This window comes from Rhineura floridana, chromosome 16, assembly GCF_030035675.1.
Source record: "Rhineura floridana isolate rRhiFlo1 chromosome 16, rRhiFlo1.hap2, whole genome shotgun sequence".
Taxonomy (NCBI): Eukaryota; Metazoa; Chordata; class Lepidosauria; order Squamata; family Rhineuridae; genus Rhineura; species Rhineura floridana.
The window spans coordinates 18,926,237-19,069,759 of record NC_084495.1 but is presented as its reverse complement, the minus strand read 5'-3'; the positions used below and the strand labels follow the sequence as shown (position 1 = coordinate 19,069,759).

The 143,523-nt window shown below is 43.5% G+C and overlaps 4 protein-coding genes across 8 annotated transcripts; 2 read left to right on the top strand and 2 right to left on the bottom strand.

Moving 5' to 3' along the window:
* The first annotated feature begins 56,095 nt into the window (after positions 1-56,095).
* LOC133371190 (endothelin receptor type B-like) lies at positions 56,096-90,557 on the top strand. 2 transcript variants are annotated; one of them, XM_061598347.1, is made up of 9 exons: positions 56,096-56,386; positions 71,896-72,431; positions 78,330-78,439; positions 79,967-79,969; positions 81,857-82,052; positions 83,109-83,258; positions 84,896-85,029; positions 87,418-87,526; positions 88,854-88,997. In XM_061598347.1, exons 2-9 carry the CDS (start codon positions 71,976-71,978, stop codon positions 88,995-88,997), a joined length of 1,302 nt encoding a protein of 433 aa, XP_061454331.1. In that variant the 5' UTR covers positions 56,096-56,386; positions 71,896-71,975. The 2 variants fall into 2 exon arrangements, with proteins under 2 accessions (XP_061454331.1, XP_061454332.1); XM_061598348.1 differs by lacking the exons at positions 78,330-78,439; positions 79,967-79,969; positions 81,857-82,052; positions 88,854-88,997 and adding an exon at positions 90,194-90,557.
* Positions 90,558-94,191: 3,634 nt separating this feature from the next.
* LOC133371414 (DNA-directed RNA polymerases I and III subunit RPAC2-like) lies at positions 94,192-102,985 on the bottom strand. The gene is made up of 5 exons (XM_061598824.1): positions 102,620-102,985; positions 99,227-99,324; positions 98,035-98,111; positions 95,729-95,811; positions 94,192-94,384 (listed from the first exon to the last, which is right to left on the bottom strand). Exons 1-5 carry the CDS (start codon positions 102,662-102,664, stop codon positions 94,337-94,339), a joined length of 351 nt encoding a protein of 116 aa, XP_061454808.1. The 5' UTR covers positions 102,665-102,985; the 3' UTR covers positions 94,192-94,336.
* Positions 102,841-134,180, top strand: VAMP7 (vesicle associated membrane protein 7). 2 transcript variants are annotated; one of them, XM_061598823.1, is made up of 8 exons: positions 102,841-103,289; positions 109,588-109,746; positions 111,088-111,145; positions 114,798-114,935; positions 116,453-116,543; positions 117,064-117,131; positions 118,882-118,974; positions 134,057-134,180. In XM_061598823.1, the coding sequence occupies exons 1-8, from the start codon at positions 102,931-102,933 to the stop codon at positions 134,063-134,065; spliced, it is 975 nt and encodes a 324-aa protein (XP_061454807.1). In that variant the 5' UTR covers positions 102,841-102,930; the 3' UTR covers positions 134,066-134,180. The 2 variants fall into 2 exon arrangements, with proteins under 2 accessions (XP_061454807.1, XP_061454806.1); XM_061598822.1 differs by lacking the exon at positions 134,057-134,180 and adding an exon at positions 119,443-121,372 and having other exon boundaries at positions 102,844-103,289.
* Positions 123,373-143,293, bottom strand: LOC133371412 (SLAIN motif-containing protein-like). 3 transcript variants are annotated; one of them, XM_061598821.1, is made up of 11 exons: positions 143,154-143,293; positions 141,802-141,894; positions 139,647-139,842; positions 138,693-139,413; positions 136,537-136,670; positions 131,993-132,142; positions 128,532-128,672; positions 126,803-127,117; positions 126,549-126,686; positions 125,588-125,909; positions 123,373-124,463 (listed from the first exon to the last, which is right to left on the bottom strand). In XM_061598821.1, the coding sequence occupies exons 4-11, from the start codon at positions 139,391-139,393 to the stop codon at positions 124,409-124,411; spliced, it is 1,956 nt and encodes a 651-aa protein (XP_061454805.1). In that variant the 5' UTR covers positions 139,394-139,413; positions 139,647-139,842; positions 141,802-141,894; positions 143,154-143,293; the 3' UTR covers positions 123,373-124,408. The 3 variants fall into 3 exon arrangements, with proteins under 3 accessions (XP_061454805.1, XP_061454803.1, XP_061454804.1); XM_061598819.1 differs by lacking the exon at positions 139,647-139,842; XM_061598820.1 differs by lacking the exons at positions 139,647-139,842; positions 143,154-143,293 and adding an exon at positions 142,885-143,147.
* Between the last annotated feature and the right edge of the window lie 230 nt (positions 143,294-143,523).

Sequence of the window (143,523 nt, the reverse complement as noted above, 5' to 3'; positions counted from 1 at the left end):
GTTTTAACTAATATACAAATTTTTGCAAGCGTTTTATCCTTTCACAATACATTTTTGTATGTTATTTTCACCAATATAGTCATTTTGTGGACACTTTGCCCTAATATATGCATTTTTGTAAACATTGCGTGGTTGGAGAACTCATCACAACATTTGGATAAGTACAAATTTCAAAGGATGGCTGTGGTACAGTTCTCATATTTCTGAAAGTGCGAATTTGATAAATTTGGCTTTCTATGCACACTGAATCAACTTTGTTACCCATCCCTATGCTTGGGTGGTGATGGTAATTCCGCTTCCCTCCTCCTCTCCTGTGTCCTTACTCCCATCTGATCATGGGGGGGGTTGTGATGCGTCCTTCCCTGGCTCTCCCTGTCAGGTTCCTACCTGCTCGTGGTTACTGCCTGTCTCTAGGCACCACCAGGGACTCCACCAGTCCGGACCGCTCTCTCTTATGATTTCTCTCCCCGCTCTAGCACAGATCTCAACAGATCCCCCTGCTAGGCAACCACCAGTAACGTCCCAATACTAGTATTCCCAGAGACTCTGAATACTGGTATTGTTATTCTCTTCACCGCTGCCACCATTTCTTACAGTTCCCCTTCAGCCTTGGTCATTACCTTACCCTCCCTTCTGGTCTGTGAAACCCCAGCCAAGGATCAGGCCTTTGGTAAACCAAATTAAGTATTTATTACAGATAACAAAGCTAACAAGATTAACAAGATTTCTTCTTAAGGCACATAAGCATATGGTTTTACTCAATACTAATCCGAACTCCACCTCCCTCCTGGTAAACAACTCTCTAAACCCCACCAAGCAATCCACTCTTTCTCTTCTCCCCCCAGATTCCACAATTCACCACCTCACATTCACCCATTTTAAACACTCAGCCAATCATCTCGCATTCTACTGCCCATTCACTCCCCCTCTTTCACTCCACTTACCATGTATCTTCTAAAACAACAACACTTACCATATATACATTAATATAGGAACATCACAGGGGTGTCCTTTGGGTCATGCCAAAATAACTGTTGGTGGCAAGATACAGGGCACTCTCTCCCTCAGTTCACTTCTTTTTGATGCAATGAGTGCTCTTAGAGAAACAACTAATTGTTATATTGTATGACTCATTTTTCAACATTTGTATAAATGTACAGTACACCACTGTTTAAAAAGTATCATGGTGGGCTGATGTAGGGGACCGAAGTTGGGGACCAGGGAAAGAGGGGTAAAGAAGCTGAGAGAAAGGAAGGTCAGGCTGTGGTGCCAATGTTGAAACCTTGTTTCATCTCTCAGAGAGATGCTAAATGTTTCCAGGTTTAGACCACTTGAGAGTCTTTAAAAGTCACTTTCCATGTTTCATAAAATATATATATAGTGCAACCCCCTTTGTAGTGCCACATGGCAGATGAATTGCCCTACCAGGTAACTCCTTGATTCTATTAATTTATTTAACAAGATACAAAAGGGTCCCTTCATCTCGGTAACCTAATCCAGGAGCTGTTGTAGGGAAGCCATTAAATAATCATGATAAACAAGAATTAAATAATAAAAATAGTAAAATGGACTTCCAACCCAGTGGAGACATCTCCCCACCCCCAGCAGTCTGTTGCTATTTCATCATCACTGCAAAGAGAACCTTATCTCCTAATAATAATAAGCCAGTTTTACTAGGGAGGACACTGGACTCAGCAGAATGCTTCGTTTTCTTGCCTTTTCTGAAGGTTAGGGGAAAGATACAGTCCACTCTGGTGTTCCAAACAAAAACGATCAATGCTGCAATCCTATACATGCCTACTCAGGAGTATGTACCACATAGCTCAATGGGATTTACTCCCAGGTAAGTGGGCATAGGCTTAAGCTATGGAAGGACAGATCTATCAGTTTTGGTTTATCTCCATTTTTCAGTTTTCCAGTCTGAAGTCATATTCGTCACATTTCCACACCCAGTTATATTTAAAAAATGTCTGCCAGCATTTTATTTTGAAACTGCTTAAAATTTAAAAGTCACTAAGGGGTGTACAAAAATGCAACATGAACATGTGCATTTCTCCTAATATACACAGTTTTGTATGCAATTTTGCCTAATACACACATTTTTTCTGATTTCATGGATAATTTTAACTGATTTTATGCTGAACATTGTATCCCTGTTGTACACCACTTAGAAACTATGGGTTGCAGCCAATGCTAGCCTTACGCAGAGTAAGCCCATTGAAAATAATGGACATCACTAACTTAGGTTCAATGGATCTACTCTGTGTATAACTTATCTGGATGCAAACCTTTGGTGTTAAGCAGTATTTAAATCATTAAGAGAAATCAAGCAATACAGCAAGGGTGTCTGCCCAATGTCAATAGGCAGGGAGTTCCAAAGCATTTTTGTTGCCACCCTACTAGACTGGCTCCTTACAAATGATGGTGGTACACCCCTGACCTTCCAATCTGCTTTGGTGCTTCACCAAATATCTAGGTAGAAAGAACTGAATCAGATCAACCCCACCTAGCTCATCCCCCCAAGATTTGGTAATACATGTTAGCTTGGCCCCTGATCCACATTTTTTGGGGGGTGAATCCATATTGATGTGGGGAAGCAACATACAAATTGAAGTAGTAATCATTATCATCATCATCCACAATTTGAGTGGCAGGCTAGAAATTCCTGAAAATTGGATAACGCACGTAAAACCTGCCGCGAGAGCCTGCTGTTGCTTCGGGAATCGATTCTGTGAGGGAGCCATACTCTGACATATGGGATGCCCACTGCCTTGTGTGGGGCCCTGACATTTGAGAGTGACAGCCTTTTGAAACAGGGACATCTGGCTGTGGATATTTGAAATGCCTTGAATTTAGATGGGCGGCCGAGATTCCAGGCTTCCTCTAGAGTCTTCCATTGTTGGATTTCAGTCCCAACCTCGCTCGGTGCCAGGCAGACACTAACCCTACTCGATGCATATTTCGGGCTCATTTGCCAGGGATGGGTCCTTTCTCTCTCTGCCTTTTAATCCTCCCGTGAGCTGGGAGACCAGACAAAAAGCAAAAACCAGAGTGAAAGAGAGGATTTCCTCCTAATCTGTGCTTTATCGCCACAGCAGAAATTCATTCCCATAATCAATTTGACAGGTGTGCAACCGTTTTGCAGAGTCGGGGGGCGTGAGGCTGAGCGTGCAAGCCGGGAGTGCCGCAAACCTGCTTTCTTCCAGTGGGCATCCAAGTGCACCCGGCTCCAGTTATTAGACATGACAGGCACACCTGCTGTCTCTGAAGCCCTGCAATTAAAGCTGCTTTGAGGTCCCAGGAACTGACCGCATTAGAGAAGCCCCCCCCCTCTGCCAGCTTCTTAGCATATTACCAGCGTCATTAGCGTAGCAGCGGGCAGAGGGCATTGCTGTGACCCTCACTCCTTTACCACTCAGGAGGGGATGCAAAGTGACTTTGAAAGAGGGGGCTGCTTCCTTTCCCTCTTCGCCTCCCCACTTAGAAGTGGCTGAGCTCCTTGGAGGCGAGGGGAGAGATGGGGGAGAGAAACAAGAGCACCGGAATGTATTGGCAAAAGGGAGAGAACTTGGCTATGCTCATGCCTTCCCAGTTCATAGGAAGACAAGAGAAGTCCTGCTAGATCTGGCCCAAGAGCAGTGCAGGGGTAGATTTTGAAGTATAGGAACACAGGAAGCTTCCCTATACTGAGTTAAACCACTGGTCCATCTGGCTCAGTATTGCTTACACTGACTGGCAGCAGCTCTCCAGGGTTTCAGATAGGATTCTCTCCTAGTCCTAACTGGAGATGTCAGGGGTTGAACCTGGCACCTTCTGCACGCAAAACCTCAGTACTTATACTGACAGGTGGTGGCTTTCCAGGGTTTCCAGCAGGAGTTCTTCTCAGCCCTACCTGGGGATGCCAGGGATTGACCTTCTTCACAGAAGGAAGACGCTTTACCGGTGAACTGCGACCTCACCTTGAGAGCTCCCAAAGCTTGTTTTAGACACTTTCTGGAGAGGCCTTCACACTTTTAGGGATGGGATAGAAGTTCAGTTCCGTTCACATTTAAAGGCAAGCCTACCTAATTGGCACTTCCCAAAACACCACACAAATGGCAACACAGCCATCCTTTGACATTCACACCTTCTTTGAATTTTGCAATGCCGTTCTCCAGGCAAGTCGTGTGTACGAAAATGCACATACTAGGGTAAAGTGTGCCTAAAAAATGCATATATTTGTGAACATGGGGGAAAATGCATTATATTAAGAGAGGATTGATTGATTGATTGATTGATTTTTATTTATGGTCATAGACCAAACTGAACATATACAAATACACAAATGCACAACAATACTTAAAAGAAGCATTAAATATAATCACTCTTGTGAGATACCCTCTTACTGCATATTAAAACAATAAAATTAAAATATTAAAATTAAAAGGAGATTTGTTTAAGCATTACTTGTCAACAATCAATAGCTGCTGCAAAGAAGCTGGCTACTTTTATTGTGACCTGAGGGAGGATTGCATTGCCAAAATGTGTATATCAGGCAAAACTGCATACAAATATTTTTGCAGAAAAATGAATTTCCATACAGACTTTTTTTTATTGCAAACTGATATGGAAATGTGGAGCTTAATGCTGGAAAAATGATAAAGGGAGAGAAACCAAGACTGGCAAATCCACCAATCCCTGTTCTTATACTCCCTTATACCAGGGATGTGGAACCATTTTCAGCCTAAGGGCCACATTCCCTTCTGCCCCTTTTGTTAATCTGTGTCACCCCAGCCCACCTGCATTGAAAGGCACAGCTATGCTAAGGGCTGAGTGTGAACCAGTTTGCAGTGCAATCCTAATCGGGGGTGGAGAGTGCAAAGTGGCTGATCCACCATCACTTCCAAAGCCCTGCTGGCTCACACAGGCCAGAGCAGGTTGTGTCCAGCTCCTGGTTGTGTTCAGGTAAAGATCCATGTGGATCTTTATTTTTTAAGTTCCTCCCACTGGGAGTTTTAAGTTTCTCCCAGGCCCAGACTGGTGTGTGTGCATGCATGTGTAGTGATCCTAGACCCTCTCCAATGAACAAAGAGGCTGCAGAGGCAGCCGAACCAAAGCCACTTCCATCCCACCTCTGCCCCCAGAATGCCCCATTTCAGAGCCTAATATTGGATAGTGATGTTCAAAGAACCGCCAATTGTAGATCTCCACTCATGGAACTATGTGCATGGGTAGCGGAGGCCTTTACGGTGGCCTTTTCCACTGGTGAAGAGACACCTCCACTCCATCCTAACCAGAGGATCTGGGGATTAGGATTGCCAGCTGCAACCTAAAACAACAGGGGTTGCCCCATGGGAGGACATGTGCCAATAGAGGCTTTCCCTGCTGTCTGTGGGATACTCTCTCCTGCACCTTTCCCCACTGAAATTAGGCTCAAACGAGGGATTCTATTTATAGCTAATAAATAGGCTGTGGTATGTACTTGATTGCGATGTATGAATGATGCCTCTAACAATTTCTCTGGTTTGCAAATGTGCCCATGGGCCAAAAAGATTGGCAATCCCTATTAATCACCCTTACCTGGGAGTAAGTCCCATTAAAGTAATTGGGACTTCTTTTTTAGTAGGTATATGTAGAATCACACTGTTAATCTGCTGTTTTCCATTGCTGGTTTGGTACCTTTCTTTATCTGAGAGTTTCTGTTCTGATTTGACCTTGTATTTGGTTTATCCTGTTTGATGAAACCATCCTGGGAATCAATTCTTGGAAGGGCAGTCTATAAATCATGGGTGGGGGATCTTTGGAGGAACAGAGAGGGGGGAAAGCGACAAGTGGCGATCAAAAAAGAAGAGACAGGCTCTGGTGCTATGTAATGATTTATTGTAGTGCTCCACACTTTTTGGAGGATATATCTCCTTCCTCAGGAGCTAAAAATACAAACATTGAAATAGACTAAATTAATATCTTGGAGACAACACAGTGGTCGTTAATATGAACATATTTTACAGGCCACATTCAATGTGACAATTAGACTTTTCAAGAACACTTTTCTACATTGATTTTAAGTGCATGCACCCATAATCACTAACATGAAGCTTAAATATTACTATGCCCTAGCATTTAGCCGGATGAATAATTGGGGGATCTTTCAGCCAGGGGGCCAAATCTGGGCCCAGGCTTCTCTATCTGGCCCTCAGGGCACTTCCTAGATTGCATCCCTCCTTAATCCTGCTCTACACTCTCCTCAGCTGCTTTTGCTTGGCTGGAATGTGTCCTCAGACTACAATAGTGCCTCTTGATTGCCTAGATGGAGAGGAATGTGTGTGTATAGAGACCTCTGACTTTTGCATGCCTGGCATGTAGACAACTGTATAAAGGAAAGAATCCCATCCATTGCTCTGCCCACTTTTGCCTCTGGCTCCACCCACCCCTGGCATGAGGCCCCCAGAAGGTTTCCCATGTGGGAATGCGGCCCTCGGGATTAAGAAAGCTTCCCCACCCCTGTTATAAGTGCTTTAAACAAGCAAACATACGAGCAAATAAACTCTTTGGCAGACTGAACCAGCGGGAGGATGAAAAGGAAGCAGGAGCTCTACAGGACAAAACTAGTCCCGTCACCATGGTGGGAAAAAAGAAAAGAGAAAGAAAGAAGCGGCATTGTAGAAAGCAGTACACAAACCCGCAGGACTAGGAGCTCATCCATATTTCACAGGCCAGTTACACAAACAAAATAGGAACCAGAGCAATTGCGAGGACACCGTTTGTCATATCAAAAAGGCATTTCAGCGGTACCTTCCTGAGCCACCTGTCCCCTTGAAGTGTGCAGCAAGCGAGGATGGGGAGTGGGGTGGGTGGGGGAGAAGAAGGAGGACAGAAGAGTTCCCACTTCATCCCGGAGCCTCCTTGCCACAGCTGGAGATGGTAAGCAAGTAATTAACCTCCAAGCCAATTCCCTCAAGGGGGCTGCCAGGGAGATCAAAGGACCAGCACATCTTTGTCTGAAAGAAGCAGGAGAGAAAAGAAGGGAGTGAGAGTCGGCATCTTGAACCTCTCTTTCTCTCCCAGTGTGTGTACCTAAGTAATTGATTAAGAGAGAGAGAGAGAGAGAGAGAGAGAGAGAGAGAGAGAGAGAATTCCAGCTGCCTCCAGAGGGAGAGAAGCAGAGATCTTAAAAACTAGGAGAACAAAATCAATTCCTTCCATCTCTCGGGGACAGAGTGGAATCCTCTGCCACTTACAGAAAGAGGGAGTGCCTGGGGCTGTACATAGGCAGGATCAAGATAACCTCCTGGGGTGAACATCCCTCAGGCCCCCTTACCAGAGGGCTTCCATCTCAGAAAAAGGGGGGGAAAGATTAAGCTGAGCTATAAAGTTGGGACTAGGGGAGGGATATACTGAAGGCTCCTCCAGATGACCTGTTTATGGGGATGAAAGGATCTGTCGATTTTGGTTCTTTGTTTCTCATTTTCCCCCCATTTCTTAAATTCAGTTCTCTGTATTTCTGCAGCGATATGCAATTTCTTTTTTTTAAAAAAAATCATGAAAATTCTCCCCCATTTTTGTGCAGTTTTGACTAATGTACACCTTTGCAAGCAATGTATCATCATATAATGGATTTTTGGTGTTATTTTCACTAATATATTCACTTTTAAACACTCTTTTCTGTAATATATGCATTTTTTGTGAATGTTCCTTGGTTGGAGAACTGCACTGCTAAATTTGAATAAGTGCAAATGTTGAAGGATGGCTGTGGTTTGGTTCTCATATTGATTCAGAAGGTGCAGATTTGATAGATTTGGCTTTACATGTGAACTGATTAAATTTCGCCCACATCCCTACCTGCTTATTGGTCCTGATTTGCTTGCACAAAGCTTGTGTGAAGGTTAGACTATGTTCGATCTTTATTGAGCATTTATTATGTTTCAACCTGTTTCATCCTGATTTGGTTGTGGGGTTTATATATCTTCCCACTGATCATTCTTTCATCCCACACTTTTCAGGGTATTTGTCTATCACTTTCCTAACTGCAAAAAGTCTTTTTTAAAGAAAAACTTTGTTGCACCAGGGCAACAGAGTGCTTTCCTTTCCTTTAATTGCGCAAATCTCAATTTTCCGGAATCTCTTCCTCAATATACTGATAGCCTGGAGGCAACCTGAGGATTTCGGCCACACCGCTACAACAGTCTAGTTCTGGTTACCTGGTTCCAGTCTGAAAAAAGTACAGGACAAGGCAGTGGCTGAGCATTGAAGCTTCAGTCTCCTGCTACCTCTTGATTAACTTGAATCATTGAACTTTCACTGGGAAATTTAGGTGAGAGGGTGGAGAAGGGCTGTAGCTCAGTAGTAGAGCATCGGCCTTACATGCAGAAGGTCCCAGGTTTATTCCCCAGCATCTCCAGGTTGGGCTTGGAGAGACTCCCTGTCTGAAACCCTGGAGAGCTGCTGCCAGTCAGTGTGAGCAATATGGAGCTAGATGGATCAGTAGGTCTGACTTAGTATAAAGTAGCTTCCTATGTTCCTACTATCAAGCTCTTTCTTTGGTAGATGCCTGTAGCCAAAGCTGCCTTAGACCAGGTCAGACAATGAATCCATCTAGCCCAGGAGTTGGGAACCTTTTTCAGCCTGCAGGCCACATTCCCTCATAGGTAAACACATAGGCCAGTGGTGGGCATGGCCAGGAGACAAGTGTGTAGGAATAGAGACAAAGGGGTGGACTAATGGATGTGATTCTTCGCTAGGGATGGAAAGATTTGTCCATTTTGGTTCTCCCCGTTTCTCATTTTTCCAATCTTAAATCCAGTTCTCCACATTTCTGCAGCAATTTGTGATTTCTTTTTTTAAAAAAACCTCATGAACATTCTCCAGCATTTTAGTGTGAATTTCTCCTAATAAACACATTTTTATGAGTAGTTTTGACTAGCATACACATTTTTGCAAGCCATTTCTCATCATACAATACATTTTGTATGCTATTTTCACTTATATATTCATTTTTATGCACACTTTCCCCTAGCATATGCATTTTTGTAAACATTATTTGGTTGGTCAACTGTATCGCAAAATTCAAACGTGTGCAAATTTCAAAGGATGGCTGTGTTTCAGTTCTCATGTTGTTTTGGAAAGTGCAAATTTGATAGATTCGGCTTGAAATGTGAACTGAAGCCAATCTCTCACCCATCCCTACTCTTCACCTTTGCACAGTAGGCTTCATGCCAGCTGTGGAAAAGTCAGAGGTTTCTAGCACTCACGCACACACACCCCTCCATCTTCCATCCAAGAGGTATTAGTTCAAGGGCACATTCTGCCCAGTAAACAGCCCTTGAGGAGGGTGTGGCACATTGCTCCAAAAGCATTCCAGTGAGATGGCCAATGAAAAGTGGCATGAAGCTCTCTTGATGGCTTCCAACCTCCTGTTCTTCCTGGTTACACCCAGTAAAGTGAGGTGCTATTCTTTCCCAAATATGTTGGATACTTTCTTTTCTCCTCTTCCCCAAAGCTGCAGAAAATCGCCTCTCATTTTTACAGGGTATTTTCAGGAACATGGGCAAGGAGGTGGGATTTTGGCCTGACCTTACTCAATTCTGACTTTACGTGCAGATCGACAACTTGCACACATTGGAAAGAATCCTGTCAATGAAAATGGAACTGCTTCCTATTGGTTGCCAGAACATTATGTTGAACCTATCAGGCGACTGTTTTCCTTGTCATTTTTTGTCAATACTCCACAGAATCCGGCCTGCCCTATTATCTGCCTAGACTTTACAAAGCAAGCCACTGCCATTCACCAGCCCAGCTGGATTTTAAAGAAAGAGCCTTTTAAAAAGGATATTAATGAAATAACTATGACTTAATTTAAGTCAATTATTGACTGACTCCTAGACTTACATTATTTGATCTGCAAACCACCATAAAGCATCTCACCACGGGGTGCAGAAAGAAGATGATTGCTGTTATTATTTGACATGCTCTGTTATATGTTTTTTTTTTTTTTAAAAGAGCCAAGCTGGGTGAAAGAGTGAAGCAACTTGAAGTCTCTGTTTATCAGCAGATTGGGTGATGAAGAAGGTTGGCTAGCAGCAACATGAGGCATTTCTGCAAGAATTTAGTGACACAGGACTTCTTATGGTACAAGGGTGGCAGCTTTTGCGGCTTCGCAGCTGTAAAACTGCCCAGAGAGGCAGATGAGTATTTATTTATTTATTTGTTTGTTTGTTTTATTATACTTGTATACCGCCCCATAGCCAAAGCTCTCTGGGTGGTAACTAGAGTAGATAATCTTGTTGTCTTAGCATTTTAGGAAGGGTATTAGCAAATGAGGGGTGACCAGACTGACAGTGCTCAAAGATTATAGTGACCAATATATGGTTACATACTCTGCACTTGCCAAATGGTCAGAAGTTTCAGAGTCAGCATTTCCAAGATTTGGCTTCCTTTGGTAGGAGAGATCACTGGAGACCTATGCCGCTGTGTAAAAATAGACTCATTTACAAATAGGGATGGGGGAGAAATTTGAGACAGTTCACATTTAAAGGCGAATCTATCAAATTTTCATTTTCCAAAATAGTATGAGAATTGAAACACAGCAATCCTTCAAAATTTGCACTTACCTGAATTTTGTGATGCAGTTCTTCAACCACCATTTGCAAAAATACATATATTAAGGGAAAGTGTGCATAAAAATGAATATATTAATGAAAATAACAAGCAAATATGCATTATGTTAGGGAAAATGGCTTGCAAAAATGTGTACATTAGTCAAAACTCCCTATAAAAATGTGTTTATTAGGAGAAATTCACAGTAAAATTCTGGAGAATTTTTATGAGGATTTTTTTTAAAAAAAAATGCGAAATGCTGCAGAAATATGGAAAACCAAATTTAATACTAGAAGAATGAGAAACTGAGAGAATTCACATTGACAGATCTTTTCATCCTTACAGATAATTTATTCTCTGGGTCATGGGGAACAGGTTAAGGAGGACGTTCTGTCATAGCCTAACAAATACTATCTAGAGTTTCTTCTTCTTAAGGCATAGTAAAATGGCCAGCAAGGCCCTTTCAGGACTGGCCCCTGCAACATGCTGCTGGTCTTATGAATCATTGTGTTCTGTGATAGAGAAAAACACTATCAGAGCAACTAGCGGATATGCTTTTTGGAAAATTGGCCTCATCCACTGGAACATATGTTGCCCAGCAAATACAGAGAATATCTGTGTAGATGTGTCTATAAACAAGTAAAGAAGAACAGCTATCTGGACACTTCAGAGGCATTAACTGACACACAGTTCTGCTTTTGCAACATGTTAGGTGAAAAGTCCTCTCTGTAGCTCTGGAGTAGGGAATGGCTGTAGCTCTGCGGCAGAGCATCTGCTTTGCATGCAGAAGGTCCCAAGTACAATCCTTGGCATCTCCAGGTAGGGCATGGAAAAAGCCCCTGTCTGAAATCCTGGAGAGCTGGTGCCAATCAGTGCAGACCATACTAAGCTAGATAGAACCTGAGACCCTCTGCATGCAAAGCAGATGCTCTGCCACTGGCCTACGGCCTTTCCCCACAATCTGATCATGTTTATTAGAAAGGTGGGATCAAATGTGACAAATAATAGTTCTTGGTATTGCTCTGATTGTACACTCCTGATCAGCCCCATGCTGCAGTTCGGGTTTTTTTTTTAAGAAATGCAACTCTGCATTTCAAAATATCATCTAATCATATATATTTTCTTTTTCTTTTGAACTATTTTCCCCCTCTCATATGCAAATGCAAGAAGATTTAACTGATTATTTAATTGATTAATTGGCTCAGATGAATAATCAGATGTCTTTAATCAACCCTGCCCCAGAGATAGGTTACTGGCCCTATGAAGGCTGTTGTTATGCTACTGCTGGGTAAAGATTCAGTGAACTCCCCCGCCCCAAAAGAGGATCTAGAATGAGAATCATGTGCAGAGGGAGAGGCAAGAACAGCTGGGAGTGCCTTTTACCAGCTTCGGCTGGTAAGACAGCTGCGGCCATTTCTGGACTGGGATAGCCTGACCACTGTTGTCCATGCACTGGTCACCTCCAGGCTGGATAACTGTAATGCGCTCTATGTGGTGCTGCCCTTGAGGTTGGTCTGGAAGCTGCAACTGGTGCAAAATGTTGCGGTGAGACTGCTCACTGGGGCAGGGTATCGCCAACATGTCACCCCGCTGCTGAAAGAATTGCACTGGCTGCCCATTTGCTACTGGGCCAAGTTCAAGGTTCTAGTTCTGGTGTGCAAAGCCCTATACAGCTTGGGACCAGGATACCTGAAAGACCGTCTTACCCCTTGCATACCCAGTTGATCACTACACTCTGCATGTGAGGGCCTCCTGCAGATACCATCAGGAGGTCTGTTCTGCACAACATAGGAAACAGACCTTTAGTGTGGTGGCACCTACAGTGTGGAATTCCCTACCCTTAAATATTAGACAGGCGCCATCTCTATTATCTTTCCAGCGCCTACTGAAGACCTTCCTCTTTCAACAAGCCTTTTAAGTTGAGACCTTATCCCAGTCTGTGTCTGTGTTGGAATTGCTTTTTAAGATGTTTTTAAACCTTTAAAAAAATGTTTTTAACCTTTTAAAAAAAATGCTCTGAAGGCTTTTTTTTTTAAAAAAAAATGTTTTTAAAGATGTTTTGTTTTAATGTATTTTAAAGTCTGTTTTTATGATGCTTTAAAGTGTTTTAGTGCTTTTTTTGCTGTGCTGGGCTGCTGCTGGAAGGAAGGGAGGGGTATAAATCAAATAATATTTATTTATTTATTTATGCCGCTCCATCTCTAGAGAACACACTGGCATAGAACTGTCACCTTAATATCCTAATGCATGGATAGCCAATGTAGCACCTTCCAGATATTGGACTACAGCTCCCATCAGCCCCAGCTATTACAGCTAATAGTCAGGGCTGATTGGAGTTGTACTTCAGCAACATCTGGAGCGGAGCACTACTTGGACTACCCCTCATAGTGTCCTCGAGGCTACCCATGTTACAAAGCTGCAAGGCTCCATTGCCAGGACCAGGATGCATCACAAATAAGGTGTGTTTTGCCTGGAGAAGTGAAGAACTGAGAGATGCGGAGGTAGCACTCTTCAGATACCCAAAGAGCTGTCCCAGAGAAGAGGGCAAAGACCTGTTCTCCAGAAGCAGGATGAGATTCAATAGGCTTGTTACTGGAGGGCTGATTTTTTGAGCATTAAAGGAACCAGTAAGAACAGTTTGACAAGGGAACCAGTTACCTAGAGGGTAGGTGGACTATCTCTCCCTGGAGGTCAGTCATCTGTCAGGGATGTGCTAGCTCTGGATATTCTGCACTGAGCTGGAGGTTGGACTAGGTGCTGTGGTGGCTGCTGCTTATTGGGAATGGTGGGGCAGAAGACATGGAGGCCACTGGTAAATGGAGCCAGAGCCAATGGCAGGCAGAGCCACCCCCTGATTCATTGTAAGTAAGAAGGCAGAAGCTGGCTGAGGTTGGTGGGGCACTGCCACATATGCCCTAATGGATCCACTGATTATGTGGATTATAAGGTCCCCTCCAACTCTAAAATTCAAAGGTCCTATAGTCTGACAGCTCCAGGACAGAGTCCATGGTAGTAGTCCATATTCTACTCTATTCCACCACAGAAACCATTGGCGGAGCAGGATAATTCAGCAGATCTCAGTGGATCATCAAGAATCTGGAGGTATGCATGGACACTCATCTTGCTGTGCTGGCTGTAGGTGCCCTTTTTATTGTGGAAGATGGAATCACTCGCAAAATCAATACCTGCTCTTCATGGGAGCGAGATTAATCTAAAACAACAGAAGCAGTGTTTTTGCAGCTGGCTGATTTAGGTAATCCATTATTCATGCCTGACTTAGACCTGGTTCTCTCTGAGGTGGAGGGACTTGTACCTGAGCTGTATTACTTCTGATAGCTGGTGGAAGCTCACAGGCCTCAATGTCCCTCCATTCAAAAGAATAATGCCTCAGCGTAGAAAATGAGAGCCCTGTTCATATGGTGTAGTGCCTCCTTTGCTAACTTGGAGCCCTCCAGATGCAACACATTCTGGCTGGAGCTGATGGGAGTTGTAGTCCAAATCTGGAGGACACCATGTTGGCAATCTATGTAACGAATCTATGTAACAAATACATATGGGTGTCCTCTCTAGATCATGTCTGTAAGCCCTCCTGCCCCTCTAGGGATGGGGGAGAAATTTGATTCAGTTCACATTTAAAGCCAATCTATTGGATCCACACTTCTGAAACAGTTTGAGAACCAAAACACAGACATCCTTCAAAATTCACACTCCTCTCAATTTTGCAATATAGTTTTCCAATATTTGCAAAAATGCATATATCCAGAAAAGTGTGCAGAAAAAGGAATATATTGGTGAAAACATGCAAAAATGCATTCCATTATGAGAGTTGGCTTGTAAAAATGTGTTTCCCAGGAGAAATTTACATTAAAATGCTTTTGAATTTTCATGAGGCCAAAATGGATGGATCTTTCTATCCCTACGTGTCCCTGACTCCCAAACCTTAACAAGAGTCAAAAGTTGCTGCCCCGGGCTCCTCCTGGGAGGAAGGGCGGGATATAAATCAAATAAATAAATAAATACATTTTGTACTAAAATGCTAAAGAATTTTCATGAGATTTTAAAAAAGAAATAGCAAATTGTTGCAGAAATGTGAGAACTGCATTTCAGATTGGAAAATTGAGAAACAGAAAATGACAGATCCATCTCTACTCATAGCAAAGGCACAGGTCCCTTTGCTTCAAAGAAATGTTAAAACTGGGTTGACTTCTTATTCTTATGATTATTATTTCATTTTATATCCTACCCTTCCTCTTGAAGGAGCCCATTTTTAACTCTTTGAACCTGTAGTGTCGGGTTGAACAGTTTTAGCAGTTTTAACTATGTACTACGGATAGTTTATATTGTTCTGTGGTTTTTCACCACTCTAAGGGCTTCTTGGAAGCGAAGCGTTGGGACTGAAATGTAAGAATAATAAATTTTATAGTATTCTAGTATCACATACTTTTTAAGCAGCTACTGGTTGGATAGGTTGTGTCTTTGTTTTTAAAGAATTTTGCTTGGAATATTGAGGACTAGAATCTTGTGGCATGCAACAGCTTTCTCTGTAATGGTGGGTTCTGAAATCAGTGGCACTCATACTTACTCTACTTCGGTGCTTTTAAGTAACCCAACTTAACTAAGGTAAGAAATCACTTTCTTGTAAAGGACATCTTGTGGAGGACACCTGATGAATCCTAAGCATTTAACACCTACAAGCAGGCAAGGCCCTATCTCAAAAGAGGAGTGCATCTAATGTGACTAAATAGGAGAACCTGCTCACCCTATACAAAATAAATGATGCATTTTATTCATTCTTTCCTCTTGGCTTCCTTGTGCCGTCCCGTGCGCTTGCCACAATGGGACGGCCTCAATCCCTTCCCCGTTAAGGAGGGAAACCCCACAGGAGATCAAAGCAAGGTGCCGGATCTCAAGAGAGCAAGCATCTGATTGGAGAGGGTATCCCAAGCCCATGTTCAGCAGAGTAAGCCATTATTATATTTTAAAGGGGTAGGGTAGGAAAGAGGTAAGGCTTGAAAGGGGTGTGTATGCATGCATGGGGTGTGCGGAATCTATGCGTAAAAATGCGGCCAAGCAGCAGTTCACCCTTTCAAATATTAATCATCTCTGCTTCTGCAATCTTGCCAATGCGTCTGGGCCCTCCACTGTTGAATTTTTCATTAACACCACTCGCAGTTCACCCACTTTCCCCCTTCTGGAACCCGCCTCCTCATTCTCCTCCTCCCACCTCCCCTCCCCACAGGCTCTTGGCATTGCCACCCTGCTCTCTCCTCCAGGGCAATGACATAGTTGGCTCCCAGCATCCTCTCTCCCTTCCCTGGCTAGGCCATGGGCAGCTCAAGAAGGAGGAAGAAGAGGCAGCAAATGGAAGCAGGACGCCCCTCGTGACAGGGACATGACGTGAGTACGGAGTCAACAAGTTCCTTCTTGAGAAACGCACAAGCCGGGAGAGGCGGAAGTGCTGACAGGGTGCAATCAGAGCCTCTCCGCCCAAAAGTGTTTGCCATCTGCTTTGTTCTTTTGAAGTGACACCAAGCAAGAATGCAGCACAGCAGTGTGCAAGCCAAGTGGCCCCTGTTTCCTCAGGCTATAGCACAGCCTACCAAATACTCATCTTGTGAAGCAAAGCAGAGGGCTATATGTAAGCTTAAGGCAGGGCTTTTGTGCATTGACAGACCAGAAGAAACAAAGGTTAAGACTTTAAATAAATAAAAAAAAGAGCTTGGGAAGGTTTAAGAAACAATGTGAAACCCAAACACTTTTCACAAGAGTTCTAGAGCTGTCTTTCATATAAGTCACATGACTAGGGATGGGAGGATCTGTCAGTTTTGGTTTTCTTACTTCCTCATTTTTCCAGTCTTCAATTCAGTTCTCAATCCAAATTTCTGCAGCAATTGCAATTTTTTAAAATTCTCATGAAACTTCTTCAGCACTGAAGTGCAAATTTCTCCCAATAAATACATTTTTGCCTGCAGTTTTGATTGACGTAAAGATTTTTGCAAGACGTTTCTCCTAATATGATGCATTTTTGTATGTCATTTTCACTAATATATTTATTTCTATACACATTTTCCCATAATATATGTATTTGTGTAAACATTGTTTGGTTCAAGAACTGCATCATAAAATTTGGATACATGCAAATTTTGAAGGATGGCTGTGTTTCAGTTGTTCTATGGTTTCAGAAAGTGCAAATTTGATAAACCTAGCTTTACATGCAACTGAATCAAATTTAGTCACGACATGGGGAGGAACAAATGATATCTGAGTTCCATGAACAGATATCCTGTCTCTTTCATTTTTTAAAAAATGCAGATCCCCCCAGTGAAATCAGGACCATGACACAGGGGGAGCCGTGTTTATTTGGTGAAGACACTGTAGCCCACAAACCTAATTAGGCCCATCAGACCTCCCCATTTAGCCCATGAGGCCAAGGCATCTCCACTTGCTCTACATCTGATGTCATATATAGTATCAGGTATGTGGCAGGTAAAGATGCAGCTGGGCTGAAAAGTGGTTTGCAGTGCCTTTGCAAGTACCAGCCATGAGGTGATCAACAGTGCTTACAAAGTGCTGTTTAGGGGGCTCTGCAGGCATCATCGATCAGCTGATTAGTGGTGCTTGCAAGTTGCTATGACTTGGCTTGCACGGTTTGATTTCAAATTATGTAGGAAAATGAAAGCAGGTTGTCAGGCGACTGACAGGTGAGTAACCTCACCCTTCTGTTAATCCTGTCCCATGGGGGAGTACGGAGATAAGGATTTGACCCACTGGCCAGATCCAGTTTTCCCCACCCTAGTTAAATCTAACCCAGCCTTTTCCAACTTTGGGTCCCCAGATGTTGCTGGATGAAGAAATCCCATCATTCCTGACCATTGGCCATGCTGGCTGGGGCTGATGGAAGTTGTAGTCCGACAACATCTGAGGACCCCAAGGTTGGGGCAGGCTGATCCAACCCTTTTCCTTGTACCATATTCCTGATGTAAATCCTCTCTGCCTCCATCACTGCAACTATAATTTAAATACTACCCCTGTATCTCTCGGTATGCTCAGTTTGTGTTTTTGTAAATAAATCAGTATCACAATTATCCCACATGCTTCTAAGGAATCTACCTATAAACAACTGCCCCTGAAACCTCCAGCTGCTTGGGTGAGCATGGAGCTACAAATCATTTTTTCCCCTTTTCTTACAGTAGAATAATATTTCTCGAGGGGCTTGAAATATTTCTGATTGTTGTTGAGATATTCAGTAAAAACTGTGCCGCTTTAAAATATCAAACACGATAACTAGTCTTATTAACGCAAGACTCTCATTTCCCTTCTTTGCATTATTAAAAATTCAGAAGGGTTGTCACCCACGTCTCAACTAGCCTGTGTGCTGGTTGGCTTTATTTATTGCACATTTTCATAAACATTGCATGAATTAAAAGTGCACACTGTATTAATGGATTGACAACACTCAGGGACGATTTTATGCAGTGGGCTGCAAAGGCTGGGCTACTTGTCTGCTGGATTATGCTATCTCCTTGTGCACCCAGGCAAACCTACAGGCATGGGGGAATTGCCAAGTGACAGCAGAATTGTTGCAGTTTCTTGTCTTTCATGGAGCTGTAAAAACATTTGGTTGTATCCAATGCTAGTCCTATTCAGAGAAGACCCACTGATGTTCATGAACATGACTAACCTTAGGTCCATTAATTTCAGTGGGTTTACTCTGAGTAGGACTTAGTCCCCTACAGTAGACATCTGTCATGAAATAGCAAACTTGAGCCCTTTCCCAATGTTTGCATATGATGATGATGATGATTAAACTGCTTGATGGCAAAATAGGCTTCTAATCCATTTACAAATAAAAAAATCCATTATAGAAACATTAAAACACATACCTCCAAAACACATAGCTTCATAACTAAAATACACAATACAACAATCCCATTAAACCATAAACATCCATAATTAAAACATGCAATAAAACAACTCCATTAAAACAACACAGCAATTAAAAGAGTAAACTTGGGTTGAGAGATCAAATAATTGCCCATGCAAACAGTTGTGTCTTCAGAAACCAACGGAATGCCAATACAGATGGACCTTCTCATATTTCAGCAGGGTGTATGTGAATACCGGAATCAAACCCCCTGCAAACTAAAAGCAATTAGACAATGGAACCAATTGCCTAGAGTGGTGGTGGGTTTCCCATTTCTGGGGGGGTTCAAGTGAAGTCTGGACAGTCATTTGTTAGGGTGCAATTCGAACTGGATTTCCTCAATCAAGCAGGCATTGGACTAGATGGCCTGCAAGATCCCTTCCGGTTCTATGATTCTATGTCACTGTACTTTGTAGCAGGCTGGTTCATTCATTCCTCAAGGATTCTTCTGTTTAAAGCCCCATAGCTATGGGAGCCAGTATGGTGTAGTTTAGGTGTGGGAAGCTTTGGCCCTCTGGCTATTGCTGATCTACAACCAATATTCATCCCTGGCAATTGGCCATGCTTTGTTGGGGCTGATGGGAGTTGTAGTTCAGCAACATCTGAAGGTCTACAAGCTCCCCACAGTGGAGTAGTGGTTAGAGTGCCAGAATCAGGATGAGAAGTTTTGTTATGTGCCTTCAAGTCGACTACGACTTATGGCGACCCTATGAATCAGCAACCTCCAAGAGCATCTGTAATGAACCACTATGTTCAGGTCTGCGGCTTCCTTTATGGAATCGATCCATCTCTTGTTTGGCCTTCCTCTTTTTCTACTCCCTTATGTTTTTCCCAGCATTATTGTCTTCTGTAGTGGATCCTGAGAAGATCCAGGATCAAATCCCAATTCAGCCATACATCTCCTTGGGCCAGTTGTTGTATCCTAGTCCAACTTGCCTCACAGGGTTGTGGTGAGGATAAAACAGGTTAGACCGTGCCTGCTGCCCTGAGGCCATTGGACCTAGGGTAGGACAAACCTTTCACAACTAATAAAGAAAGTAAATGGAACACGGGGGAAGGAATGGAATTTGGGAACTCGTGGAGGGTGAGATGCACCTGCCCCACACTCTTTCAATCCACAGTTCTGGGGAATGGGTAGAAGGAATTGTGTTATCCCTTTGAGGTTTTCCACAGTAGCCTCTTGAATTCTGATGCCTTAGGCCAGGGATGGGGAACCTTTTTCAGGCCAGGGATCATCTTCTCTTCTGGGCAATCTGCCAGTGCCCACACACCAGCAGTAGGCCGGACCAGAAGCAAAAGTGGGTGGAGCAACAAATATAAATTTCACCTCTGTGTGATAGGCTAGTTTCTACACACACACACCCCTCTCTGTCCTTCATCTAGGCAAGGAGGAGGCATGATGCAGCCAAGCAAAAACACTCAAGGAGGGTGTGAAGCAGGGCTGGGTGAGGTGTGTGGCTTGGGGAAAGTTCTGAGGGCCAGACAGAGAAGCCTGGAGGGCGGCATTCATCCCCTGGGCCTGAGGTTTCCCACTCCTGCCATGCACTGTGTATGAATGGGGTGCATGAGTGTATGTGTGTGTGTGGGGAAGTGGGTATGTGTGGGACAGAGAGCCAAGGAGAAATGGGCACTGAGAAGTTATCACACACAGTACATCTACATGCTTATGTGGGTCTCTTCCTAGCCCACCATATCTAGAACCAACATACTTTAACAAGTAATTGATTTTTTCATAATGAAATCCAGAAGTGGATCTCTAATCATGGATAGCAACTAGCCTAAGCGCAGAGATTAAAGTTTAGGATGAAATTTCAAAACTGAGAGTGGCTGTTTTACAAGCAGAGGCTAGAAAATAAAGGTACTATCAAATTCAAATAAAGGTTCTATCATATTCATTTTCAGTCAGCATAGCAAACACCTCTCAGTATCTGAATATAAAAAAAGGAAAGACAAGCCAAATTATGGAATGATCTCCTTGATGAGGTGCGCCTGGCGCCATCACTGTTGTCTTTTCGGTGCCAGGTCAAGACTTTCCTTTTCTCCCAGGCATTTTAGCATGTGCTTTTAAATTGTTTTAACTGTTTAAATTGTGTTTTAAATTGTTATTAAAAGATGTGTTTTAAATTTTTGTATGTGTTTTTAGGTTCTGTAAACCACCCAGAGAGCTTCGGCTTTGGGGCGGTATATAAATACAATAAATAAATAAATACTCGAGAAGAATCATATGGCTCAGTTTATGCTGGACTGTACCTTTTCAGACTACAAGTGGGTGAATCATATCGAGAAGTCCCCTGTCAGGGAGAAGGAGGCTCAGTTTCTTCGTCAGTGAAAAGGAGGTTAGCAAATATTTATTTGTTGGGGCGCGGGAGCTATTTTGCTTCTGGTGTGTTACTGTAAAATGAAGCAAAAAAAATGGTTGATTCTTAATTTTGTCCCGCATTATCTTTGATATCTTGAGTTTTTTTAGTGTTATGCAAAAAATTTTAAGGGTGTGGTTGTGTTTAGTGCACTAAAAGCAGATCCTCTATAAGCAGTGAATACAAATCAAGAAAGTTACTTTACTAGTCCCGTTATATATGTATTTTTATATTTGTGGTTCTTTTTGTAAGCCACCTTGAGGGCCTTTTGGCCAAAAGGCGGGGTAGTAATAAACAACAACAACAACAACAACATATTTAAATCTAATGGGGTTTTTTTGAATAATCAGAATCAAAGGAGCTTCACTACCAGTAGAATTTTTACTACATCTCTTCCACTCTACAAACCCTGCATCTCATTCCTGCCTCACCCTGTCTTTTTCTTAAAAAAAAAAACCAAACCCACAAAAACTGGGATAATTCACCTGGGAAAGTCCAGACTTATAAACAGATGCCACTCACACAGGTTCCAGGAGGCCTTCCCATCATTAGACGCTGGTGAACTTTGAACTCCTGATTTGGAGCCTCTGTTTTGCTAGAGAGAGAAGGAAGGAAGGGGAATGGGAAGGAAGGGGGAGCGACTTGACAGGACTTCCCTGGTGAATTGTTGGCCTAGACCAGCACTGGAACACGCAGGACATCAAATTGGCTCCAGTCACTTTGAAGCTCCCCTCACTCTTAATCTCTCTCTTTCTCTCTCTCTCCCCCTCCTCTGTTTTCTCCCCTCTTGCATCTATGAATCATTCATGCCTTTCACTTTCCCCCTCAGAGATTCCTTTAAAAAAAAAAGAGTAGAAGAAAAAGAAGAGGGATAGAGGGAAGAAAAGTGCTACAGACGCTCATACAAAGCCCAGCCTGCATTTATGTCCGAATTGGTCTGTGTAGCTTATTATCACCGGTGTAGAACAAATTACTTACATGCTGTTTCCAGCTCACTGTTAGCCCTCAGAGCGATGCTCTTGGTGGGGCAAACTGTTTCATTATCAATGTTAATGTTCCATCAGGGCATGTTAACAGACTTGGTGAATATTATTTTGCCTGGTACATTTAAGCACACACGCTCACACACTACAGAGCCATCCTGGCTACTGGAGCAGTAGGACTGTGGAAACTTTGGCCCTGCAAACCCAGCCAACTCCAGCCAACATGGCCAATGATTAGGGCACGCTTTCCCAACCAGTGTGCCTCTAGATGTTGTTGGACCACAACTCCCATCAGACTCAGCCAGCATTGCCAATGGTCAGGAAAGATGGGAATTGTGGTCCAACAACCTCTGGAGGCACACTGGTTGGGAAAGGCTGGATTAGGGAGTTGGAGTCCAACAACATCTGGAGGGCCACAAGTTTCTCCATCCCTGCAGTAGGAGAATCCCACTGCAAATCCAGTCACCTCTCTTCTTGCATTCTTTGAGATTACATCAGGAGGGGAATGGGTAAACACCAATAGGCAATTTGAAGGATATTTTAGGCTCCGCCCTGGGACTGGAAGTCCCTCCCCTCTCACAGCTGACGTTAACACTAGAATTTGAATGCCCTCACAGTGGAAACGTTTCCAGATCTGAAGTGAAGGTCCCAGCCTGCAAACAGAACAACAATTGGTTCCCTGCACATTTTCCTCAGCAAGTTTTGCTTATTGAAAATTTCCCAGATATTCTGTCCAAATATTCACAGAATATGCTCCAGATATTTTATATCTAGTTTTGACACACACTGAAATAAATGGACTTGGCTAAGTGAAGCCCACTGATTCCAATGGCTCTCCTCTGAGTGTGATAGTTGGACTCAGCCCCTGATATTAAGCATTTGACAGCTTTGTTGTTGCTATGTGCCTTCAAGTGAATTATGACTTATGGCGACCCTATGAATCAATGTCCTCCAATAGCATCTGTCGTGAACCACCTGTTCAGATCTTGTAAGTTAGAAGAGTTCATATTTAAGCCAGCCAAACTTTAAAAAAAAATCAGGCAATGCCAAAAACACTAAACTTTCAGTAAAATTATAGGTTTAATGTGAACTGAGACTGTGATGTGTGTGTATGTGTGTCGTGGTGAACACTTGTTTCAGTTCTGCCTGAAATTCTCTTCACTAGGATTTGCTTTCAAAAATGTGCTTTCCTGTTTTGATTTTTTGGAGAGGGGGAAATACTCTCCCTTTTCCCATTAACTTATAATTCCAGAACATTTTTTAAAATGTTCCTCTTAGGAGTGTGATTAACTAGACCAGAAGTTGCTTGCTATCTGGTCTAGTCAATTTCACTTGCCAACTGACTTGCATAAGACTAGGGAAAACCACTGGCGTTAGGAACTAGGAAAAACAGAGCAAACAGGCTTCTGTCCATCCTGCAGACAGGTTCCCCTTTTACCATTACATTCCTGGAGTCACCAGTCTAGATATCAGGGCCAAAGCTATAGTAGCATAAATGGGAAAGTTGTGCCTGTTCCTTTAGAGAAGCAACGGACTGCACACAACTTCTGTTACTGGTTTCTTCTCAGTTCACATATTCTATGAAGGACCTGGTTAGGCATGTGGAATAATTCAAACCAAGACCCTGAATTGCCATAATACCAATCCTTGCAAGCAGGAAGGAGAGCCAGTGCAGTTGTGGCTTATACTCTCCTAATTTTAGAAATTATCTTAGCTAAAAGAGAATTTGGCAGGAAGAGAGCAAGCGTCCCAATGGTGTGGCAGGCAGGAATCTCTTTGTGAAGGTACATCTTACCACTGGTTTCAAATTCCAAATTCCATTTCAGCTGAGAGAATTTCTAAAACTAATTCTGGAATTAGATCACTCACTGTTCGCAGCAGCTTTCAGTTCATCCATTGCTTTTTATCATTTCTCAGACTCCTCCAGATGACTTCTTTACTGAGCATTCGTCCTGATCTACTTGGCCAAAGCTTACACAGAGGTTAGATGGTGTCCAGTCTTTATTGAGCGTTCGTTCTGAGGCTAAGGCTATCAATGGCTGCTAGCCATGATGGCTGTGTTCTACATCATCTGTCAGAGGGAGCATGCTTCTGAATACCAGTTGCTTGGAAGTAATGTTGCTGCCAGGCTTCCCATGGGCATCTGACTGGCCACAGTGATAACAGGATCACCCAGCAGGGCTCTTCTTATGTTCTTATGTTGTTTGTAGTGAGATTATACATCTTCCTGTTAATCGGTCATTTATTCCATACTTCCAGTGCATTTTCCCACTATTTTCCTAACTGCAAAAAGTTCTTTTTTTTTTAAGTAGACTTATTGCATCAGAACACCAGAGTGCTAAAATTTTGGTATGTGATTGAACCCCTCCTGAAAAATACTGAGAGTCTGGAGGCAACCCACCTCTCTATTACAGATGAGTACAGGAACATTACAAAGAAAATAATCTTGATTGAGATTGTGTAGTATTTTATTTCTGCACTACATATGCACTCCTGAACACGGTTTAAAATACCTAGGGCTGAACCAAAAAGTTCAACTTAGAATGCAATCCTATAGATGTCTATTCAAAAGTAAGTCCCATTGATTTCAGTGAGGCTTATACCTAGAGAGACTGATAAAAGATTGTAGCCTCAACAAATGTTTGGTTCAGAATCTGAATGGTGGATCCCCTCCATGAAAAGTTGCGGAAATGACCTCCAATTTGCCAGCTGCAGATGAGACAGCAAGATTGGGGTCCATTCTCAGTTCAGTCCTAACACAAACATATCCACACAGTCTGGACAGTCACATCAAGGTAACGTTTTGGTGAGGTTTGGTAAAATACACAGAAAAAGGTTCTTGATACACTCATATGACCGGTCACATGAAGATTACTGTCCTGCAATGTTTTTATCAATGCACATGTGCACTTTGGTAATGTATGTGTGAGAGAGAGAGGTGGAGAGAGATGAATGAACTGACAGCAGCTCTCCAGGGTCTTGGGCATCAGTCTTTTCCAATCCTACCTGAAGATACCAGGGACTGAACCTGGGATTTTTTGCATGGAAAATATGTGCTCTATAACTAGGCTACAACCCTTCCCTGAGACTCTAGGGAGAAGCCTATATGAGAATTTTTTGGAGCATCCCTAGGAAGAATAATAAATGCCACTCTTAAGAGTTGCTATGCTGAGCTGAAGAGATATGATCTTGAGCCCAAGGAGAGAACTGGAAAGAAGCATAGGACTGTCCTTCATTAACATGCTGTCTCGATGAGTAGATGTATATCTTAAGGGGAGATCTGCTCTGTCTTTTGCCCTTCAGTGTCATCATAGCAGCTTTCTCTTTGAATATCAGTACCTTTTTGGTAATGCACATGACAACTAGATAATTGCAAAAGAGAACAGAGTGTTGACTGAGAGGAGAGAGAGAATCCTTGCTGCCTGGGATCTGATGCGTTGGGGCACTGGGGCCAATTTGGAATCCACAAGAAATAACCACCTCATCTGTAGCCAAGCTGCTCTTTTGTGGTCTGAGCACAAGACACTTGCTGCCATTATTAAGCCACAGTCACTCCTGCTGTTGGAAGTTAGTTAAAAATAGCAACACTTCTATGTGTTCTAGAACAGAACTTAAGGCCACTGACCTTAAGCTGGCCATTCTGGAACAAAGGAACTTCAAAGAAGGAATAGACCATGAAACAACTGAATTACAATTCATCAAGAAGTCTGTTTATTTATTTACAGAAGTATTTATATGCTGTCCTCTTGCCAAAACATTAGGCAGATGTAAAAGGTAAAGGTGTCCCCGCACTTGTAGTGCGAGTCGTTTCCGACTCTTAGGGTGACATCTTGTGACGTTTACTAGGCAGACCATATATATGGGGTGGGATTGCCAGTTCCGTCCCCGGCCTTTCTTTACCCCCCAGCATATGCCGGGTACTCATTTTACCGACCACGGATGTGTTACACTCAATTCCGAGGTTCGTACCGCTGGATGAGATCCCAATATTCAAACAACGTGAGACTCAAGGTTTCAAACCAAAGCTTTATTTCATTTGCAAACAGAGACTCACGGGCAGCTCTTGCCAGTCCAGTGAGGTCTAAAGTTACAGTTCTCACAAGCATAGATATATTCTTCTATCACTAGGCAGATTGCACAAAGCACACAGGTGGGAGTCTTGGGAGTCTTGTCTTGGCCTGGCATAGTCACGCACAGCACCACAAGATGATACAAAATATGTGAGTCTTACTTGTTGTTCCAGTGTCGGCCTTCATCCCTTAACCCTTGCATGTCAGACAACTTAACATTGGCTTTTACTAAAGATCTATTTCACATGGAAATTAATTCAAAATTTTTCCATTCTAACAGATGGATGGAAGGCTGAGTGGACCTCGACCCCTTTTGCCGGAGATTCGACTTCCTCCTTTTGTTGGAATCGAACTCCAGCCATGAGCAGAGCTTCGGCTGCATTACTGCCGCTTACCACTCTGCGCCACGGAGGAGGCAGATGTACAGCAACATAAATGCCATCACTTGTGAGTTAAATCAAGAAAAAGGATTTTTGTTTCACAAAGTGTGAATTAGGTAGGCTCACTTTTAAAAGCAAAGTAAACCAAATTTCTTCCAAACTGGGCCAAATTATTCCTAGTGGCTACCTAACTCTGCTTAATGATAGGGCTGGTCCTGGTCCATCATCAGTCACAAGCAGTAGATTCACAGGGAATGCTGATGATCCCAGATTTCCCCCTCAGGGTATAAATTTACAACATTGCTCAGTTGAAGTGGGCGGGAATCATTTTACTTAAAGCATTTTTTTTAAAAAAAATAGTAGCTCATGAATTCCTTTTCAGTATTCAGAGTTCCTGCTGAATTCATCCATTCATGGGCTGGAGCAAGAATTCCACCCAGTTCACTTGGGATGGTCTGTGAAACCTACTCATAGATTTAGCCACATCTGAGTAATACATTCATTTATTTATTTATTAAAGTATTTATAAGTTGCACTTTTCATAAAAGTACATCAAGGCAGCTTACAACATGCAAAGACACGATAAAATTAAAAACCAATAAAAACATCATTAAAACCAATAATAAAAGGATCAACCAATTCTGCATTGGTTAGGGGGGAAATCGTGTTAAAAGGCCTGTCTAAAAAGTTTGGTTTTCCAACAACACTTGAAAAAAAGAAGGGATAGTTCCTGCTGAACCTCTATTGGCAGGGAGTTCCACAGAACAAGGTCTGCCACATTAAAGGCCTGGTCGCTGGTGGAGGCCAACCGAACCTCAGGGGCATGGGGAACCATCGAAATTGCCCCATCAGAAGAACACAGGGAATGCATCATAACACGAGCTTTCCAGTGCTTTCCTTCTCACTCTCTCTGAAACATCTCTAGCAAAGCTCCCATCGCCCCCCTGCGAGAGACTCGGATGTGGGCAGCAAGCCTCTATGACCTATTTAATATGTTAAAAATAAGTAGCTCTCCATTAATAATACATATAATAAGACTACAGTTTGGATGCTCTTGGGTGGCTACGTTGTGAGATGTTTACCATTCATGCTGATTGCCAAGAAAACAGTTCTATTGATGATAGATTTGGGGGTTCCTTCCTTCCTTCCTTCCTTCCGTGGTTATAGTCTCTGTGGGGCAGTCCTTGAGACAAAGGTTCAGAATTCAAGAAAGATTAAAAGGCTTCAGTATAGCATGACATGTGGACAAGAGTAGCTTTTATAGGGTTGGCTGCATTCAGAGAAGGGAGTACGGGGAACGTATCTATGTATATGCATGGTGTCGTTGGTCATAATCTACAAATGAGCAGGCTGATATTCCAGAGGGAAAGCATTAAGCATATAAGGAACAGGAGAATGCACAGTAATATCAAGACTGCTCTTAGAATCCAGGTTGAAAAGGTACTGCGGCAGTACAGTAGTTATCAATCACACATGGGCAGCACTAAATGCAATATAATTTCAATATCCTGAAGTTACACGCATACTATTATATCTATATCAAGGGTGAAGAACTTGTGGCCCTCTGGGGCTCTCTATCCAACCCCTGAGACTAGGAATGTTGAAGGATTTTGACAAAAATGGAAGTGGGAGAGGAAATTGCCAACTGTTGCTTATTCTTCCCATGTCCGGAACAGAAATCAATCCAGCAAATTGTGATTAGTATTCACTGTTGTTGTTACTTTCAGTCCGCAAATGACACATAGCTGATTACCTCCCTCCTGCCTCTATTTGCATTGTGTTTTCTTTGCATGGAAATGAATGCAGTGGACAAATGCAATAACAATGTAATTATTGCATCAGAGCACCAGAGCACATAATAAATTATGTAGGACGGTGAGAATTTTGATTCAGTTCACATACCAAGTCAAATTTCTCAAATTTGTACTTTCTGAAACAGTAAGAAAACGGAAACACCGCTATCCTTTGAAATTTGCACGTGTTCATATTTTGCAATGCAGTTTGCCAACCAATATGCTGGGGGAAAGTGTGCATGAAAATGAATATATGAGTGAAAATGACATGCAAAAAGACATTGTATGACAAGCAATGGCTTGTAAAAATGTCTGTATTAGTCAAAACTCCCTACAAAAAACATGTTTATTAGGAGAAATTTGCCCTAAAATGCTGGAGGATTTTCAGGAGGATTTTTTTTAAAAAAGAAATCACACATTGCTGCAGAAATGTGGAGAACTGAATTTAAGACTGGAAAAATGAGAGACCGAGAGAACTGAAACTGAGAGATCTTTCCATCTCTAGTCCCAACAGCATTTCCTTTTAAGTCTCAAGGGGTAACACCTGTCTTCTGGGTGATTCTGTGTGAGGATCCAAACCTGGGATTGTTTAGGACTTTTAAACACAGATTGCAAACTGAACAGCACACACCAGCATTTGGATACCAGTTTCATATATAAGATTGTTAAAATATACTTTCAGTATGTTTACATTTTTACATTCTTCTTTCCAGGTTTAAAATCATCCAAAGCAGCTTTCAGTAAGTACGGTTTTTAAAAACAATGCATTAAGGGCTCCTCCAGATGCCCTGTTTATTGATCATTCATCCAGACTTGCTTGCACAAAGCTTACGTGGAGGTTAGATTATGCCCAGTCTTGACTGAGCATTTGTTCCGTTTTGTTTGCAGATGATTACACAATGAGCAGTCATCTTGATTTGTTTGTGGGCTGTTTATACATCTTTCTTTTAATCATTTGTTCATCCCACACTTTTCAGTGCATTTTCACATCACTTTCTTAACCACAAAAAGTCCTTTTTTAAAAAAAATCAATCCACATTTTAATCCACTTTAATTGTGCAAAGCTAAATTTCCAGTATGCACTTGACTCCCTCCCACAAAATAGTGTCAGTCTGGAAGCATCAGTAGTGTAGTGGTAAAATTCAGAAGTGCAGGGTCCTTTCATGATAGTCACAGCCATTCCCCCTCCCATTTTTTTTCTTTCTTTTTGCTTTTTGGCTGCTAGGTTGAGGATGAGTTCCTTATCAATGTCTTCTCCCACAACAACAGGCATCCCTAGGAGCCAATATGGATGAAAAGGGAAAGTATTAGCTACCAAGAAGAGTCTCCTCAGCGTCTAACTCACCTCCTTTCACTCTGATTGGCTCCAGTCAGCAGGAAAGGACAAGGAAGCATGTTAGAAGACTCTTCTCAGTGGCCGTCACATTCCACTTTCATGCTGATTGGCTTGTAGGATGCTGTAGACATAGGGACCCTGCTGGGATCCTGCTCCCAAAAAAGTAAGGGGGCTAAGACCCCATGAGACCCTGGATGACTACACCCCTGGGAAGCACCCCTAAACAGCAGATATCAGGAGATCAGGAGTGAATTCCAGGGCCTCTTTATTGATTAACTTTCACAGCCAAAAGCGGTAGGAGGCACAATGCAGAGTCTGGAATCTTCCTCCACTGATCCTTACCGGATGAACTGTCTAATCTAACCACTGTATGACTTTATGAAAGACTGACAAATAGAAAGGAAAATGCTGTTGTGAAAGAAATTAAGGGGGAGGAACCAAGAGTGGACAGGTGGGGGTTGGGGGCAGGAAACTGTGCTAAGGTAAAAGGGTGAACACTTCAATGTTATTTATTACATTTTTATCCCACCTTTCCTCCAAAGAGCTCAAAGGGGTATACATGGCCCTCCCGCTCTCCATTTCATCCTTACAACAACCCTGTGAGGTAGGTTAGGCTGAGAGACAGTAATAGATCCAAGGTCACCCAGTGAGTTTCATGGCTGAATGGGGATTCAAACCCTGATCTCCCGGGTCATAGTCCGACACTCTAATCCATACACCACAATGGCTTTCAACAAATGATGGTGATGAAGAAGAAATTCATCAGTGCAAATTTCTCCTAATACATTTTGCCTAATATACACATTTTGGCAAGCAATCTTCTTTAACATAATTCATTTTTGTATGTTTTTCATTAATACATGCATTTCTATGCACTTTCCCCCAGTAAGATGCATTTCTGTAAACATTATTTGGTTGAAGAACTGCACTGACAAATACTGAGAAGTGTATACTACCGTTTATTTTATTTTATTTTTAAAGTTTGTTTATATATAAGCTGTATAATTCAATCTATTTATATGCAATTCTGCCTTTCTTTATTTAAATACTTGTATTTGTATGGCTGGTCATTGACTGTAAACAAAGTAAGTAAGAGAAGGGTGGCTTTTGTAGGACAGCTGTGTTTTGGTTTGTGCATTGTTGGGGAAGTGCAAATTTTGGAGTTTCACATTCAATTGTGAACTGAACTGAATTCCTCCCCCATCCCTACTCTAAGCCAATCACAAAGTGTTTTGGGCCAGTCTGCGCTGAAGCCTCTTCCTGAGCCCTGAAGGGAGCCAAAGCAATGAATACAAGACTGATGATGATCCTAAGCTATTGATTTTGGGGCTTTAGCTTCCCTGCCTCTTCTGACTCGTTAGCTCTGGATAAAGGCTAAAGTACAAGCTAATCTGACTTGATTTTAGATCGGAGATGGACACATTTAAATAAAGCCTCTGTTCTCTCCAGTCTTAATGCACTGCTTAATGGGTCATCTGCATGACTCCAGGGAATGCAAGGACTGGGGAGGAGGGAGAGGTGGATCGTATTAGCTGGAACTTGCTACATTTCTGCATTATGGGGAAGGTAGTTTTTAAATTGTTATTTTTAAAGAAAAAGAAAAAAACAAAGATTTTAGGCTGAGAAAGACCAGAGCTTTTCGCAGCTCCAGATCCTACACTTAAACAGGCCCTTCATTCAGGACCTTCACTGCTCAAGGGAGCAGGCTTGTTTTTGCAGGAGGAGGGGAGCTCCCTTGCTTTAGCAGTGGCACCTTCAGGAGAGGCCTTTGGGGCAGAGGTCCAGGAGCCCACTCAGCAGAATGAACAGGAGGGGCACTCCCCAATGCAGCACAGCTGTCTCATAGGGATGAGGGAGGAAATCCATTTTGTTTGCATTTTAGTGAGAAACTACCGAATTCACCCTTTTCTGAATGTCGTGATGCAGTTCTCCAACCAAACAATGTGTACAAAAATGTGTATGTTAGGAAAATGTGTGCAGAAGAAGAATTCATATATCGGTGAAAATAACATACAACGTTGTATTTCCGACTGGATGATTGCAATGTTCTCTATGTGGGACTGCCCTGGAAGATGACTTAGAAACCTTTTGTGTGCCACATGCCAGCAGTGGTTGGGGCCAGAGGCGAAACGCGGACAGAGGAATAGATGTGATTCTTATCTTTCTACAGAAGGCTACAGCCTAGCTGTGCAGAAGGCAAAGGTTCCTGCACATCCCCAGCCATGTTTCTGCACCACAAGAACACAGGAAGCTGCCTTAAACTGAGTCAGACCTTTGGTACGTCTAGCTCAGTATTTTCTAAACTAACTGGCTTTTTAAAAAAAAGTTTTATTATTGAGGAGCTCACTGCCTTGGGGTTTTTCAGGAGGGTGGGATAGAAGTTGAATCAGTCTATCAGTCAGTCATAACTGTGGATGATATGAACACAGACACATAAGAAGATGCCTTATACTGAGGGATGATGGGAGTTGTGGTCCAAAACCTCTAGAGGGCACCACGTTGGCTGTCCCTGACCTAACAGGACCACTGTCCCCTAGCTACTGTTTTGGAAGCTACAGAGAGGACTAAAATCGGCTGGGGTGTCAGAGGGTGAGAAGTTAGGAGTCCCCCCCCCCATTCAAGCCATTCAAATCTATGCCATTCACCGCCTATAGCCAAAAAACTAGTAGTGGAGTTTGTATAGGTTTGGGTATATTTTGGACCCATCACAATCAGGAGCAAACTACAACATCAAAGTCCTTCCATTTCAACTAGGGATGGAAGAGTCTGTCAATTTTGGTTGTATCTGTTTCTCATTTTTCCAATCCAAATTTCTGCAGCAATTTGTGGGTTTTTTTAAAAAAAAGTCCTCATGAAAATTCTTCAGCATTTTAGTACTAATTTCTCCCAATAAATGTACACACTTTTGCAAAGTAATTTCTCCTAATAAAACAGATTTTGTCTGCAGTTCTGATGAATGTACACATTTCTGCAATTTCTCCTAACAGAATGTATTTTTGTACGTTATTGTCACGAATGTATTTATTTTAAAACAATTTCCCCCTTAATATATGCATTCTTGTATACATTGTTAAATTGGAAAACTGAAATGCAAAATCTGGTTAAGTGCAAATTTTGAAGGATGGCTGTGTTTAGGTTCTCATGTTGTTTTGGAAAGTGTGAATTTGATTAATTTGGCTTTAAATGCAAACTACATTGAATTTCTCCAACATCCCTCATTTGAACTGATTTATTTTATTGCATCATTTAGATTACATGTGTTGGATGACAGCTCCCATCAACCCTGCCATGCTGGCTGGGGCTGATGGGAGTTGTAGTCCAAAACATTTGGAGAGCATCAGGCTGAATTAAACTGACTTTAAAAAAAAAAAGCCCATTTGTCAGTCATCATGGTACTTTTGCATTCATTATCAAAAAAACTTGGAATCCAGGTGGAGCTGGTTTAACTTTTGCTGAGTAGCTGGGCAAATACTACTGATGTGCTTTTCTCTGTGAGTAAAAAGGTCTTTGCTACTGCCTTTTTTTAAAAAAAATCAAAGCTCAGAATTTAGAGAAAAAGCTTAGAAGTCTCCCTAAGAGAGTCAGTTCCTGTTCCCCATGGCTACAGCCTTGCATCCAGTCTATTGTCATGAACATGCAAAATCAATAGGTTGGTCCAGACCTTCTGTGCGCAAATTGCCACCAGTGGACTCCTGTGGAGTTATACAGCAATCATAGATAAAGGTTGTTTGGGGCCGACTGAGCTGGGCTCACCTCCAGAGGATCCTCCTAGCTGCTAGCTCTGCCTCATGCACATGCATGCATGCCCCCTCTGAGCTTTAATGGAAGAAAGCAAGGTAAGCTCAGTTTATATTAACAACAAAAGAGCCTTGTGGCACCTTAAAGGCTAACAGGTTTATTACAGCAAAGCTTCCCCGGGGTTGGAGACCACTTTCTCAGATGCATCGGAATGAATCCAGACAGGACTGCAGGCTTTTCACTAGACGCGGTGTGTACATTCCCTGTGTGTGCACTGCAAACTCTGGGTGTTTGTATGCTCAGTACATGACTCTGGTTTCCATATGCATGGGGACTGTGCACACTCAGTTTAGTGAGCACATATAAGAAGGATGTGGGGCTGACTACTGCTGCTATGCGCCATCTCCCCCCAATGCACATGTGGTTTTGCACATCTAATGTCTATAGCATCCTTATGGCTCCATCGGTTCTGTGTTTTCATTTGTGGAGTTATACAGCCTGGGAAAGATGTCAGGCATGCAGAGGTGAGTTAATCCCATGTTTGCTAGTGGCCTGGGTGGCATAATTAGAAGGATATAAGGAAGGCCTAGGTATAGCACAGTGGGGAGCCTGGCGGGGAGTCAGAGTCTGTGGGTTCAAATCCCTGCTTGTGTCTCCTGGGTGTCAAGGGCCAGCTAAAGATCACCCCCACAGTGAGTGGCTCAGGGGTTACGTGCCCTGCCACCTGTGCAGCCATGGGCAAGCTGCATAGTCCCAAGGAGCCCAGTTGCCCCCCAGCTGGCAGTTGCGGACAAGAAAGGGGCTGGTTTGTGGAGCTGTGGCAAGCTGAGCAGGCCCTAGCCAGCTGGGGAGGACTAGCCTCAGAGGGAGGCAATGGTAAACCCCCTCTGACCGCTTACCATGAACACCCTATTCATAGGGTAGCCATAAGTCTGGATTGACTTGAAGGCAGTCCATTTCCATTTCATAATGACCAGCTGAAATGGAAAGGGGTTTTGGGGGCAGGAGGTGGTGTAGTGGTTAAGGTGTTGGACTATGACCTGGGAGACCAGGGTTCAAATCCCCACACAGCCATGAAGCTCACTGGGTGAACTTGAGCCAGTCACTGCCTCTCAGCCTCAGAGGAAGAAAATGGTAAACTCCTCTGAATACCGCTTACCATGAAAACTCTATTCATAGGGTAGCCATAACCCGGGATCGACTTGAAGGCAGTCCATTTCCATTTTCAGGGACTAAATGTGACCCTCCAGGGCTCTCTTTTTGCCCTTGGAACTCTTCCCAAGCCACACCCCTCACTGCCCTCCTTTGCATCCCAGAGTGCTTTTGCCTGGCTGGAATGTGTCCTTGTACTCTAACAATGCCTCTTGCTCGTCTTGATGGAGGACAGGAACAAAGGAAGCTGCCTTGTACTGAATCGGACCACTGGTCCATCTAGCTCATGCTTGTCTACACTGACTAGTAGTGGCTCTCCAGGGTTTGGGGCAGCGTTCTCTCCTAGCCCTACCTGGAGATGCCACTGAGGACAGAACCTGAGAACCTTCTGCATGCGAAGCAGATGCTCTGCCATTGAGCTACGACCCTTCCCATGTAGGGAGAAGATGGAGAGGGTGTAGAAACCAGCTTTCTGTGCAACGGTAAAATTTACATCAGTTGCTCTGCCCACTCTTGCCTCTGGCCCTGCTAACCATAGGCATGTGGCCCTCGGAAAGTTGCCCAGAAGGGAATATGGCCTCTGGCCTGAAAAAGATTCCCTACCATTGATACAGACAAATTGGAATGGGTTCAGAGGAGGGCAGCTGTATGGGAAAGAAGTCCTATAGGGAAAGGTTGAAGGAATGGTGTGTGTGTGTTTAGCCTAGGGAGGAAAAGGGTGTGGGGCCAGGTATGATCACACTTTTCAAGGGCCAACACTTTGAAGAGGGCAAAGATTTGTTCTCTGCTGACTCCCAGAAGTAGGACTTGCTCTATTCGACTTCAGTTGCAAGAGGATTGATTTCAGTTGAATTTTGCAAGAAACTTCTTAACAGTAAGGCCACTTTGGCAATGCAACCAATGGAACTAATTACCTAGAAGGGTGGTAGGGTTTCCCTTATTGGAGATCTTCAAGCAGATGCTGGGAATCCATTCTTCAGAGATGCTCTTGCTCTGAATCAGGGGGTTAACTCCCCTCCACTTACAGTATATGATTCTGAGTGATCCACTGTTGTCTGAAACCCTTCTCCACTGGATTCCCATAGGAACAGCCTGCTGGATCAGGCCAAATGGCCATCTAGTCCAGCATCCTGTTCTTACAGTAGCCAACCAAATGCCTATGGGAAGCCCACAAGCAGGACCTGAGTGCAAGAGCACTCTCTCCTCCTGCAGTTTCCAGCAACTGGTATTCAGAAGCATGCTGCCTTTGACTGTGGGATGACAACATAGCCATTATGGCTAGTAGCCATTGATAGCTTTATCCTCCAATGTATTTGTCTAATCCTCTTATAAGAACATATGCTACTGGGAATCACAAGTGGGGAGAGTGCTGTTGTACCCTTGAGTCCTGCTTGCAGGCCTTCCACAGGCATCTGGTTAGCCGCTACAAGCAAAAGGAAAAGGAAAAGCACAGAGACAGGGCCAGCAACCAGTTGTGCCCTGGCCAAGGGCCTCTGTGGCCCAGAGGGGCCCCTAAAGGGGCCCTCCTTAGGGTGGGAGGTTAGTGCTCCTCTTCCACAATCTGCGGCATCCGCAACTCCAGACTTTGCCACACATCACAGAGAGGGAGCTCCCAGGGCCCCCCATACAGACTGTGCGGGCCTGCGATGCCCGTCTGCACACCCAGCTTAGCTCTCCCTTGCCGTGAATGCTGTGCATGCTGTGCACACATACCCCCCATCAACCAAGATGGGAGCAGAAGCTTCTCTAAGGGGGTGATGCCCCTACCACCATCTTGGTTGATGCACGAAGCATGGCACGCATGCATGCCATCAACCAAGATGGCAGTGGGGGCATCAACTTCTTAGGGAAGCCCCTGCTGCCATCTTGGTTGATGGCAGCCATGTGTGCATAGAGTGCAGGGCATCCTTCCTAAGGACCGACGGAGAGGTAGCTGGGATGTGCATGCATGTGGGTGCCATGGGCCCGGGGCAGGCTGATGCCCAAGGGCCCAGTCATGCCTGGCATTGGCCCTGCACAGAGGAAAATGTAACCAAAAGGAGGCATGCTCCAGTGCTTCTGGTATTCAAGAATTTATTAAGCTTGGTGAGTTTCGGAGTACTCTCATTCATCAGGAGTTGTATAAACCATTTGAGAATCCCTCTGAGATTAGAGTTAATTGCAGGAGCACTGTAAAAATAATTTGTTAATGTTTTGATCTTTGTGATCCAGATTTTGTCAGAGTGAAGAAATCAAACGGTTACACAGCTCTTGATGTAGGAGAGTTCTCCGAAACATGTTGAGCTGAATAAATCCTTGAATACCTACCAAAAGCACTGGAGCGTGCCTCATTTTGGTTACATTGGCCACTGTAAGAACAGGATGCTGGACTAGATGGAGGGCTCTTCTTACATTCTTGGAATTAGTCATTGTCTTCCGGTTCCTGTCTCCTCTAAACACACACTGCTGTTTTCACTTAACAGGAAGCATTACAACAGTTGTGGCTTTTTAGTTTAGAGAAAAGGAGAGTAAGAAGGGACATGATAGATGTGTATAAAATGATGCACGGCATGGAGAAAGTGGGTAGGGAAATGGTTTGCTCCCTCTCTCATCACACTAGAACTTGTGGACATCCAACGAAGCTGAATGTTGGAAGATTCAAGACAGTCAGAAGAAAGTACTTCTTCACACAGCACAGAGTTAAACCGTAGAATTTGCAGTTTGCTCCCATGAAAGGTAACGATGGACATCAGCTTAGATGGCTTTAAAAGAGGATGAAACAAATTAATGGAGGATAAGGTGCGCAATGGCTCTTAGCCATGATGGCTATGATCTACCTCTGCTGTCGGAGGCAGGATGCCTCTGAATACCAGTTGCCGGGAACAGCACGTAAGAAAAGCGCTGTCACACTCAGATCCTGCTTGTGGGCTTTCCACTGGGGCAATTTAGACAAATTCATGGAGGACAGGGCTATCAATGGCTACTAGCCATGATGGCTGTGCTCTGCCATCCTAGTCAGAGGCAGCATGCTTCTGAAAACCAGTTGCCGGAAGTCTCAGGAGGGGAGAGTGTTCTTGCACTCGGGTCCTGCTTACAGGCTTTCCCCAGGCACCTGGTTGGCCACTGTGGGAACAGGATGCTGGACTACATGGGCCACTGGCCTGATCCAGCAGGCTCTTCTTATGTTCTTATGTTCTTATCTGGTTGGCCACTGTAAGAACAGGATGCTGGATGAGATGGGCTATTGGCCTGATCCAGCAGGGATATTCTTATGGATTCAGCCATCCTTACCCCGGTCTTTTTTTTGGTGCTACCTGGAAGTTTGTTCAAAGCCACTTCCAGCTCTGTTAAGATGGACATCTTAAAAATAAAAATAAATCTCAGGTTCTTAAAAACACAAAACATCGAAAGCTGTTTTTTCTATTACGGTTGTATTATTTTGTTTCAAATTGTTTTGTAATTGTTTGCTTTTGGTGCAAGCTATTTCAATTATTGTGTTCTTGCTTCCTTTTTGTAAGTCACTTTGAGTTCTATTGTTGAAAAAAAGCAATGAATAAATGCTAATAATAAATAAATAATAAAAATAAATAAATAAAGCTGCCTTATGGCAAGTCAGACCATAGGTCCATCTAGCTCAGTATTGTCAACACTGATTGGCAGCAGCTCTCCAGGATTTCAGAGAGGGTACCCTCTAGCCATACCTGGAGATTCTGGGAATTGTACCTGGGACCTTCTGTATGCAAAGTGACTTCTTTAATGCTGAGCAATGGCTCTTCTCCCAAGTGTAGTTTTTAAAAAAAAGTTTAGTTAGCTCCTGGGCCTTTCCCATCTGCTAAATTGGTTCAAGATACACAGTCATTTTTCTTAATGAGGCAGTGCTCCCCTTCACCTTCCTCCTCCTCCTCCTCCTCCTCACTCTTTTCTTTCAGCCCCCCCTTGCCAGCCCCTCCTGCAGCCCCTCCTGCTATTTCAATTATTTAATTCCCCCCCTCTCTTTTTGCAGGGCTTGCTTCAGCACGTCTTAAATACAAATCATCTCAAATCATTCCACGCAGGACCTCGCCGCCCTCACCAGAGCGCTGGGGCTGCGGGATAATGAGCTCTGTAGAGAGTTTGCTCCAATCTTGCACACCTCTGGCAGGGGAAGAGAAATATGGGAGAGGAAAGAGGAAAGAACAGAGGGGAGAGTGGATTTGGCTCTTTCTGATGATGGAGAGGGAGGGAGGGGAGACTCTCTCCTCTTCCTTTCTTCCCCAGCTGGCTGACCAGGGAACTGAGGTGTGTTTGAAGTGAGGAACCTTCTGCATCCTGAAAGACACAGGACCATAAAAATGGGGGGAAAGAGGGATATTCTGAAGACGATCTTCTAGTTTTGTGCACCATATCATCTCCTTTGCATTCTGGGAAACAGACATAAGGAGAGCCCTACTGAATCAGGCCAAAGGTCCATGTAGTCCAGAATCCTGTTTCCCACAGCAGTATGGTTTTTGGAGAATTCCAACCACCACCACCACCACCACCAGGAATCAGAAAATGCTGATGTTGGCTTATTCATCCCATGTCCGGAACGGAAATCAATCCAGTAAATATGATCGATATTTGTTGTTGCTGCTGCTTTCAGTCTGCAAACAATGTCATTGATTGCTGTCTCTCCCACCCATACCCCCCAAATTGGCATTGGGTTTCCTTTGCATGGAAATGAATGGGGTAGAATAATGTAATGACAATGTAACTTACATAACTTAGGTCATTTATGTGATGAAATTCCACCACAGTGGACAGTGAGATGAATAATGTCAGTTTTGGGGGAAGATGAACTGCAGCAGAATGGAAAGAGGGCTGCATGTGATGAACATAGAGAAGAAAATGATGCCTTCTTATATCCCTGCACAGTGGCCAAACAGATAACTCTAGGAAGCCCAAAAGCAGGACATGGGAGCAAGGAGTGTGCTATAATCCATGCACCCACTGCCATGTCCCAAGCTGCCTCCTGCGATCTGTGCATCATACATCTCATCAACACAACAAGCACACTTCTAATGGTGTTCCTCCCAGGGAGGAGATAGGGTTTCGTTTGAACCAGGACTCAGAGTGAGCTGCAGGTTCACAATCTAGAACAGCCTTTCCCAGCCAGTGTGCCTCCAGATGTTGTTGGACCACAACTCCCATCAGCCTCAGCCAGCATTGCCAATGGTCAGGAAAGATGGGAGTTGTGGTCCAACAACATCTGGAGGTACACTGGTTGGGAAAGGCTGATCTAGAACGTAAGACTGATGATGAGAGTACCTTTAGATGTGTAAAGTGCTCTCCCTTCATCATAAGGAGGCTTCCAGATAATGGGTTACAACTTCAAGACATGTTTGATCCCTGGTATTCATGCAATCAGTTAAACTCTGGACAGGGGGGAAGGCAGCAACCAGGTACATGTAGGAAATCTGTGTGTGTGTGTGTGTGTGCGTGCGTGCGTGCGTGCGTGCGTGCGTGCGCGCGTGTGTGTGTAGTCCATTATGCCTCGTGAATATGCCCAGGAAAGGCAACCCAATTTGGCATCCCATTTACATGTGTTTCATTTGCACAGAAACTTAATCCATGGCACAAACACAGAAGGTGAGGGTGGCTGGTAGGGATGGGGGAGAAATTCAGTTCAGTTTGCATTTAAAGTTGAATCTATCAAATTTGCACTTTCCAAAACAATGTGAGAATCGAAAAACAGCCATCCTTCAAAATTTGCACTTATCTGAATTTTGCAATGCAGTTCTCCAACCAAGCAGTGTTTTAAAAAATGCATATATTAAGGGGAAATTGCGTTAAAAAGAATATATTTGTGAAAATAATATATGAAAATACATTATATTAGGAGAAACTGCTTTCAAAAATGTGTGCCTTAGTCAAAACGGCACACAAAAATGTGTGTGAAGAGAAATTCACATTAAAATGCCGAAGAATTTTCATGAGGATTTTTTCTTAAATGGCAAATGTGGAGAACTGAATTTAAGATTGGAAAAATGAGACAGTGACAGAACCAAAACGGACAGATCTTTCCGTCCCTAGTGGCTGGCAGCCCCGCTTCTCACTCCCACTCCTGGCCCACTGTGAATGGTGACCCTGCCCCTCTTGCTGATTGAGGTACATGGGCTGTGACCATACCTTTAAAGCACATCTAAAGCACATCACTTCCCCCAAAGAAGCACAAATCTACAACTCCCAGCACTTGTAACAAACTACAATTCCCCGGATTCTTTGTGTGGGGAGTAATGTGCTTTAAAGGTGCTTTAAACAGGCAGCCTTCTGTTGGAAGGAGTCCTTGGTTTGAAGGGATGTGTCCAGTCCAGGAACCCTAAGAAAGGAAAGAGGGTCTCTGAAGCTGCCCATCCCTAGTTAGCACCTGGATAGCAAACTGAGTAGGTGGGCACCCTGGTTACAGTCTATCCTACTATGGTGAAATGCATTGTATTTCTATTTACACCAGTTATTGTTTTTCTAAATTTGCATTTATACTTATAGTTTAGCACATTTTCTACACATACTCACACACCCTCTCTATCCTCCATCCAGACAAGGAAGAGGCATCATCAGAATTTTAGGACACATTCCATGCAGGCAAAAATGCTCTTGGCATGAAATAGGGCCAGTGAGGATGAGTGCCTGGGCTGGGGAGACTTCTCAGGGCCACACAGAAAGGCATGGAGGGCCACATTCAGACTCTGGTCCTGAGATCCCCATACCCCTAGATTAGCATATGCAAATATAATGCAAAACGGCACCAACTTCTACCATCTTTTTTTTTTGGTGATGTGTAAGACCCCACCCCGGCAATGTGTAAGTGACTATTCTAGCATCTCCAGGCCTTCTGGTAGAGCTTCTGTGCACATGACGATCTCATGCACTTGCTCCATCCAAAGTCTTGGGTCTTGTCTTTAGGAGTTTCCCAAATGGAAACCCCTCCTTCATATACCAGAGCTCCCTTCTGACAGCTGTGCACACTTTTTGCACCAGTCAACTGAGCACTGCTGATGAAAACTCCCAGGTTGGCTGTTTCCACTATGGAAAACACACACACAGACACATACACCCCGAGTGAGTCAGAAACAAAAGAGTGCCTGTCTCTCATTGCTGACTTCAAAGCTGCTGTCAGCAGGAGCCATCGAAACAGTTTAAGTACAAAATGAATTGTTTTAATATTTAATCAGTTTCTAATCGGCGCTAGAATCCCCACCGGAGGGCTGGTTCATTCGGAAGGCTGCCCAGAGCTAGCACCCTCTCCACCTGCTTGACCAGAAAACCCATCCTAAACCCTCCCTTTGGAGGCCCCAAGTGCCTCACCCATCTCTCAAATCCAGATCACAAACTGAGGAATGACAACCCTTTGTGATAATGAACGCTTAATTTGAAAGCGATGACCTGCAGCCTAATATCTGTGCTGATGATTCAAATCCAGATGTGGCATTTATAGCTCCTCCTGCAGGTCTCTCTGGCTTCTCATCCACAGATCCATAGACCCCATTTGCACCAAACATTTAAAACACTATGACACTACTTCTTGGCTTCTCCCAAAGATTCCTGGGAAGGTTCGCCTGTGAAGGGCACTGAGAGCTGCAAGGAGGCACCTTTTCCCCTCACAGAGCTACAATCTCAGAGTGGTTTAACAATCAATCTTCTTTCCAAGTAACTCTGGAATTTGTAGCTCTATGAGGAGAATAGGGGCCTCAAACAACTGCCAGTATCCATAATAAATGACAGTTCCCAGGATTCTTTGGGGGAAGGCATGACTGTTTTATTGCTTTACAGGGATAGTGCAGATGAGGCCTGACTATTGGCTGATGGAAGTTGGAATCCAACAACACCTGGAGGGCACAAGTCCCCATCTCAACACAAGTTTCCCATCTCTGGTGTAGTCATACAGACTTTCCTGGTTGGTTTGTTCTCTTCCTACTGAGAGCACATAATACCTCCTTCTACAAGGCACTCTGTGAGGTTGCCTCTTAGCTAGAGCTGAGGGAGACATTTACTTCAGCACATATTTAAAGGTGAATCTAACTAATTTGCCCTTTCTGAAACAACACAAGAATTGAAGTACAGTCACCCTTTGCCATTTTCACTTCTCCAGATTTTGCAGTGTCGTTCTTCCACCAAGTGACACGTACAACAATGCATATACTAGGATAAAGTGTATAAAAATGCATAAATTAGTGAAAATAACATACATAAATGCATCATGTTAGGGGAAATTGCTTTGCAAAAATATTACATGAGATCAAATTGCATGCAAAAGTGTGTATATTAGGAGAAATTTGCAGTAAAAGGTTGATGAAGTTTCATTAGGAAGTTTCATTATTTTTTTTTTTAAAAATAGCAAATTGCCTCAGATATGTAGAGAACTGGATTTAAGATTGGAAAAATGAGAAACAGAAATTGTCAGAATACTCATCCCCACTCTTAGTCCTGTTTCTTTTTGACCATGTTCCCCCTTCCCAGGCTATGCTTCCTCAGAAGTGTGCTCATCTGTTCTCTACAGTCCTCTGTTTGAAGGTGTCTTCTGTTGGAGGGGCATGTTGATCCAAGTCTGCTTTAAACAACCATAAGAAGAAGGGACTTCCAACTTAGATCCCAGGAATCTGGAAGTTTACAAGCAGGGCAAGAAGGCAAGGTTTTCCTACCATTTGGTATTCAGAGGTACCAGTGGGACCTGCAACAAAATGCTGCAGTGTGGAGTGCTCCTGCATAGTGTTCCAGCCAGCCGTACATTCTTTCAGGATACTCCATTCCCCCTCCCATTTTTCACAGCCAACCAGTGTTCTGTGGCCACTGAGCATTGGGCTGTTTTTTGAAGGGGATTTAGGGGGGTTTCCCCTGAAGATTTCTCTGCAAGCTCTGAGGTTCCTGAGCCTGACAAACTTTCAGTGAGCTGTCCAAGGTGCTGAAACATATTCCCAAAATAGGTTCAGCACCTTGGACGGGAAAGTTTGGACTAAAACCTGGACAGGATTCATTGGCCCCCTGCCATCAGATCCACCAGTCTCTACTGACTACAGTCCTTGCTCCTTTTAAAAAAGCCATCTTACCAAAAGCAGCTTGCCTGCTGGGGTGGAGCTGCTAGGCTAGCTTCCTGTAAGTGGCTTGCTGATGCTTACAGGGAGGGGAAAGGTAGTGGGGCAGTCAGCTTGGTGCAAATGCACTGGCACAGTGAAGCTCTTGCTGATGGATTTGCATCACATGAACCTCCCCACCTCCTAACCCCTCTCCTTTACAGTAAGCAGCAGTGCCCTGCCTGATAGAAGCTAGTGCAGTGGATCCGTTCCACCTGGCAAGCCACTTCTGCATGTTACCGTGTGACCATCAACATATCTTCTTGTGATATAATGGTATTATTTTATACCCTGCCATATTTTTTTAGAACCAAAGTAATAAACTTATTTCTTTATTAAATTTATATTCCACCCTTCCTCCCAAAGGGAGCCCAGGGTGACAGACAACAGTGACAAAATCCTAAAATAAATCTTTGAAAATATCTTTAAAATAAAACTTTTACAAATATCTTAACAACAATTGCAATACAGATGCAGACTGGGATAAGGCATCTACTTAAAAGGCTTGTTGAAAGAGGAAAGTTGCCTTCTGAGTTCCGTAAACAATTATGCATCTAATTTTGGGAAATATAACATAGACTGGGATGATCATGTTGAGCATATCCACATCCCTGCATCAGGTTTCTAGTCTGCACAGAGGAGAATATGAAGACAGACCTACAAATTGATGGACCTGATCCAAATGGTTAATATTCCAAAGGTTGTGGCAAAGAAAGGCAGGAGGAGGAGGAAATTACTTGCAATAGAGGGGGCATTTTTTTCAGCAGCAAATGTAATATGCTCCAGCCCATAAAGGAAATGCCTACTTTAGTGTTTTGTCTTGGATGGTTCTTTTTTTGTGTCACACATGCACATCACTTGACTTCACCAGTACTGTCAGGTTAGGACTCTGAGGAAGATGTTCAGGGCTCTGTAATGAAATCAGAATTATTTATAGGTTTAAAATGGTTTTGAAATTGTGTTCAGGTGAGAAAATGTTAATAGAATGTTAGATGCAGATGAGGTATGACTGACAGGTGGGAGGGCTTGAGTGATTGAGAATTCCAAGGGGAGTTTTGAAGAGAAAAATCACTGGGGTTTGACAGTTAGATAAGATTAGGGAGCAAGAAGAGAACATGGAGTTAGAAGGGCTAGGGTTTGGGGAGAGGATTTCATTGAGATTAGTGGGGTAGGATAGTTAGGTAGGATAGGGACAATGACAACTTATTCACTTATCACATTCAACATCTTATATATAATAAATATAATAAAGTTTATGTGCTTGATTCAAAATCCCACATGCCAGCTTGGTCAAGAGTGCTACCATGCTAAGGTCCTCTTCTGTACCTATACCTATTCCAATTTTATAGACAGATTACAACAGGGGTCACCTTTAGGTGAAAAGGTGGTGGTGTGGAAGCTTGTGGTTCAGAGGGTATGTCTGACCCATGCTGAGGCAGACTTCCTGGGGATTTCTTGATCCAGGTGTTTGGGAATCAGGAGGTGACAATCCCAGAGACACAGGAACGTCACAGGCTCCATTCAGTGTACAAGCTGAAGAGGCCCCAAATGTAGCAAGGCTGGCTTACCACACTTTGAAGTAAGTGGAGTAAGTACACATATTAACATCTAAAGGGGGGGGAGAAGATCTTGTTAGACCACTAAGCACAGAGCCAAAAAATACCCTCTCGCACCATTTGCACTGAGGGATAATTATGCATGTGTGAACTAGTGGCTTCTAAAGCCAAAGCCTTATCCCATTCCCTACAGCAGGGATGTGGCCCTCCAGACCTCTCTGTCTGACCCTCTCTCCCCAGGCCACACCCCTTTTCTGCAGGCCACATCTCTCTCCGCCCTTGCTTTGTACCCCCACCCCGGAGTGTTTTGCCTGACTTGAATGAGTCCTAGAACTCGGATAATGCCACTTGCTTGGCTGACTGGAGGATAGAGAGGGATCTGTGAGTGTGTCAAGAAAGTAAAGGTAAAACATACATTGATTGTGCCGTTCACTTTTGCCTCTGGCCCACCCATCCCTGGCATGTGGCCCCCAGAAGGTTGCCCAGAAGCAGAAAAAGGTTCTCTACCCCAGGCCTAGAGTTAGGGCACCTAAGGCCTGCTCTTTCATGGAGGTACCTCTCTTCCTCTTCACATTCAGGACCTGAGGGAAGCCCTCTCCAACCCCAAGCAGGGGGTGCCTGACTGCTCTCGAGCCAGAAGTATCCGGGGAAAGATGAACAGCCTGAACTCAGTCATTAATCAGGACTACTTTTCCATTAGCTAACAGGAGAATACTCCCCCCCTAATACACACACATAGACCACCTGTCCAGAAGACATCTTTGCCTTGTGGCTTTTGAACTGCTGCAGCATAATCTCTGCTCTTTCGGTAATCTTCTGGATGTCATAAATAACTCCTTATGTCCCACAAAGTGAATTGAGCCATGTGGGGTTATTTTTACAGCATCACTGATAGGAAAGGGGCCCGAGGGAGGGAGGATTTCTTTCCAACAAGAAAAAAACCCATGGCCAGTGCAAACTCTCCACGAGGTGAGTAGCTTGGTGAGTAGCTTCCTGCCAGCACCATCTCCTGGGCACCAAGGGTAGTGACATGGCTTTCCTTACTTGCAGTTTCTCTTTCCCAACCCACTCCGTGCACATGCAAACTCAGCCAGGGAGGGGAAAGAGCAGATAGCACAAAATAGCTCACTGAGAACTAATGCAAATATGCTGAATTTCCTCCATATGATGCCATTAGGGTGGAGAGAGTATTGGGGGGGGGAGGTTGATGAACTGGAAGAACATGCACACCCAAATATTCAAGACTGCAGTCTCGGGAGGTCATGTCGGGATAGGGGAGAAACTTGATTCCATTCACATTTAAACTTCTCCAAATTTTGCAGTGCAGTTCTCCAGCAAAGTCATGTGAATAAAAATGCATGGACTAAGGTAAAGTATGCATGGAAATGTATATATTATACATTTGGTATAATAACATTTTGGCTGTTGTGTTGGAGGAGCCCAGAACGATAGTGCTGGGTGATTTCAATGTCCATGCTGAGGCTGCCTCTAGTGTTCCGACTCGGGACTTCATGGCTTCCATGATGACCATGGAACTGTCTCAAGTCACTGGCCAACACATAGGGCAGGGCACACCTTCAACTTGTTTTTTGCTCCAGATGGATGGGTGGTGGTGGATGTAACCCAATATCAAGGTCAGACCACTTCATGGTGAAGGTTAGATTTATGGCTCCAATCCTTCCCTGCAGGGGTGGTGGACAGATTAAGATGGCCCGCCCCTGGAGCCTAATGGAATCCACAGGATTCCTAAATGCCCTGGGGGAGTTCCCAGTAGATAGAGCAGGTGATCCTGTTGAAGCCCTTGTCATGCTGTGGAACAGTGAGGCATGTTGGGCTCTTGACATGGTTGGCCCCGAGCACCCTCTCCGGCATTGTGGAGCCCGGTTTGCACCTTGGTACATCAGTGAGCTATGGGCAATGAAACAGGCTGGATGACGGCTAGAGCACAAGTGGCAAAAGACATGCTGTAAGGCTGATCGGGCACGAGTAAAACATCATAACCGTACCTACTGTGTGCCGATGAGGCCGACGAAGAAGGCCCACTTCTCTGCCTCCACCGCATCCTCAAGTAGCCGTCCAGTGGAGCTTTTGCCCCCTTCATTTTCTCTCTTTCTCTGTCTTTTTCAATGCAAACCTCCACTTTTCCCCAAGACTCCTGATACTTCCCTCTTTGGCCACTTTGGCTACATCATCGATGGCACTCACAGCACAGACAACCCACAGAGGGAGCTCCTCTCTTGATGTGCAGATTTGTTTTGTTCCCGGTATATATTTCAAATATGTATCCACCACTGAGGATTGCCAACTGACATCCCCTCAACCAAAAGAAACCAGTCTGGTTTGCTCTTGTGCTTTTAACAGTAGCTTAACATGCAGGGATCAGCAGATGAAGCTTCTCACAGCATGGATATGAACATTATTGCTTGCTAATGCCTGCTGCTCAATCGAAAGGCACAGCTTTAGTGGCCAGTTGAATAGTTGACAACCCTACCACTACCAGTCTTCTTGGAACTTCTGTTTATTGTGCAAATTGATGGGAAAGAGTGCTTACCCACGTGATGAGATCACACTATGCCCCCAAACAAACTTTACTTGTTATGTGATTGTCCTGCAAGCCCCTGTTCAATAGCAAAATAATATTATCCAAGTCCATGCTAACTCATGTTTCACAATGTCTGTTGCACCTTTCTGTTCAAAGAATAAAGCGCAGTTCAGAAGCAACTGAATGCTAATTAAAAGAACACAAGTTACATATTAAAACAACATTAAATCACTTTAAGAGTTGGTGTCTGAGTTTGTTTTCTTCCTCTTCCTTTGCTGTCCCTTTTTCCTTTTGCGTTGTGTCTTTTAGATGGCAAATCTGTGGGCAGGGGCTGTCTTGCTGTAACTGGGTTTATGTAAGCTGCTTGGGGAGACTTGGCTGAACAGTGGGGCACACATGCTCTAAAACAAACAAACAAAAGAGTAATGATCCACATAAAAACAGACAAAGGCAGTAAACAAAATTAAATGTTACAATCAGACATTTGCTGTGCTATTAAGTTTAAATTCATTGTTTAGAAAGGACCTAAGATGGGGGGAAAGCACTGTTGCTACTGCTAAAGATGCATCTTGTCTCCCTGCTAGATGTAAACAAATTGTTGGAGGATTTCACCCCTTCTGGATTATAATTTGATGAAGTAGCCCTACCTATTTCCTGCCAGCAAGTTGAGAATTTCAGAAACCCATTTTAGACCTGCCTGCGGAGATACACCTAGAGATCTTTCTTTAGAGTATGAGCAACCCATCCCTAGTCAATGGGTACTTTTATATGCTACTACCAGGATCTCATACTGCATGTCTTTTCATATCAGTTGCTAGAGAACGACAGTGCACTCATGTCCTGCTTATGGACTTCCCAGAGGCATCTGACTGGCCACTATGGGAAGCCAGATGCTGGATGGGATGGGCCTTTGATCTCCTCCAGTTGGGTTCTCGTGTTTACTAGAAACCATGCCTAGTTGAGCATGTTAAACAGTTAAACAGCCTAGTTAAACAGCCCCCTTGCAGCCTAGCAAGTGGTCCCCCACCTTCCATGGTTACAAATGAGTATCTAGCTTATTCCTATTGCAATAAAGGACTGCTAGTACATTCAGATGTCACCTGTCTTTCACCATGTCAGAGGAAAGTGCTGTTCTCAAAACGCTGCAGCTCAGCAAGTCAGCACTGGATGGCAGCAGCCAGAAGCAAAGAGGATGTAAACATAAACAGCATCAGCGGCAATGTTCACCATTTCCTAAACTCCAAGGTACAATTTTGCCTACTTGACCTTCTCTGCAAGTGGAGTCAGGAGTGCCCAGCCAACAATAAGGTACAATTGTTGATCTTGCTGTTGCTATTAATAGCCACAGCCCAATTAAAGAAACATTATTCACTTGATCATATGCATTCTTTGAGGCTGCAATTCTAGACCTGCCTACCTAGGAGTAAGTGCTATCGGGCTTAATGGGGCTTACTTGTGAGTGGACATACATAGGACTGTGATTCAAAGCTGCAGGCCTCTATATCAGGGATGAAGGAACTCCAATCCTCTAGATGGTTTTCTGATTTCCAGATCCCATCAACCCCAACTGCCAGCATGGCCCATAGCGAGGAATGATGGGAGCTGTGTAGTCTAACAATGCCTGGATGGCCAAAGATTCCCCATATCTGCTATACACACTTAGCTGAGAGTAAGCTCCATTAAACTCAGAGGTGCTTACCATTACAGCACAATCCTATACTTGTCTACTCAGAAGTAGGTCCCACCGAAATGAATGGGGCTCACACCAAGTGGGTGTGAGATAGCTTTGGTCGCTTAATCAATTAATCTATCAGTTGTGTTCTTTAATGTCGCTAACCTTACCACATAAGGAAAACACAAGGCTGAGGATCAGGGGAAGACAGAGCTCTGTTGTGGCTGACAGGCAGGGAGGGGAGAATCTGTGTCAGTTTCTCTCCCTTTCTGTTTCTTAAATTCAGTTTTCCACATTAGTCTGCCATGTTTTTAAAAAAAATTCCTTATGAAAATTCATCAGCATTTTAGTGCAAATGTATCCTACTACACATATTTTCTATTTAATGTTGCACATTTTGCAAACAATTTCCCCCAATATAATGCCTTTTGTATGTTATTTTCACCAATATATGCATTTCTATGCACACATTGCCCTAGCAGATGCATTTCTGTGCACATTCAGTGGCTGGAGAAGTGCCCATGAAGAAGGCTGGCTGTGTTTCAGTTCTCATACTGTTTCAGAAAGAGCAAATTAGGTAGGCTCCCCTTTAAATTCAAACTGAATCCAATTTCTCCTGCATCCAGTTCTGTCAAAACGAAAAAAAGGTATAGCCATACTAGTGAAATGGAAAGGAGCAAACTTTTCTTTTAGTGGATTTGGCATCAGACCTTGAGCCAATGTGGAAAGACTCTGAAGTATTTGGGACCAAGTGGGCACTTTTGCAGTGTGACAAATTGGAACCTAAGCTTTTTTATGATTATTGATTTGTAAGAAGAAAAAGAAAAAGAAAGAAGAAAGAAGAGAAAACAAAAACCCTGTCAGCTCACATTAACAAAACATTTTAACATCTGTACACCCATTTCATTTATACATATAGATGAATATGTCATCCAAATGTCCAGATATGTATCCAGATGAAGTTGGTGTTTATAGAAGTGCACTAGCAAGGGCATTTGGGCCATTAAACCATTGCACAACAGTTGGCAAGTATTTGTCCTTCCAGGCTGGAAGTATAAGTCTCTTAGTAACCATTAGGGTGTATAAAGTCTGTTCTTGTTGCCCTGCCATTAATCCCCATATAATAGGAATGTAATTTAAATGTACATGGACATCTGCAAAATTCAAGGATTTTGTTAATATGGACAACAACTTCAGACCAAAAAGAAAATATCACCAGACATGCCCACATCATAGGCCTCAGTGAGGCATTTCCAGTCTCTCCACTGGGGCCTAAGTTTAGCTTAATCTTCTGGTCAGTGCACACCCTCAATCAGAGCTTGGAAAAGTTACTTTTTTGAACTACAGCTCTCATCAGCCCAATCCAGTGGCCATGCTAGCTGGGGCTGATGGGAGTTGTAGTTCAAAAAAGTAACTTTTCCAAGCTCTGCCCTCAATGTGTAAGCCATCTTGAGCCCCTTGGAAAAGTAGTGGTCTGCATGGTAAGGCAGAGATGTGGAGCCGGTCTCCTACCAGTGCACCCACACAGCTTTGCCCTTGCTGTTGTCTGGCCCCACCCCAGCCCTGTCCAGGTAAACTGCAATGGCAATGGAGTTGGGAAAGTATCTCTGCCCCACCAAGACAGCATCATTCATGACTTTGCCATAGCCAAAAACAGGAAAAAGGGGGGAACAGGTTGTATTCAACTAAATCCTACTCAGAGTAGACCCACTGAAATGAATGAATCTAAATTCGACATGGCCATGAACTTTACTGGGTGTGCTCTGAGCAGGACTAGCATTGAATACCATTCAATGTTTGAAGAAAGGACTGTATTACAGAGGTGGGGGACCTTTGACCCTCCAGCAGTTGCTGGACTACAGTTCCCAGCATCCCTCACCATTGGCCATGCTGGCTGGGGGTGGTGAATTTTCATGAGGATTTTTAAAGTGAAAAATCACAAACTGCTGCAGAAACGTGGAGAACTGACTTTAAGATTGGAAAAATGAGAAACTGAGAGAACCGAAACTGGCAGATCCTTCCATCCCTACTTCTGAATAGAAGTTAACAGGAGTGTGTTGTCAGTGTGTAGAACCAGGGAGCTATCCTTCAAGACTAATCATAGTCTGAAGCAAAGAGCGAGGGGAGATTGACTAGCATCCCACTCTTCCTAAAATACTGGATCCCTCCATTCTGAAACGAGAGCAGATGCACTCCCTCCCTGTCCTACCTAACTAAAGAGGCAATTGACTGTTATTTATTATTTACCAAGGGTCAAAAGCAGCCAGTGCAAGGTGCAGCAGCAGGTTAATAAGATGGAAGCAGTCTCCAGGGAGGCTAAAATTGCTACATATTTCAATGTAATCTTTAGCACAGACAAAAGCTGCTGAAAGAGATCTAGGTCGACAGTAAAAATTGTACACATTATTGTATACATAGCAGTATATATTCTCCCAAAAGTATGTATTTTTGCAACGCTTTTCAGTGCATTTCCCATAAAATATGCATGTTGTACACATTTTAACCATTATATATGGTTTAACCAGCACCAAGGAAGCGCGGAAGGATCTCCCCATTCCTGTTCTCTCCGTTCCTCATTTTTCCAATCTTAAATTCAATTCTCTCCATTTCTGCAGCAATTTGTTTTTGTTTTCTTTGTTTTTACAGAAAACCTCCCCCTCACTTTATAGGGTGAATTTCTCCTAATACATATTTGTATGAAGCTTTGGCTAATGTACACATTTGGCGAGCAGATTGTTCTAACATAATGCATTTTGTAGGTGATTTTCACTCATGTATTCCTTTTTATACACATTTTCCCCTAATACCTGCATTTTGTCATCATTGCTTGATTGGAGAGCCGCACTGGAAAATCTGGATGAGTGCGCATTTTGATGGATGGCTGTGTTTCGGCTCTCATTGCGTTTCGGAAAATGCAGATTGGATAAATTTGGCTTTAAATGTAAACTGAGTCAAATTTCTCACCCATTCCTAGCACCGAGTAATCCCATACATTTGTGAGCATGCAAGGGAGAACAAATATTAAGGGTAACAGGGAAGGTGATCGCTTTGGTGGTGCAACCACTGCAGGGAGGCCCAAGTGGCAGAAGGTGCTGGGGGGGGGCAAGGCAGCTTACCCAGGCCACTCCCTCCAATCTACAATATGCTTCTGAATACCAGTTGTTGGGAATCACAGATGGCGACTACTGTTGCACTTGGGTCTTGCTTGTGAGCTTCCCATAGGCCTCTGGTTGGTTATTATGAGAACAGAGTGCTGGATTAGATGGGTCCTTGGCAGTATCTAGTAGGGCTCGTCTTAGGTTCTTATGAAGCCAGACCTGTTTGTATGTAACACTGGACTCTTATATAGCATGTTAGATTGCTTGATAAGGACTTACTTAATCCTTGTTGTTGCTAAAATCCTGGTTTGAAATACAGGGAGGGTTCTACGGAAATGGGGAGAGGGGACCACCGCTCCCTGTGATCTAAGTGCCTTCATCTGGAATCATCTTCCATGATCAGCTCCAAAATGAGAAACACAAGGTTGTCTAAGGAAATGGTAGAAAAACGGTAGAAAAACACAGATGAGTTGCTGGCAGGGGGAGAAGAAACACATACACACCACCACCACCACCACAGATGTTTTATTAACACCGCTGCACAGCAGGTGGTGGATTTCAGCATTCCTTTCACCAGTGATTAAAGCAACATGGCCTCCAGCAAGCCCAGAAAGCCACTTGCTTTGACTCTGAGCACGTAACGAACATCAGCAGGAGAGATGAGGAGGTTCGCAACAGAGAGAAGAACCAAGCCTAAGCCCTGGAGCCAAGTGCCCCAAACTCTGAAATGTTAGAAGTTTTGCAGCTCAGGTAGCACATTTCCATCCTGGTCTTAAAAAAAAAAGCATTAAAAAAAAAAAAGCACAGAGGCCCCATTGTTGGTTTTAAAAAATGAACAGAAAATTATAGGTATGAATTATCTGCAAAGCTTTATGGGACACTGACAGAATGGTTCAGCCACATTAATATTGTGGGAGTCTCAGAAAAATATAGTGTACTTTCACTATAGGATACCATTAGGAACTGATTGCTCTGTTCCATGTTGTGTAGAGTGCTTTCTATATGTCATAAACTGGTATTGGTTGATGAAATGGAGACCAAGCATCAACTTTCACAGAGAAATGAGTAGTTTTTTGTGGGACAGATTTCCCCTCTAAACACACACACAGATTGTATGTCTTCTACTTCCCTGGATGAGTTACAAAAGCAATCTTAGCCTGGTACCATGCAATGAACCAGTTGACATCACAACTCTATGCATCCAATCAGCTTTTTTTGGGGGAAATCCATTTTCCATATGCTGTGTACACTGATATCACTGATATACAGTGCAGGAAAGGAAAGCAATGTTCATGCAGAGATAAATGATGCAACAATGATAATCCAAAATCTATAAGCAGAAAATAACAGTAGTAACAAACATTCTCCTCCTCCTTCTTCTAGAGTTCACTGGGATAGATTGGGAAAAACTATCACAGTCAAAATGACGAGACTTGAGATTTAGAACAGCACTCTATTAGCATATCTTTCTGTTATTATCTTTCACATGTAAATGCAGTCCCAAAGTTTAAGAAATGCAGCTGACATGGACACCGAAGCACAATAATCTCAAACATATGTTATAAGCCTGCTCCAAACAGCAAGATGGTCTGTTGCCTTTGCTTAACTTTACATTGGTGGGAATGTTTTAGAGGGTTTTCATGGTCCCATGAACTTTGACCATGTAAATCTAAAATATACCCAACTATATCAGATGTCTGCTGGAGATATAAACAAGTTTGAGGCACTTTCCCTTATGTATGATGGGAATGTAGTTTAATAAAAGACAATTGGAAATTGGTTAATCAAACAATGAAAAAAAAGTATGGGATCTGAATCACAAATGAATCCTGTCACTACGCATTAGAGATGTGTAAGACACCTGGTAATAGCAGATTGGTGGATTTTGGTTTCACCTATGTTAGCAGCAACCCAGGTTGAGACAGAGAAGGCACGGAGGTCCGAGGAGGTATCAACAAATGGCCAGTGGTTGAGAAAAATATGGGACCTCATAGAAATGAATAAAATTACTAAATATAAACAATTATGTGAGGGGAGAATTCAGTCAACTCAGATCTTTCAACAGAATTGGGCACCCGTGTTGTATTGAAATCAATATAGAACTGATGGGGGGAAATCAATTGTGATATACTGAGTATGTAAAGATGGCTTTTCCCCTTTTTGGATGGGAAAATATAAATAAATTTGGGGGGGAATTTGACTATTAAATTATGTCAGTGAGGGCAAGTAAGGGCAATATAAACAGATAAGCAAAATGTTCCCAAGGAATGCAGAAGATGTTCATGAAGATGGGGAACAGTTGGGCCCAACATCTACAGGAGGCAGTTCCTGAATATGACTGATGGTTAGTGAAGTTCACACAAACTAGCCATATCCACAAATAAGCATGACTGAAGGGGCTCTAATATTTATTAAACATATATTTAATATGTCATGTCATCATGTTGCCAAATCCAATTTGATGTCATCATGTTGCCAAATCCAATTTGTTTCCAAATCTAAGTGACTGCATGACATCATGAAGCAAAATCAGAGTGAGAGCAATTATTTGCACTGACTCTGAAATGGCTTCATGATGTGATGGCATAGCCAAATCTGATTGGCCATGTGGCATTGTCATGAAGCCAAATCAAAGACATAGGAATGTTTCCTGTCCTCACTGTGGCACAGAGGAAAGGGGGAAAATGGCATGAAGCACAGACATTGGACATGACTGTCAGCATCATCAGCTTAATTCCCAGAATGCCTCTAGTCAGAGATACCCCCAAAGAATCACCACAAAGTGGATGGGTAGCTCTTTGCAAGCCATGAACTAGGTTGTGAAGTTGGGGGCTTTGCAGCTCTGCCTTACTTTTTTAAGCATATAGGCTTGCAGCTCCCCCACAGCAGCTTCATCAGTGATATAAAAAAAAATAACACAGGACAGAGACCATGTTGCCATTGCAGGAACTTTTATATGGCAAAGGTGGGGAACAGTAAGCATGAGCACAGCATAATCCCCCAGCCACCATTGTCCTGTGCCTGTGCTATTAAATATAAATTATTGGGAGGGCCATGAGCCTGTGAACCTGGCTGAAAAAGAGACATCTCCACTCACCCTGACGCCTGCAGAAGATGGCAGTCCCTGTGCTGGGAGAGCTTTCTTTAAACTCCCTCCATTCGGGGACAGGAGGTTAATTAGGAAGCCAGGTAATAAGGAATCATTAAATCTGTCTGCACAATGCAGTTAGCATAACAAGGGCAAGCGAAGATGGTTAGAGCTTGTTTGCCCTGTGCCTTCAATTAACCTCTCCATGTTTTCAGGATACTCAACTCTCCTCCACCCACCAGAAAGGTTTCCCAGTGCCTCTCCAAGTTTGCTAATTAGTAGGAAGGCTTGGCAAACAAGGCTCTTCTTTTCAATGCTGCTCCATCGTAGTAGGCCTCCAAAAAGACTTCCCATCTCTGTCCATTCTCCTGCTAGTTATGATGTCTATATACCACCTGAGGGTCAGAGGCAGCAGCAGGACTCTGAATGCCAGGTGCAAGGGAACTCAAGTGGGAGAGGGCTGTTGTGTGATTCATCCAGGGTGTCAGCTCTACACTGCATCAGCAGTGTCAGGGGGGGCTGGAAATTCCTGGGTCTTTGGCAGGGAAGGAAAGTCCTTAGCCAGCAGTCGGGTTGTAGATCTGCCAGGCCTATCCGAAGCGTACTTGCTGAGTCAGAAGTCCAGAAGCAAGGTCAGTGGAGGTCCGGGATCAATTGCCAAGGAGGTCAGTCAAAGAGATGCTGCAGGGAAACTAGGTCTACACAAAGCCACGCCTGACGTTGCAGTTAGCAACAAGCTGCAGCCAAGGTGTGCCTTATAAAGAGCAGGATGGACAGCAGGTGTGAGCCCTCAGCGTTTGGGCCTTAAGGAGACAGGCCTGCCTCTCTTCTGCCTGACCTTCTGCTGTCTACGTTCTGCAGGCGAGGGGGGAGTATCCTGTTCACTGTCTGTGTCTGGCTGCAGGGCCTCTGCTGTCCCTGGAGTGCTCTGCAGCTGAGGGGCAGAAGGAGCTGGATTCTCAGGAGGCTCCTCCGTGTCTCCTGCTGCTCCTGGGTCTGCTGCTGTTACTCCTGAGTCGTCCTCATCTGAGGAGTCCTCTGATGGGGCCATGACACAGGGGTAAGGAAACGTGTTCAGGCTGAGGGCCACTTTCTATTCTAGGCAGCCTCCTTCTAGGGGCCGTATGCTAGTGGTGGGCAGGGCCAGGTGCAGCGAGAAATGTTAATTTATTCACATACCCCTCTCTGCCCTCCACACAGGCAAGAACCTTTATCAGAGTTCACATTCTAGCCAGGCAAATACACTCAGGGGTGTAGTCGTCCAGGGTCTCGGGGGATCTTAGACCCTTTTTTGGGAGTGTGTCCCAGCAGGGTCCCTATGTCTCCAGTGTCCTATGAGCCAATCAGCATGAAAGGGGTGTGTGTTAGCAGCTGAGAAGAACCTTCTAATGAAGTTCAAACCTGGCTAGATTATTCTATAATCTTAGAAGATTGTATAATCTTAGAAGGGTGTGAGGCTGTGAGGGGGCATGGCTGTGACTGTTATGAAGGGACCCTGCATTTCTGAATTTGCCACTACACTACTGAATACGTTCAAGGAGGATGCAAAGCCCGGCCAGTGAGGAGCGTAACCTTGAGAGGGGGTATGGTCTGGGGAGAGTCCAGAGTGGTCAGTAGAGATGCCTAGAGGGCCACATTTGGTCGCCAGTGCTTGAGGTTCCCCATTCCTGAATCAATCGATTAAACATTGCTGTTTCAATTTTAATTAATCCTCTTTTCAAAGTTGATTCAGTGCCTAGCAGTGAGCAGCCATTTCTCACAATGGTTGTGATCATGACCCTGGAAGAGTTCCCAGAGGAAGCTATGGTCCCAAAGCATCTCAGCCCTCCAAAATGCATTTGATAGCTCCTCTGGTAACATTTCTGCTGTTCGGGAAATCTCTGAAAGGATATTTCAGACACGCTCTGTTCTGAGCTCCACCACTATCTGGATTTCAAGCCAGCACTCTGTGAATAGGAGGCTCAACTGTTCCCCAGTCACATGCTCTGCTTGTGACTCGGCAGCCACCATTGGGCATGCTTGAATCCACAGAGGGCTTTCTGTCCTTGGCAGATAAGGGATCCATTCACCGGCAGTCACCCCTAATGTGCATGACCAACTATTGCCCATAAACCATTGGTGATTTTTTATGGACAAGGCCTGTTTTCGATTTAATGATCTTTCCTATTTTTCTAGCTAGTGTTTGCATGATTTGATCTTTATTTTTTTTAATCTGAGGATTTATCATTTGACTTACCACAGGCCAAGGTGTTGAGTTCTTCCCATTTTTTTTGAGCAAGCATTGACTTCTGAAAAAGGCTAGTTGCCATACAAGACCAATGAACTCCAAGTAAAACAAGCTCAGAATGCCTAAGGATGGACAAATTTATCAATATTGGTCTCCCTGTTTCTCATTTTTCCAATCTTGAGTTCAGTTCTCCACATTTTCATGTACTGCAAGTTCACATTTTTTAAATAAAAAAGTCCTCATGAGAATTTGGCAGAATTTTAGTGCAAATTTCTCCTGATATACCCATTTTTTCTATGCAATTTTTCCTAAGCATTTGTGTATGCTATGCATGTATTTTTAATGCACACTTTATCCTACTATATATGCATTGTTGTACACATCACGTGGCTGGAGAACTACCTTGCACAATTCAGAGAAGTGCAAATTTCAACAGGTTTTGAAATCTTTTGCTGTGTTTTGGTTCTCATATTGTTTTGGGACAAGCGGATTAGGAATGTGCCTCTAAACCACTTCAGGGAAATAATTCTCCAAGATCATTTTATTTCATTTCTAAAATGCAAAAGAAAATCCATAAATAAATAAAAAGACTCGCATCATGTACTTACTAACAGAAGATAATACGGCTTAGGTCCAGGCTATTTGTCAGACCGTATCTCCCTATATGAACCTGCCCGGGCCCTGAGATCTTCAGGAGAGACCCTTCTCACAATCCCAACACCTTCACAAGTGCGACTGGTGGAGACACTAGATAGGGCCTTTTCAGTGGCTGCCCCTAGGCTCTGGAACTCCCTCCCTAGGGAGGCAAGAATGGCCTCCTCTGTGCAGTCCTTCCGCCAATAGCTAAAGACTTTTTTCTTCCGGCAGGCCTTAGGTTTTAAGGGTAGTGACTGAAAAGGGTGCTGTATGTTATTGTTTTACTTGTATGCTCCTAAACTGAGTTGCAGTATTTTAAGTGTATATCTAATTGGTTTTAACATCTTAATAGTTTAATCCTGTTTTAATGCTGATTTTATATGTTTATATGTTTTATATTTTTATAGGTTCTTAATGATATGTACTTATTTTTATCTGGAAGCCACCTTGAGTTCCAGTTTGGAAAAAGGGCGGGGTATAAATAAAGATAAAGATAAAGATAAAGATAATGATAATGATAATGATAATGATAATGGAGTGTAACCTATCTTTCCTCTTTACGTTCAGGTAAGTGTATATGTAAGATTCCCTGACAAATTTTCTGGACTTGGTTGTAATGTTGGAGTTTGTACTTGAACTCTTTTCTATAATCACAGGAAAGACTTTGATCAGTTTGGCTGCATACATACACCCCCAGTTTGTATATGAGATAAATTCATGCCACACAATATAAGATATAAAATTCAAATACTTTAGCTTTGCCTTTAGCTAATTTAAAATTAAAAAGGTAGCAGAGCAGCTTTTAAACTGACTGAGGGGGGAAACCCGACAGGAGCTGAGAAAGGTCCGGTTCGGAATAAACCTCCCCCCTGGGATAAAAACCAAAGAAATGATGAAATTTTAAAAGGGGTAGGCCTAGAAGTAGGCATTGTGAGAGCAGGGGCACAGGATATAAATTCAGAAGAGCAAAATTACCACAGGCCTAACCACAAGTGCCAAAGACACTTGAAGAGAGACACTGCTTACAAGTGCCTGTACGCTAATGCTAGGAGCCTCCGAACCAAGATGGGAGAACTGGAGTGCTTGGTCTTAGAGAAGAGCATTGATATAGTGAGCATAACGGAGACCTGGTGGAATGGAGAAAACCAGTGGGATACGGTTATCCCTGGATATAAACTATATCAGAAGGACAGGGAAGGACGTATTGGTGGCGGAGTTGCTCTATACGTGAAAGAAGGCATTGAATCCAGCAAGCTCGAAACCCCAAAAGAGGCAGACTCCTCCACAGAATCGTTGTGGGTGGTGATACCGTGCCCCAGGAGGGACTTAATACTGGGAACGATCTATCGTCCCCCTGATCAAAATGCTCAGGGAGACCTTGAGATGAGATATGAAATTGAGGAAGCATCCAAACTAGGAAATGTGGTAGTAATGGGTGACTTCAACTACCCGGACATAGACTGGCTGCATATGTGTTACAGTCATGACAAAGAAGCAAAGTTTCTAGATATTCTAAATGACTATTCCCTAGACCAGTTGGTCATGGAACCGACCAGAGGGACGGCAACCCTGGACTTAATCCTCAGTGGGGACCGGGACCTGGTGCGAGATGTAAGTGTTGTTGAACCGATTGGGAGCAGTGACCACAGTGCTATTAAATTACAGATACATGTAACTGGCCAATTGCCAAGGAAATCCAACACGGTCACATTTGACTTCAAAAGAGGAAACTTCACAAAAATGAGGGGATTGGTAAAAAGAAAGCTGAAAAACAAAGTCGAGAGGGTCACATCACTCGAAAATGCTTGGAAGTTGTTTAAAAACACTATATTAGAAGCTCAACTGGAGTGCATACCGCAGATCAGAAAAGGTACCACCAGGGCCAAGAAGATGCCAGCATGGTTAACGAGCAAAGTCAAGGAAGCTCTTAGAGGCAAAAAGTCTTCCTTCAGAAAATGGAAGTCTTGTCCGAATGAAGAAAATAAAAAAGAACACAAACTCTGGCAAAAGAAATGCAAGAAGACAATAAGGGATGCTAAAAAAGAATTTGAGGAGCACATTGCTAAGAACATAAAAACCAACAACAAAAAATTCTATAAATACATTCAAAGCAGGAGACCATCTAGGGAGACGATTGGACCCTTGGATGATAAGGGAGTCAAAGGTGTACTAAAGAACGATAAGGAGATTGCAGAGAAGCTAAATGAATTCTTTGCATCTGTCTTCACAATGGAAGATATAGGGCAGATCCCTGAACCTGAACTAACATTTGCAGGAAGGGATTCTGAGGAACTGAGACAAATAGTGGTAACGAGAGAGGAAGTTCTAAGCTTAATGGACAATATAAAAACTGACAAATCACCGGGCCCGGATGGCATCCACCCGAGAGTTCTCAAAGAACTCAAATGTGAAATTGCTGATCTGCTAACTAAAATATGTAACTTGTCCCTTGGGTCCTCCTCCGTGCCTGAGGACTGGAAAGTGGCAAATGTAACGCCAATCTTCAAAAAGGGATCCAGAGGGGATCCCGGAAATTACAGGCCAGTTAGCTTAACTTCTGTCCCTGGAAAACTGGTAGAAAGTATTATTAAAGCTAGATTAACTAAGCACATAGAAGAACAAGCCTTGCTGAAGCAGAGCCAGCATGGCTTCTGCAAGGGAAAGTCCTGTCTCAGTAACCTATTAGAATTCTTTGAGAGTGTCAACAAGCATATAGATAGAGGTGATCCAGTGGACATAGTGTACTTAGACTTTCAAAAAGCGTTTGACAAGGTACCTCACCAAAGGCTTCTGAGGAAGCTTAGCAGTCATGGAATAAGAGGAGAGGTCCTCTTGTGGATAAGGAATTGGTTAAGAAGCAGAAAGCAGAGAGTAGGAATAAACGGACAGTTCTCCCAATGGAGGGCTGTAGAAAATGGAGTCCCTCAAGGATCAGTATTGGGACCTGTACTTTTCAACTTGTTCATTAATGACCTAGAATTAGGAGTGAGCAGTGAAGTGGCCAAGTTTGCTGACGACACTAAATTGTTCAGGGTTGTTAAAACAAAAAGGGATTGCGAAGAGCTCCAAAAAGACCTCTCCAAACTGAGTGAATGGGCGGAAAAATGGCAAATGCAATTCAATATAAACAAGTGTAAAATTATGCATATTGGAGCAAAAAATCTGAATTTCACATATACGCTCATGGGGTCTGAACTGGCGGTGACCGACCAGGAGAGAGACCTCGGGGCTGTAGTGGACAGCACGATGAAAATGTCGACCCAGTGTGTGGCAGCTGTGTGAAAGGCAAATTCCATGCTAGCAATAATTAGGAAAGGTATTGAAAATAAAACAGCCGATATCATAATGCCGTTGTATAAATCTATGGTGCAGCCGCATTTGGAATACTGTGTACAGTTCTGGTCGCCTCATCTCAAAAAGGATATTATAGAGTTGGAAAAGGTTCAGAAGAGGGCAACCAGAATGATCAAGGGGATGGAGCGACTCCCTTACGAGGAAAGGTTGCAGCATTTGGGGCTTTTTAGTTTAGAGAAAAGGCGGGTCAGAGGAGACATGATAGAAGTGTATAAAATTATGCATGGCATTGAGAAAGTGGATAGAGAAAAGTTCTTCTCCCTCTCTCATAATACTAGAACTCGTGGACATTCAAAGAAGCTGAATGTTGGAAGATTCAGGGCAGACAAAAGGAAGTACTTCTTTACTCAGCGCATAGTTAAACTATGGAATTTGCTCCCACAAGATGCAGTAATGGCCACCAGCTTGGATGGCTTTAAAAGAAGATTAGACAAATTCATGGAGGACAGGGCTATCAATGGCTACTAGCCATGATGGCTGTGCTGTGCCACCCTAGTCAGAGGCAGCATGCTTCTGAAAACCAGTTGCCGGAAGCCTCAGGAGGGGAGAGTGTTCTTGCACTCGGGTCCTGCTTGCGGGCTTCCCCCAGGCACCTGGTTGGCCACTGTGAGAACAGGATGCTGGACTAGATGGGCCACTGGCCTGATCCAGCAGGCTCTTCTTATGTTCTTATGTTCTTAATTTAAGTTGGTACACCCATTTTTCTGTCATGACTGTTTTTCAAAATAGTTCTTCAAGATCCAAACGCCCAGACAAATAAAGACTTCTTAAAAACTGCTACACATTTTAAATAAACAAACAAAAATAATTAAATAATGTTCAGAAATAGCATGACCCTGATAACAAACACTTCTGTGATTCACGTAGATCTTCAGGAATGGAACAGTCTACAGAAGTAAGTAATACTTCCCATCCCCACTCCCAGTTTCAAACATGTGATAAATGCATGGTCTTGTACTCAGATGTCCTTCTGAAAAAGTCTCCTTTGTTTGTTCTGTCTCATGACGAGGCAACATATTTGTGCTAAGATTACTTGATAACCTGAACATGTGAAGTAGCCAGAATAAATCATCACAGGCCTTTTATCCCATCTGGGGAAAAGCCAAAATGGTAGCCAAACTGATGAGTCAATTATAGCAGTGTGAGCAACCTTTTGTATGTTAAGAAAAGAGATGGGGAAAGAAATTTAACTGAGTTTGCATTTCCAGCTGAATCGATCAAGTCCACACTTGCTGGGATAAGAAAGGAAACTACAGCCATCCTTTGAAATTAGCACTTCTCCAAATTTTGTGATGTAGTTCTCCAACCGAGCAAGGTTTACAAAAAGCATATATTAGGAGAAAGTGTGCATACAAATGAATATATTGGTGAAAACACCATACCAAAAAAATGCACTGTATTAGAAGAAATTGCTTGCAAGCATGTATACCTTAGTCAAAACCGCATACAAAAATGTGTTTATTAGGGGAAATTTGTAATAAAATACTGAAGAGTTTTCATGAGGAAGGTTTTTTCCAAAAAACATCATGAATTTCTGCAGATTGGAAAAATGAGAAACCAAGAGAACTGGAATGGACAGATCCTTCCACCACTCGTTAAGAGTAGCTTTCTCTGAGGAAATCTCTTAAGGGCCGCGTGCTGGCATTGAGTGGGGCCAGAGCCACCCCACACCCTCTTTCTGTAAAGATAATTGCCACCCCACACTTTCTCTTAAGGAGAGAGATAGAGATAGATAGATAAACAGACAGACAGACAGTCAGACAGAGAGAGAGAGAGATGCTCTTTCATCGCCATGGAGCCACAGGTTGAGAACCCCTGCATTAGGGATTGCCCACGAGCTATTATGTAATACTCCTTAAGAGGAAACGCCATAGCTCAGAGGTAGAGCATCTGCTTTGCATACGAAAGTTCTCAGGTTCTATCCCCGGCATCTCCAGGTAGAGCTGAAAGAGACCCAGGAGAGCTGCTGCCAGTCAGTGTACACAATACTGAGCTAGATGGACCAATGGTCTCATTCAGTATATGGCAGCTTCCTATGCTCCTATTACTTTTGACTGGAGCTCAGAGCTGCGTCTGCCACCTGGCCTGTCCTGCACCCCAAAACAAGCCCGCTGCCCTCCAGGGCAGTGGAGGACCCTATCCCATTGCCAGTCTTGAACTAAGATTCAACCGCAAGACCAGCCTGTGCATAAAATGGGGTTCCATCTTGTTCTTCACTTCAAGAAGCAAAACGTCTTTGGCTGGCTCTGAATATGTATCTTGTGTCAGTAGAGGGGGGACAAAAAAGAAGGTAGAGGATTTTACAAAGAAGGACTCAGAGAGATAGTTGTCTATGCCACTGAAAAATTAAGTTGAAAGTATTAATAGAAGTCTGGGGAGCCGGAGGACATCTGTGAGGCCAATATAAATCTGGAGGTGTATGTGCCAATCCTGTAGCTCTGCCAGTTTCTGGCTTTTACAAACAATCATGAGACTTTAGCTTGGTTCAGTGTATGGGCTGCAAATCCTAAATCTGAACCATAAAACACAACAATTTGCCTTGAGCAACACAAGAACAAAGATGTTCTCTAGTAAGACCCTGATATCCTTAATTCAGCAGTTGGGAAAAACAGATCAGTCATCTTGGACAGAGTTACCATTAAAAAATGCTTTAAAAAAAAAAACATACTAGGCTCTTGGGGATGGAGCAAGGCTCTTAAAAACAATTTTGTAACAACTCACAATCGGAGAGCTATCCCAGCCCTGTACTTCTAGGCCATGCAAAAACTTGCTTTGAAACAGTTTTAAAGCAGGAACAGTTAGAAAGCCACCTTTGGGGTCATAATGTTGCGCACCACCTCAGTTTCCGAGTGGTTGGAGAATTCCAGGCGTTCCTGCACTTACCCAGGGTTTGGTTTCCTTGGAAAGAAGGTCAGCCACTGTGATGTATTTATGACAGAGCTTGGAAAAGTTACTTTTTTGAACTACAACTCCCATCAGCCCCAGCCAGCATGGCCACTGGATTGGGCTGATGGGAGTTGTAGTTCAAAAAAGTAACTTTTCCAAGCTCTGATTTATGATATATGGTTTATTTACATATATCCACAGCCTGAGCATAAGATGAGGGTGGGGGTTCTCAGCATTATTAGTCCATCTGATCTTGCTTTCCAAGGCCCAGAGCAGACACAGAGCAAGCAAAGCCTCCCTGTCAGTTTTCCCAGCTTCACCCCAAGACGAGACTAAAAGACACAAGCCTCTCCTTGGCTTCAGGATGGGGGTGGGGTGGAGGAAAGGCTCTCTCCAGAAAGGGTTCCAATAACAACAGGATCTTTCTGGCCCTTCTCCTTGTCCCGCCGTGGTCCGACAGGGGAAGGGCTTTTTTGGATTGTGAGCCCAAGACCTCTTGCACCATAAGTGGAAATGATCTCCTAGACCCAAGATGAGGAACCTGTGCTAGAGAAAAGCTTTTCTCCCTTCTCATAACACTAGAACAGCTTCATCCAATGAAGCTGAATGTTGGAAGATTCAAGACAGACAGAAGAAAGTTTTGCACAGCACCTAGTTAACCTATGGAATTTGCTTCCATGGGGCAGATGGGGAAGCTGTGCACAGCCCTAGGTTTTTTAAAATCTTAACTAAAGATTAGCCCCACCCCTGAACTTATTTGGGAATGGCTCTGAGGTGGAACGGGTGCTCCTTAGGTTGATCCAGGGAGGGTTGGCCTGATGCCCCCTGCCAGATCAGAGCCACTGGGTGGATTGGGGGGGGGCTGTGCAGATTAATAAATTACAGGAAGGGTCATCGTTCAGAGGCAGAGCATCTGCTTTTCATGGAGAAAATCAAAATCAGTCCAGATAGGGCTGTGAGAGGATCCATGCATCATTCTTGAAATTGAGAACTCTGGAAGTTATCTTATAGTGAGGCAGACCATTGGTCCATCTGGCTCAGTATTGTTTATTATCGGTGGTTCCCAAACTTGAAAATTGCTGACCACTTAATGTTTTTTTTTCTGCCTGTTGTAGCAACTGTAATGGGCTGTGCTAGATGCTGTATGATTTTTAATTGTATTTTTATTAATTCTTTTACTTCTTATATTGTATTTTACCGTATTACAGTTTGTATCCCATAGAAGCAATCAAAATACAATTAAAAAACAAAGACATATTTAATGCAGGGAAATATTTCATGCAGGAGCTTCATTCAGGTAGTCAATGCACCACAGTTTGGGAACCCATGGTCTATGCCAGCCTTTCCCAACCAGTGTGCCTCCAGGTGTTGTTGGACCACAACGCCCATCAGCCTTAGCCAGAATTGCCAATGGCTGAGGCTGATGGGAGTTGTGGTCCAACATCTGGAGGCACACCGGTTGGGAAAGCTGGTCTATGCTGACCCTCCCAAACTGAGAATGTCAGACATATAGAAATATAGAAATATTGGTGGGCCATGGGATTTCATTTTATTTCATTTAGGGTGCAATCATACCCTCAGCCTCTGCCTGGTGGGGCTGGGAGCCCCAGCACATCAGCAACCCTGCTGAGAGCACTAGCCAGGGCAGAAAGTGGCCCGGGACACAGGATAGGGATGTACTAGAATTCTGCCCAATTGGATCCTGCCTGAAACCCTGGAGAGCCAAGGCCAGTCAATGTAGACAGTAGTGACCTAGATGGAGCACTGGTTTGACTCAGTATAAGGTAGCTGCCTCATGCTGAGAAGCTTACTGATGGGTTATGCTTGAGTGCCAGGCCAGACCCTTCATCCCACCCAATCCAGATCCTTCTCTGGATGAAAGTTTGACTTCTTTATGTCCTACTGACAAGGGTTACACTTTGAAGGCCCTTTGGTAAACAAGCCAATCTACTTTGCTGTCTCCTGCATGATAAGGGTTCCAAGTAGTGCTGTGCTGAATTGTCCTGAGGTTCAATTTTTCTGCCGCAAAAGCTGCCATTTTGGAGGGCACAAATATGGACAGAAAGAAACTTTAGCTTCCCCTCTTTTGTGGTTTTTTTTATACCAGTCCTCAGCCATTGTCCATCCCCCCCATATGCTACTGCTTTGTGGGGGAAGGAGTGAGGGGAAGCATCCCCATTGCCAGAAAAGCCAGGGTGATGTTCTCTGTCCTGGTAGTTTCATTGCTTACCAGCACTATATGACAAGACTTTGGGCCCCTTTCCACTCATGTTAGGAATGGCTCCACAAGGACAGTGGCGCAGAATGGAGATATGCTCATGATGGTGTATCAGTGGAGGACAACTGAATTAGGAATGGTTCCAGAAGGCGGCAAGGCTGGGCATTTGCCAAGGCTCCAAAACCAGTAGAGGACCATCACCCTTTCCCTTCCTTAGAGATCTTCCTCCTCTGCCTCCCCTCTGCCTGAAGCACACAAACTTGACTATGATTTCTCTCACTCGCATGACAGCTTTTCCAACAGTCCTATTTCCTTCACCTCTTCTGGTCTTGTGCGCCCATTGGCTGCAGTGCCTGAATCCAGAGGAGGGGCAAGCCCTAGCCCTTCTATAATAATTCCCCGCTCCTTTTAGAAACATTTCAGCGAGTTACACATGACAACTGAGCAGCATCTCCATTGCACCAGTGATGGGAAGTGGCTGGATCTGAACTCCTCTGATTTCCAAAGCTATTCAGCTCACAGTGTGGGATAACATGCCCGGGCAAAAGGGATCGCTGGTGTGAATGAGACCAACGCATAAGGTTTCTCCCTTCATAGAGACTGGGAAGGCAATGGTATAATTCTCAAGGCAGACAATTTTCTTAGGGTTGCTATGTATTCAGCACATTTTTAACAGGTTGTACATATTTTGAGTGCCCTATTCTTATAATATCTGTTATTATGAATAGGGATGGGGGAGATTCAGTTTGCATTTACAGGCGAACTTACATAACATGCAGACTGAAGCACAGCTATCCTTCAAAAGTTGCAGTTCTCTGAATATTGCCTTGCAGTTATCCAGCCAAGTAATGTGCACAAAAATGTGTATATTAATGTAAATTAAAAATTAATTTACCTATCAATGTAAATAACCCATAAAATGCATTGTATTCAGGGAAAGTGCTCTGAAAAAAATGAGAATATTAGGTGAAATTGCATACAAAAATGTGTATGCTAAGAGAAATTTGCACTATAATGCTGATCAATTCACGAGGACTTTCACAAACAAATTTACAAACTGATATGGAGAAGAAAAATGTGGCGTGGGGAAAAGGAGAAACTGGGAGAATCTGAAATTGATAGAGTCCCATCTAAAACCCTGAAGCATTGCTGCCAGTCAGTGTAGAGAATACTGAGCTAGATGGATGAATGGTCTGATTCATTATTAAGGCAGCTTCCTATGTTCCTGTCATCATCTTCTGCTTCACTACCACCACCACCACCAGCAGCTTACTTGACCTGGACATAGAAAAGAGTGCTAAACCGATAGCTCAGAGCTTTTTTTTCTCGATTCAGGTTGTGAATCCCAAGGGTTTCTGCTGTGTTTAGTTGTTGAAGTTATTTATCTGGTCAAATTCTACTAACCATTGAGACTCTGGAAAGCTATTTGTGTGACTTCCAAGTGGTAGTATACAACTTCTTAGAGGGACAAATGGCATTCAGCCACCCAAGAACAAGCAATAACTGTTTTGATGCTCTTAGATGTCTGGGATCCATGCATGCTATGCTCACTCACTGCCACACAGAACATATAACCTACATGCTCAGGTGTGGAACCCCATTCAGTTTGGGGAATCAGGATTGCAATTGCTCCCCGTGAATAAGGAACTACTGGTTAAGTATGGGCCATCAGCTTACATTACCAATCAAGGCTTGGTACACATCACTTATTGCTCCTTCTGATTGAATAGTTTGGTGAGGATTATGGATCGACTTCACCAGGGTCAGCTGCAGCCTCGGTGGAGTCCCAAGGAGATGGTTGAAGTTGACCATCTAGAGAGGAAGAAAAAGTCACAACAAGGTTCCTATAGGTGGCCCTAGATTTTTCCTTGATGCAAGATCACTTCATAACCCTTTGTAATATTTCCTTTAGTGAAATCTTCCCCAGTCTAGTGCTTTCCAGATGTTGTTGGACTACAACTCCCATCAGCAATAAACAGCATGGCAAATAGTCAGGGGTGATGGGAGTTGTAATCAAAAACATCTGGAGGGCATAAGGTTAGTAATGGCTGCTTTAGAGGAGAAGCCGTGTACAAATACAGTAAAGTAATGTAAGAAAGTAATTTGTCCTGTCTTCCTTGTCTGCCTTATTTCATAATTATAATTATCATAACTTAAATGATGTGATTGGAGCCCTTGGATGATCATATCTCAGCCATTCAGCTGTAGATGGTGTTCTGGGATTGAGTCAGATGCAGCAGTTTCTGGCCATGCACATATCTTATGCTGTGGTACTCACAGCAAAATGACTGTGCTGTGGTGGGTGGGGAAAATTAGGCAGAATTCCCAACAGAAACATCAATGGCGTTATAGGGCTTTGAGATGCAGAAGAACAATAAACAGCAGTAGTTATTCCAGTCTAAGCTGGGGAGATTTGGAACGTTTAATCAAATGCCATTATGTAGCAGACTGCTGGATCCTGATGAAGATGGTATGGAAACCAGTTCAGTAATTGGCTTAAGCATAATGTATGGAATTCACTGCCATAGGATGTGGTGATGACCATCAGCCTAGAGGGCTTTACAATGAGATGAGGTGAAAGACATGAAGACATGCATTCTGTCTTTTTTGCATTCTGACGAATACTTTGTGGGACTTTCATCTGAGTACTGGGGCTATAATTAAATAGATTTTTGTCCGGTTTTGGAGGGGGGTTGAGAAGTGGAGGGTTTCCCATTATTTATTAAACGGAATTATTAAAAGTGGCATCTGACACCTAGAAAAATAGGATTGATGAATCCAGGAATGTCTTCAACGTGCTGGAGGGGGTGTCAAAGAATCAGTAAGTATATACATATACATATTGAATGTATTTCTGAATGAAAATCTTGACATTAAAAATAAGAAATTGTAAGTTTTTTGTTAGCAGCAGCAAGGATTACTATTATACAATTCTGGAAAGACCTTAAAGGAGCAAATGTAGATTCTTGGTATAAAACTGTTTGGGATATAGCTCTACTCGAAAAACTAATAGATAATTTAAAGAAAACAAGAGGACAAAGTAAAGGGACTAATTTCATTTCAGTATGGTATGATTTTATCAATTATATAAATCTACAAGATATAAGGATCCCCCTGCCAATGGCATACACATGGATATGGCACTTATTAAATGGTCCAATAAATGAAAGGATAGGAATGATATTCAACAATCCTGTAGGAAAGAAAAAGAAAGGGAACAGTATTAATGTATGAATTAAAATTATGTTAATAATTCACTATGGAAAATCAAAATGTAATATATATAAGAAATACAGGAAGATGACTTTGGTGAGTGTGCCTGAATTTGATTCAACTCTGGAGCAGCTCATCCCACTGAAAGGCTGCCCTGTTGGCTGCCGTTCATAATTGGAAGCTAATTCAAGGTGAGGGCAATGTTTCATCTCTCTCTCTCTCTGAACCAGCTGTGTTCACTCTCACCGATGTTATTACATAGCCAAATGTATTGGCTGTGCGATGATGTTGTTCTTGCCAGAAAATGTTTTTCCTCCAAAATAAAATGACCAAAAAAATGTCATGGAAGCAGCAGTCATCTGAGATAGCGAGGAAACTCATGATGGATCACTGCTAATGTCACCTGTAGGCCAGATAAGGAGGCAGAGGTCATCTGTATGTAAGGAGTGGCACTCCTTCTTTAGGCAATGCTCCCATGTGAATATATTGGGGGAAGGCCTCCCAAATCTTGGGGATGATATTTCACAGAAGAAGAGGGTAAGGTATGTTGAAATTTGGGCAGCAGTAGGACCAGCCAGGCCAGGCCAGTGGAGACCAGCAGCAGTAGTGCAGTGGCAAATTCAGAAGTGCAGGGTCCCTTCATGATAGTCACATCCACACACCTTCCCTCTATTTTTTGATGCTGGGTTGAGAATGAGATCCTTGTTAATGTCTTCTCCCACAACAACAGATTCCCTAGGAGCCAATAAGCATGAAGGGGAGAGAGCTACTGAGAAGAGTCTTCTCAGTGGTCGACTCACCTCTTTTCACTCTGAATGGCTCCATTCAGCAGAAAAGGACAAGGAAGCATGTTAGAAGGCTCTTCTCAGTGGCTAACAGACTCACCTTTCATGCTAATTGGCTGATAGGATGCTGGAGACATAGGGACCATGTGGGGAACCTGCTTCCAAAAAAGTAAGTGATCTAAGATCCCCCAAGACCTCGGATAGACAGTCACCCAAGGTCACCCAGTGAGCTACATGGCTGAGTGGGGATTTGAACCCTGCTCTCCCAGGTCCCAGTCCAACACTCCAATCACTACACCACACTGGCTCTCTTTTCCATTGCCATTTTTTACCTTTTTGATGTTATTCATTTTATTTCATTTTATTTTCTAATGATGGCTTGCAATTTTTTTTATTCAAAAGTAAATGAGCCAGGTAATTGCCCATCAAGTAGACGTCTTTCCTCTAGGTTATTATCTATCTGAGGAGAGGATATGAAAGTCCCTTCCCCCTGCAGTTAAAGGAGGCTTGTGCAGTTGATTTCCCCCCCAACTCAGCTATGTGATGTAATTTTGAAAGTTGGAAACTGAACCCAATATATATTTCAGCCTTGAGTGCTGCTGTCTCCTGAGCTCTTGAACTTCCAATTTGCCTGTCTGAAGTTAAGCAACTTACTTTGCTTCCTCCCAACCCCATCATAAATTGGTCAGCTATTCAGTGTGCTGGTGGCAAGATACTCTTTGACTGCCTAAGGCAACAGTTCTTTACTAAAGTCACAGAGATATTTGGATTTGGAAATCTCAAAAAAATGTAAAGGGGAGACAGGTTAACAATCAACCAATGGATGTGAATAGCTATCATCATCATCTCAACTACACAGAAGTTAAAGAGAATACACATTTCAGCAGTTCAGATCGAAGCTGTCATCATTAACCTTGTTGGTATATTTGCTGCTTTTTTAAAAAACAAAATCTGGTATCAGGAAAAGCCGCAGAAGCTCACAGCAAACAAGATCAGTCCACAAAGATAATGAACTTGCGAACTATGAGGTAGTCTGATGTACAGTTTGCTTTTATTGAATTTCCCACCCATCCCTAGCCGGGGGTGAAGGAAGTTGGAGTTCAACAACACCTGGAGGGTTAGAGATTCTCTTCCTCTTCCCCATATGAACATTACAATAACCAGCTCCAAGGAAATTCATGCAAAGATTAACTGTGTTGAGTATTGCTGTTTCTTTCTCTTCTAACCTCATCCCTATCTTCCTTCAACAGGTGAGATCAGGAAAGATCTTTAGCACCAGGTCCCACCCACAGACACAAAACTCTGGCTGGGCTTTGATCTTTCCCTCCCAATGGGCAGCCTTCACACACTCCTTGTGTTGGCTTCTTGTCTGACCTGCCTTATCCTGAGTGTTTCCAGCCAGCCAGCCATCAGCTTCAGGGACAGCCCCATCCCCTTTGAGGTTCTGGACCGAGATAAAGCTTACAGCCTGATCCAGGCAGGGATCTTCATGAACTCCAGAGCCACCTCCAATCAATCAGGTGACCTTCTTGGAGATGCCATCACGGAGGCCCCACAGCTGTCAGTCATGTGTGCCAAGCCAATGGAAATCCAGCAGGCCTTTAAGTACATTAACACCTTTGTATCTTGCACCATCTTCATGGTGGGCATCATTGGGAACTCCACCCTCTTGAGGATCATCTCCAAGAACGAATGCATGAGGAATGGGCCTAACATCCTTATCGCCAGCCTGGCCCTTGGAGACCTTCTCTACATCCTCATTGCCTTGCCCATTAATGTATATAAGGTAAGGCACCTTGGCCAGGGTTGGGAAAGAGGAGGAAAGCACCCAAGTTCAGATGAATTTATTGCCTCACTGCAATGCACTCTCCTTGGAATCAAGACTTTCAGTGATAATCAGTGCCCAGGCGTTAGCTGACTGCCATATATACCAGGTTGAAGATGGGGCAGAAAGTAGCCCTGTCCAGGCATTCTAATCCCTTGTGCAACATGGAACAGTAGAAGAGGGTGCAGCATCCTCATCCTTGTTGGTAGGGAGCCTTTTCCACTCTTGTAGGCTCCCTATGCAATTAAAAAACCCCAATCTCCTAGGGTTCTAACTTCCTCAGGGGGCCTGCATGAGCAGAACAAGGTTGCCCGCTACAGATGTTTGAGAATGGCCATTGGGGTGAGGGCCAAGGCTAGAGTACTCATCCTCACTCTTCCTGACATGACTTGAATTGCACAAGGGATTATTAGAACACCTGACTAGGGTTGGTGTGTAACGTTAATGAGATGCTTCCTTTGGGGTACAGCTAGGGATGGGAAAGAAATTCAATTCAGTTCAAATTTAAAGGAAAGCCTGCTTAATTCGCACTTAACAAAATACAGGCATCCTTCAAAATTCAGATTGCTCTACATTTTGCAGTGTAGTTCTTCAGCCCAGTAATGTGTATAAAAGTGCAAATACTAGGGTAAAACATATATTTGGGAAAACAGCATACAAAAGTGCTTTACATTAGGGGAAATTGCACTGCAAAAAATGAGCATACTCTGCAAAGCTGTATCCAAAAATGTATCTATTCTGAGAAATTCGCACTAAATTCGCACCTCTGATGAATTTTCTTGAGGACTTTTTTTAAAATTGCAAACTAATGTGGAAATGTGTTGAACTGGACTTAAGAGTGGAAAAATGAGAAACTGAGAGAAACCAAAATGAACAGATACGCCACCCCTAAGCATAACCAAAAATGGAGTGCAGCTGAGTGGCAGAGTAGTTGCTTTGCATGCAGAAGTTTATAGGCAGGACTGTGGAGTCGGTACGTCAAACCTTCAACTCCGACTCCTCTATTTTTCTACTCTCCAACTCTGACTCCTTCATAAATGGCAAATGTATATTATTTATTTATTTTGTTTATTATTTGATTTATAAGTCCAAAAGGGGTCTGGTTTTTTAATCTCTTTTTATGCTTTGGACTCTCGATTCTCTGTGACTGTTTTGTGTATTGCCATGAAAATTTAGAGGGTTGTTAAGCAAGCATTTCTGAGTTCAGGACTATAAGTTTTGTAAGGTTTAATTTTGAAATGAGGTTATGGGAAGCATCAGAATGGCACGGGGGTATTTTCAATTTAACATTGCAGAAGGTGAAAAATCCACGCTGACTATAGTATACAGCTGCTCTCGTGGCTGTATAATATAAACCATCTAAAGAGGTGCCCCCCCTTCCCCGTAAGACCAGGGTAAAATCACACAAGTGCACCAAAGTGCAGAGATGGGAGGTTCAAGAGCATTCAGGAGAGCTCAGGGAGAGCTTCCAAGAGAGAGCATCTCTCTCTTTTTTTTTTTTGCACTGCAAGAGAATATACAATCAAGCTACTGTTGAACATCTGAGAGCCAGACGTTGGCCAGATGCCAGAAAGGCAGCAAAATGAAGCTCTCATATGTGCTCAGTTGGGAAGCCTCTGGGGCAAAATATTTTTGTGAGGCATATCTGTTTGTGTAGGCCCACTCGGATGTTTCAAGTTATCTTGGATCTTTGCCAAGGCACCTCCTGATTTCAATTTATCAGGAGGAGGCTTGGCAAGGAGCCAAAACAGCTGTGAATGTATGGGATGCTGTGAGCGTAGGGGGCTCACTTGAGGCGGGGGGGGCTTTTGTTCAGAAGGGCTTGTTGCTCCTACTCCCTTCTCTGGAATTGGCATTTATTTACACATTTATTTATTTACTTATAATCCACTCTTTGTAAGAGGATATCAAGGCGTTATACAACATATACAAAGAAAATCTGCAAAAAGCAACCATAAAAGCATTGGTAAAATATCAACAGTCTGCATCTATGTTGGAATTGATTTTATTAAGATGTTTTTAAAGCCGTTTTTTAAAAATATGTTTTTAAAGCTGTTTTGTTTTAAGATGTTTTTAAAGATGTTTTGTTTTTAGATGTTTTTGATAGTGTTTTTGTTTGCTGCCCTGGGCTCCTTCTGGAAGGAAGAGTGGGATATAAATTTAATTAATAAATCAATGAAAACAATAAATACAGATTGGTTAAAAAAAGAAAATTCAGATTGCAAAGGCCTGTCTAAACAACCTTTATTTTCAAAAGACATCTGAAAGCAATGCCGCGATGACACAGCTGCCCTCCTCATGCCATGTCTGGATGAAGAGACCTGTGTGCATCGCTTGACCGACAGAGAAAGGGAACATAAAGTTCAGCAGAAGTGTCCCTATTTTAAAGAAGGGGGGGCGGTTTTGAGGAAGACACGAGGTTAGATTAAATTAGATCTTTGATTTCTATGCCTCTTTCCCATGAAGAGACCGAAACAGTTCACAATATGATGAATAGACGCAGCAATTCTGAATGCAATCTTAGGTTGCATTCACGGGAGCTTAGTGTCCAGATCACAGGAAGTCATAGTTCTGTCCTATTCTGCATTGGTCAAGCAGCCAAGGGATGGACAAATCTGTCGATTTCAGTTTCTCTCCATTTCTCTTTTTCTCCCAATTTTAAATTCAGTACATAGCATTTCTGCATCTGTTTGTCATTTATTTATTTGAAAAATTTTTGTCAGCATTTCTCCTAACATGCACATTTTTATATGCAATTTTGCCTAATATACATATTTTTGCAAAACAATTTTGCCTATCTTTTTGTATATTTTCACTAATATGTGCATTTTTACCCACACTTTCCCCTAACATACCCAGTTTTCTATGCAGTTGTGATGTAGGGTGGATTTTTTCCCCAGGAAGTGCAAATTAGATAAGTTCGCATTAACATAACTGAATTTCTCCCCCCTTCCTAGTCAGGCTACATCTGGAATACTGAGGTCCCATCTGCGCTATACATTTAAATCATTATTATTATATCACTTTAACAATCATGGCTTCCCCCTGGGAACTGTAGTCTTCTACGGGTGCTGAGAGTTGTTAGGAGACTCCTATTCCCCTCATGGAGCTATAGTCCCAGAGTAGTTTAACAATCAATCCCTTTTCCCAGAGAATTCTGGTGACTATAGCTCTGTGAGGGGAACAAAGGTCTCTGAACACCTCTCAGCATCCTTTACAAACTATAGTTCCCAGGATTCTTTGGGGGAAACCATGACTGTTTCTAAAAAACGAAATTCTAAAAGCACAATGACAAGCAATTCCAACAAGGAAAAAAGGAGGAAAACAGCAGAAGAAGCCAATGTGGCTTCACATAAAGCTTAGAGATGACCTGAAAACAAAAAAGGACACATACAGGAAGTGGAAAGAAGGCCAGGCCACAAAGGAAGAGTACAGGCAGGTATCACGGAATTGCAGGGATGGTGTCAGGAAGGCTAAAGCTGAGTATGAACTGAGGTTAGCAAGGGATGCTAAAAGCAACAAAAAAGCTTTCTTCAGGTACGTCCATAGTAAAACACAGAGAAAAGAAATGGTGGCACAGCTACTGAATGAGGATGGCAAAATGACAACAGATGACAAAGAAAAGGCAGAAGTGCTCAGTTCCTACTTTGGCTCAGTCTTCTCCCAAAAAAAGGGGTCTAAGTTCATCCTGCTAATGATCAGAAACTATTTTCTACTTTTCATTTGATATATTCTGAAATACAGCTTATGGATAGTTCACTCAATGGGTAAAGAGCTTTGCATTCAAGAAGTTGCAGAGTTAATTTATCAGGGAAGGAGCCCCACATAGCCATAATGGTAGAATGGCCCAACTCCGTGGTGGCTGGTTCCCACTGGGATGGGTAGGGCAGAAGGCAGGGAGGCCAACAGTAGGTGGAGCCAGAGCCAATGACAGGCAGAGCCAAGGAATTCTAGTTTTGTCTCCATTCTCCTCTCCGCTGAGTTTTACAAGGACAACAGTGAGTCTAAGGAGGAGGAAGCTGGCAGGCAGTGCCACCCCCTGGACTGAGTGTAAGTAAGAAGGCATGCAGATAGGGACTGGTCAAGGACAGGCTGAGGCTGGTTGCGCAGAGCCCCATTTGCCCTTATAAGGTAGCCTCCATTGGTTGGACTAGAACCAAGGAGAGCCAGGCTCAAATCACCACCTTACTGGATGACTTTGGGTCAATCACTGTATCTCGGCCTACTCTGCAATTGCAAGGATGGTGGGAGAGTAAGATGGGGTGGCACGAAAACAAGCAGCAAACCACCCTAATAATGTAATAAAGAAAATGAACGTAGCCAGTGGTTGAGCATATGCCTTGCAAGGCAAGGGTTCCAGCTTAATCTCCAAGTTCATCCTCCCATTTACAAGGTAGGAGGGATGGCTAAGGTTTCTGGATAAGGTCCTGGTGAGATGCTCGGGCCAGATCAGAGATGGGGAGCTTGTGGCCAGTAGTAGATGGCATGGTGGGGTGGGGGCACACACCTGGACCTCCTGACAGCCGAGTTGCTGCTGTTTACTGGTAAAGAGAGGGGGAGAGGCAACTGGTAGGGGGACATGGTGCAAACACACCAATGGCATGGCCGGATTGGTTCTGTCAATGTACTTCTACCACAATGATCTGCTCATCACCTCCCCATGCCCTCTGCTACTGCCTCTGGCACTTGGGATGCTGTTGGGCTCCAACTCCCATCAGTCCTAGCCAGCATAGTCAGGGGTGATGGGAGGTGTATCAAAGCAATATCAGGAGGGCCACAGGTTCTCCATCCATAAGCTGGATCAGTGGTGGGGAACCTTTGGCCCTCCAGACATTGGAAATGGAAATGGACTGCCTTCAAGTCAATCCCGACTTATGGCGACCCTATGAATAGGGTTTTCATGGTAAGCGGTGTTCAGAGGTGCTTTACCATTGCGTTCCTATGAGGCTCAGAGGCAATGACTGGCCCAAGGTCACCCAGTGAGCTTCATGGCTGTGTGGAGATTCGAACCCTGGTCTCCCGGGTCATAATCCAACACTCTAACCACTACACCACACTGGCTCTCACACCACACTGACATTGCTGAACTATAGTCCTATCATCCCTGGCCATTGGCCCTGATTGCTGGGGCTGATGGGAGTTGTAGTTCAGCAACACCTGGAGGGCCAAAAGTCCCTGAACTAGGTGGACCAAGGGTCTGACACCATATGAGGCATTTTTATATGTTCATAACTGTGACCTTGCGCTGTTTCTTTCAACCCAAATGACTTTCCATCCTCTGCTATATTTCCATAATTTCCTCTTGGACTTTAGGAGCATAGGAAGCTGTCATACTGGAGTCAGACTTAGCCCATCTAGCTGAGTATGTTTACACTGACATATTGTGTCTCTTCTGGGTTTCTGGCAGAGGTTCTGATCCTTTAAACTCAAGATGTCAGGGACTGAACATGGGATGCTTTGCATGAAGGGCAGGTGCTCTGCCACTAAGCTATATGGTGCTTATTTGCTATTGTGTGTTTTTTCGTGGGAGGGGGATGTTTAACATTTCTACAGCTTTTTTGATGTTTATTTTGGAAAGAGCATGCATCAATTAGGCTTGGAATACCCCTACAGCAAAAGGAATGCTGAGATGGTAGAATGGGATGGCATTTGCATTCTAACAACAGCGAAGGGCCACATTTTTTTCAACATTAAAAATAACTCCTGGAGAAACAAAGCCTAGAGGGCACCAAGTTGGCAAAGGATCACGTAAGGATTTGCCTGACAATTCCTGATGCATGCAAAGAATTAAGTACCAAGTCATAAGAAACCAGTTCTCCGCTGAAATGGCGTGCTAACAATGTGCTTCCTCTCCTTCAGCTGCTGGCAGAAGACTGGCCTTTCGGGGTGCAGGGGTGCAAACTGGTGCCATTCATTCAGAAGGCCTCCGTCGGCATCACGGTCCTCAGCCTCTGTGCTCTCAGCACAGAGTAACAGACCACCTTCATTGCCTCCCATCAAGCTTGGTTAATCAGTTTTGTTCTTTCAGCTGATCCCTTGCCCAGCCCTCCCGAAAGAATGTGTTCGCCCTCCTTCAGTTTTCCCTTAAGCATAAAGGGAGGCAGCAATTAACTCAAAGGTCTTAGAAATAGCATGGAAGCTAGGGATGGATATTCAATTCAGTTCACATTTCCAGCTGAATCCATCAAATTCTCAGTTTCTGTAACGACTGGAGAACCAAAACACAGCCATCCTTCGGAATTCGCACTTGTTCGAACTTTGCAGTGCCGTTTGCCAGCCAACCAATGCGTTCAAAAATGCCTATGTTAGAGGAAAAGTGTGCATAAAAATGAATATATGAGTGAAAATAACATACAAAAATGCATTTTATGACGAGAAACGGTTTGCCAAAATGAGTACGTAAGTCAAGATTGCCTACGAAAATGTGTCTATTAAGAGAAATTTGCCCTAAAATGCTGGAGAATTTTCATTAGGATTTTTTTTTAATTAAACCCACAAATTGCTGCAGAAATGTAGAGAACTGAATTTAAGACTGGCAAAAAATGAGAAATGTAGAGAATCAAACTTGGCAGTTCTTTCCATCCCTAGTGGAAGCACATGTAATCTGATGCATTAAAGTTGAAGCAGGCTTAATTTCTTCCCTGTAAATGCTGATGTTTGGTGTACTACAAGTGTTTTTGCTGACTGCTCAAATATTTGTTGACTAGTCACCAACATATTTGAACAGCATGTATTTGACGTCTAAGTAGATTTGTTTTAAATATGTTAATTAGTCTTTGCTAGTTGTCATTTGAAGGTATTTGGTATTCAACCCTATTTTATAGATGATGTACACTAATATTTAATAACCTACAGCATATGGTGGCTAACACATATTCACTAGTGTTTTATTTAAAGCATTTTAGCTGCCTTTTAGCTGAAAGGGTTCCCAGAAACGTTTTTTTTTAAATCAACAGTACAACAGTTGGGATGGGTGAGAATGTTTATTCAGTTCACATTTCAAGCAGAATTTATCAAAGGTGCACTTTGCAAATCAATATGAGAACTGAAACACAGCCATCTTTAGAAATTTGCATTTATTAGAATTTTGTGGGGCAGTTCGCCTACTAAATAATATTTACAAAAAATTGTATATATTGGGGAAAAGTGTGCATAAAAATGAATATATGAGTGAAAATAACATGCAAAAATGCATTTGATGACATGCAATGCCTTGCAAAAAATGTATGGCTTTGTAAAAACTGTCTACAAAGATGTGTATTAGGAGACATTTGCACTAAAATGCTGGAGAATTTTCATTAAGATTTTTTTTAAAAGAAATTGCAAATTGCTGTAGAAATGGGGAGAACTGAGCTGAAGACTGGAAAAATGAGAAACGGAAAGGCCTGAAATTGACAGATCTTTCCATTCCTATACAACAGTCTATGTTCTTAGGCTTACAATCTAATAGACATGGCACACAAGGAAAAGGGGATGAGGAGGGAGTAGGAAAAAAGCAAGTTTAGGCACCAGCTCTTAAAGTTTTAATGTCCTGTTGGGATGGAAACAAGTTCAGGTCGCCTGATGGAAAACCTACCACTAGGTGACCATTGTTTCAACTTTTCAACATTAATGTATGCTCAGTGCACTAACAGGGAGCCCATTAAAAGCATTTCCAAGCTCTTCCAAAGCCTTTCAGTTAAGTGGATTCCTAAGGCAGCTGGTCTCTCTGTACAGGTAGTGGAATACTTTTGATTCTCTTCTCTTCAGCCTGAAGGAATGGCTGCCATTAAGCAACATATTATTTTATTTATAAACATATTTGTATACCCCATTTCATTAAAAACATCAAAACAGTTTACAAGAAGTTAAAAGCAGCAACAACCATGCAATGAAAACATTAAAACTACAGTAAAAACAAAGGTAAACTATTGCAAAAAGACTTCTTAATTGCCTGCATTAAGCTGGCAGAAAAAGGTTTTCAGCAGGCATTTAAAAGTTAAAACAGAAGGCACCTGCTGAATCTCTGTTGGCCGAGCATTCCAGAGAACTGGGCCGATGACACTGAAGGCTCGATTTCGAGTCGATGTTAAATGAGCCTCACCAACTTGGGGGATAACCAAAGCTGCTCCTGCAGATGATCTCAGTGATCGAGCTGCGACAGAAGGTTACTACGGTTTCCCCTCTCTGCTCTAAACTTTTTTTAAAATTGCTTTGAAATGCTGACTGAATAAAGATCTTTTTACTTAGACATTTACAAATATTCAGATAGTCAGCAAATGTCTGGAGATGATTTAGAGGAATAATTTTTTAAACCATCGCAAATCTTTAATCTTTTGCATGCATTTTAGAGCAATAAGGTCCATCCACTTCCCATGTGGAGTTTTCCCACCACGGTCCCTAAAACATTAGATCTAATGACATCCATAATTTGGAATGCTGCGGGGGGGGTGACAATTAGATTAGGAGACTATAAATCTGAATTTTTGCAAGGATATTATACTTAGGAGAATTTATTTAAGGGCTGTTCCCCCCCCCCCATTCACTCCAGTTTCATTTTTTAACATTTTATTTAGAAAAATGTATCAACTGCTTAATTTAAAAACAAACACCCTCTAAACAGTGTAGATAAAACAATATAAAACAATTATCCACAAAACACAAATGAAAAGAGCAAATGTTTAAAAAACTATACCTAACTAAATTATGTGCGTGGATAGACATTCTGAATTTTAAAAAAAATAGTTTTAGTCAGTGTCTAAAACAGTATAGTGAGGGTAACTGCCTAATTATTATTATTTAAGTGTTGTGTTGATCTGTTTTCTCCTCTGGGCTCCTCCAGGAGATTGGTGAGATAGAAATTCAATCAATCAATAAATATATGAATAAAATCATGGAACAATAATGAGATCAGTAAACGCATTCAAAGCATATCAATAAAGTGGCTGGAAAAAATATTTCAAGTTCCAAAGGCCTGTCTGAACAGTACCGCTTTTAGAAGATGTCTAAAAGAAAGATTATGTGACTCCTGCTGGATTTCTATTGGCGAGGAGTTCCAAAGGGCAAAGCCTCCCACACAAATGTCTTAGTCCCTGAAGAAGCCCAGTCAAGATGCAGGGGCATGGGGAAGCCACCAAAAAATGCCCCATCAGAAGATCTCAGCAATCAGGGTGGAACATAAGGGATCACGGCGGCGGCTGGTGACTCCATAAATAAAAAGTCTTTATTTCCTTCAGCTTGCTAATTAATGAAGCCATCAATCAACCCATATCCTAACTGAGGCCACATGGGTGTGAGGTCCCATATAGACTGCTTCCCCCTGCTGTATTTTCTTCATCCGTTGTGTGGGAGTTTGCAGATCTGAGCTCTTTCATTTCATGTGTTTTTTCCCGGGGTGATCATGGCAGGTACCGAGCTGTGGCCTCTTGGAGCCGGATCCAAGGGACTGGCATCACTCTGTGGAAGGCGACTCTCATCTGGGCAGTGGCCATCATCCTAGCCATCCCTGAAGCCATCGCCTTTGACCTGGTGAAATTGAATTACCGTGAACAGACACACTGGGTCTGCATGCTGGCCCCTGAACAGAAATCCAGCTTCATGACGGTGCGTTCTCACATGTTGAGCCAGCGAATTTGAACAGCCAATAGCATTGGCCTGCATTGCTTATCCTTCCCACTTGGTAGTTAATGGTCTTTGCCTGCATTGCTTATCCTTCCAACTTTTTAGTCAGTGGTCATTGCCTGCATTGCTTATCCTTCCCACTTGGGCTGCTTGAACAGCTGGAGGTTAGAATGATGCTCTCTGAAGCTCATCTCACTCCAGGCTTCATTCCAGGACCACATTACATATTGTATTAAGCATCCTTTTTAAATAATAATAATAATAATAATAAATGCTGCATTTAATGCTGCCATTTTTATCTTGAAGGAAAACCAGCTGTATGGAGACCTGATTTAGGATCAGATTCCTGCTCCAGATGGAGTCTCCTAACCATTGACTTGACAATCCTCCAGAGAGAGAGAGAGAGAGACAGACAGACAGACAGCTCTTTTGGAGTTGTATTCCATCCTCACAGCCACCACCAATCACCAAAACTAAGGTGGTGAAGCTGGAGGAGTGAAGGTGACAGGCAAGGATGTTCAGGACATGAGAGCAGAGCAGTGATGGTCCCTCCCTAATGCCAATCAGCTTGAAGCCAAGGTCACTTCTGAGACTGTTGGCTTGTGATGGTGATTTCCTCCATGCTAGAAACATCAGTCTCCCTTCCAGGGTTGCTGCTTGCAACTTTTATGCCTGGATGAGTTCAGGGAATATATGAATTTTTTAAAACATTGTTTGGTTGGAGAACTGCATTGCAAAATCTGGATAAGTGCAAATTTGAAAGGAAGACCGTGTTTCATTTCTCATGTTGCTTCAGAAAGTGTGAATTTGATCGATTTGGCTTTAAATGCAAACTGAATCAAATGTCTCTTCCATCTCTAGTGCTGACTCACAAAGCTACAGTTCCCAGCATGCTTAACCAACTACATTTCCCAGGATTCTCTGTGACTATTAAAGTGGTGTAATAATGCTTTAAATATGTGACCATGGTGTGTGCACAGCTAACAGATCCCTTTGAGAGGCAGCTGCTTTCAGTCTTCCTTTCACTTCTCTCTGCAGTTCTACAAGGACGTGAAATATTGGTGGCTTTTTGGCTTCTACTTCTGCCTGCCCCTAGCTTGCACTGGCATCTTCTATTCCCTCATGTCATGTGAGATGCTGAACAAGAGGAAAGGCATGAGGATAGCACTCAATGACCACATGAAGCGGGTGAGATTCTCCAGCTAGGGACAAAGGAGTGTGCCGTGTTCCTTGGCTGAGAGACCAGGCTACATATGAAGTAGCCTGACACTGCATCAGGCCACTGGTCTGCCTCGCCAGCATTGTCTGCTGTGTCTGGCAGTGGCTTTCAAAAGAACATCAAAATTGCCCTGCTGGGTCAAGCCAAAGGTCTATCTAGCTCAGCAACTTGTTCTTACAGTGGCCAGCCAGATTCCTGTGGGAAGCCCACAAGTAGGAACTGAAGCTGCATGCACACCATACATTTAAAGCACATGGCTTCCCCCAAAGAATCCTGGGAACTGTAGTTTACCCCCTCCAGAGTTACAATTCCCAGCACCCTTACCAAACTACCATTCCCAGGATTCTTTGGGGAAGTCAGGTGCTTTAAATGTATGGTGTGTACGCAGCCTGCGTGCAAGGTCTCTGGAAGACGTCCTGCTAACTGAGGTCCTTTCACAGTATTGGGGAGCCTGTGGTTCTCCAGATGCTGGACTCCAGCATCAATAAGCTCTGAGAACGGGCCTTGTTGTCTGGGGTTAAGGGAATCCAAAACCTTTGGGAAGCCATAGGTTTCCCAATGCTGCTTTCACTGGAGATGCAGGTATTGAACCTGGAACCTTCTGCATGAGCTATGGCCCATCCCCTGAATTTTAACAGTTTGCCCACATTAATACAAATGTGGGCTTTCTGGCTGGACAGCCTGTCTCCCTCATGCTTATTCATGGAGAGTTGGACAGTCTGTCTACCCCCCCCATGCAACTTGTGGAATGTAACCACCGTTCCCTTGCTTTCAGTTCTGGCCTGCAGTGTCCTAGGGATGTCCTGGTTATACCCTGATAGCAAATGACGGCAGTCTCCAGGAGAAGTTTCCATCACAGCTTCTCAGCAGGAAGAGCCAGTTCAGACTTCAGGCTGGGCTACTTTTTGCACTCATTGGAGCTGTCCCAGGTCCTGCATTTATGTGCACAGCAACTTAGTTTAGGAAACTCCTGCCTGTCTAGACAGTTTGGTGAGCTCCCATGCTCAGAAATGTGCATCACACAGGTTATTCCAGTTAAATATTTGAACTTTTAGCTTGTAATTATAGGGCGTGATGGACGACAGAGAAAGGTGGGTGTGAAACAGCCATGGGGAGGAGTAGGGAGAGAGAACATAAGAACATAAAAAGAGCCTGCTGGATCAGGCCAGTGGCCCATCAAATCCAGCATGCTGTTCTCACAGTGGCCAAAACCAGGTGTCTATGTGCAGCCCAAAGCAGAACATGAGTGCAACAGCACTCTCCCCACTTGTGATTCCCAGCAACTGGCATTCAAAGGCATACTGCCTCTGACCATTAAGGCAAAGCATAGCTTTCATAGCTAGTAGTCATTGATAGCCTTATGCTCCATCAATTTGTCTAATCCTCTTTTAAATCCATCCAAGCTGGTGGCCATTACTGCCTCCTGTGAGAGTGAATTCCATAGCTTAACTATGTGCTGTGAGTTTGCGGGGGGTGGGCTTAATATGAAGATGGGGTTGATGGCATTTATCGACCTCAATGCTGCACTATACACATGCTCAAGTTGTCTTCACCTTTTGCTATTCCTTTATTCATGAACTTTAATGATTGGGCCTGTGTGTTCCAGCGCCAAGAAGTGGCCAAGACCATATTCTGCCTGGTGGTGATCTTTGCCCTCTGCTGGCTACCTCTCCATCTCAGCAGGATCCTTAAGAAGACCATCTATAACCCACAAGATGTCGAAAGGTGCGAGCTGCTTAGGTAAGTTCAATAGCAGAAACTCCCTATTTTCCTCCTGGTTCTGGGACAGAGCTCCATTCTCTCTGAAATTAAAGAGGCTGTTCCCACAGTTAGCATCTTCAGTTTATTTCTTTTTATTTATTTCTTTTTATTTCTGCCCCGGTATAGGCCTATAAGGTCACTTGGATCCAGAACTTGGAAAAGTTACTTTTTTTGAACTACAACTCCCATCAGCCCAATCCAGTGGCTGTGCTGGCTGGGTCTGGTGGGAATTGTAGTTCAAAAAAGTAACTTTTCCAAGCTCTGCTTAGATCATCTAGGGAAGTTCTTCTTGTGGCACCACATCCTACAGAATATCACAGGGCAGTGACCCCAAAATGAACATTTTCCTGCTGTTGCTGTATTTTCCTCTGCCATATGTGAAGCAGCAACCATCAGATTTGCTTTAAATGTCTTATCTTAAATGACTTATCATTTTGTCCAGGCTTTCCCTGACCCATAAGATGGGGCCCTGTTCTACATGTTTGACTCTCTTGGATTTCTTTTTTATTATTATTAGCTTTTATATGCATTCTATGTGTTTTTATATTGCTGTTTTCCTGATTTTGTTTTATTATTTATTAAATGTATATCCCGCCCTTCCTCCCAATGGAGCCCAGGGCAGCAAACTTAACAATTTCACAGCAACAAAAAGAAAACAGCTGAAACAGTTGAAAACAGTTGAAAAGCCTTCAAAAACACAGTTGCAAAGTTTAAAAACATTATTCCATCCAGCGGTCTCCAGCTTGCCAGGAACAGTCCCCTTCAGCCATCAGATGTTGTAATGTTTTCATGATACGTGTTGTTAAATTCAAGACAGTACACTGCTTAGAGATTTTTGAATTAATCAGTATATAAATGCTTTTAAATAAATAAATAAAATGTCCAACCCATCTTTCTATCCCTGCTGGACCCCCTCACATCATATAGTCACAATAAAACTGCAATAAGGCAACAGTTTAAGAGTAAAACAAATCACGCATGACAGCATCACCAAATCAGCAGCCAAACCTGAGCCAAATTGAGCTCGGCGGTAGAACATTTGTCTTGCATGCAGAAGGTCCCAGGTTCGGTCCCTGGTGTTCCCGGGAGGGACCCATGCCTGTAACTCTGGAGAGCCAGCATGAGTTAGTGGAGTCAATACTAGCTAGTTACACTAATGGTCTGGCTTGGGAAAAGGCAGCTTCCTATGTTCCTAGCAAAGTAAGTGCCATGATGAAATGTGTGCACCTAGGCAATCATGTCTGGATGTGATGCCCAAATGTGCAAAGAAAGGAAGTTATCTGAGTTTCATGGGGCAAAGGGTTCTGTAGTCTGAGCACCACTGACGAGGCCTTGCCCTACGCCCTCCACACCTCAAATGGTGTTAGGCGATGGAGCAAGGCCTCCTCTGATTATCTCAGCATGCAGACACGTTCTTACGGGAGGAGGTGATCCTTTAGATCCAGGCCCCAACTCATTGAGAGGTTTACTTTTAATGAAATCAGGAAGGATGGACAGTTCATATCACTGCAATGGGGTCTACCAACATACAAGGTCTTCAGACTCACACATAAGCTGTTGACGCTGCACTTTGGTCACTGAGATTTCCAGGCAAGTCCAGTGTCGAATGTTGGCATTGCCAGGCATCTGCTGAAGCCCACACCTCTGTTAGGGATCCACTGCCAGCTTGTGGAGACTCCTGTGACATAAGAAACTGCCTTTATACCAGGTCAGGCAATTTGTCTGTTTAAGGCAGCACTGTCTACTCACTCGCAGCATCTCTACAGTGTCTCGGACAGGTCTTTCCCGTACCTGCTAATCTTAAATGGAGACAATAGGGGCTAAACCTCAAGCCAGTGACTTACAGAGCATGCGCCCTGAGCCACAGCCTATTCCACAACATTTGCATGTAGAATGCAGATTACTGGAAGCTTTGGACTGAACCCCAAGACTGAAACTAGGGCTGTGCACCAGATCTGGCTGGATCTGGAAGCAAATCAGGCTGATTTGGGTCAACCCAGGATTCATCTGGATTGAGTTGAGGCAACCCCGGATTGCCCTGGTCAGCTCAGGTCCACACAGAGCAATCTGGGGCTGTCAAAAGGGGGTAGTTGAACGGTGAGAAGGGGAGGAAAGGAGAGAAGGAGACACATGGAGGCAGATTTCTCCCCCTCCCTGAACAGCATGTTTAATTTGGATTAAGCCCAAATTAATTTCAGGTGCCAGATCCAGGTCAGGTCAACCCCAGATTGCCCTGGATTGTCTTGGGGCACTCCACAGCACTGGAGTGGGCCCCAAATTGGATTGGGGAGCATGCACAGCCCTCACTGAAGCACGAAGCCATCTTCCTGCTCTCTTCTGATATCCCTGGTTTTCCTTCCCCACCAGCTTCCTCCTGGTCATGGATTACTTTGGCATCAACATGGCCTCGCTCAACTCCTGCATCAACCCTGTGGCTCTCTACTTTGTCAGCCGGAAGTTTAAGAACTGCTTTCAGGTAGGGGGGCAGTTGTGCTTACGGTGGAGCATGGGAAGGACCCTCATGCCCCAGCCAAGCTGTTACTGGAAGAAGAGATAACTCTCTTGAGGCTGCTTCTCTTCCCCTATCTCAGTAAGTTCCTGTCCTTTGCACACCTGCAGTTTTGACACAGAAAGAGCCAGCGCTTGGAGAGTTCCTTTTTTAAAGGAGCTCATTCCAGTCCATGTTTGTCCCTTCACAAAACAAACAAGTGCAGTTCCCATTCGGTTCACAGTTCATCCAAATGATCCTCCAAAAAAAAAATGTCCAGCATTCAGAATGTTTGACTGCTGTGCTGAAGTCTGAAATATACTTTAAAAGGCATCCAAACAAACACCCACACCCAGCGCCCACAGTGGAATGTGAATTCTTTATTTTTCCCAGCAATCATGACATTGAAGTTTAAAGGCTTAGAGAATGAGAATGAAGTTGAAGATGAACTAGAAACCATGGAAAGTTTTACCCCAAAATGAACTTAATTCACACTGAGTTCACCAAGCAAATATGGGAACTACTTTCAATTGTAGTTCAGAGATTTTTGAACTCATTGAGTGAACTTTGTTAAACTGAACTAGTTCATTCCAAGCACTAGAAAGAGCATCATCAGAAGTAATCATTTCATAATAACATTTAGCGCTGGGATTCTTATTTGTCTGTTTGTTACACTTATACCCTGCCTTTCCCAGGGAGTGGTCAACAATAAGATCCACAATAAAATAATAACTAATCCCCATAGCAAATAAGCAGTATCACAATCAATCAGATAAGAGTACACTATAGTAAATATGCTCTTTTGGGGCGTGAGTGTATGTGAGAGGAACCAAAACAACTTTCTTGTCTCAATGTTCATTGAGTCCAAATGTAAAAAACACAAAAACAAAAACAAAACAGATTTGCAATTTTTCAAAAACATTCTGAAAGGTTTCTCAAAGTTGGCATGGAATGTAACATTGGCTCCATCCTAGCCTCGCTTTGGGATTGGGACCTTAGCACAGACATTTATTTATGTATTCATGAGGTATATATCCCACCTTTTTTTCAAGGTGGCATACATTGTCCCCCCCCTCCTCATTGCATCCTCACAACAACCCTGTGGGGTAGTTTAGGCTAAGAGACAGTGACTGGTCCAAGGTCACCCAGTGAACTTCATGTCTGAGTGGGGATTTGAACCCTGGTTTCCCAGGTCCTAGCCCAATATTCTAACCAGTACACCACATAGGCTTGCTGTCTTCCCAGGTCTGTGGCCTAAGGTAGCTCATCTGAAGCCCTAAATGCCTTCTCTCTCTCTCTGGTTTTTTTCCTGAAGTCGTGTCTTTGTTGCTGGTGCCAGAGACCAGTCCTTGGCATCATACCGACAGACGACAAGGGCTCTGTTGGGAAATGGAAAACCAATGGGCAGGAACTGTGCCTTGATCGGAGCAGCTCCCATCTGAAGTTCAGCTCTTCTTAGACACATGGATAAAGAAGAAGAGGAGGAGGCACCATCGGGACTGTGGAGATGACAGTCTGATTAGGTCCTTTGGTTTCCCTTGGGACTCCTCTGGAACTGCCCTGCTTCATTTCATAGGAACCAGCAGTTTCATCTCCCAGGCCAACTAGTTTCCAGAGGAAGCCCTTTAAGAGGTCTTGCTCATCTGATATTCCTCTGCCCCATATTGATTCTTTAATTTCACCCCAAGAATGACCCTTTCTCACCCCCACTTCTGAACAGCTGTCTCTCTCTGTCATAAAAAAATTGGCAGGTTGGAGCCAACCAAAGATGGTGGAGGCTGATCCATAAGTCCACTTTCTTACTTACAATCAAATCAGGGAATGGCCCTGGCTGTCATTGGTCTGGCTCAACCTACTGTTGGCCTCTCTGCTTTTCGCCCCACTAGTCCCAATGGGCATCAGCTACCACTGTAGTCCATGGGAAGGGGGAATTTCAGGCCCAGAGACAATTGTGGCCTTTCCAGGACTTTGTATTATTTTATGTGGCTGGACAACCAGCCAGATGGGTGACTAATAAATTTAATAATAAATAATAAATAATAAATTGTATTTGCTCCTTGAGACTTTCCCAGGCCTCACCCTTCATAAGTGGGGAGAGTGCTGCTGCACTCGTGCCTTGTTTATGAGCTTCTGAGAAGTTTGTGGTTGACCGCTGTGAGAACAGGATGCTGAGCTAGATGGGCCTTGGGGCCAATCCAGCAGGGTTCTTCTTATGTTCAAAGGGAGCCAGGGATGTTGAGGCACTGCAGAGTAGGGATGAGAGGATCTGTCCATTTCAGTTTTCTTGGTTCCTCATTTTTCCAGTGTTAAATATCTGCAGCAATTTGCAATTTTTTAAATTAAAAAAATCTTCATGAAAATTCATCAGCATTTTGTTCCCATAAGTATATATATATACATTTTTGCAAGCACTTTCCTATAATACAATGCATTTTTGTATATTGTTCTTTACTATTAGTTGTTTATGCACACGTCCCCCAATACATGCATTTTTGTAAACACTGGCTGGTTGGAGAACTGCATCACAAAATTCAGATAAGTGCAAATTTGGAAGGATAGCTGCGTTTTGATTCTCATATTGTTTCAGAAAGTGTGAATTGGATAGATTTGACTTTAAATATGAACTGAATAGAATCCCCCCAATCTCTACCATAGAGTGGCGTGGTCTGCCCTCAGCAGACTGAACTGAGAACAGAAGCAGGACACTATTGCCTGAGCAGTACCAACATCTCAGAAAGACCTGGAGGACCCATGTTTCATGGAGGTTTCATCAGCCTGCTTTCTCCTCTTCTATTGGACTACTCGGCCTTAAGGGTGGCTAAATCTTGGCATGAAGTCTTCTTTGATTATTTTGGATTTTGCTACCATGGCTGATATTTCAATGCTTGCTTATGCGGGTATGCTGAAATAGGATAGTGTCCATCTCGTGTATGTGTATATATTGTACAGAAAACCATTTAAACTTGGGCTTCTGTTAGTTACTCACTTGGGGGAGACAGTGGAACAATTACATGACATATTCAAGACTTCATCTTCAGTCCTGTACTCTAAGTGTGGGGAACCTTTGGCCCTCCAGATGTTGCTGAACTCCCATCATCCATTGGCCATATTTGTTAGAGCTGATGGAAACTGTAGTTCAGCAACAACTGGAGGGCCAAAGGTTCCCTACACCTGCTATACTCACTTACCTGGGAGTAGTCCCATTTAGCGCAGTGGGACTTACATCTGAGTAAACATCCATAGGGTCACAGTACGAGTCAACTCAATGCCTCTGCTAGGCGAGATAATGCTGTGATTAAGAATGGAAAGTAACTATAATTCGCTACAGTTTGGCAGGTTTCCATTCGCATCAGGCGGATGTTCAAGGGAACCAATAACATTTGAACCTGTTACATTCATAAATGTGATCAGGTCATGTGCTGGTCCATAGTTGCCACCACCATCCTTCCCCGGGACTCCTTTTCCAAGTCTCATTTCCAAGTGGCTTTTAAAGGATTCCTTTGTAACAAAATGCATTCATCATGATTTTGGATTATGACTTGCTTGTGCTGTTTATGTAGCCTTAATATAGCCATGCTTAATTTGACATTAAAAGATCATTGACTGTGTCTCAAACTTTTATTTATCTGACTAAACTGCTGTCTAGAGGTTGCAAGCGTTAGTGCTAGGACTCAAGCGTCCCAGTCAGGACTATGAGGCAACAAAGGGGCTTTGTTTTTGTTTTTAGTGTGCAGCTGACCCAAAATGTGGAGTTTGAAAAATGTTTGTGCAGTTAGAAAGCTGATAATGTGCAGTTTGAAAAATGGGGGGTGAGGGATTAGACACACTAAGATACATTAGGTGTATGTGATTATTAAGCACTTAAATGACAGTCAATATCAGAGACAGCATGTACACAAATGATACAAAGGTGCAATGTGCTCAGTTTCCATACTTAAAAGAAACTGCCCAAATCATATTAAAACACCTTCTTCTGTCTGGCCAGAACCGTCTCTGCTTTACCTACATCTTCAGGTAGGTACCACTTTATCTCATCCTTGTTAATACCCTTACAGTACTGCTTTTCTTGTGCCTTTTAGTGACTGAACTAAGTTGTTGTTGTTATGTGCCTTCAAGTCGATTACAACTTATGGCGACCCTATGAATCAATGACCTCCAAGAGCATCTGTCATGAACCACCCTGTTCAGATCTTGTACGCTCAGGTCTGCGGCTTCCTTTATGGAATCAATCCATCTCTTGTTTGGCCTTCCTCTTTTTCTACTCCCTTCTGTTTTCCCCAGCATTATTGTCTTTTCTGGTTAATCAGGTCTTCTCATGATGTGTCCAAAGTATGATAACCTCAGTTTCATCGTTTTAGAATCATCACTGTATAGCAGTTAAGAACTGCAATGGAGACATTGCCACTAATACAAGGTGTAAGCAAAGTGGAAAGCATGCTTTGTGTTTGTTCAGCTTTTAAAAATATATATTAGTGGTGTGTGTGCCTGATGAAGAATTTGTGCAGTTAGAAAATGTGCTTTAAAAGAACCCTGAAGGCAACCACTTCCGAATTGCCCGATACCATTCCTTCCATTTGTGATGCAGGAGCACACATGCTGTTGGTTAAGTAGCAGCATCACCCACGCACAAGAGGGAGGTATCAACAGATGCAGGGAACCCTCAAAGTTAGCAGAAGTATAAAATGTCCTTGGGGGTGGGGAGAGAACCTAAAGGAGGGCACCCAAAAACCAGTCCAGTGAGGACTGAGCATGCTCAGTGGCCATGGAATGCAGGCTGACTCTTGAGAGATGGATTGCACCGCCCCATTTTTCTCCCATATGGGGAAAAGAGGTGTCTGGATGGGGGGCTGATTATGAAGGGAAGAAACAGCCATGAAGGGTTACCCATCCCCTCCCACCAGTTATGTACTCAAAGTAAAGCCGCTTAACCTGCATCACTTTTACACAAAAAATGCTTGTAGGGAAATGGTCGCTGTGGTGTAGTTCTGCCACGTTGTTTATGTGCCACAATCTTCCAAGAAGTCGCCAAAAGTGCATTTTCAGCAGAAGCAAATGCAATGGTGGCTGGTGCCCATTGGGACCGGAAGGCAGGAAGCCAACAGCATCTGGAGCCAAAGCCAATCACAGGCAGTCAACTAATTCTAGTTTTGCCCATATCAGCCTTCCTGCCGAGTTACAAGAGCAGCAATGCTAAGCATAAGGAGGAGGAAGCGGACAGTCAGTGCCACCCACTGGATCGGTTGCAAGAAAGAAAGCAGGCAGGTGGAGGGGGCTAAGGGCAGACTGAGATTGGTGGGGCAGTGCCCCACTTGCCTTAATGGACCAGCCACCTCTGAATGAATGTGAAATACTAAACTGAAAAACTCGGAAGGAACCTTCTTAAGAAAAACCTGAGGTTAGCTTACGTACTGACCTAATGTCTACATAAGCAAAACACGCCACCAAGCCATCCCCGGGACCATGTCGGTCAGTTTGTAGGAGAAGGAACCACTATATGACAAAGGGTGACATTCAGATCCCTGTCATTCTCCCAGCTCGGTGTGAATAAAATATTTCCCACTTATGAAACATTCAAAGGACTTCTTATTAATGGCCCCGGGAATCTACTAAATACTTCATACTTCTGTCTAATTCATCCATCTCATGTGTGCCTCTGGAGAATGCAAAACATCGTGCAGACAATCCCATGAGCCCCAGAGGCTGACACAGGAGGGAGAGAATATCCTGGGCAGGTACCATGCAATTGCTGGGCTTATTTGAACACATTTTAAGTGGCTTTGTACCAAGTCAGACCATTTGTCCAACCAGCCCAGTATTGTTTACTTTGGCTGGCAGCAGTTTTTTCGGGGCTTGAGGCCAAGAAGAGACTCTTGGCAGATGCCCGACAATGCTGACCATTGATGCTGGCCCTGTGTGTGAATGTCAACAATCTCCTTTTTCTGACACTCTAGGTAACGTATATAACAGTGGTTTCCAAACTCCCCCTGCCCCCCCCACCAGCCACTTAAAAACTGATGAGGCTCTTGGTGGACCACTTAACGATTTCCATTTTTAGACGTTGGCTACTATCCTTTGTTGTAACCTGGCAAATCCCATCCTGAGTTACCCTTTCTCTTGCATGAGCTGTTAGCTTCTTCCCCTTCCTACTCACAGCTTCCTTCGTTCTCTTGTACGGATTCTGTACTCCTTTCAAGGGCCATGACAGCCTCTTTTCCTCACCTTCCCTGTCTTGCTGGGTTCTAAGAGGAACAGAGCAGCGGCTGCACCCACCATTATTCACACACAGAGGTAGGTCTGCCGCTCTGCAGACTTGTCATGGTGGACCACCTACATGATGCTCAAGGACAACTGGCAGCCTGCAGACCACATTTGGGGAACCCGTTAGGCAAGTTTCATTAACCTCTTTCGGTCATTTAGCCATTGCTCTTCAACCTTGGGTCCCCAGATATTGGCAGACTACAACTCCCATCGACCACAGCCAGCTTAGTCAATGGCCAAAGACAATGAGAACTGAGGTCCACCAATATCTGGGGGCCGAGGTTTGAAGAACAGATGCTTCCTTGGTACAGGATATAGGATTGTAAAACAGAAATCTCGACGCTCCCTGGAAAACAAAAGCATTTTTAAAACATACACTGAGCTCGAACAGAGAATAAGGATTTCATCATCTAATGTTTATTAAGGAACACCCCCCCCAAAGTCCATAAAAAAATAAAACTTTCTCTCGCCCACCCCGAAAGTCACAATCCAAAGCCAGTATTATGTACAGTGATATCCATCATGTTGGCACCTCCATGGTTACTCCATGTTTACATCCTTCTGGGTCTTGTACTCTTCTATGCTTGCCTGCAAGGAAAAGTAAACAAAGACCCCAAGTAAGGGATTTGTGGCCCACAACTGAGATACGGCTGCTAGGGGGCAGATGAACCCCTGAACGGAAGCACCCACACCACAACATTTTGTTGCAGGCCCAACTTGTTAGCTGAAATAGCTAAACGGAAACTCCAGGTTCAGGGGCAGGGTACCTCTGCACACCAATCTCTGGGGCGTATCAGCAAGGGAGGCTTGCAGCCTTAATGTCCTGCCACTGGACCTCCCAGAAGCATTCGGCTGGGCACTGTCGAAAGCAGGATGCTGGATTACATGAATCTTTGGTCTGAGCCTGCAGAGTTCTTAAGTTCTTGCTTCACATTACATTTTATAACACGTTCTGAACTTGTGCCCCCCCCCCATAGAACAGGGGTGAAGAATCTCAGGCCCGGGAGCTGAGTGTGGCCCTCCAAGCCTCTCGATTTGGCCCCTGGAACTCTCCCCTGGCCACAGCCTTCACAGGCCCTGCTTCACCGCCTGAATGTTTTTGCTTGGCTGGGATGTGCCCGTGAACTCTGATAATGCCTCTTGCTTGTCCGCATGGGGGACAGAGAGGTGTGTGTGTGTCATCACTAGGCTACTGTACTAAGGTAAAATTTACATTTGTTGCTCCACCCACTTTTGCCCCTGGCCCTGCCCACCACTGGGATGCAGCCCTCTGAAGGCTGTCCAGACAAGAATTAGGCTGAAAAAGGTTCCCTGCCCATAGAACGATCTATAGTTTCCTATAGGGCCCCTTCCCTATATGGTATCCGAAATGAGTTGGGAGAGTTAGTTTTCAAGGGTAGATGGCAAGCGTCTGCCAATTTGGTTCTGTATCAGATTTCATGGTCCTTTCTCCATCCCTCCTACTTCTGATGTTCAGTTTATGAGTGTTGTTGGTCATGCAGTCAAACGGCACCAACCATACACAAGGTGAAGGGACCCACAGACTTGAGGGAACCCCAAAATATACTCAAGTACAAAATGTCATTAGAAAAGAAAAAAACTAAAGGGGTGGGGAGAGACTCAAAAAACAGCTGAATAAGGCCAGAGTACACTCAGTGTCCATTGAATGCTCACTGACCACGGTGGAGAGAGAATATAAAAGAGTAACTGAATCCTGAACAGGTGCATTCCACACTGCAACACTTTGTTGGAGGTCCCACTTGTCGATCTGTAATGCCTATTATGACATCTCAGCTTTTGCTTAGTTTTCATATGTCCTTCTCATAATGCGTTGGACTTTGCTCCAAGTACTCTTGGATGAGCGGGACAGGACCCTGACCCTTAAATCAAATAATTGTCTATCTCGAGGGGGAGAGAAAGAACACGACCCACCTCAAATTTGCTAAGCACGTGCTGGCAGACACCCATGAGTTCCTCCAGCCCGTTCTGGAACATCTCGACGGCAGGGAGGCCTCCTATAGCAGAAAGGGAAGCATTCAGAGTCAGGAAAGGATCCCGTAGAGTTAGAGTACCAGGATCCAGATCCTTCTTCTCAACTGGCACGCTCCTCCATGCCCAGGTGAGACATGATTGAGGGCTACTTGGGAAAAGAAGTGCCTGCAGGCAAGAGCCCATAATAATGCCTTCACACCATCCTATATGCCAAACCTCAACAACCTAACAGTAAACCTAATATTTGTATAGCCCTTTCAAGCACTCAATGTGCATGACCTAGTTGTAATCCTTACAGCACCTCCTACTCTCTGGAACTCTCTGCGCATCGACATTAGGTAGATGCCTTCTCAGTACTCTTTTTGACACCTGCTAAAAACTTCATTTAGGCAAACCGACCCAGACATGTAAAGTCGACTTGTATTTTAATCTGTGATTTTACCTTACAATGAACATTTTTAGGGTTCTGCTAAGTTCTACTCAGAGTAGACCCATTGAAATTAATAGGCCTGTTAATCATGCCCATTAATTTCAATGGGACTACTCTGAATAGGCCTAACACTAGCTACAATATTATAAACCAAAAACACAACCCTTAATCGGTTGATTTTATTTATAGTTTGAATTTTTAAAAACTTGTTTTGAACTTTGACTTTTATTGTCAATTTTAATGTGTATTTTATGTGTTTTGTGATCTGCCTTGTGGTTTTGTTTACAAGTAAGCGGTATACCAATTCTATTAAATAAAATTTTAAAAGCAACCTTGTAAGGCAGTGTGGGGGTATCAGTGGCCCTCCAGATGTTGCTGGGCTCCAGTGTCCATCAGCCCCAGTCACTGGGGCTGGTGGTCAAGGATGGTGGGAGTTATAGTCCAGCAACAGCTAGAGCACTGTCTTCAACCTTGGGTCCCCAGATGTTGGTGGACTACAGCTCCCATCATCCCTGACCATTGGCCATGCTGTCTGGAGATGATAGGAGTTGTAGTCTGACAACATCTGGGGACCCAAGGTTGAAGAACAGTGAGCTAGAGGACCATCCCTACTGTGAGGTAAGGAAGTAATATTATCCATCATGTGGGGAAGGGCCATAGCTCAGTGGTAGAGCATCTGCCTTGCATGAAGAAGGTTCCAGGTTCAATCCCCGATAATAATAATAAATAATAAATTTAATTTCTGTGTCACCTATCTGGCCAATGGCCACTCTAGGCGATGTACAAAATCATTAAAATACAATTAATAAAATACAGTGATACAATATAAAACAGTGTAAAATCAATAAATCTGCAACAACAGTATTAAAAGAGGGCAGGAGGCATTACAGTTATAGCAGTTAACCCTCCCCAGAAACCCTGAAGGCCTGTTGAAAGAGCCAGGTCTTTAAGGCTTTCCGAAATACATTTAGGGAAGAGACGTGCCGGAGATCTTGTGGGAGGGAGTTCCAAAGAGTGGGGGCCGCCACTGAGAATGCCCTCTCTCTAGTACCCGCCAATCTGGCTGTTTTTGTTGGCGGGATTGAGAGAAGGCCCTGTGTGGCCGATCTTGTCGGGCGGCATAATTGGCGGCGTTGAAGGCGCTCCGTGAGATAAACTGAGATATCTCCAAGTAGGACTGAGAGAGACTCCTGTGTGAAATTCTGGAGAGCTGCTGCCAGTCTATGTAGGTAACACTGTGCTAGATGGACCAATGGTCTCACTGAGTATAAGGCAGTTTCCTATGCTCCTTTGTTGCTTATGGGGATACCAAGGCAGGCAGAGAGAGAGAGAGAGAGAGAAAGTTGTCGAAGGCTACCTAACACAGTGTATGGCAGAGATCAGATTTGCACCTGGGTCTTCCTGTTAGAGCAGTATGACAATGGAACCAATGACCTAGGGCAGTGGCGGGCTCTCCGACACTGGAAGCATTCAAGAGGCATTCAACAGCCACCTGCTGGGTACGCTTTAACTTGGATTCCTGCACTGAGCAGAGGGGTTGGCCATGTAGCCCCTTCCAACTCTACTATTCCATTATTCTGATTTGTAGCTCAGTCCCTTAGTCACTACGCTCTCTTCTGCACAAGCACCCTTGCTCACGTGACCTGTGACCAAATGCTTTAGGATCGCCCAAGCCTGAAGGTGGGATATGAAGAACCGTTACATGGCAAACTTCCCAAAGGCAATAGAGCATGCTGGGGGCAGCGTCTATCATGCATGGAAGATCCTGGCAGGCCAGCACCATTGGCTCTTCAGGAAGCAGATCTGCATGCTTCACCTTTGGTCTGGATACGGAAGTTGATTTTGCTTTCGGAAGGATGGGTGATGCTGTAACCACAGAAGTCCACTTCAGGGCTGCAGAGAAACAAACAAAAGACTACCAATAATAATAATATAATAATAAATTTTATTTTTCAGCCGCCTATCTGTCCGGGTTAGGGACACTCTAGGCGACGAACAACAAGAATAAAAACAATACATATACATCAACATAATCACATTTTAAGCTAAAAAACCATTCATTAATTCAGAACATAAATTAATCTGTCCCAATCTTGTAGGCCTGCCTGAACAGCCAGGTCTTCAAGGCTCGGCGATAGCTGGACAAGGAGGGAGCATGTCTGAGATCGAAAGGGAGGGAGTTCCAGAGGGTGGGGGCCACAACAGAGAAGGCCCTCTCTCTGGTCCGTACCAGCCTAGCTGTTCTCACCAGTGGGACCGAGAGAAGGTCTTGCGTGGCTGATCTCGTCAGGCGGCACAATCGGTGATTTAGGAGGCGTTCCTGAGCGGCTGTGCTCAGCTGTGACAATCAACAATGGCTTCCCCCCAGGCTTCCTTCTCTTCCGACTTAATCGTCAGGTGTTTGGAAGCTTTCACTTCCTATCTTAATTTACCATAGTTTAGTGTTACATCTGAACTCTAAACTGTATTTAATCTTAGCTATGATTTGTTGAACAGCTGGAAATTTAACAGAGCTTTGAAGAGCTACAGTGAGCTTTGCCTGCTCCCCATAAATAAAAGGAATGACCCCACCCCCCGCTTTAATGGTGAATAGGGGAATGAAGTTGGGGAAGGCTATTTTGCCCAGTCCTTGTTCCTAATGTCGGATCGCCCGTCTCACATCTAATTGCACCCTGGATTGAACTAAAACATTGAGTGGTATGCAGTGCCATTCCTACTCAGAGTAGACTCACTGAAGTTAACACACACAAGTAGCTTCGATTTATTCATTTCAATGGGTCTACACTGAGTAGGACTCAGCTAAACACAACCCTCTAAACCAGGCAGATCCTAGTGGTCCAGAACGGATAGAATTCATCTGTCACTGATTTAGCAGACCCTCGCAGTCCCAGCTACATGTAAGTACACTGGCATAGGTGCTCTCCACAAGACAGTGGCTTGTTCAGGCAGCCTGACTGATGGCCTCATCTTAGCCACCCCATCATTTAGGCAACAGGAATCTTACTTACTTTTTCATTATCATGTACCGAAGGGAGTTGCCAAGGGTGTGGTCCTCATTGTGGAGCACAAACGTGATGCAGCTGTTATCTGACCCGTCAGCCCGTACCTAGAAGAGTGGTGATTGAGATAAAGACAAAGTATACCATCAGGTCCTCAAGGACTTAACATAGGAACACAGGAAGCTGCCTTAGAACGAGCCGTAGCGTTGACTGCTAGCGTCTCTCCAGGGTTTCAGAGGGGTCTCTCCTAGCTCTAATGGGAGATACCGGGAATTTGAACCTGGGATCTTCTGCCTGGAAAGCCTGCACTTCACCACTGAACTACAGACCTTCCATCAGGGGATAAAATGTGCCATGCCTTAAAAATAGCAGTTGACCATGGTCAGTGTGGCTTTATTACAATACAATGCATCAAGAAAAAAAGATGGTTCTATTATCTTTTCAGGGTCTGTTGTAGATTTTCTTCTTTCAACAAGCCTTCTAACTGGAGATTTCCCCCCTCCCCCCAAGTCGGTATCTGCATTCAGTGTGAAACTGTTTTTATACATGCAATTATTTAACTGTTTTTATATATGTAGTTGTTTTATAAAAAAAAACTTTTTACTACATGGTGAAATCGCTTTGAGATGCTTCACATGAAGCAATTCACAAATTAAACCAATTATTACTATTACTGTTGTTATCATTACGTTTTACAGTACCATCTAGTTTTATCATCACACTGTGTTCTAAGACAATGCTGGAATAGTTTAGGACACGGAGCATGGGAAATCTGATGCAAATCGTAGTTCATTCTCACCTCAGTGGTCCTGAACAAATCAGGCCCAGTGTTCTTTCTACAAAAGGGGAATAATAAAGGAAAGGCTAGGGCTGCCAAACAGTCCATTTCTGAAGCTAAAAGGTATGGATGTGGTCCATAGCCGGGGCTATGTGGCCACCTATCACGGATGCTGTAGCAGCAGATTGCTTGCATCAGGAATGTGTTGGATTTGCCCCAGGGTAGTTGAGGAGGCCCCTTTCAAATCTAACTGGGCAAGGCTGTCTGAGAATCTCAGCTTTGTAGAGGAACAGCAGAGTGCAAGGGTAAAAATGAAATAGAACAAAAGCACACTAAGACACCATCCAACGGACAGGGGACCCAACAGTCACTGGGAAGCTGCATCCCTAGCCACCCAGAAGAACATCATGGCAACCTGCCCTCATCCATTAGCCAGAGGAGGAGCAGCTGCAGGGAGCTTGCATCCCACCCTCCCTGTCAGAAGAAAACCCCACTCAGTCAACAAAGAAAAAACGCCACTATTCAATCAATAGGTGGGATACAAATCTTCTACATAAATCAATGCATACTCTGGGTTGTATTCAACCAAGTCCTAATGACCACATTCACACCATACATTCATTCCACTCTTATTCCACTTTAAACAGTGTTAAACAGAATTCTCAGAGTTCTCTGGGAAGAGGTACTGACCGTTAAACCACTCTGACAATTGTAGCTCTTTGAGGAAACTACCTTTCCCAGGATTCTTTGGGGGAAGCCATGACTATTTAAAGTGGAATAAATGTATGGTGTGAATGTGGCCTTACTCAGATTAGACCTACTGAAATTAATGATTCTAAGTTAGTCACTTCTAATAACTTCAATGAGTCTACTCTGAGCAGGATGAGCACTGAATATCACCCCATAGCAGCAGTAACCTATTTCAAAGGATTGTTAAAATAATATGTGTGTGTGGGGGGGGGGGGGGGAAGCTCCACCTGTTGAACGGATGCCTTTGTCAAAGGCTGGGGTGATCCACCAGGGGAAAAAACGTTAGACATGTTACAGATGTGACCCTCCCCATCCATCTCCCTCCCCTAAAAACTGTGGTCTGATATAACACCCTTCTGGTAAAATTAGAAGGCAGATCTCACGAGGCCCATGAATCCAGTTGTCAATCCCCACATCCGCATCCCCTGATAAAACAATCACAAGGCCCTGGTCTACATACACAACAGAAAGAAGAGGCAGAATAGAACTGGTGGGTCAGGCTGCATTACAGGGTCACAGCCTTATCTAACAGCAGCCTACCATCATATAAATATGTACTGCCTTCAAGTCAATTCTGACTTATGGCGACCCTATGAATAGGGTTTTTATGAGGCTAAGAGGCAGTGACTGGCCCAAGGTCACCCAGTGAGCTTCATGGCTATGTGGGGATTTGAACCCTGGTCTCCCAGGTCATAGTCCAGCACCTTAACCAATATACGGTAAAAAAAATTAAGATACAGGGCCCCATGTGCCTGTTTGAGTTAAAGGTGGGTCCCAGGTCTGAAAAGGTTTAAGACTACTAAAATAGATAGTACTACTGCAAGTCAGAGATACCACTTTTGATGGCTATCTTCTTCATCCTTCTCTGTTAGGATATTGAGATGTTACTTTTTCTCTTTCTTTTTAAAATACCCCGTTCCTGAAACTTTAATATCAGCACAGTCTCAGTGATATATTAATATATTAATGGGAGCCCTGCAATATGTCTCCATATGTAAAACACAAGACAATCATCTGGCCAGGGAGGAAACTTTTTCCATTACAGTACCAGTCTCCTTTAAGCAGCCATGCAAAACGTTTAAGGCACTCTGGGTAATGGGAGGGGGAAAGAGAGAGAGAAGAGAGAAATATGGCAAGTGTTTTCAGACCTGGCAGGTACAGTGGTTAGAATATGGGACTGGGAGACATGTTCAAAACCATCCTCAGCCATGAAGTTCACTGGATTACTTTTGGCCTCTTAATAATATTTAAAACATTTTTACACCATCCCTCAGTCCACAAGGTTCCTAGATCCGTTTATAACAGATACATCAACCCAACCTACTTCAAAGGGTTGTTGTGAGAATAAAAGGTGGAAGGGGGGGTGCGCCATCCTGAGCTACATAGAGGAATAACACAATATAAAAATAATGAATAAAAATATTAAGGATGTTTTTCAGCTAGTCACGCTGCACGAGTAACATAATACTCAGGCCACATCCACACCATCCATTTAAACTACATGGCTTCCCCCCTTCCCCCAAGAGTCCTGGGAACTGTAGCTTGCTCCTCAAAGAGCACCCTTAACGAACGACAGCTCCCAAGATTCTTTGGGTAGAACCATGTGTTTTAAATACGCTTTATATGCATAGTGTGGATACGACTTAAGTTCCTTACAGTAGTTTTCCCACTGTAAAAATAACCGGTAAGCGTGGCCAGTTTTCTTTTTCACGGACAGGAGAAACCTTCATCTGTTGGATTTCAGCCTATCGTGCCACCTGTTACAGGCATAAGAACCCTTCCCGGGGATGATTGGGGAGGCAGGAAAGTGGCAACCTTAACCCGGGGCAATTCCTGTCCTCACGGTCCCCGTTCCCCCCTAGCTGGGATCTCACCATCTGCAGCACCCGCGGCTTCTTCTTGTCCTCCTCGTCTCCCATTTTTCGTGCAGTGACGCGGAGCGAAGGATGCCGGGAGTCGTAGTCACGAAACCTAAGGAACAGCTCCCGTCGGCCACTGCGGCGCAAAGGCGGTGTCTAAGATTATCTGCGGGCGAGCAAGGGGTTATGGGAGCCATATAGCCCTTGAGGACCGGGTGCACAGAGAGCGGGAATACTGGGGGGGTGGAGGGAGGGACTCGAGTATCCAGAACAGCAGCAACTTCCTTCTTTCATCACCTCCCCAAAGTGAAAAAAAAACCAAGGCAATGACTAAAAGGGAAAAAAGCGACTATAAGCTTGGCGGTAGCAAGAGGGTTAACGTAGAAGAGGAAAGGGAATGGCCTCTGCACTGCCATTCATCCAATCGGGAGGTACCTTCGCCACACTACTTCCGTTTGGCGTTCCGACGAAGGACTACAATTCCCGAGGAAACGCTGAAGGTTTTTTTCTCCCTCCTTTCATTTTCTTGCCGCCGCCGCCGAAGAACTCCATCTCCCAGAAGTCAGTTCAGCGGTCGGCTGCGGAAGCTCACGTGCTGTTTGCTTGTCCTCCGAGAGACGACGCAGGTGCGGAGAAGCAGCAGCAGCTACAGCAGTAACGGGGTTCCGGGCGGGCGCCCAGGCAGGTAGGGAACGGGAGGGTGCGCAAGCCCCTTGTCTGCGTCGGCTTGGCTTGGCTTGGCTGGTTTGGGGGCGGAGAAGAAGGAATAAGACGACGGGAAGGAGTCCAGGGGCGGTTCTCACCCTTGTCCCCCTTCCTGGTAGAAAAAGACCTGGCTGGGCGAAGAGGGAGCGGTTGCCTTCACGGCAGGAACTCCCGCCGTCTCCAAGTTAGGCCCCGTCTCCCTTGCCGTAGCCATGGTAACGCTTCCTCCCTGGGGGGGGAGGCCTATCTAACTCCTCTCTCCTCCCTTATGTGGGGTGTTTGTGCCATCTTCCCTCCTTCCCTCCCTCCCCCCTTCCCTTAGCAAGACGCTTCTGAGGAAATAGAGAGGTAGAAACTCCGGGTCGTTGCTTCTTCCTACGCCCACTGAAGCCTGACACCGGATAGAAGTTATTACTTGTTTACTTTCTTCCTTGAACTCAGTCAGATCACTGGTCCATCCAGTGACCAGCGTTGTCCAGGGTTTCTGGCAAGGGTCTTTCCCAGCTGTACCTGGAGATGCCAGGGATTGAACCTGGGACCTTCTGCATGCAGAGCAGATGCCCTGCCCCTGAGCTACGATACTTCACATTCAGTCTTTAGGCAGAGCTGGGAAAGACTCCAGTCGAAAACCCATGGGTTTCATGCCTGAGTGGGAATTTGAACTCTGGTCTCCCAGGTCTCAGTCTGGCCTTTACACCATTCTGGCACACAGCATAGCATTAAAACTAATGTCCACATAGGAAGCTGCCCTGTACTGAGTCAGACCATTGGTCCCTCTAGCTCAGCAACTCTCCAGGGTTTCAGGCAATGATCTCCCCCAGACCTACCTGGAGATGCTGCAGATTGAACCTGGGACCTTCTGCATGTAAAGCCGATGCTCTGCCTCTGACCTGTGGCCCTTGCCCACAAAACTGTAGATTTCTCCCTACAGAGCTCCCAGCACCCTTAACAAACTATCATTATTGGGATTCTTTGGGGGAAGTCATATTCTTTAACTGTAAAGTGTGCATGCAGCCTAAAAGGAAAAAAAACACTTGGTATTTAATTAGTGGAAAAGTCCTGGACATTACTTTTAATGCAATAATTAGGGAAAGTATGTCAGCTAAAGTTAGCACTAATGTTATGAAAGTCAATTTTATTTGTTGATATAGCAGTATCATAAAAGTAGAAGTGGCAAAGAGTCTTTAACTTATTGACAAAAACTTTCCTGGGTCAGAGTCCATCAGATCATTGTCATCAGATAGTTATCATTGTTGTATATAGAGCTGCTGTTTATAGAATTTTACTAAGCTGTATTTAGCTGGTTATTTTATGACAACTTGCACTGTATATTTTAATGATGGTTTTAAATCAGGTTGTACATTTTTGTTACTGCAAGGTGCCTTGGGAAGGCAATAGTCTCAAAAGGTGGCTTAACTGAAAAAATAATAAAGTGAATTATGATCCATGAAAGCTTGTGCCTTAATAAATGCATTGGTCTCAAGGTGCCACAAGATAACTATTGTTTTTGCTACAAAAGACTAATACAACTGCTCCTCTCGAAATTGCTGCAGTGATAAGCAGAAAGATAGGGAGCCAAGCTTCCCATTCCACCATCATCACTCTGTGTGTGTGGCTTAGATAGGCCCTTTCCAATGTCCATCTTACTTGACAGATCATAAGATAGGCCCCTGCCCTGACAAAATTAAAATTTATCACAACAGAGACAATACAAGGAGAGGGGGAAAGAAGAAAGCAAAGAGTTTTGGGGCCCTTTAAAAACAAGTTGGAAGGAAGATAAGAGGCAAGGATAAAGAGGGGAAGAATATGCTTTCAAATTCATTCATTTATAACTTTCAAAACATCTTACAAACGAGCAAATCTTTCTTTCTTGGTAATCGTGGCACTCTTCCAAAGTACCAAATGACAAGCTCTCATCTGAAGAAGTTTGTAATTCAGGTTTGGCCAGGAAAGTGACAGAGGGAAGAAAGGGGGGTTGAGTTTGAGGGTAAATGGGAAAAAACAGATGTTCAGTCTAGTTATATTACTTAAGCTTAGTTTTCGTGAAGGGTGGTGTTTAAGGGTTTTTACTGAGGGGATAATGTCTGGATCCCATGAAAGAAACTAATAGGAACTGCCTATTTGTACTGAACAAGGCATTCAAGGGCCTGAATTATTGCAAGGGGAAGCTTCACCTGCAGGATGTCATCCAGTCACAGAACTGTTATATTTTAAATTTATATTTATTATGTCTCATCTTTCCTCCAGTGAGCTCAAAGTGGTATATGTGGTTCTTATCCGCATTCTTTTATGTTCACAACAAACCCTTTGACACAGGGTTTGGCTGAGAGAGAATGACTGACCCAAGGTTATTTAGTGAGGTTTATGGCTGACTGTTGCACCCTTTTATTCCCCAGGCCTTCACATCTTTTTGGTGAGTGAGATTTAAATCTCTGTCTCCCAGGTCTAGTTCAGTGGTTGCACCTGCCAGTCAAGGAAAAAATTGGTAATGATTAGATGATAAGTGTGCCTGACATCTAAAGTCTGTTTCAATTGATCATCAAGTCCTGCTAAACTTTCAAGGCTGGCGGTCCTGTGTCTGAAAGATGCACACAGCAGCAACAGCAAAGCTGACACTTCTCTACACTGCTGCCTTGAGACTAGGCAGTGTCCGCTCTTGTGTGACTCTGTGAGCCACAGCACAGCCTGGAATTGTGGAGTGCAGGGAGAGTTGTGTTGCTTATTTTCAGTGCTGTCATGAGTTGTGATAATTGCACAACCATGTAGCCGATCAGATTACAATGGCCCTGATAAGCTGGGAGAAAGAACTGCATTTTCTCAGCAACGATATATTGCAATCTGCTTCGATAATCATGCAACATCCCCCAAACAGAAAAACTTCATTGGGGGGTAGCTTTTGTATCCTATGCAAGAAATGAGTAGTGACTGTGCTGAAGAAGAAGACTATCTGCAAAGGACTTTGGCCTTTAATTTGGATATAGAAAGAAAACAAAATAAATAAGAGATGTTGGCCAGGCAAAGAGAAAACAAACTGTTGAGGGAAGCATGCAAAAAAGGCCCGGGTCACATTGAGTAACAGCTGCTGCCTTCAGCAAGTTGGGGAGCTAGAAGGAGAAATGTACCACATTTAACTGTCTTCTGCTTTCTTGTGGGGTTTTGTGCAACAGGAACTGGGGCTAGTGGGATCCTTGTGTGGAACCATTTCAATGCAAGGTCCACAGTTTAGAACATTAGTAGTAGTAATAAGGGTGAAGGTTCTGTTGAGCAAGTGTGGTTTTTGCCAGTTACATCAAGGAACTGAGGAAGGTCTTCCAGATCAGATTCTGTGATTGCTAGCCAAGGTGGTGACTTCTGAGCATACTTGAATGCCAGCTCATCTCCTTTAAGCTTCGGCAGAGGGTGAAGATGGATATAACACTTAAAGGGTAGTGAGGGGAGTTTGCTTGCTCCTTTGCTGTCGTCAGAACACTTTTTCTGCCCTGCAGGCAAGCTCTGAAAACTGCTCTGCAGATTTCCAGGATGGTTTCCAGTTGATGTTGCCAGTGTATCTCATCCCACCTGGAGCAGTCTGTAGTTTTTTTGGGGGGGGGGGAGGTATGATAATGAAAATACACAGTTCTTGAGACTTATGAGGACAAGACAGACTTATTCACCAGTCAAGGATTTAACTTGTTGCTCTGTGTAAATTTCTAGCTCTAGTTGCAAAGGCACATTCATATTGAAGAACCCCTGCAACCACTCAAAATGCATTGGTCTTCAGCTAAACTCTTCTTGCAGTGTTCTAGAGTACAGGATGATGGTTTGGATTTGCAAGCAATGTGCTCAAGGAGAACAGTTGAAACAGGCAGTTTAGGCTCCCCAGCTTACAGATAAGTGGGAAGAAAAAGTATGCTGATTACCCGAGACAGTGCTGAACACTTTGAGTGCAGGTGCCACTGAGAAATTTCAGTATTTCTGAGGGGTTGATAGTGTGATCTCTACTTGCAAACTAGAGATTGGCCAGGTAGAGAGGCACTTTCATTGGTTCTTCTTCTAATGCACACACCCCTTTTCAGCTCTCCATGAAGGAACTTAATTCCCTTGGAGAAATATAAGTGAATCTTTCAGCAGCACTGGAAGATCACCTTAGCTTTATTGGCTTTCAGTGGCTGGGGTTCCAAAGCCTTTGGAAAAAGGAATGGTGTGATTTGGTGGTGGTTGTGGCTGAAATTTTAAAACATGTAGCATCTATGGAAAAGTGCTCAAAGGAGGTTGGCTGCTGAAGGTTGTTCACTATTTATGGGCCCCTCAGGCTCAAGTTGCTGCTTCTGTGACATGCTCATTGTTGGAGCTTGGCTTGCTGTGCCAGATGTTTGGCTGCATAAGCATCTTGAGTGGTCAGGTGACTAGTTTGATTGAATTATGTGCTCCCTTTCTGCCCCCCCCAATGGCCTGGCGTTTTGTTCACATGATGTAGAGACTATGTTGGTGAAGCTAGACTGGCACTGCTTCATCTTTGCCTTGGATGGCATGTAATTAACATTGGTCACAAGCTATTTAATCCTTTATAGGTCAACTGAAGTGTCACAGATACTCATAGGTAGCATTCTTGTACTGCTTTAGAGTGAATGCTTTGTGGGCTACAGTCAGCAGTCACTTAATACTAGAAAAGTAGACTTTATGGGGAAGGTGCTAGATTGGCAAATATGAGTTGGAGCATATTTAGGTATTGATACATAGTTCAGTGTCATCTTGGCTAATAAATATATATGTTGATGTAGCATTTGCTGTACCCTTGAGTTATGCCTGAACCCTCCTGTAAATGCACATCACTCTGGGTATCTGTACCATCAAGCTTGCAGAGAAACTCGCTGCAAGATGATACCTCGAGCAAGACAGGAAGGGAGCAGGCTTCACATCTGTTTCCTTAACGGCTATGCCGAACAGTCAAGGTGGATGACTGGTGCAGAGGAGTATTGTTGTCTCCCAGTTCACCTTCCCAGTTGCCAGTGTAGTCATGGGCATACCTGAGCTTGTGAAATGGCAACTGGGTCCACCTGGTACTGCTACAAAGTTTGTAAAATGCCAGATGGAAGCCACAGTTGCTCCAAGGAGCTATAATTCTACAAGACTGAAGATAGTACAGATGAAAGTGGACCATGTGTACCTTAGCAGGCAGAAAACACACTTTGTATATATATAGAACATCCTAAGTTCAGACTATGGTTTCTCCGGTTAAAAGGATTGGGGAGCAGGTGATGGGGAAAAACCTTTACTAGAGACTCTGGAGAGCTGCTGTCAAGAGTGAACAGTATTGAGCCAGATGGTCAAATTCCCTGACTTGACTTTCTTGCTCATGCAGGAACTCTTGGTATGTGCAAAGGTACCAGTAACCCGCAGCTGTGTGGAACATGCCCTCCACATAGCAGCAGTAATATGTAAATAGAACTCTTAAAAGACCTGGAATAGATTTTGTGTAGTTGTATAAACTGTAATGGAATAAGAATCGGTTACATGAGACTGTCTTTTTAAATGCCATATGCATTTATAATACCCAAAATAAAAGAATTATAAAAAGGCCAGTATGCCAGTCACTCTTGGATAACCTGAAATAGCTAGTTGAGCTCTTGCTGAGAACTCAGGATGTCCTTAATCAGACTCCACTTTTACTGCCCCACAGTCTATTGTATCAGATCTGACCTAGAAAGGGCTGTAAATGTCTTTTTAAATTGGAAGCTCTCATAGGAGCATTTTTATCACTGCCTGAATATGCGCTGATCTTGGCATCACAGCATTTGTCTTCATCTGGGTCCTGTGTCATACACTGACACACAAAATGTTTTCCGTCTTGAGTTATGGTGAAATGCTCAACTACAGCTGACTTCATGGGAAGCTTCTTTGACATTTTGAATTTATATTTTAAAAAATTTGTCAATCAAAATTTATTTTGAAGCCAGAGTTGGAGTCAGTACATTTCTACCGACTCCGACTCCACCCAAAATTGCTTACGACTCCATGACTCCAATTCCACAGCCCTGGCTATGACCTCAGGAATGTGCAGTAGTAAAGCTCCTTGGAGTGAATGCAAGCAATGGATAGTTTGAGAGGAAAGAAGATGAAATCATTGCAAGCAGCTCTTCTATCTGATGACGGTTAAAACAGGCTGCACTTTTTCAAGTGCCTAAAAAGGAGGAAGTCAACATTTGTAGTACCACCACTGTGGTTCTTTTCCTGTTGGCTGCCCATTGAAGCCTGTGCTTTGCAAACATTTTCCTTTCTGTATCTTTTTGCCGTTGCAGCCAGCCTACAGCCATGGCTATCCTGTTCGCAGTTGTAGCCAGGGGCTCCACCATCTTGGCCAAACACGCCTGGTGTGGAGGGAACTTCCTGGAAGTGACGGAGCAGATCTTGGCCAAGATACCCTCTGAGAACAACAAGCTCACCTATTCACACGGAAAGTGAGTACTATTCTGGGGAGGAAGGGAAGGGCAGGGTGAGGGAAATGGGTCTGTTGTAGCTGAGGAAATGAAGTGAAAACAGCCATTCCAACATAGGGTGGGATGGTGGCTGTATGGAAAAAGGTCTGTGTGTGATGATCTCGGCTGTTGTACAGCTGATCTGGTTTATGTTCTCCAGCTAGAGCAGAGGTTAGGGCCAGGCATGTCTCGATCAGTATACAAGTGCAAGTTTAGCTGGCAGTAATAACTAAGGAGAAATATTGGGAAGGACTTCCTGTGAGCAGTTTAACACTGGAACAAGTCACCTAGGGAAGAAACACCTTCCAGGAATCACTTTTCCCAGTCTCGTCTCCTGAACTGTTGAACCTGTATATTTTTGTAAATGTCCCTGTTTTTTAAACAAAGAGAATTGATTCAATCCTTCATTCTTGCAGGGGTGGGGAACCTCAGGCCTGGGGGCCAAATACAACTCTCTGGACTCTGTCCAAGCCATGCCCCCCACCAGCCTTGCTTTGCACTCTCTTTGAGTGTCTTTGCCTGGCTGGAATGTGCCCTTCAACCCTAATAATGCCTCTTGCTTTCCTTGGGGAGGAGAGCGTGTAGAAACTAACCTGCTGTACAGGTATAAAATGTACATGTGTTGCTCCGTGCCCTTTTGCCTCTACCTTTCCCCACGAAGGGATCCTCTAGGCTGAAAAAATCCCCACCTGCAGTATTGCATGAGAGTTTGTATTTGTATGATGAAATCCACACACGTGAGGGAATACATTCCGTCTGCAGTTCTTGCACAAGACTGTAAGTGGCTGGGACTCTCATTCTGTTGACAACCATTGAAGCCTTCTTGGGAGCCCTTAGCTTGCAAACTACCAGGGAAAGCTTTGGGGTTAATAAATACTGTTCCGTGGTTGAAGCTAAGTAGGTGTGCGCTTGATCAATATCTGGACGAGAGCTCTAACTTCTGTGTGAAATGGAAATGTGCTGGGAATGGCCTTGCATGTTTGAATCCATTCCTGAAGTAGGGTGACTGTGCTTGACATTTCTGCTTTGTGGAACTCAGTAATTGATTCTGTATCCTCTACTATGTGGACCTAGCTTCGATTTTGGAGAAAGATATTGATTTGCAATTTTTCTTCAAGTAGTTGGTTGACTGTCTTCTCTATGAGTCATTGAACTAATGGGATCTAGTTGTTTAGCATTTTTATGCCTGAACTAAGTGGAAACTTAGATGTGTGTGTTTGAAACACCTTCTAACATATGGCACAGTATGGCCTAGATGTTGCATCAAAGTCTCCACCTCCCTCCCTCTTAAAAACATTGTTGTGGTGTCTTGTCTTCCCCTAGTTATCTGTTTCACTACATCTGCCAGGACCGGATTATATATCTCTGCATCACTGATGATGTAAGTATGAAGGACAATATTATTTTGTGCTCTTCATAGGCGATTCCTGGAAATGCCCAATGAGGGCCTCAAATTCAAAAGGCGTACTATTGGGGAGTTGCTGCATAACTTCAGTGTGTAGAACAAGATCTAAGCCAGGGGTGGCTAACCTGTGGTCCTCCAAATGTTGCACAACTCTCATCATAGAATTACAGAATAGTAGAGTTGGAAGGGGCCAATAAGGCCATCAAGTCCAACCCCTTGCTCAATGCAGGAATCCAAATCAAAGCGTTCCCTACAGATGGCTGTCCAGCTGCCTCTTGAATGCCTCCAGTGTTGGAGAGCCTACTACCTCTCTAGGTAATTGGTTCCATTGTTGTATGGCTCTAACAGGAAGTTTTTTCTGATGTTCAGTTGAAATCTGGCTTCCTGCAACCTGAGCCCATTATTCCATGTCCTGCACTCTGGGACAATCAAGAAGAGATCATAGCCCTCCTCTATGTGACATCCTTTCATGTACTTGAAGAGTGCTATCATATCTCCCCTCAGTCTTCTCTTCTCCAGGCTAAACATGCCCAGTTCTTTCAGTCTCTCCTCATAGGGCTTTGTTTCCAGTCCCCTGATCATCCTTGTTGCCCTCCTCTGAACTTGTTCCAGTTTGTCTGCATCCTTTTTGAAGTGCGGAGACCAGAACTGGACGCAGTACTAAAGATGAGCCTAACCAGTGCTGAATAGATGTGAACTAATACTTCATGCGATTTGGAAACTATACTTCTGTTAATGCAGCCTAAAATAGCATTTGCCTTTTTTGCAGCCACATCGCACTGTTCGCTGTTATTCAGCTTGTGATCAACGACAATTCCAAGATCCTTCTCATATTGCTGAGCCAAGTATTCCCCATCTTATAACTGTGCATTTGGTTTCTTTTTCCTAAGTGTAGAACTTTGCATTTATTCCTGTTGAATTTCATTCTGTTGTTTTCAGCCCAATGCTCCAGCCTATCAAGGTCCCTTTGAATTTTGTTTCTGTCTTTCAGGGTATTAGATGTGCCCCCCCAATTTTGTATCATCTACAAATTTGAGAGGCATGCTCTGTACCTCCTCATGCAATTCGTTAATAAAAATGTTGAAAAGCACTGGGCCCAGAACCGAGCCCTGTGGTACCCCTCTCGTTACTTCTGCCCAGTTTGAGAAGGAACCATTGATAAGCACTCTTTGAGTACGATTCTGGAACCAACTGTGGATCCACCTGATAGTTTTTCCATCCAGCCCACATTTAGCTAGCTTGCTAATCAGAATATCATGGGGCACTTTGTCGAAAGCTTTGCTGAAGTTGAGATATATTATGTCCATAGCATTCCCACAATCTACAAGGGAGGTTACCAGATCAAAAAATGAGATAAGATTAGTTTGGCTCCTAGTAATCACTGCATTGTTTTCAAGGTGCTTATAGATTGACTGCTTTATAATCTGCTCCAGAGTTTTTCCAGGGATTGATGTTAGGCTGACTGGTCTGTAGTTCCCTGGTTCCTCCTTTTTGCCCTTTTTGAAGACAGGAACAACATTAGCTCTCCTCCAGTCATCCAGCACTTCACCAGTCCTCCATGAATAAGGTGAAGCTGAATCCTGACAAAACTGAGGTGCTGTTTGTGGGAGACAAGGGAAGGCTGGGAGATATAGACCTGGTGCTTAACGGGGTACGATTGCCCTTGAAAGACCAGGTCCATAGCCTGGGGGTCATTCTTGACTCCCAGCTGTCTATGGAGGCTCAAGTTTCAGCTGTGAGCCGAGCAGCTCTGTATCAACTCCATCTGATACGGAGGCTACGCCCTTACCTTCCCAATCATCTGCTCCCACCGGTGGTACATGCCCTGATCACCACTCGCCTAGACTACTGTAATGCGCTCTATGTGGGGTTACCCTTGAAAACGGTTTGGAAATTACAGCTGGTACTGAATGCAGCGGCGCGTCTGATTGCAGGCAGCCGCCGTAGAGATCACATCACTCCTGTGCTGAAGGAGTTGCACTGGTTACCGGTTGTGTACCGAACCCAATTCAAGGTGTTGGTAAACCCTATATGGCTGTGGCCCAGCCTATCTGAAGGAGCGCCTCCAGCATCGACAGGGATGCCACTCAGCAAGATCGACCTCAGAGGGCCTTCTCTGGATCCCACCAGTCAAAATAGCTAGGCTGGTGAGGACTCGAGAGAGGGCCTTCTCAATAGTGGCCCCCACCCTCTGGAACTCTCTCCCAGGTGATATACGCCATGCCCCATCTATAATGAGCTTCCGCAGGACCCTGAAGACTTGGCTTTTTAGGCGGGCGTTTGAGATGGGCTAGTTTTTTACTGTTTTTAAATTTTAATTGTTTTATATACTGTTTTATCTTGTACGTCGCCCAGAGTGGCTGGACAACCAGCCAGATGGACGACTAACAAATTTAATAATAAATAAATAAAATAAATGATTTCGCAAAGATAATAGACAGCAGTTCTGAGAGTTCTTCAGCCAGTTCCTTCAATACTCTAGGATGCAGTTTATTGGGCCCTGCCGATTTGAACTCGTTCAAAGTGATTAGGTATTCCTTGACCGTTTGTGTATCAGTCTCAAGCTCCAATCCTGCCCCTTCTACTTCATGTTTCCTGGGAGGGTCCTAGACCCTTTTTTGGGAGAAGACTGAGCCAAAGTAGGAACTGAGCACTTCTGCCTTTTCTTTGTCATCTGTTGTCATTTTGCCATCCTCATTCAGTAGCTGTGCCACCGTTTCTTGTCTCTGTCTTTTACTATGGACGTACCTGAAGAAAGTTTTTTTTGTTGCTTTTAGCATCTCTCACTAACCTCAGCTCATTCTCAGCTTTAGCCTTCCTGACCCCATCCCTGCAATTCCCTCACTGACCATTGGCCTTGCTGGCTAGGGCTGATGGGAGTTGGAGCTCAACAACATCTGGAGGACCACAGGCTAGCCACCCCTGGTCTAGGTCCCTGTAGTAAAGGTTAAAGAAGTCTGTGCTTGGCTGCGTGAAAAGTTGTTGGCCCCTTTTATTCCTCCAGTGTTTGCAGCTTCTTCCCCTGCACCTCTCATCTCTATAGATCTCTGCAGGCTTATTTTCTTGTTTCTTATTTTCACAGAAGGCACTAGTGTGTACAACTGTGGCTAGTGAGAGAAGAATTTCATTTTGCTTTGCTCCCCCATTTTGATTCTTAAGTATTTTAGTGGTAGTTTTTTTCTGTGACAGAGCTCAGAGGTTACCTAGCATGGAGAACCATGTGTTTACACCTCTGGTTTCTTATTTGGATGTATTGCTTTGCCTGTGTTATGTACAACTTCTGTGGTGTGAATAACAGTGGGGCTTCCTGGAATACATCTGTACTCCTTTAAGAATTCCCTTCCATGAACACTTTTCCACATTTGGGTATATGGAACAGATTTGGGATTGGGATGCTGTTGTCAGTACCAGCATCTTGTTTCCAGTAGTGGCCAGCCAGATGCCTCTGGACACTAGCATAAAGGATATGACGGCAATGGATGGCCTTCCCTTGTTGTCTGTCACCAGCACCTTGTATTTAGACATACTGCCTATGTACATGGAGTTTCCATTTAGTTATGGCTTTTAGCTGTTAATATACCTATCCTAAATAAATTTGTTGCTATGATGCGTTTGTTCTGCTTTTCAGGATTTTGAGCGTTCCAGAGCTTTCACGTTCCTGAATGAAATCAAGAAGCGGTTTCAGACCACCTATGGCTCCCGTGCACAGACGGCCCTGCCATATGCCATGAACAGCGAGTTTTCCAGTGTTCTGGCTGCACAGCTGGTGAGGTTTGGTGATGTCAGTCTGCTTGGTGGTGCATGCAGCTCTAGAGTCCCTGATGTTGGGAAATGGGTCTGCTCCTGACTGATCCTCCTGTGGCTAGGTCAGGGCTCTCCCAGGCTTCTAATACTGTTCGCACATTCTTTAAATTAAAATTGGTGGTGCATTTTTCTAAAAAGATAATCTTTTAAGAGCATCAGAGTAAAATCGGGGGAGGAATCCCTGCTGTTGGAAGAACCTGCATGGCTGTGCTTCTGAGTAAGGTTCTTGTACTTTGTCTTTCCATTTCTAAAACTGAGGTGCTCAATGCATCTTAACATAACAAATCAATAAAAGCAACTCTAAAAATAATCCCCATCAAGAAATACAAACAAACCCATCAAAAGTACAAAAGCAACAATTAACCTCAAGCCAACACTGAGAAGAGTTGAGACTAAAGGAAGGAGAATCCTATGTAGCAAATTAAAGGCTTGCAGCTAAAGAAACCAATGTTCTGCCAGTGTCTTCAGCCAAGTGGGGCCTCATGAAATAATCTTGGAGCACATGTAGATTCGCTGTGTGTGTAGTTCTTTAGGTATTGTAGCCTAAATCATTAAGGGCACCCACCAGTCCTCGGAATTTAATCCAGAAATGAACAAGTGGGTGACGGTTTTAGGGAATAACATGCTCCCTAAATCTGGCACCCATCAGAACATTTGCAGAGTATTTTGCACTAGCTGAAGTTTTCAAATAGTCTTCAAGGGCAGCCCCTTTTAGGGTATGTTAACACTAGGCCAGCCCAGCTGTAATTAAGGCATGTGTAACATTGGCCAGGTCCATGCTTTTCAGGATCCGATATAGTTGGCATGGTAGCTGAACCTGAGGAAAAGTGTTCCTGGCTACAGTCATTGCTTGAACATTAGGAGCACTGCAAACCTGATAGAAGGTCAATCCAGAAAAGGCTGACACCCTGTCATTGCTGGCTTTCAGACTAAGAGCAATTCTGTTTTGTCCTGATTGCAGTGATGTATGCAGCAATGCTGCAGGCAGATTTCTGGGTCTGTGGGTATTCCGGGTTTATGGCACTGGTTTACCCTGGAACACAGTTTTGGAATTACTGGGCTAAATAATGAACAGATAAACTTCAGATTAGTCAGTAGAGCAGGAGTGGGGAACCTTTGGCTCTCCAGATATTGCTGAATTACAGCTCCCATCAGCCCCAACAAACATGGCCAGTGCCCAGGGATGATGGGAGTTATAGTTCAGCGACATCTGGAGGACCAAAGGTTTCCCCACCTGTAGTAGGGGGAAATCTCCTTTAACAGTCACAGTACTGGGGAACACAGAGAGGAATTGGTCTGAGGGCTGAAGAAGCAACTGAAGTGGAGCTGGAGGTAATCAATGTCTAGCTGTCGTTGCTGGGGATAGTTCTTTCTTAGAATGTGCTACAGAGACCGGCATCATCCCTTGCCTTTCTCTTGCTTCTTCAAATTCAGCAAGAACCTGGAATTTATGTTTCACCTGTTCTTCATTCCATGCAGAAATTCCACTCTGAGAACAAGGGTCCTGACCAGGTGGTAGAGACGCAGGCCCAGGTGGACGAGCTCAAAGGGATTATGGTCCGCAATATAGGTACTGTAGTGCTCATTGGCATAGGTACAGTGCAAGGTCCTGCTGACTTGGGAGTCAGAAGTGTCCCTTTCCTGTACTAGCACGGATGTGCTTTTGCCTGAACCTTTCTTTGTTGTGGAAAGATCAGTATGAGAAAGGAGAAAAGACTCTCTGTGTAGGCTGTCACTCTCTTGGTAAGCCTGAGTGTCCCAGTGGGCTTATCTGGTAAACAGAATGGGACAAACACATGCAATTTGTATGCTTGCAATATGCTGTCACCCTGAATTGGCATGGAGCTGGTCCCTATACTGATAGCTTCCCAAGCTGCTGTTCCTTCTGTGCCACATGCTCCACTGAACCCTGTTAAGGATTTTGCCCTGAGGTCTGATAATGTCTACCATATGCCTATTCCAGAGATCAAGAGTACAATGGCCATGCAATTGGCCACTGCCTGTTGTCTAGGGGTAAGCTGTCTGTTTAGCTGATGAGTCCCCCCCTCCCCCAATTAGGATTCTCACTGCTGCCCTCTTCTTCATCCCAGATCTGGTGGCCCAAAGGGGAGAAAAGCTGGAGTTGCTGATAGACAAAACTGAAAATCTGGTGGATTCGGTAAGTTCTGAAATTGGGGCAGGAAAAAAAATAGCTGAATCTACCAGGATATGTGTAACATGCATGCAGTGAAGGCAGAACTAAAAGGAAAGATTTCCGTATCTTTGTAGGCTTTTGCTGGGACTCCATCTTAAGGAAATCTTGGAAAGAAATAGCAGGCACACGGGGTGCTGAGCAAATTGGGTGATGCCTTTTCCCAGAGCAGCCACTCTTCAGAACATAGGGTGCATGTCTACAGGTCACACAAGACCTTTTCTGGCGTAAATACTCAGAGGAACAAAATAAATTATGTTTCATTGCTAGCTGAATTTTTTGCTCTTCAGAACAATTTGCAGGTTGTCAGATGAGGTCCTTGGATAGTTAGACCCTCCATTGTCTACGTGTAAATAAGAAACATTTGTTTGGAAATATAACTTAAAAAGCCAAGAATGGGTGCATCTTGATGATCTCGCTAAAGCCAAGTGAAGAGACATTTCTGGGCCCCAACAGAAGGCAACATAGTGTTCCTCTTGATGCCAGCTTGTTGCTGTTTGCTGTCCTAGCTAGATTTCTCCTGGTGCTGGGCTGTTTTTAGTCCTATGTGAAAAGCAGGGCAAGGATGCGATGCTGAAGCTATTGCATGATGCACAGCAGGAGGAGAGTGAGAAAATTGCCTGTGTCCTGCACAGATGATAATCAAGAGGACCAGAAAAGGAGAACTGGATTAAGAGGCAGAATCACTTTTTGTGGTAATTTGTGAATGGATTATAGGCTCCCAAGTGGAGTTCAAATACACTAATGTGCTTGACTGCTTTTAAGCAGGCAAGCCAGGACCTATTTAATGGTTCCGACCCTAAGACTGGAGACCTCTGTGCTTGAGACGTATTTCAGGGGGGAGGGATTTTCCCCTTTCACAAACACTTATCTTCAAGTCTGACAGTATATTCAAGTCACGTCAGTTGCATAAGCAGATGCTGGCATTTTTTTGAGTGGCAAGCCATATAGATGTTGAATGGGGGAAGGTAGGGTTTCAGATCCTGTGACAAGTGCTTACACTGGCTGTGCATTCTTGCTCCAAATACTTCTCATTGAACTTGTGGAATGTACTTCTAAGTAAACTAAGTAAACCAGTGTGGTGTAGTGGTTAAGGTGTTGGACTACGACCTGGGAGACCAGGGTTTGAATCCCCACATAGCCATGAAGCTCACTGGGTGACCTTGGGCCAGTCACTGCCTCTCAGCCTCATGAAAACCCTATTCATAGGGTCGCCATGAGTCAGAATCGACTTGAAGGCAGTACATTTACATTTTTTTAACATGGCTAGAACTGGGATTCTATGGGAGAGGGAGCCAATGTCAGTAGTACAATTCACCCTCACACCCAGATATATCACCCAGCTAGCTAAAATTACTGTGTAAATTGTGTAGGTTCTGTAAATTGAAGCCTATATAGTTTACATTTGGACTGCAAACTGTTTGGGGGAGAGGGGGAGTAAAGCAGTTATAGACAACATTTCCTCAAGATTTAAGTGTTGTGAATTTACAAATAGTTCTTGTTAACTTACTATATGTTTACGTGTTCATTTGCATATGTTGGAAGCGTACAAATTAAATCTTGCCTATTTCCATATATTGAGGCTGAGCTTCAAGACCAAGTAATATCTGGGCAGGCTTTGCAGGGGGTGGATGAAGGAGAAATTGGCATGGTCTTCAGCAACAGTGTAAGACAGTGTTGGATGTCTGTTAGCATTTCTCCTGTGCTCTTTCCATAGTCTGTCACTTTCAAAACAACCTCCAGGAACCTGGCTAGAGCGATGTGCATGAAGAACCTCAAGCTCACCATCATAATTGCCATAGTATCAATTGTAAGTTGCTGTACACATCAGACCTGAAGGGAGGGAGTGGGAGGGTTTTATGCTTGAGCAGATCTCACTGTAAAAGGAAGCAAGCCAATGTTGCTTACCTCTGTCCTGCACTGCAAGAGTGAATTCCAGGGCCATACTATGCAGTGCCTTACAGTGCTGTTTCCTCATGCCCCCCCTTCTTTCCAGACCTTTCTGAAGGAACATTACAACTAGGACTAGCAATAACTCTCTACAGTTCTGAGTGCTTTTGTGATATCCTTAGACTCCTCAGTTTGGGGAGCTTTTGGCCGGGAGTGATGTTCATAATATATCCTTTGAGCAGCCATCCCCAAACAAGAGGGAAACTTAAAGCAACCTTTGATGAATGTAGAGTAGCTCTTTGTACAACTACTGGGCAGTAGGCAGTCACCACCATCACATGGGTAATGATAATGGGTGCACTAAAGTGACTGAATGCCTTCTCCACAGGTCATAATTTACATCATTGTGTCAGTTGCCTGTGGGGGGCTCTCATGGCCAAGCTGTAAACGGAAGTAACTGTTGGACTAGTCAACTACATGAGAGCACACGTGAGAATTTCTGAAGGAACTACCCTCATAAAACAGACTTGGACCTCCTTGCTCTTCATCCTTCTAAGACACTCAGGTCTTTTTGCCTTATCACCCCAAAAGGGCCTGTGTGGGGACCCCAAGCCCAGCTTCCGGAGAACACATTACTTTCTTTTAAACTTAACAACTTGAAGGGAGTTTTGTTTTGTCTCCTAACTGCAGAGCTTCCCAAGAGGAAAGGAAGGTGGTTGCCATTGGGAGGGTCTAAACATACTTCTGTATTATCATGCTTTGCACTTTACTGTCCTGATACCTGGGTGGCGGGGGTGGGGGAGAGCCGATGGTCATTTATCCTGTTCATTTGGCCCTTGTGGGGGGTAATGTGGGTGGGACCACTGAAGCCAATGGGTTCCTGTTTTATGTACCATAGCCCAGATGCATGTGATTGGCTCCTCCTACAATTTCTTTCCTGGCGGTGCCTTTCCTGAACTCATGTCAAGGCTGTGACTTGTCCTTGGAGGAGCCTCCTGTGGCCTCTGTTGGGCACATTGGTGGGCTCTGCTTTGTGACTTGGGTGATTGGTGAGTGTGTAATGTTTTAATGTTGCTGTAATGTATCTGCTCTTTGTAGTTTATGTGTTTGGGGAGTCCTTTTCTCCTGCCTAGTCTGGAATGTTTTCAGTCTGGAAAAGGTGCTCTGCTTGGACTTCACCTCCAGGGGGAGCAAGAGGGGCTAAGCAAGCCCTGCAGCAGTGCACTCTAGCATAAGCAAAGCCCTGCGGCAGAGCATTTGCTCAATGCACAAGCTAGGTGGTTTGTCTGCTTAGTTCTGAATGTGTGGGGATGCTTAACTGAGTACGTGAGATGACAGGCCAGAAAATACCATAGGGATCTTCAGCTGCTGATCTGTGGGTGAATGTGGGGCTGGAGAGAAGCCTGAAGAGAACTATTTAAGGCTTATTTAAAATTCTCATGGAAGCTGCCCATAAAAAACTCTTATTTTTTTAAAGTTACTTCTGACATGCCCTAAATTGTATGCAGGATCTCAATGCCAGTGTCAGCTAGTGACAGATCATGCAATGCTATAGAGATGCAGATGCAATTGGATGTGATTTCAAAACTTTTGCACACTATGTGGACACACTTGGAAGTGATTTTTGTGGCCAACTCTGCCTGGGAGCTAAAGTTTCTATGGGAGATTGCACTAAAAACAAAGGGCTGCTGCTTGAAATGTTGGCGGACAAGGAAAGATGACAGCTAGTTCTCAGAGCAGCTGCTATAGCTGTCCCCTGTTGGCTTTGCAGACTGAGCTGCTTCAGTCTTTTGTGTTGGGGAAATGAGAGTACTGATTTGTGCTGGTGACAGCACAGTTGTCAAGGTAGCCATGTGCTACTTAAGTTCTGCTCCCAGCTTTATATACTGCTGAAGAACTGATGCAACTTCTGATGTGGTAAGACACTCAGCTTCCCCGTGCTATTTTCATTACCTAGTGGTATGGTTCTTCTGTAATGAGGTCATTTGCAACACTGACACAAACAGGTTGTTGCTCTACATCTTGCCCACTGTGCTGCAGAGCTTGGGGTATCCTGAGCTTGTCCTTGTTTGCCAGGGTCTGCTGCAGGCCTTGTCCAAGGGCTCCCCCCTCAATATCTTTCCAGGCACAAGTCAATGTTCAATTAATTGTGCATGTTTTAGAAACTGTTAGTAGCAGCAGTTAATTTTCTATTATTTTGATTGCCTTTATGTAAAACTGTAAAGAGAAACTGCTTCCTCCTGTTTTAAAAATACACTGATCCATTATTGTAAAATAAAGTTAATCTGTTTGAATAAACTTATTGTACAGACAATTGATATGAGCCTTCATGAGAAGGGCTGTTTACTGAAATTCTCCCACTGCTTTTCCTGAGTGACGTTAAAGTTGTAGAAATGTAATGTTGGCTCATTGCAGCTCTGAGTGGTGCACTGAGAAGGGGCATTATATGATGGACATACTATGTGGTTGTCACACAGTATGTTAAACCCCTTCACAGGAACTATCACAGTGGTGTAACTTACTGTATGTTCTATAAGGTGTTTTTTTAAACTGGACTGTGAACCATCTGAATCTACATATCCAGCACTATTAAATAGAAACCTATTTCTTAATTAAGCCCCTTTCTAATGGATAGGGTTAAAGTTGCCTGTAAAATACTGCTGTAGTATCCTAAGAGTGAAGCCTATCTGGCTTCATTTTTAAAATAACTTTTCAACTAGTGAACCCATATGCCTGAAAAAATTGTTTGTGGTGGGGGGAGGAGCATCTTATTTACCCCTATCTGAATTCAACTAGGGCTTGGCTGTGGTTACATGCCTTCAGAATAAACTTTCCTCTGAGGTGTGTCTCACTGTAACTTTGTTTCATCATTAGATGAAGATGTACCTTTGTCTAGGCCTTTGTAGAAGGGTGAGGTACACTTGATGGGTGTCCATTGCTGCTGTTTAAATTTGCGTATCTGCTATGTATTTTTTAATCTTATTTATCTCTGCCATGGGACCTTTGCGTGAAAGGCAGGCTACAAATTGTTAGTTAAGATACTGAAAACAATCTGAAAAGTGTCCTAGGAGGACTATTCTGTAGGTCTACTGAGTAAATCCTGCCAGTGAAAAGTGCACTTAGAGGTATAATGTACCCCTTATCCCCAAAGGTCTGGCTTGAGGGGGATGTTAAGGCTAGCCTAAATTTTCATGTTTGGGTAATGTCTGAAAACTGCTTCATTTTTATACATAGACAGCTGTTGGTACTTGTATTAACATTATCTTCTTTGAGCAGTTTATTAAATTCAACATCTTCTCCTTCCTTCCTGAGAAATGATAAAACAATGAAAGCTGCTAAAACATCCAATACAGAAACAGACTAAGATGTCACCTTAAAAAGCTTGTTGAAAGAGGAAGGTGTTCAGAAGGTCCCAAAAAGACAGAGATGGTGCCTGTCTCCTGCTTAATGGAGGTTCCAGGTGCCACAGACAAGGCCCAATTCTAGATTGTGTCGGTTATCAGTTGGGTATAAGTATCCTGGTCCTAAGTTGTACAGGCCTTTATAGACCAGAACCAGCACCTTGAATGTAGCCCAGTAGCTGCTTGGCAGCCAGTGCAATTCTTTTAACAGTGACATAACATGGTCACAATGTCCTGCCCCAGTTCAGGTATAAGTGCATGCTTTTGTTATGTTAGCTAGGCTAAGTCCAGCTTTGGTGCTGTTAATTACTAGCTGAAGTTTACTTCCTGGCCCATCCCACTTGCATCTTACGTGGTGATTTCAGCAGCACCATTCATCTGTAATTAAAATAACTGAGGTTGTTATACAAGCATTACTTGTATCCTCTTATAGCAGCAGACCTGTAAACTCACCCACAAACATGTATCATGTCCAGTAGTAACTTAGACTATTTTATGATTAAGTGCCATGAACATTTCTTGATCAAAGGAACTATGTAAGCATCGGAACTTTACTAAGTATTCATTGACCTGAAGTCTCAAGCAAGAGCCATTTCAATACATTATTCAGTCCATTTTCCCTGCACCATAGCTTTGGCATTGGCTATGTAACTAATGCCAAAGCTGCCCTTTGTGTGTGCGCATTTGCTAATACATGACTTTACCATTTGCAGATAAAATTAACAGCAAGGAAGAGGACAGCATAAACAAACCAATTTTCCAAGTGTTTCATAATGCATGAAATTAGGCACATGTAAGAGTCATTTGTTCTGTGTTTTCAGTGGAGTTCACATGCCTCAATGAACTTTTAAAAAACGCATGTTACAGCCTCACCATGTATGCATGCCCTTGTGAAAAATAAAGGAATGAGAAACAGCTTTGCGACTAGGAGAAGGTAGTACTAGCCCCTTCACATTTATTAACTACAATATCAAGTCACATTGGTGGCAGGAAGTAGGGGTGGCAGGCTGGTTTACATTCCTAATTATGATGATTGTGTTGTATTTAGCAAGCACCAGCAGCCACTGATTTAGTTTAAAAGCTTAAGTTCCTTCATTTAAAAAAAGTACAATAGAAAAAGATTTGTACAAAAGCAGAAAGGAAGATTTTAGCATCTGAGATTAGGTAAAGATGACCAGGATGAGAAACATGTTCAGCTTTCAGATGTGGTACTATCCACACCAGTGACAGGTCTTGCTCAGATAAAATATAAGGAAAAGAGCAGATAGGTACACATGAATTCACTGCAAGGTACATAGCAACCCTTCAGGCAAGACCACACAAGAGTCTTCAAAATATTGCTGCTACTTAAGTTAAGACACGCTCCTGTAACAAGTGATACAAATTTGTCAAGTGTACTATCAATGATTAAAAAACCTGTTTCAGCCTCTGCACTAATAAAAGTTGTGAGGACACCCCTATTTGGAACAAGTAAAAAACCTCTGAGTTTCCTGGGAAAGTTCGGGTGCTCCAGGTGACACTGTTAAAGAATGATTTCTAATTATGCCTACTTCTCCAGATGCCTTTAGCAAAACAAAATAGCCACAGAATCAAATGTTTTTAATACCACAGGAGCTCTATCCCATGCTCTTCCCTCCCTGTGGGCACCAGGAGCAAGTCTTCAAGTGTGATCAGGTAGGCTTCTACCCTTCCAAGTACAAAACGCTACTGGTATCAGGGCTCAGCAGTAAGAATATAATAGCAGGAACAAAAAAGGCAGTCAATTCCACCACTGAAACAAAGCAAAGGCAAGAAGTGGTCTGGATTCAGAAATATATTGTGTCCTGTTGGTCAACTGCAGTGGCACTGAAGAGAGGTGCAATTTTAAGATTCTCTTGCTGCCCAGCCAGCTGGGCTTTTGTCCAACTATCCCCCCATCAACTGGTCACTGTTTATCAGCTTCTTCACACTGGCTCAGTAACACCCTTCTTTCCAAGAGTCATCGACAGAAACATTGGCCTTTGGAAATCTGTTGGGAAACACAGATTGAGTACTTTAAATGCATAGTCAGATGATACTGTAACAAAATAAGAGCCAACGTATGTGATTAGCAGACTTAAGTGATGTATCTGTTGCTAAACTACAACAAGAAGTTGAATGTTTGAATACTCGGCTATATTAAAAACCTGCAAGCACAAACAAAACTAGCCTCTCCCCCAAACGTGAACAGGCCTCTTCTTCAAAGATCATTTTCTATACAGCTGCAAGAAAGGTCAGTATTACTATGTGTTTTACTGCATGCCCATATGTTGGGTTTCCAAAACCTGGACATGCAACAAAATAGACAGACACAACTTTCCATACTACCATGTATCATACTTCCCTTATATCCACAAAAGAGGAACACTAGGTATCAAGCAGTACTCTTAAATTAGATAATTAAAGGTGCACTCTGGCAAGGGTGTGATTTACGTCTAAGCAGGCTGCGTCCTGCAATGCTGCATGTGCAATTCACAGTGGTAAAGTCACGGGACAGAGGAGCGACTATAATCGGGTCCACTAATTTTGGCTGTCCTTGGTGGCCAGCCAAAAAACTGTGGTTATCAGGACCATATAACCACAAATCATGCCTTGTTCCTGATTTTGCACTGCATCTCGAACAGCATGAAGTCAGGAACAATCTCACTCTCTCCTCTGAGCTTGGAGTTGGGGAAGGGGTGGCTTGCTTTGCACCTAGCAGGTATTTTGGAATTTGGAAAGCCTACAAACCTCCCTTCACTGTCTGAGCTTGACAGGGAAGGCAGAAACTTCTGTTGTGTCTGTGTTTGCCAGATGCTCCAAGGAACTGGCAAAGGAGCAAATCAAGTTGCAATTTTATTAGCAATTTTTCAGTTGGGGAAGAGGTACGAATCATTCTGCCCTACCCTGCCATTCCAGGTCTGAGGCAAAGCCTAGGGCTCATCACTCTTACCTAACAGTGGTTAAGTACTTGTGGTGAGCAAACTTCTGGAGTCCTGACTCCAATGGAAATATTGCTGGAAGCCAGTATTGCTATCCTAGCCAAGCAACAAGCACAGAATGTCGCTCAATTGTTGGAGAACAATCCAAGAGCACCTTCATTTTGCTTTAGCACTTCAAGCTATTTGCTCTTACCTCTTGGCTGGCTGGGTCAGCTTGTTCTTTGGAGAGGATGTTCCCCCAACTGACATTCTACCTTTTGTCAGGGAATTTTTTGCTCCCGTGGCCGTACTATTGCTTCTAGCCACGGAACTGCTGCCACCTGTAGGACCTGGATGCAGTGTAGACGACTGTAGCTTTCTGACTCTGCCTACAGGATTGGCAAAACCAGCAGCTCTAACGGGCTGCCGTGGTGTTAGGAGACTGTTGGCACAGGAGCCTGCTTTCATTGGCTGTCGGACTGTTAAGTGGGACTGCCCACCACCAGAAGAATAGCGGAGCTTACTTGGAGCCAGACCTTGAAATGAAGTGGTACAGAAGACACATGTGAGGCAACAGAAATATTTACAAAACTTATATCCCTGTCTTTCTGAAGAAATGTTCACTCAAGATAGCATACAAAATCTGAAGTAAAACACTGAAAAAATAAAAAGCCAGACAATTAAAACAATGAAGGGCAGACATCAAAGATCCTTCCTGAAAAATGCCCACTGGAAAAGACATTTCAGTGCAGTCCTAAAAGCAGACCATGAAGGGACCAGATGCACCTCTCTTAGGAGGCAATTCCATCGTGTGGATGTCACAGCTGAAATGGCCCTATTTCTCATCCCACAGCTATCACTGGAGGGACAGAGAGAAGTGCCTCACAAGTGAAGCAGAGTTCTCAAACAGATTCATATGGAAGGAGGAGATTCTTGTCCAGGAAAAAGTGCAATTGATTTACCAGATGAAGTTAGTGAAAGGCACTCCATTGTTACAACTGACACATCCAGGAGCAGAGATGAATCCAGGAACACACCCAAACTGTGAACCAGCTACTTCAGGAGAAGTGCAACCCCATCTAGAACAAACTGCATAGCTCTTGCAAGATCATGAGAACCGCCAACCAACTAGTACCTCTGTATTATCTGGATTTAAGAAAGAGAAGCCAACTTACTAGCTGATGGCTGACTGATTCTAGAGAGTCGGCTACTGGGAACCTGCAAGTCTGACTCCAAGCTTCGGCTGTTCCTTACAGACTCCAAGGAACGCAGCCCTGTTTTGGCCAGGTTAGGCATGCTGTGCCGTAGCTCCTCTATAAGGGAAATGCAACAACAATGAAGAATTGAACTATTCCCATATATTCACTTATGCATTTGCTGAAGCCACACTCTCTAGAACTGGATGAGATTCAACAAGAGTATCCCATACCTTCATTCCCAGAATATTTCAGCCGATCTTGCATGGGACTTTGCATTGTTCTCCGTGGGGGCTGAATCCGAGTGCTTGTTGTCCTTCCAAAGTCTGTGTTTGTGGATGGAGATTGGCACCGTGGTGAGCTCAGTGGGGATGGTGAGTACCTGTGACTACTATGATAGGAAAAGGAGCAGTCATCATCCTCATCCTCCAAACTGTACGTGTCAAAGTCCTGGTCACTGTAGGTGCCTCTGCGCAAGGAATGCAAAGAAGCACTGGAACTACGACGGGAAACAGAGGCTGAGCTGGAGGCACATTCCTGACGAAGACCTAAAGGATGGCCAACCACAAAGGATACAGTCATTGCTCATCCATTTTTCCTAGAGTCTTTGCCTGACACATCTTAGTTGGAAGTTTCCAGATTATGACCCTCCACTGGACTTCTAAACCAGACAAAAACCAAATACCTATTTTGCTTATCCCAATCAAGGTGGAGTAAATGTCATATATATTGTTCCACACACTAGAGGTGGAGGGCCATAATTCAGCATTTGATATTCAGAGCAGGTGTGCTGCAGCTTTACCAAGTTCACAATTTACGATACTTAAACCTAGTCACAAATTGTAATATAGCTACACATATGGCTTAGAGTGGTATAGAGTGGGGGATCATTTGAAATGAATTGCTGTAATATTTAAGTTTTAGGGAGGATATGAAGATTCTTGTTAAAACATTTTTTTTAAAAAAACACCCATGTTTATCCTACTTTTTTTGCTGTTCTGGATTGCTTTTCAGTGGGATAATATTGTTAACAGGCAGCCACCCAACCCATCTACTTGTTTCTTTTTGCTTGTGTTCCTTCCCCCTAACAGGATAATTCAAGCTCTTTTGTTTCCAAGCAACAGTTTCTTCAAAGCAAAACAGCCCAACTGAAAATCTTAAATGTATGATAAGGTGCACATATTCTTGCACTGAAAAAGTCTTAATTCACACCCCATCATTAAATGCCTCTAACCTCAAGACTACTCAGTAACTTCAGAGCTCTGAAATTAGATTCAGCCTAGCCTCTGCAAAGATGTAGCTTATATATCTTCTGGCTATGACTTGCATGTTCAGTATTTGTTTTACAGCATAAAGAAATTCAGAGAGATTGTCACTAGTGTTTTTGGCCTTCAATCACTTTTTTTAATGCAAATGACCTCTATCAGAAAGAAATTCAAGTAACATTTCATTTCTCATATAACGTCTTTGTGGGTGTGGAATATTGCATCCAAAGCCCCAACTTTCTCCCACAGTTTGAAGTAAGAAATCAAATGTTCCACCTGTATATCATACCCTACAGATATCCTACACAAGCTAGTGGAATCTTGCTGCACTTGTCCATGAAGAGATATGCTATTTCAACCTGTTTTTATGTCAAACCCCTGTACCTGACCATCAGCTAAACTGTCCTGAAAATGTGGTCTTGATGAATGAGCTTGAAAGCAGGTTCCCAAAACTACATTCAGCAGAGCAAGAGTAATCCTTGCATATATATTGTTCACATCACTGTGTGGGGTCAATATAGTTTATTCAGCAGAACCACCCAACTACCCAGTCTAAGTGGGTAATTTATGTCATGTAGAATGAGAGAAAACAGAATAAAATGTTTATTTTGGCCTATTGGACAGTTTTTAAAAACCTCTTGTTGCAGAAGATGATGTTGTCCTAATGTAGATAGGGAAATAAATTGCTTTCACATACTTTCTTCCTGTAGGCGGGCCATAACCTGCACATCTGTCAGGTCTTGCAGTTTGTATCCCATCGAGATAGAGTCATCTGAAGTACTGAGTTCGCTGTCAACAGAAGACTGAGAGCTCAATGCTGAATGCATGCTCAAATAACCTTTAGGAAGCAGTGGGAAAGAGAGAAAAGCTGAAATGAGGACTGCAAAGTATTTAAAAAACTCACATCCAAGCAGTAACATAATGGGTACACAGCCTTGTTCGAGTCCAGTCCCGAGTATAGTGACACTTCCTTATAAATCATCTAAGTTTACCTTTAGGATTAACTAGCCACTATTTCTAAGATAAATTCATTCTGTAACCAGATTATAGAAAAGTGACAGAAGTACAGAGTGTGAATTTAAAATAGTTGTCATCTTAAGCACACGGCTGCAAGACATCTCCTAAAGGGCACAGACGATGGCCATCCCTCCAGGCAAAACCTACACATTTTTAGCAGCTGCTACTACTTCCACTACTAACAACATTACTATTAACCTGCCCTTCACCCTAGGGTCGCAGGGCAATTTAAATAAGACCATGGCATACAAGACTTAAAGGGGAGGAGGGAGAGAAGAGGGACTACGGCCTTTGAAGCAGTTTGGGTGGAGCTACAATGAAGGCCATCATGATCCAGTGAATCTCTTAACTTATGGCAGGTAGGGTTCCAGACCCCCCTCCGAAAAGCAGATCAGCTGTAGCGCAGGGGTCTGGAACCTAACCCACTGATCATGCCGGAGGAGAAGATCAGCTGGAGTGTGGGAATCTGATTGCCCCCAAGGAGGAGGATCTTCCCCTCCTGGGGCGAGATCAGCTGGAGCCTGAGGAGCTCCAGCCCCCACTCCAGCTGATTGCCCCGCTGGTGCTGTATTATCAGAACACCAAGAAGTGGGGCACTGAGAAGCGGAGCCCTACTGTACATCATCCTCCATTCCCCAAATACAAAATGCTTATAGCTGCATATATTGTACAATGAAGTGATTTTTTTTTTTTAAGGAAGTTAGGGTTCTCCCTGTCCCCAAGTAGAGTGAAATGTTTTCATACAATATTTGTTTTCTGCAAAACTATCTCTTCTAAGGAAATGCATACAGACTGATATTTAACATGGACTGGCTCTACCAGCTCACCAAATCTTCATACTTCAAAGCCCCCTAAGATTGCAACAATCAAAATCTCCCTCATCCTCCTGCTGGAGGTAGGCTAGGACTCCTTTACATTATCCCTTCTGAACTGAATACAGCATGGATTTAGGCTGAGATCCAAGCTTGCTGCTGCAAGACCCTTTCAGGAGGACAGGGTGGAGGCACTTTTTGCCTTAACCCATTATAAATAGTTGACAATATTTTTTAAAAACTCCACTGCAAATAAGTTACTAGCCCCCAAAGTTTCATTTGTTTGTGGGGAAGGGCTGTAGCTCAGCAGTAGAGCATCTGCTTGTATGCAGGAAGCCTCAGGTTCAAACCCCAGCAGCTCCAGGTAGGGCTGGGAAGGACTCCTGGTCTGAAACTCTGCTGTCAGTGTAGACAATACTGAGCTCGATGGACCAACTGTCTCTCTCAGTACAAGGCAGCCTCCTATATTTTTTTCTAACCCATCTTCTGGCCTAAAAGGAAAAACCATAGTCCAGTGTTTGTCAGGTTTTCTTGATCGACTGCCCAAAGAGATTCTTACTGATCACAGATAAACAAGTGAATAACTATTAACTAAGCCTTGGAACATCTTCAAGGAAGTATGGGCTTACTCACAGACCAAGAACCTAAGCTAATTATATGACAGGATTCATGTGTGTCTAGGCAGGATGTGCCTTCAAGTTTAACCTCAGCAATCTTAATTCCCTCATATTCTTAGAACAAACAGCAGCTGTCATGCTGGTTCAACAGAAGATAAAGCAATACAGGACTAAACTGCCTGAATGGGACATTTAGGACAAACAATACAGCACATTGTTAAAATACAGAAATTGCTTCCTCATGCTGGGGTGACCGACTAGACAAATTCATGCTTCTGAACACCTGTTGCTAGGGAATAACTTCAGGAAAGGGCTACTTGCTTTCATGTCTTGCTGGTGGACTTTCCATAGACATCTGGTTGGCCACAGTGGGAAACAGGATGCTGATCTTGATAGGTCTTTGTATGACCAGACAGAACTGCTCTTACATTTTTGAGACTCCATTCAGAGAATTAGCAGTTGTATGGTTGGCTTTCTAAGTGTCAACTGCTGGCATAAGTGGGCTCAACTCAGATCAGGACCTTGACATGGTGAGTAGAGGGGGGTTAACCTTAGCCCACTGCTGCAATTCAGGTTGGGGGTTCTGTATGTACCCAAAAACTATGATTTCTATATTGCCTTTTGACCAAACTGGAGTTCAAGCCAGCTAAAAAAAAAAGTAGTTGAGGTAACACCAGCTAGAACACGGTATTTTGCTATCTTTTCTGTGCTTCAAGTGAAGGAGAAAGAAAAAGGAATGTGGGTATCCACATCTTGGAAGCAAGCAAAAATACCACAAAATGCAATTGCTTCAGTGTTGCAGTAGCTACCCATCCATTCCTTCTAAGAGAAACAGTCAGGCAATCCAACAGCTGCTTTAACAGGTAAAATCCCAGTGATATTAATGGAGGTTACAATTTAAGTAGTTGATAAATTCCCTGATGTCTGCCTCTGCTACACCCCAAACATCCAATAAATATCCCAGCAGCCTCTCATTTGAACCTGAGTGTTGAAAGTCAAGCATGGAAGAATCCATTCTTTTTTTTAATGTTAGACTAAAGTTCTTCACTCTAAAACTAACTGCATAGCAATGCCGCCCTGGGCTCCTGCTGGGAGGAAGGGCAGGATATAAATCTAATAAATAAATTCCAATAAGTGAGCATTTCAAGCATAAGTTAAGAGGATTTATCCCTATGGCAAGCAGTAAGAAAGTGGCCTGGTTAACTCTGCTGTCACCAGTGCATCCTGGTCACACCCACTCTTTGAAAGCACTTTGGCCATTTAAAGTTTTTCCAAGTTTAAGCAGAGAACTCACACATCCATTTCTTTATGCCAAGCTAATCCTCACAAAACACAGAATGGTTTTCATACACGCAAGTTATAACAGCAAGTCTTCACACAAACCACAGTGTCAAAGCAGTAGAGAAAAGAAACATCAGGAGGTTTCATCAGGACTTTATCTTAAGGAACAATCAAACGCTCTGGAAATGAAACGCTCAGATTGCTGGGAGGTGGACTTTTCTATCAAGAAATTACTTTGAGCTTTTAAAATTCTCCAGAATTAGCACAAACAGGCAAAGAGGTCTAAACAAGATGCATTAGGCAAAAGGAAGAAAAACCTACGCAATTGCATTAAGATGGAAGATAACGGATCAGTCTCGCCTCTTCCTCCCCACACCCTCATGCATCTCCCACCTCCAGTCCTCTGAAGTGACCCCAATGCCATGCCATACCTGAGCTGCCACAAGTTAGTAGCGGTTTGTTAGTTGATTTGTAGTGCCCGGGAGTGTTTAGTGTATTGCTACCGGACCCTGTGTCTGTATTCAAGTTATGCACACTTGGAGATGCCAGTGGACTGCAATACAGGGATTTCCACCTACTGGCTAGAGAAAAATACAAGAAAGCCATGTAACTTGACCAAGTTAAAACACAAATACAGAGGGGAGGAGAGACAGTGCATGTCAGAACTACATTTGCACGCATTACATGCCAGACACACTCGCCCCCTGAACACAATACGAACCAATCATTTGATTTCCCACTATGACTGACAGTTTAAAGTGTCTGCAATTAGAACAAATGAAGACAGTTGTCAGTTCTCTCCTTGTGCCTCTATCTCTGGCTTAATACTGCATGCCTGCAAGTGTCAATGCTAATAATGCAATTGCCTCAACTTAGAATGCCCAACTCAGGCATCTGTCATGCATTACATTATGTGTAACACTAATTGTGCTTCCTCTTCCCATGAGTCCCAGGTTAGAGACAGACAGGAGAAATAGGATAGCTCCACCATGGGGGAAGATACATGATTTCCCACCTCTAAGTGAGAACTGAAATGATTCACAAAAATCCTTCTGGAGCAATTCTGAATAAGAAGCAAAGCCAGCCTCAGTTTAGTGCAGATACAGTGCCATTAACATGCACGCTAACAAGTAGCTGGGTACCCCAAGCAACAAAAAAAGTTTTACTCCCTTCACCCAATATGGCACAAGATACACTGCTATGATATACAATGACCACAACAGGAACTATAACACTCAAGGGTAATCAATGCTAATCAGCTATCCTGCAGGTATTGGAGCCAGATACAGGCAGAGTGGTCCCATGATGCTGCCTTCTGTGTACTTCTGGGGAGGGGAAAAATAATATTGGCCTCCTCTTCTCACTGTTGTCTCAGAATACTTTCATTTAAAGTGTGTAGTTTTTGAAGAAGTGTCACAAATGACAGAGCTATAAAAACCCAGCACAAATACTCCACAGGTTTTGGTATAGACATTTAAAATCAAAGATAGAATTTCCAACATTAGTTGTGGCTAAGTTCTACAAGTTAACACTAAGAGTACAAAGAGAAGTGGCATTATTAATTCAGAGAACAATCAAGCCTTATTCTGAACCATCTTGTCCTTGAAATCCCTCAACTCAGAATGGTACCTCATAGACAATGGGCATTTAGATTCTTTCAAAGCTAACTGAATGCTTTCTAGAGAGACCTATTCAGCCACAAAATGGAAGCAGTAGAAGCATAAACAATGCAAGACATTTTCAGGGTTTAAAAAAAAAAATCTCCCACACTTTTCTACTAATTCCAGGGTCTGAATACAGACTAATTTCATAGTTCAAATCAAAATTGTTACAATGTTCACCCAGTGCACATTAAAAGCCATTTTGAAAATAATGAGATTAATATTTGGCCACCAAGCAATAGGAATTATATTGTGTTTCTGTCTCCCTGAGCAGGTGACACAACTGGGCTTTGGAGGTATCTCTCCAATCTACCAGTCATCAGAGCCTTGCCTATATTCTTCTGCTGGCTGTATTTAGGGTAACACAATACCAGTGCTTTGGTGCAAGAGCAGACCTGTAGAAAACAGAAGCGTGAAGGCTGAGGAAAAATGGGGGGGGGAGTCCCCTATTTCCCCAAGCCTAAATTGGAAATACTGGAAACTGGATCAAATGGGACAGCCCTCTTATGAAATTTTTCAGGAGAAGTGGAACACGTTTTAAAGCACTTTTTAGAACCTATTGCTAGCCCACCTAATACATAGATACAACTTTTATACCAAAGAACAAAACTAGAAACATTAGGAATTACAGCAATGCTACCAATTTGACTTGATAACTGAACAAACAACAAACTAAAAACATTTATGTTTTAAACGTACTTTCAAATCCTGCAGAACACATAACATTTTTAGGTATTTGGTGCAGGAGCACAATCTAAGAGTAGGAGTCAGCTAAGGAGTCTGCAAGGTCTATGTATACCACATCCTGACTCTTCTTGCTTGTCTTTATCTCAGATTCCTTGATTTTCTGCATCATGAAGAAGCAACTGATGGATATTTTGACACTGACACACAGTGGAACAAACTGATGTGTAAAAGGTGTTGAGAATGTTTAAATACATGCAAACCTTCCACTTTCTAAAGCCCGCAAGCTCAGAACCTTTCAGATTCTGATTCCAAGTAGAGGAATAAACTTCTATATATATTCTACCCTGTCCCAGTAGTAAATATATATTTTAAAATCGCATAATTCAATCAAGCACACAGTTGTTTTAACTGCTGCTTCTGCAGATTTTTGGTGATATATTCATTATTTTATTGCCTGCTACCCTACAAGTTTTATCTGAAGATGGTGGAGGTGCAGCTTCAAGCATGCTTGGAGGAAACTGATTACTTGGATTTGTACCAGTATGCCTTCAGGCCTGGCCACGGCACTGAAACCACCTTGGTCATCCTGGTTGATGACATCTGTCGGGAGAGAGATAGGAGGAGTGTAATCCTGCTCATTCTCCTTGATCTCTCAGTGGCTTTCATTACTGTTGACTACGGTATCCTTCAGGGAGGTGGGGGCTGGGGGCACTATACTTCAGTGTTTCCACTTACACCTCAAGGGCCATTTCCAAAAAGCAGCAGTAATGACAGGCTAGTGCTCAGCACGATGGGAACTGTCCTGTGTCCTCAGGATTCCGTCTTCTTCCCCATGCTATTTAACATCTATATGAAACTACTGGGGGCTATCATCAGGAGATTTGGAGTGAGGTGCCATCAATATGCAGATGACACCAAGCTCTACCTCTCTATTCCCCCTGAATCGGAAGAGGTGGATGAGGTACTGAACCAGTACTTGGAGGCAGTGATGGGCTGGATGTAGGCCAATAAACTGAGGCTGAATCCTGAAAAGACAGGGATGTTATGTGTCCAGAGTTCTCATGTCCAGGAGGTGAGGAGACAGCCTGTTCTGGATGGGGTTGCACTCCCTTGGAAGAAGCAGGTCTGCAGCTTACTTCTGGATCCAACATTGTCACTGGAGGCTTGGGTGGCCTCAGTGGCTAGGAGTGCCTTTTTCCAGCTCTGGCTGGTTCACCAGATTCAGCCCCTTCTGGACAGAGATTATTTGGCCAAAGAACTTCATGCTCTGGTAACTTCCAGACTGAATCATTGCAATGTGCTGTATGTGGGGTTGCCCTTGAAGACAACTTGGAAACTTCAACTGGTCCAAAATGCAGCAGCCAGATTACTGGTTAGGGTTCCCTTTAAAACTCATAACCCCTATTTTAAAACAGCTGCATTGGTTGCCAATTCATTTCTGGGATGAATTCAAGGTGTTCATGTTAGTGTTTAAAGCTGCAAACGACTTAGGTCACAAATATCTGAAAGACTGCATCCTTCCCTACAGACCCTCTTGGGTGTTGAGATCAGCAGACACATGGACTGCCTTCAAAGCAATCCTGACTTATGGTGACCCTATGAATAGGGTTTTCATGGTAAGCGGTATTCAGAGGGGGTTTACCATTGCCTCCCTCTGAGGCTGAGAGGCAGTGACTGGCCCAAGGTCACCCAGTGAGCTTCATGGCTGTGTGGGGATTTGAACCACGGTCTCCCAGGTCGTAGTCCAACACTCTAACCATTATGCCACACTGGCTCTCTTTTGAGATCAGCAGAGGGGGATTCTTTTGACAGTTCTGCCATCCTCAGCTCAGGGTGGTGGTGGCTCGGGAGAGGGCATTCTCTGTGGCAGCCCTTAAGTTGTGGAACTCCCTCCCCACAAAGGTGTGTCTGGCAATTTCACTGTACAGTTTTTGGCAAATACTGAAGATGCACCTCTTTATCCTGGCCTTTGACACGTTTTAGGACCCACCCTATTTTTTGTGACGTTGCAATTTTAGGTTGTTTTTAACTGTTTTTAATTATGTATTTTTAAACTGTTGTGACCTGCCCCGGAAGCTTTGGGTGAAGGGCAGGCAATAATAATAATAATAATAATAATAATAATGCTGTTTGCTTTGTATAATCACGAGCACAGAAGTCATCCACTGATTATAACAACTCAGCCCAAGGATCATATAAACCAGGCAAGCTTAAGAAGATTATCTCCATGGCACCCTGCCCAGCCATTAGTGCTAATGCACTGTGGCTTAAACTCCAGCAAAAAAAATGCTAAAGAGCAAAACAAGAGATCAAAGCTCTTTGGCTAAGCACAATTACAAAATTCCAAATACTGAGGGAGGAGCAGAATTGTCCAACCAAATTTTAATTTCAGAGGTGTTTTGACCTCCATAGATACCTGCTTGATAATTCCTGTTACAAACCAAGGCTGCAATCCTATATTCACTTTCAAGGGAGTAAGCCCAAGTGAACTCATTTGGACTGACTTTGAGTAAACATGTATAGAATTTCACTGAAAATAAGAATTTTGACCCCTTTTTTCAGCAACCATTCAAGAAACAATTAATATATTATTATTAATACCCTTTCAAACAAATTCAGTTACCTACCTTGGTCGAGTCTGTTGATTAAGGTACGGCGAGCTGCCTCTGTCTCAGGACTGGGGTGATCCAACACCTGCCTGCACCATTTCAGGGGAGACTCTTTTGCATCTGTTGATGACTTTCTTGGAGACACATATAGCCTTAAGCAGAAGGACAGAAAGTTTAACAGGCCAATTCACTAACTGCAATAAATAACTGTATCAGCCCATCCAACTTTACAGACTGGGTAAGCTGGCTAAGTACCCAACTGTATGTATATATATATATATGCACCCCAAATAGAGTATATTTATTATACCACAAATAAGCAGGTGCTTACAAAGTCAGTTAAGAAAGTTAGTATTTTATTTCTTCCAATGATACCTTGCTTGTTGGGTGTCATCAGGCTTCCCCAACTGACAACAGTGCTGCAGCAAAGGAAGAGATCTAGCAGCAATACTGGTTGTGGTTAGAGCAGATACGCCATGCTGAATGCATGTTTCAGTAAAGTACTCAATGAGACCATTCTGAAACATTGATCGTTCCAAATTGGAAAGGTTATAAATTACTCAGCTGTACTGCATAGAGGGAAAAAACTGATTATACAAGAAGAATGTGAAAAGGGATAAGAACATGCAAGTTTCACTGCTTAAATTTTCTGAAAGACTGGCTCTTTAGCCAAAGAAAGAGGGGAAACACTGATTTAACTAAAGGGAAAGAAAGCACAGAACAAAAACAAGCCCTTGCTTTAAGAACTGAGGAAATCCTCCATTTTATTCCAAATAGGAAAATATTAGTCATTTAAGCCTTATAAAATTTTACAAGGTCATTTTTTAAAGGAGTGCTAATCTATACATACGCAGATGTACTTTTTATTTCAATCAAATGGTATTTAAAAAGCTATATTCTATCAAATATTGGACAAAATATAAGGAAAGGGGTATACCACAGTGCTTTAAGTCATCTCTAGATTCTGGCTTAAGTCCTGTTTGATGCTGAAATGCTGTCTCAGCCTCAAGTTTCTCAATAAGCCTGTCACACACATCACAAATGCTTGCTAGTGAAGAACATAACGAAGTGTCGATGGAACTTCCTAGCACATATGTTTAAAAGATACATTTATTGGAAAGTTGCAGATGTGACATCCCTTCAGCAATAATTAGCAAGACCCACTATGATCTGAAATATGAGGTCCTGTCACAAATTATTAGATAACTGTGTGATATTGGCGTATTACTCAAAACTACAACAAAATCATGAACTGCTTCCTAAGATGTAGTCACAAACAGCTTTAGATAAATAAAGTTATCTATTCTCACATAAATTCAAGAGGTTCTACAACTAACATTCAGTTCCCAAATAGTTCTTCCAAAACAATTAAAAATGTGCATGTCTCCACAGGAAGCATATTCCTGTCAGAAAAAAATAGCTACGCATGATCTCTTTCCATCAAATACTTTGATCCAGTATTTGTTTATGCAAAAACTCTTAACACACTGAATGTCACAAGGGCTGGCCACTTCACACATTTTATTATGCGTACAACATTATTTATGCACCAATCTTGTGCTGTAATTGGTACACATAGGAAGAAACCAGAACTGGAAATAACATCCCATCATATTCAGCAAAATCTAATGTGTGAAATAATCTGGCTCCCCAAAAATGAATACATCCTGCACATAGGAGGCAAACATTCCTCCTTAACCTCTTCCAGTTCAGTTTATGTCTGCCTCTCAAACTGATGAGGGCAGAGTCCATAATAATCAACCCTCTGCCTCACTCACAATTAACTATGTGTGAGCAGTGATCTACCTATAATATGATCAATTCACATTACTGTATTAAGTGACCTCGGGGGGGGGAAGGGGGCCCCCACACTTTTTGTGGACTTCTTTATGAATATTTCCCTTAGACCCATTTTGACCTGTCTGCCTCCAGAGTTAGCGTGGACAATGACCACCTAAGCATCCATTTTTGCTTTGAGTTTACATTCAGGAAAATTTGCTGACAACATCAAAGAATCATGGTTTAATTCCTTTGGACAAAGATGAAGGCCTTTTTTCTTTTATCTCAATTCAAAAAGCAACAAAAGAATGCAAAAACTGCTCCAGAAATTTAGTCCAGTCCTCTGTTAACATGCATCCTTTCAACCTACAACCTAGGATTCTCAAGGTACTTACCAGCTGTCCTCTTCATCACTGCCATTCTCAAGCTCTAACACTTCCACTTCATCCAGAGTTGTCTCTTTCAAGAGGTCTTCTACATCTATATCTCCTTCACTCAGTCCTGGATCAATACCCGTGGTGAAGTCTTCTTCTAGCACTGTGCTGTCACAATCCCAATTAGAGAAGTCATTGGTGTTAGCATCACTATTCTGCATTTCTGGATTGCTTGCAGGCTTTGAGTTGGGAGGTTCTTTCCCACAACCACTGGCATAGTTGTGCTGTACTGTGGCCTCTACATCCTTTTTCAAGAACTCATCACTCTCCTCTGCATCTGACCTCATTTTATTCAGTGCAGAGTGCAGGTCTGCCACTATCTGCAATTCCTGTTTGTCCATCAAAGCGTTGATGCTATTATTCATTTCCATCCCATTGAACCTGGAATTGCAATTATCCACTCCAGCGCCAGCTTGGCTCAGCATTTTTGCCTCCGGCACACTTTGGAGGCTTCTAGTTCTCAACTGCTGATTCTGGAGCTCAAGTCTCCTCACAAGTTCTTGCAGTTTCCGCACCTCTTCCAGCTCAGGGCCTACCTGATCAGCCACTGGTGCTGCATCTGGGCCCATCACAGAGCTCTCTGTTGAGCCCCGGCCTAGTTCAGTTCCAAGACTGTGGTCTGGCTGAATTATAGGGGCACTCCCTGGGACAACCATCTTCATGGAATCCCTGAGGAATCTTGCTAGAAAAAGGCATTACAGAAGATACATGTTAAAAATAAAGCAAATATACCAGCTCTCCTAACAATTAAATATCTTCAGGGTGATGGTGTATACAGAGCCAAGCCTTAGTAAAATCTGAAGGCACTTATCTGCAACAGTAGTGCACGTAACTTACTGTGGACACGTTGACATAAACTAGATTTGTCTAATATAAGGAGCAACCATAATCACTACTATGGGAAAGGCAACTAACCTTTGTTCAGTGTGTAAGCAAAGATCCATAATTATGTACAAAATAAGTAGAGTGCTCTATAATCCTTCCAACTCCACATGCAGTTGCCAACACAAAAGTGGCTTCAGGAAGACAGCTTTAGATCTGTGAGGTCAATTCGGAAAGGATAAAGCCAACTCCGACGTGCCCAAATACTTCTGAGCTAAGCAGAAAAACCCTAAAAGGCAATATTTACCTAAGCTTGTGCCAAATGAAAGATCCAAAGACAAACTACTATCAAATTGATATTTCAAGTACAACTTGAATTAATACTAGCTAGCATCAAGTTTCTGACGCTTAGTATTTTTGTAACACACACACACAGGAAATTCACTGGCTTCAAGTTGAAGCCAGGAAACAGAGCAACCAAGTAGCTAATGTCAGATCATGAAAATGCTAGAGAGAGAATTGCTTCCTTCCCAAATATTTACATAAAAACAGCAAGCCATAAACTTATTTCTGCAGGCTTTAATAACAAGTGATCATACACTGAACGGAAATGTAGGATCACCAGCAGTTACAAGAAGATGCATGGAACTGACTAGCTTTTTACTATATTTTTGTCCCCTTCAGCAACGGGAAAATGTTTAAAATTTGCCCTGCCACAAGCCAGTGAACAAACACTTGGCTTTCAGCTTATGTAGTACATTTTGTTTTTGGAAAGACAATTATACAAATACAAAACCCTTTTTGGCTTGTCTAGAGCTCTGTACTTTTCTACAAACAGAGTGGTTATGTTGATACAAGAAAGGGTGTGTATTGAACCACCTTTGTCAATCAACTTTAAAGTACAGAAGTATACAGACCCACATAAAAGTACTGAGTGATGCCAAGAAGTATGCACTTTCATTGAAGTCATCACCAACTACAGATGGTGTACACCAAAAAACAAAGGCATGAAGAAAACTCAAAGCAACAATTCAAACCTCTCTGCTCTCCATTATTAATGTGGTAAATAGGACTGATATTAGTAAGGCTGTTGCAAAAGCCTATCAAGTCTTAAATGTAATATGTTTTTCTGCTCAAATTCACAAGACTTGGGAAACAAAATAGATGTCTAAACTCCTAAAGCAACTACTGTACAAAAACTCTCAGGGTAATTGCAAGTGAAGTGCCTCATCTGGAGTGGAGAAAAACCTGCCCCAATTTATTTATTTATTGTATTTGTATACCCCCCATAGCCGAAGCTCTCTGGGCAGTTTACAGTAACAATTTTCAACCTAAAACACACTACCATAGAACTGAATCCAATATAAAGCAAGCAGCACTGCAAGAAGCGATACTGAGATAATTATGGTTCTAGAGAGGAAAAAAAGGAAAAAAGGAGAAAACAGTACACTTGGTTGACCATGAATAACAACTCACACTTTAGAAAATTATTATTTACAACAGGCCATGAATTCTAATGGGCACGAGCAGGTCCATCTAGTTCAGCGCTCTATACATTTGTTTACACTGAATCACCTTTGCCATTTTACTGCCCATTTTAGAGAGCTCCTGGCAATTCTGTTTTGTATCCTGCAATGTGCTCTTCAGATTTTTTTTTGCATCCCTTATTGTCTGCTTACATTTCTTTTTCCAAAGTTTGTATTCCTTTTTGTTCTTTTCATCTGGACAAGTCTTCCATTTTTTAAATAGAAGCCTTCTGACCTGTAATAGCTTCCTTGACTCTGCTCATTAACCGCACTGGCATCCTCTTGGCCTTGGTGGTACCATAACTAATCAGCAATATACATTCTACCTGAGAATCCATTATTGTGCTTGTTAATACCCCCAAGCATTCTGGAGAGCTCTGACCTTCTTTACTTTCCCTTTCAAATCATATTTTCCTCCAGACTAGACCAGAAGTGGGTCTCTATCAAGCAAAAATGAAAAGGAAGCTGTGTATGGTGGCATGACCTCACTTTTTTTAAAAAAAGATCAGTAGAGTATAATGACCTGACTTTTTTTTTTAAGAGGTCTAATTAAAGTATAATATTCAACTTTTTCCAGCCACCATTTCAGGGTCCTCTTTTTAAACAGCCTGCTGCAATCAAGCAGAAACTGGTAACAATTTTCCCCAAACTGGCCATGAGATCCGGTGAAGATCCCAGCATCTATCTCCCTCTGTTCTTCAGGTGAATAGTCAAGTTCTTACCAATGCATCTGTCAAAGGGAAGAAGAGAAAGAGCAGCGCCTTAGTCAGGACGGATGACCTTACAGGCTGACAGCAGCGAAGTTGCATGAAGCCCTGAGGAGGAAAAACACACCCACACACACAAAAAGAGCAAGTTACTGCCAGAAGCGGGATCTGGGTCAAACAACAAAAGTAATTAACTTCTAGGTCGAGCCTTGACCCCTGCGCTTAAGGAAGGTAAATGGAGAGTCCTTCTGGGACAGTGGTTCTTAACCTTTCCTGGGTCACAAGCCCCTCTGCAGATGTGATGAAAGCTATGGAACCCCATAAATAAATAAACACAATTTATTTTATTGCATTGGAATTTTTTGTTTGTTTTGGCACCCAGTTCACAGGCCCCTTGAAGCCAGGCCATGGATAAGAGCCCCTGTTCTAGGAGAAAAAGAGGGGCAGATGGTAAGAACCTACCCATCTCAAACAAAACATCTTGCTTCCTTCCTACAAACCTTCGTATTGTAAATCATTTTGTCCATCGTATTGCTTTATTGTTTCATTGATGTATTCTTATATTGCATTTTGATATTTGGGTCTTCTGTAAGCCACCTTGAGGGCCTTCGGCCGAAAGGCAGGATATAAATATATATATATTTTTAAGCCATTAAAAAAAAAGAAGGCAAAAGAGTATCAATCTTTTCAGGAGACAGAAGAGGGGTAAATGGGGATCAGGACCACCCTGGGAAGGGCTAGGAAACAGGTGCCTTCCCCCCTCCCTTTCAGAGCAATGAAGAATGGGGGTGAGACTGGGGGTGGGAGGTCTTCTCAAGAGGATGCACATGAAGGCAGCCTCCCCTAGGAAGAGAGAAGACAGGTGCGATCCCCCTTTTAAAAAGAAAGGGGGGGAGAAAGAGGAGCAGTTGCTGGTCAGGCAGAGGAGGGTTTTTATCAGCAGCAGCAACACACAAACGTACACCTCTAACATACGCATCCCCCACATACGAAAATTTAACCAAAATACAGGGGGCTGGAGGGAGAGAGAAAACCTGCTGTACGACTGGAACGCTGCCCCCTTTTCTCACACACCCCGCCTCAGTCAGGTGTCCTCACCTGCTCCTCCCGGGATAAGAGTCCCTCCTATAGAGAGAGGGGAGCCGGCCTTTCAAGGAAGATGGAGACAGAGAGAGGCCTTGGGGGCCAACAGCAGGGGACCGGGACCACGAAGGGATAGATGGGGGCGTTGGATACGAAAGGGGCAGGCAAGCAAGCAGGCTCACCACGGCGCCCCGCCCCGAAGGGGTTAACTGGGTTTCAACGAGCGACCGTTGCCAGCCTTTCCTGCCCCCCTTTCCTCCCCTCCGCGCCCGCGCGCTCATTACCTGCCACACGCACGCACGCGCGCCCGCGATCGCTCTCTTCTCTTTCTCCAGCTGCGGCTGTTGCTGCTGTTCCGCTGCTGCTGCTGCTGATTGGCAGAAGAGCTACGTTCGTAACCTCGTTTGCATATCTACGGGGAGGAAGCGTAGGAGGAGGAAGAGCGGCCAAGCGAGGGCGAATCAGAAGGAGAGTTTAAAAAAGGTGGGAGGAGGTAGGTGGGGGAGAGAACCTTTCAGGCACAGCCCCGCCCTACTACAGCTTCTCAAGCCTCTTAACGGCGCGCGCCTTGAGCTCGCCACCCTTTTTTTTTTTGCGCTTGCGCGATGGTGACCTCAAGGCGATACCGGTATAAGAAAATCTAGGCAAGGAGCT

What these genes read in the sequence shown, in the direction of transcription:
- VAMP7 (XM_061598822.1), top strand. Translation starts at nt 102,931, where the DNA reads ATGACTAAAAGGGAAAAAAGCGACTATAAGCTTGGCGGTAGCAAGAGG. An exon ending in CCGGGCGGGCGCCCAGGCAG is followed by an intron (nt 103,290 to 109,587) that starts GTAGGGAACGGG and finishes TTGCCGTTGCAG; the next exon opens with CCAGCCTACAGCCATGGCTA. An exon ending in GTGTTCTGGCTGCACAGCTG is followed by an intron (nt 114,936 to 116,452) that starts GTGAGGTTTGGT and finishes CATTCCATGCAG; the next exon opens with AAATTCCACTCTGAGAACAA.
- LOC133371412 (XM_061598821.1), bottom strand. Translation starts at nt 139,393, where the DNA reads ATGAAGATGGTTGTCCCAGGGAGTGCCCCTATAATTCAGCCAGACCAC. An exon ending in ACTAACTTGTGGCAGCTCAG is followed by an intron (nt 128,673 to 131,992) that starts GTATGGCATGGC and finishes TGCTTCCTAAAG; the next exon opens with GTTATTTGAGCATGCATTCA. An exon ending in GGCCCGCCTACAGGAAGAAA is followed by an intron (nt 127,118 to 128,531) that starts GTATGTGAAAGC and finishes GCCATCCTTTAG; the next exon opens with GTCTTCGTCAGGAATGTGCC.
- LOC133371414 (XM_061598824.1), bottom strand. Translation starts at nt 102,664, where the DNA reads ATGGGAGACGAGGAGGACAAGAAGAAGCCGCGGGTGCTGCAGATG. An exon ending in CGGTACATGATAATGAAAAA is followed by an intron (nt 98,112 to 99,226) that starts GTAAGTAAGATT and finishes GTTTCTCTGCAG; the next exon opens with CCCTGAAGTGGACTTCTGTG. An exon ending in CTTCCGTATCCAGACCAAAG is followed by an intron (nt 95,812 to 98,034) that starts GTGAAGCATGCA and finishes TTTCTGCTATAG; the next exon opens with GAGGCCTCCCTGCCGTCGAG.
- LOC133371190 (XM_061598347.1), top strand. Translation starts at nt 71,976, where the DNA reads ATGGGCAGCCTTCACACACTCCTTGTGTTGGCTTCTTGTCTGACCTGC. An exon ending in TGCCCATTAATGTATATAAG is followed by an intron (nt 72,432 to 78,329) that starts GTAAGGCACCTT and finishes CCTCTCCTTCAG; the next exon opens with CTGCTGGCAGAAGACTGGCC. An exon ending in GAAAGGTGCGAGCTGCTTAG is followed by an intron (nt 85,030 to 87,417) that starts GTAAGTTCAATA and finishes CTTCCCCACCAG; the next exon opens with CTTCCTCCTGGTCATGGATT.